The 144179-nt window shown below is 35.4% G+C and overlaps 9 protein-coding genes across 11 annotated transcripts in view; 6 read left to right on the top strand and 3 right to left on the bottom strand.

Moving 5' to 3' along the window:
- The first annotated feature begins 10858 nt into the window (after positions 1-10858).
- On the top strand, positions 10859-16217 carry LOC129790722 (protein giant). 2 transcript variants are annotated; one of them, XM_055828395.1, is made up of 3 exons: positions 10859-11367; positions 11674-11963; positions 14995-16217. In XM_055828395.1, the coding sequence occupies exons 1-3, from the start codon at positions 11331-11333 to the stop codon at positions 15712-15714; spliced, it is 1047 nt and encodes a 348-aa protein (XP_055684370.1). In that variant the 5' UTR covers positions 10859-11330; the 3' UTR covers positions 15715-16217. The 2 variants fall into 2 exon arrangements, with proteins under 2 accessions (XP_055684370.1, XP_055684369.1); XM_055828394.1 differs by having other exon boundaries at positions 10860-11367; positions 11671-11963.
- An 8813-nt stretch (positions 16218-25030) lies between these two features.
- LOC129790748 (cytidine deaminase-like) lies at positions 25031-25762 on the top strand. Its single transcript, XM_055828441.1, has 2 exons — positions 25031-25134; positions 25213-25762. Exons 1-2 carry the CDS (start codon positions 25089-25091, stop codon positions 25608-25610), a joined length of 444 nt encoding a protein of 147 aa, XP_055684416.1. The 5' UTR covers positions 25031-25088; the 3' UTR covers positions 25611-25762.
- A 1845-nt stretch (positions 25763-27607) lies between these two features.
- LOC129790641 (serine/threonine-protein kinase Tor) lies at positions 27608-46482 on the bottom strand. The gene is made up of 7 exons (XM_055828242.1): positions 46311-46482; positions 45323-46222; positions 44619-45242; positions 37639-41468; positions 33437-34366; positions 30837-31546; positions 27608-28313 (listed from the first exon to the last, which is right to left on the bottom strand). Exons 2-7 carry the CDS (start codon positions 46146-46148, stop codon positions 27821-27823), a joined length of 7413 nt encoding a protein of 2470 aa, XP_055684217.1. The 5' UTR covers positions 46149-46222; positions 46311-46482; the 3' UTR covers positions 27608-27820.
- Positions 46483-50803: 4321 nt separating this feature from the next.
- LOC129790742 (EF-hand domain-containing protein D2 homolog) lies at positions 50804-64779 on the top strand. The gene is made up of 4 exons (XM_055828434.1): positions 50804-51299; positions 63821-63985; positions 64080-64241; positions 64314-64779. The coding sequence occupies exons 1-4, from the start codon at positions 51124-51126 to the stop codon at positions 64402-64404; spliced, it is 594 nt and encodes a 197-aa protein (XP_055684409.1). The 5' UTR covers positions 50804-51123; the 3' UTR covers positions 64405-64779.
- Positions 64780-66838: 2059 nt separating this feature from the next.
- Positions 66839-89044, top strand: LOC129790665 (rho guanine nucleotide exchange factor 6). The gene is made up of 10 exons (XM_055828290.1): positions 66839-67026; positions 75297-75714; positions 75859-76059; positions 77774-77972; positions 78272-78493; positions 81789-82034; positions 82279-82886; positions 84805-86138; positions 86892-87144; positions 88868-89044. The coding sequence occupies exons 2-10, from the start codon at positions 75377-75379 to the stop codon at positions 88869-88871; spliced, it is 3405 nt and encodes a 1134-aa protein (XP_055684265.1). The 5' UTR covers positions 66839-67026; positions 75297-75376; the 3' UTR covers positions 88872-89044.
- Positions 89045-101440: 12396 nt separating this feature from the next.
- LOC129790695 (glucose-6-phosphate 1-dehydrogenase) lies at positions 101441-110035 on the bottom strand. 2 transcript variants are annotated; one of them, XM_055828360.1, is made up of 4 exons: positions 109658-110035; positions 105424-105778; positions 103305-104271; positions 101441-102050 (listed from the first exon to the last, which is right to left on the bottom strand). In XM_055828360.1, exons 1-4 carry the CDS (start codon positions 109674-109676, stop codon positions 101799-101801), a joined length of 1593 nt encoding a protein of 530 aa, XP_055684335.1. In that variant the 5' UTR covers positions 109677-110035; the 3' UTR covers positions 101441-101798. The 2 variants fall into 2 exon arrangements, with proteins under 2 accessions (XP_055684335.1, XP_055684337.1); XM_055828362.1 differs by lacking the exon at positions 109658-110035 and adding an exon at positions 105866-105994.
- Positions 110036-113838: 3803 nt separating this feature from the next.
- Positions 113839-118644, top strand: LOC129790733 (twist-related protein 1). Its single transcript, XM_055828411.1, has 4 exons — positions 113839-114183; positions 114243-114411; positions 114476-114687; positions 118480-118644. The coding sequence occupies exons 1-4, from the start codon at positions 113931-113933 to the stop codon at positions 118596-118598; spliced, it is 753 nt and encodes a 250-aa protein (XP_055684386.1). The 5' UTR covers positions 113839-113930; the 3' UTR covers positions 118599-118644.
- Positions 118645-118682: 38 nt separating this feature from the next.
- On the bottom strand, positions 118683-133405 carry LOC129790684 (ras-GEF domain-containing family member 1B-like). The gene is made up of 4 exons (XM_055828349.1): positions 132243-133405; positions 129195-130055; positions 123999-124345; positions 118683-119821 (listed from the first exon to the last, which is right to left on the bottom strand). Exons 1-4 carry the CDS (start codon positions 132900-132902, stop codon positions 119575-119577), a joined length of 2115 nt encoding a protein of 704 aa, XP_055684324.1. The 5' UTR covers positions 132903-133405; the 3' UTR covers positions 118683-119574.
- Positions 133406-139793: 6388 nt separating this feature from the next.
- The window catches only part of LOC129790715 (uncharacterized), a 31812-nt gene continuing 27426 nt past the window's right edge, over positions 139794-144179 (top strand). The window contains exon 1 of the mRNA XM_055828388.1: positions 139794-140116. Within this exon, the coding sequence (XP_055684363.1) occupies positions 140020-140116 (97 nt within the window). The 5' untranslated portion in view covers positions 139794-140019. The remainder of the gene's footprint in view (positions 140117-144179) is intronic.

Raw genomic sequence — 144179 nt, 5'->3', positions numbered from 1 at the left:
ACAATGCCCAAAACAACACAATTTTCATAACTAATAAGTAGTTTGAGAGTATACACTGAAGGGTAATTGCGATATATTGGGAATTTTTGCAATAATATCTTGAATATTGGAAATATATTTTTAAAAAGAATCTACATTACACCCTAATATAATTTTAGGTGATCAAAATTGAGAATTTTTCTTTGTTTTTTTAGTGGTCCCTATGTAGGACTTTTTAATGATTTTCTTTAGTCAACCAAGATATAGATTTCAACTTTGATTTCGATTTGTATAAGTCAGATTTGATTGAAATTCGTCAGACAAATAAATTAGACAAATAATTAACAAGAAAATTAAATAAATTATAGAAAAATTTGTTAATATAATAAACAAAAATTAAGGAAAATAAAAAACAGAAAGATGAAGAAAATACGACTTGTCCCAAAAGAAATTTAATTAATTCCTCAAAATGAAATTCTACAATAATCCAAGAAATATTGACGTACTTGGTAATCCCTTTGTAAACTTACTTCCTCTGATTTAGAATAAAGCTTTACTGGGATTGAGTTATGTTGTAACGGTTATAACATTGATTATGTATTTGGGGATTTTCCACGTTTTCATGCCCAAGATCGTGACTTTTTCATCAATAATTCTCTTGTTTCGCCTCAAGTCTATTTGAGGCATATACACAGTCGTTGCTCTTAGTACAAAATTATGTAAAAGGTATCAATATTCAAGTGTTGAAACGTTACGTCACTGATCCGTATTAATGTTTTAGCTGCTTTACCTGGAAAACCGCTTAAATATTTGACTACCAACATTACGATATTTTCGTGTCAGCTTTTAGTGGTTTCACCGAAAAGTAGTCAACAAACTTTTGGTTAAAAAAAAAACGTCAAGGATTAGAAAAGAAACGTAAAACATAAGAAAATTATCATCAATTGGGAAAGAAATAACAAATATTTAAAAATAAACAACAAGCGTGGGAAAATAAAGGACTAATTTCTAGTTTGAATGTAAAAGACGTTACGTTAAGAAACCTCAGTTTGCGGAATCTTTATAAATTTTGACTCCAAAATAGTTTTGTTTTAATTATTTTTCTGGTCCCACAAAGAAAAAAAGTAAATTTTCCCAAATAAGCTTCCTTGAATAGATATTTGACTACGTCTCTGATTTAAACGTGTCTGATTTTATTCTTCCTGGAGAACCTAAAACGAAATGAGCTTTTCTCTATGAAACTCTTTGTATAAATGGCTTAATAAGTAGGAAAAAAGTTCTTGGGGTGAAATTAGTCACGCAAGGGGTGTCGATAAGGCTCGTAAAGTTACTTTTTTCATTTAGTGAGGGCAAAGGGATCTCCGAGAAAGTTATAGGGCATCAGGAAGTTTCTCATAAAACTTTGTAATTTAGAATTTTTTCTCTTCTTAATATTTTCTTTAAAAACACTCACAAAATTTTTGAAAGATTTTGAAACTTCAATTTTATTTTTAGCAGGGCTCCGCAAAATCGAACTTTTCGAAGCTTTGAATTTTTGAGGAAAAATCGAAGCACTGCAAAAGAACTGCTTCGTTTTCAAAATGCTCCGATTATTCAAATAATCGAATAAAATTCGAACCTTCAAATAATTTTTAGATATTCGAAGCTTTTGGAAATATTCGAAGCTTCGAATCTTATTCGATTATTCGAATAATCGAAGCATTTTAAAAACAAAGCAGTTCTTTTGCAGTGCTTCGAACATGCTTCGATGTTTCGAAGCATCATGTGCATGTTCAGATCGAAAGTCCATGCCCTAATTTGTAGGGCTCTGCAAAACCTTTTAAAACCGTTTTTAGTTAAAAGTTTAGTTTAGCTTAACCGATTTTGGAGAAATTGACCTAAAATTAAGGATTTCATTAAATTTCTTAACATTACAAATGAAAATTTCTCTCAATGTGTTTTTATTTAAAAATATTTTATTGATTTTTTAAATACAAACTACATTCATATGTACATATATCCATCCGCCGAATCCTGACAGTAATGTTTAAAAGAGTTAACATTATAAATCACCCCAACCCCCACCCATTTAGCCCATGCAATTCCAATTCCAAACTGCTGCGCTTTTTCCCATTGCGTTTTGTGAGGTTTTGTGCTTTACAACATTGCCCCCCACCCCCCACTCCGCAACATATTGCATTTCGGTGTAACATGTGACGGTGCAGAATCTAATATTGCATCTTTGTGGCCTTCTATCTCTTTTGGCTTTTGGTGTCTTGAATGCAATTAAACATGGTACTATTGTTTGCATTACACTTGATATAGTTCCCTCCCCCTCTCATGTACCCCATGTGCCCAGTAAAATAATTCCCATCCAGCACTGTTATTGCGAATTTCTCTCGCTCTGGTGGAGCTGTGCAGTGACGGAACTGTGTCGCAATTTATGATGAATTTTTCAACCATAAAACATACCCATAAATCTCTGGAGTATGAAGCTCAATTCCATACGACGACGACGGTGGGAAACGATGGGATATAATCTCAAAATATGATTATTAACTTCCCGAACGCCCACGCAAAGGTTGATGCAGCATCCAAGAGGAAGATGGGTGAAAAAAAACAGTGAGAGAAAATATGGAGCATAAAAAAGGGATGAGTGGTGGTAATAAAAAGGATGGAGCGAAATAAAGGAAGAAGAAAAAAACGAACAGTGGGAGAAACCTCAAGCATTTGTCTCTATTTCTTGTGCCACATCCCCTGTATATGTGCCGAGCCATCAAGGAGAGGCTATTCTGGGGGTGAAATGTGTGGTGGCTTCTGTGACGATGTGGCACAAAAGGCCGAGGTACTCAGCATAAGTTATTTTTGGGCCTTGTGTGTGCCTATTTTCGCAACCCTTCCGGGATTTTTTCAATGATAATAATGTCATCTGCTACTTTTGAGTGCTTATGATTGGTCTGTGTGTTTGAGAGAAATTTTTTCCCTTCTTCACCTCCCCCCTTCCCTCCCTGATTCGCCTCCGGGACCACTAGTGGCATAATGCAAACCTTTACATATGCGGCAAAAGATCCCGCAATACATCATATGGCGCAGATTTCTGTGCAAAAATACCCAAAAATGCGAAAGGCATGAAGAAAGATGAATTTTCTCCACTCAGCCCGGCTATAAGAGCGCAGGTAGATGTGAGCAGAGAAACTCTTTCGTGGTCAAAATGTCCCACCTCCTGGGAATGGCAAAAACCTCATTGTTCCACAGAAAATATGAAATATTAGTTGGGCAATTGCGGAGAAAAGGTCTCTCTCATACCCCTTCGTCATCGTCTCTATTCCTCTTGCAATATTGAGACATTTTTCGGGCTCCGAAATTCTCATGCGGATGGTGCCTGTTTGATATGAATGGGCAATTTTTGTGCGGAATGAGGGGGTGGAAAAAGGATGTGAAAGAGGAATTAGAGCAAATAGAAGGGTTAAATTGGTCAAATGCTGAAATTCCCTTCTGCCTCATGTTCAGACTAAGGGAAATCCCCGCAGGGCCAAAGGTATACACATGGTGTGTGAGCCCAAAGGGCGGAAGTCACGCACCCAAAGCTTTTTATACTCTTAGATTTTCTTCTTCTTCACTGTTTTTTTCCTCCACGTAAAACGAAGATTACAAGCTTATTTGTATTTTGGATTAGACTTTAGCCTCAAACCAAGTGTAATGAGGAATTTTCACAGAATATTCTTATTTTGGGGAATCTTCTTAAGTTATTTTTAGGGCTTTTTTCGTTGTTTAGCTTTATTTTATATTCCTGAAATAGATATTTTATGAATCACCTTGAAGTATTCAAATAAAATTGAATCTAATTTCTTTTTCGAATCTTCGTAGAAGCCTCAATTATTCGAAGCTTTCAAAGCTTAATTTTTGCAGTCTTCCTTAAAAAATTAATTTAAAATTCAAGTTTTGAGTTACCTAACAAAAATTTTACAAAACTTTTATTAAAGAAATATGTATTCTGTAGGTATTTTCAAACTAAAGCAAGAACTTTTGATCTAACATCGACACTTTGAAGGTTAGAAAAGGCTTTAAGCTTAGAATCTTTGAAAATAATACGAAGCTTCTTCTGATTCGCATAATTGAAACAGTTTAAAGAAAAAAAAAACAAATCAATATTTTTTCGATGTTTCGATTATATCTCGACTATTTAAAGCTTCGAAAAGTGTTCGATTTTTTGAGCTTTTTTTTAGACCATATTTCTCCAAAAAAAAACCTTTTCTTTGGTCTTTTCTTCGTACAATTTAACGTATTTCCTATTTAGAAAAAAATTATTCAAATTCATTTAACCCTTTTGCGTCCATTGGGTTATACGGTGATCCGAACGTTAATCATTTTAATTTATTGAATTTAAATGAATTTAATTATTTTTTCTATTGTGAAGAATGTGAAGCAGTTTAACGACTATTATAAGTTTTCCAAGTTGGGAATACGTTAAGATTACGTAGAAATGACCTCTCTCTTTGGCCTAATAAGACGTTTGAACTCCAAAATGTCCTTTTTAAGCCCATAGATCGCAAGAAAATTTCATGAAATAAAATGTTTCAAGTTTGTTTCATCGTATAATCCAATGTACGCGAAAGGGTTAACTATTTTTTGCTAAATTTGAATTTTTTGATCGAAAATAGAGCTTTTAAACAGCAGAATTCTTATCTGCAAATATCCATCAAAAATACTAATATCATATTCTGAAACTTTTTTTTAACCCTTTCGCGTTTTTTGGATCATACGTAACCCCAAACGTGAAACATTTTTTTTCTATTTTTATGCACTTATTGTTTTTCCAAAATACAATATTGCATCTAATTCACTCAAAAACGGTCAAAAAAGACGTTCTGACTGAAAAAGTTCTTTGAAAGAATCTAAAGAATAAATCTTCTTTCTTAATATATAAAGCTGAAAAGTTTGTAAATTTGTTTGTTTGTTTGTGGCACATGAACACCTCCGAAACGGCTGAGCCGATCTTGATGAAATTTGGTATGGGGGTAGAGGAGGTCAATACGAGTTGCAAGCGCTATATGGGATTCCGCCCCAACCCCCCTTTATAGCGCCCCCACAGAAAAATTGATTTTTTCCCATTTTCTACCTGCTGAAGGGTCAGATAACGGGAATTTTTAATTAAAAAAATCTTTCGGGGTACCGTATTATTCATCCCCCTACTAATATACGCCCCCCTTTTACAGCTTAAAATTGAGTTTGCTCACACGTGATTGGGGGCTCGGGTTGACTAGTATTGTGATAAAAAGAGCGCATGTATCAATGTTTCACGTAGACGTGAAAGGGTTAACCTTTATTACACTTTTAATTACTTTTTTCTTTAAAAAAAAATCCTTTATGGAAATTTTTAAATACATTTCCTTAATTTCCTTTAAAATCCTTGGGTATTAAATTCTCAATTTAACAACAACAAAAATCATTGAGATGAAAAGCATTTTGTATATAGCATGTAACGGTGTCGCCGGGTAAACCCTTTTCAACCCGCATCTCTGGGGTGTGAACATGCACTAATATGTGGTGCTATATTGTTGTACTGTGGCCCCTCGTCCGTGAAGATAAATAAAAGAGAATGTATATAGGAAATCTGTTGGCATGAGTCGCTTGATACCCGGAAAACGAAACTGCTCAATCAATTATTTAGTTAGAGGGCAAGTCAGAGCTTTGCAGCATTCATCTTATATATGGAGGTCAAATAATACAACATTTCATGCCATTGGGATGTGCTATATTATGCTGTGTGTAGGTGTCCAAAAAGAGAGGGATAACACAGCATTGGCACCGCACACAATACAAGGAGCGGGAAAAGGGTTCTTTGCTGAACAATAATGTCAATCACAGGATTAGTTCCCAAATTCATCAGAAATGAATTCCCGCTCACCATTGAATGACAAAGACAAAATGACCACAGAGAGAAAGGAAGACTACAAGCAGAGGGAGCCCCTTTTCCTCCTTTCCATCCTTCTTGCTGTGATGCCACCAGAGACAAAATAATTTATTCCACCAATCACTTTCCCGACAATTTTCTCTTGTACAAGCCATCCGAGCCATCCTTTCGTGATATGTCTATACCCATATATAGCATATTAGGCTCAGCAGGACGATGATGCCAGGGGACAATAACTTAATGATGAGGAACGCAAGAGTTTCCCGGTTATAAAACAACACACACTCACACACACACACAAATTACACATTTTATAAAAGGCAAAAAGGGAAAATTGTACATCATTTTGTGAGGCAAAATGAAGAAAAACATTCAGAGACGTTCCATGATATTTACATAAAATTTATCTCATGCCACATACTTCTTCCCATGTGGAGATGGCGGCATAGCTCTATTTGTTCAGCTTATCCAAGGAATTTCCTTCTCTTAAATTAAATTAATAGTTTGGCACGAGTTTAACATTCCTTGTCTCTCAGGGAATTTGTAGGATTTCTTCCCTGGGAATGGATATACAAAACACATGTTCCTCCGGGGGAGGCACAAAAGGATGACGAGAAGATTTCCCTTAGATTTGCCTTTCATTGGTAAGAAATTGCGCTAAATTCAATTTTGTGCGTTCACATGGGAGATATCTCAACACACATACTTATGCTTTATGGAAAACCCCAAAGTAAGTCTCATCTCCATCACTATGTAGGCTCCCCGTAAAGCCTTTTTAGGGAGGAAATCAAGAGAAAATCCAACATATTTATCTGCGTATTGTGCAAATTCTATTACGTAAAACCACTCTCTCTCTCTCTCAAATCTCTTATCTGTCTGCCGGGAATTGATAAAGCCGTACTTGTGCCCCTATTTGATTAGCACACACAACGCTCACTCACAAATACTCCCCGATAACTTCCCATTTGATGCATTTTCGGGATATATGCAGCGAAAAGCCCAATCTAAAACATTTGTTATATAATTCCAAATAGAGGATGCATCCAAACACTCACAGACAAGAAGCTTAAATTGAAGCAGAATTGGCTACTAAAGTGCTTTATAAGTTTCGTATTAAGCTCCAGAAAGCAGAGAAAAAATGCACTCACAGCATAAAATATTCGGAGCTTTCACTCATTAAAGGGATGATGAGAAAGTTTAGGAACTTTTATTAATTTTTATGAAAATATTCCAGGATTCAGGGAGATTAAGGAAACTATTAGAAAATTCCTGAAAAGTTCATCAAATTGTTGAAAAAGTTTAAAAATTAAATGCTTAAAAACAAAACTTTGAATCGTGACCCTTCTAATACTTCGTATTTATGCTCTTAAAAAGTTTACATAATTTATAAGTAAAAAGCTTGATAAATTCATTATTTTTTTTTTACATTCGGCTTAAGGAAGTTTTTTAATTGTTACAAAAAATACGTTGAGAGATTTTAAAACTGCCTAGAAAAGTCTAGAAAATAGTGACGTCATTGTATGCGTTTTTAGCAAATCTTTGTGGTATTTTTTTTTGTTTTTAACACCTACCTATACTCTACAACAAAACGCATATCCCGATTAATCATTCGACGAATGGAGACTTTCCCTATATACATATGTGAATAAACTCCTTTCCCATGAACAATTGCTTCAAAAAAAAAAAAACAAGAAAAATTGCTCCATTATTTTCTTTCTTTTTAATCCAGTTTTCCTCATTTTCTTTGAGTTTTATCTGTTTTTTTCCTCGTTTATTTCTTTAAAGAATTAATTCTTTACTTCATTCTAATAGCCGTCTAAGAAGAATTTAAATTTTTCTTCTTCGTTGAGAAATTAAAGAAGTTCGAACAAGTTGCATAGTTTCACTATCATGCTCCCAATTGCCAATGGTCCGATAAATGATGACGTTTTACACTCTTAAACGCTTTTGCAAATTGTTTTCAAAAGTTCCCTGAACTTTTCCTATTAATGTCTGCTAACATATAAGGAAATACATAGAAAATCAAAAAAGGACTACATATATTGTTTGCTCTATAAGCTTCTTTCTCTTTCAATGAATTTTAAACATTGCTGACTATATCAAAATTGGTTGGAAATCAATTCTTTCTAATTTTTCTCTCTCTTAAAAATTTTTCCCAGAATGGAAATTTTATAGATTTGTTTTCTTCACATGAAATCAATGTCTTTTCAATAATTCTCTGAATTTCAAATACAAATCCTTGGAGTCTTTGACAGAAATGGGTTAGTTTGTAGAAAAGCTTCTTGAAATATTTAAGAGATCAATATGCAACGTTCACCACATAATTCTCTTTTTCTTTCCAATCGATCTTGATGAGCTTGTCCATCGTACATTGTTCTAATTTTTTTTTCACACGAGCTGTGTAAGTTTAATGAAAATTCCAGACTTTTTTTCAATGCATTTTAGTGCATACAGTAGTGGTGGGTTTTAAATCAATTTACCAAATGACCCAGAATGTGCTACCTCAGTTAATCCTTAATGACTTTTTAATTCGGCGATAATGCAAAATGAGAAATTTCCCACGAGAGCCTCCACTTTTGCCGCAAGGTAAAATGCAAATTTTCCACATTTTTCCCACCCCCCACACCCCCCTTAAGGGGAACATCGCGGCTGTATCACCGCTGCAGCTGTGGATGCAAAAGATATTGCAGCGGGAGGGATTTTCCTGTTACAAGACGCTAACCATGGGGCAACCCGCTCGCAAGGAGATTTCCTCATATATGTAGTAGAATGAATGGATCTTTAATGCGTTCAGCAATGTACTGTTATGTGAGCTTCGGTGCCAAAGTGCATCTGCAAACAGCACACACGGTCCCGGAGATATGGCATTTTGTATGTTTTTGGAGTGATGGTGAGAAGAATGTGAGCACCGTTTTTGCACCACCAGCTCGCTTTTCCTCCACAAAACGGTTGAGCTTAGTAGTTTAATCGTTTATGTGGAACTTTTTTTTTCAAATTTTGATTTTTACTTAAATTTAAGGATAGATTCTGTAAAAAAAAATTCTGTTCCTAAAGGTTAAAATCTTTCGAAAGATTTTGAAAGTTCGTTAACCTTTAAATCCATTTATTCGAGAAGTTTTAAAGGAGAAACAAAAGATTTATTGCCTCATAAATCTATTAGAAAGGTCCGTAATATTTCCTAGAAAAATGATTTCCTCTAAAATAACAACTAAAGAAGGAAAGAAACTGTGAGAAACTTTAGTAATATTTTTCATAGAATTCCAGAAATCTTTAAATAGCTAAATTGTAAGAAATAAATGGAAAAAAATGCTAGAATAGACCCCTTGATTTTGGAATTTGAGATTGATTCCTTTGATTTTTTTAGGCTAAAACTTAGCTACTCTCTACAGAATTTATACATTAATACAGAACTGATTTTTTTTCTAAAAAAAATAAGTATTTCTTAAGATTATAGGATCTAATTCCCACTAATATTCCTTTGTTTATCTCAAAATTTTTAATTCAAAAATCTCATTCAAAATGTTCAAAAGGAAAATGTTCAAAATCCTTAAAACTTTGCCCCAGAATACTGGCAAGTATTACAGTTTTCAGTATCAGTTTGAACAGCTTCAGTCACGTAACTTCATTCATTACCTTGTTCATTACTCTGTCTGTCGTTTTGGAAAATATACTGGAGTATTTTTCCTTAGATTTTTTGAATTCCGCAATCATTTAAAAACTGAACCTTACATTTCGGTTTTGTCAAAATAGTCTATTGAATTGGAATAGAATAATTGAATAAAAAGAATAGAATAAAACCAGAAAAGATCAAAGGAAAACAAAATATGATGAAATGGTATAGTAGAAAACAGAGTTGAATAAAATAAGGCTATAGCGGAATAGAACAAGACTAAATAATTAAGCAAAAGGGCTAGTCGATGAAATTCACTACTAAGTTTTGTTTAAGTTTCCTTAGTTAGGACAAAATTTCCTAAACGAATCTTTATAGTTTCTTTAATCAGACAGTAAATTTTTTAAAGCTAAACTAAAGTTTTTTAAGGCAAGGCTTAAGTGTTTTAGGCCAAACTTTAGTTTTTTACGTTACGTTACTTTAAATAGGCTTCGGAGATTTTCATCTCCTGGCTACTGAGGTACCTAAGGCTTCTAAGGTTAAATTAGGCTGTAAAAAATCTTTTCCTTAAAAACATAAGCCCAACTTAAACAACTAAAGTTTGGCTTAAAAAACTTTAAACCTGGCTTAAGAAAACGACTATGCTAGACTTATTTGTGAATCTCATCCACAGGATTATGATCCTTACGAGGTTATCCTAGAAAAGTTTAAAGTGCTTAAAACCTCCTAACCTCTTCGTAAGTACGAAAGAGACAACATGCTGTTTCAAATCATTTTTTCTTATGTGAAATCTTAAGCATACCGTATTTGTCTAAGTTGGTATAACTGGTAAAATCTTTTCGAGTTTGGGAAAAAAAATATTTATGGCGTATTCTTCCTAAAAAAAAACTGATCCATATTGCCTTAAAAAAATATATTTCAGGCAAGAAAACAAAATCATAAAATCAAATTATTTTCCATTTAATTTGAATTTCAAAATCTTGGAATGATTTAACCAGAATTTTTCATGGGGAATTCTCAAAATTTAAAATAATCTTTTATGATTGCACAATAATTATGCAAATTTAATGATTTTCATGCCGTAAAGACCTTTCCTCCTCAGGTAGGTTGAACGGGGTTTTCAGGTAGCTATTGCGGGCAGTAAATATTCTAATCTAAGCATGTGGCCAAGTTCACCAGACATCCCTTCCAAATCTTTTCGCATACAAGTGAAATGGGATAAAAGATTTCTCAAACATAAATGTCCAACCCTTTTTTTTTTCGGGGGTACTTTCTCCATCCTACTCCCACTCCCGTGCAATCTTAAAGGGGTTGCAGCGGTCAGGGAAATGTGTGTTCAAGCAGGCAGGCAGATTCATCAGCTCTTCACAGAGGCCCTTCATTGTCCATGGGCTTTTGCGAGTGAGTGAAGAGTTGCGAGCCATTGCGAAATGTGGTAACGAAGTTATTGAGTTTATCGTTTTTCAACCCAAAAACCCGAAAAAAGATTTTCTGCAATGTATTTATCTATAAATGCAACATTTCTGGTCATTCTGTGGTCAGTTGTGCACAAAGTGTTGTGAGAGACGCAAACCCCCGGTGGCAAGGCAGTTATGTTTGTGCTCTGTTGTGATTTCTTGTGTGGCAATTTTCTTTGATTTTGTGAACAATTCCCAAGCTCTATTCCCAACCCCCTCTCCCCCAAAAAACATCGTTATTTCCACCCCAAAAGCAAGGGGTGAGGAAAACTAAATTTTCCGGACAAGTGCCAAAGTGCGGTGGAGAGTATTTTGTACAAACGACGAACGGGGGGTGGTTTGATGTTGCATGAGGAGGTGACTTTTTGGAATCACAGCAAAATAGGGCAGCATGAGTCGTTCCAGGATGGAGGACAAGACTTCTCAAGGTATTATATTTTTCTTCTCACCCACAATAGTGTAAAGAAAAACCCTCTTCCCCTCCCACCTTAAAAGCGGAAGGTTTTTCTCAGTGTCGCAGTCACTTTTCCCACTCAATGATTGAAAATTGAAAATTGAGACATTCAATATTCTCAAGCATCCATCCCTGTGGGGATTTTCCTTGCCCGTCTCGAGTGCTATTTGTCTTCAACCCAGAGCTCTCCATCCTCAGCCCCCTCAGTTCCCGTTTTTCCCATTTTCTTTTCATGACGAAAAACCCCTTTTTGCTTTTCATGCACACCCCCCGTCAGCAGCTGAGAAGAATGTGTATGGATCATTTGAGAAGACGAGGGAAAGTTTAGATAGTTCTCCACAATCCGTTGTGTTGGATCTATCGTGTCGGCGGAATTCCGTGGAGACTGGGCAGCACACCCCATCGCCGCCCACAGAATCGATTATGTCGACAGAGGATGCCTCCCCGAGCCCCCATGGGCCACAAATGGTGCCGGATTGTCGACGGCAGATCATCGATGACTTCTTCATGGCGGTTAAACGAAAGCGGAGCCCCTCCATTGAGCACAATCAACTCTATCGTTCACCAAAGGTAATCAAAATATTCTCTTTCTATCTCTCTATACTTCCTCTTTTTTCCCTCTCTCTCCCCCTGTTCTCGTATTTTTATGTTTATGTTGTTTTTTTCTTATCTCTTTGATGAAAATAAAAAATAGTTAAGTGAGTCAGATTGAATTAAATAAAGTCTGTTGCGTATTAACTCTGAGAATTTTTTTAACACAGATTTTCTCATGAACTTTTTGAAATTTTCACAAAGTCTGACTTAGAAATGTGTCTAGAAAAGTTAATTCTTAACCAAAATTCTTGACATGTTACGTAAGAAGTACTTAAATTCTTAGAGATTTTGTGAAATTAATTTTTTTTTATCCATTTTTATCAATTTTAAAGTTAACAAAGAATGAAAAATTTTAGAAGAACTTTATTTCTTAAGCTCTTTATGAAACCTTCAGACCACTCTTTCCCCAGTCTCCCCTATTGTATGTATTATTTTTTTTTCAGCATAAAATAGACATTGGAAATTATGGGCATTTCCTTGGGATTTCCAAAATTTATTGCAAAATAAAAGTTTTACATGTTAATTTACTAAAGGGCGCAAAGACGAGTTTTAATTTCAAAAATTTGCAAAATTACATAAAATGCCCAAAATGCAGTGAATTTGATGCGAAAATCATGTTCACCACAACATTAGCCAATCGATGGATTATTTGCGAAAATTCTTATTTTATTTTTGATAATTTGTTTTAAGAAAATTCTAAGATCATAAAATACTAACAGTTCTAGAATTTAAAAAAAAAATAAAACAGTTTTTAATGGAAAAATTGCAGACGTAAGAATAATTATTTTTTCAGGTAAAGTATTGCAACCTAATTAGAGATTGCCTGGCGAGATTGCCTGAACCTGGATTTTGCAAGGAGTTTTTAAAAAGCTTAGACAAGCATATTAAATTCTACTAAATTATATAATGGATTCTGTAGAAAATTATTTTGCTAAATATTGGTCGAGCAGAATAATACAAAACTGATTAAAAAAATAGAAAATAAACAGAAATTTTTATATTTAATTTTGCTGCTTTTTGGATGTTTTGAGATTAAATTTTTATTGCTATTAACACTTAGAGGATTTATGTGGACATCGTGGCCATTTCGAGTTTGTAAATCATCATAGATTAAATGTATTAGACCTATCGTGATAAATATCACGTCTATGTGTAAAGAATTTTTAATTAGATGCTTTTAGTTAGACGAAAGAAAATCCGGAAAATATTTCTCTTTTTAAAAGATAATTAAGAAAATGGTCACCGTGTCCATTCAAATTCTCATACATTTTTGAGGTTATGTTTCTCCGTATTTTCCGAATCAGGATCACTTGTTAACTTTTCCACGATGAAAATCATTAGTGTGAACTCATTTTTATGCCGGAAGTGGTCAGATAGTTACTTAGAGAACTGAAGGAAGTGATTAATCAGGCTCAATAAGAAAATTGGCAAAATTGTAGGAAAAATGTTGATTTGAATTGGCAATTTTGCATTGATTCTCGCAACTTTTTTTCGCTATTAATTTTTTGATAAATTATTTAGAAATTGAGGAGCTTATTCTGACAAAAATATTTTCTTTTCTATCTATTTCGTCTTACAAGGGATTTTGTAAGATTTGGCATTCCCACAAAAATTTCTTTTTCATTCTTTTATAGTAACACATACACAAACCTCCGAAATTAGAACACGAAAACAGATGTCGCTGTTAAAATCGAGTTAAAATTTAAGTTTTATCAAACGAAGTGAAACCGAAGATAGACGAAGTGAAATAAGTTAATGTAAATAAAGAAAATGAGGTTAAAGTTAAGTGAATTTATCAACAAAACACAATGGATTATTCGATTTTTGGTAAAAATTTAACCCTTTTAAAGTATTTTTGCATATTCCATGCAAAAAATTTTCCATGAATTAAGAGTTTTTTCTTAATTTTTTTTATCTAGACTGTCATGGAAAAAAATTGAATCATCCGGAGCTTTTGAACATCTGTGGTATCCACGGATTCCGGGAAAGAATACCCGGACAACTCCCAGGCAGCATGTAATTTTTGTTTAGTAAGCAGGATCTTATGCGGAATGATGGAAGCATTTGTGGAAGAGTTGAAATTGGTGGGACCAGCTCTCCGGAATGGCATTAAGAGAAGAAGTCGCGAATCTACATAGAATGTTCCTTAATAAAATGTCTTCCCATACTCTAACTTTTGCCTTTTTTCTACACTACAGAAGTATCTTTTAATGCAGTGCCTGTGTGAATGCATAATTCTAATCATCTTCCTCAAGGCCAAGTCTCTGAAAATTATTGACATTCGTTGGCATAATTCACAAAAAATGGTCAGAGTTTTTCCACATATTTCACAATATTTTTTGTTAAAAAACAATTCCAAACACTCAGATTCATGTAAAATATCCGTCAAAGTAGTCAATTGTTGCCTATGATGATAAGGAATCATGCTTTGGTGGTCACAAAATTCACAAAAAGATTGAAAAAGCACCTCGGCAGGTCCTTATAAAACATATGATTTTGTAAGATTTTCTTACAAGTTATAAGAAAAAATTCGGCCGGAATACCAAAACCTTTTCTTTTATATTATAGCAAAAATGTTTCTCGCGACGTGTTCTAAAAGTTGAAGTGTGAAACTTTTTAGATCTTACAAATTTATAAGTTTTTTTTGTGAGAATGCCAAAAAACCTTATAACTCACGAATTGTAAGAAAAGAAAAGAAAATATTTTTGCCAGAATTAGCTCCTGAGTTCAAAAATACTTGAATTAGGTTAGGAATTAATTAAATTTTCGATCCTCATTCAATAAGCAGATCTACAATTAACAAAACATTTAATATTTGGCCTTCTTATAAAGTTGGACACGGTGACCATTTTGATCCTCCGTGGTCCTCCAGTGTTAAAAGAAATTTAAAAGCTCCACTCAAAGCTCTCAATAAAAAAGCTCAGGAAAAAATGGAAAAGAATTCCTCACAAAGCTTTCATAGAAAGAGTTTTCATTTCAATGCAATTTCTTCCTCTGCCTCCTCAAGGTGAGACTCTTCAACGATTCCATGGGCCATGATGATGAGGAAAGTTTTCACAGTAGCCAACCTTCGGACGTGATTGCCCAATGCGACCAACCGTCTCCAGGAGGTTACATCATCGCCAAATCAGCATTCCACAGTGGTGGCCCCAAGTCCCGCCACTCCAGCCCTGGATCCCCCTATGAGGCAGAGACGCTCAGCTTTCCCCCCTCACTGTGCCCCATGGATGCTGCGGCTGCTGTTACGCCGCGCGACAGGAAAGCCGTGCGCCCCTTTAAGGCCTACCCCCGTGATCCGCTCACGATTGCTTCGGCCGTGAGCACAACAGACGCCTACCTGGACACACAATCAACGGCAAAGTATGCGGAATTCCGGCAACGGATGCTGCAGCAAATGCACGAGGCGTACGGAGGTCAGAGGACACTGTCAAACCCAAAGATGCGACGATATAGTGTCAAGAAGAGCCCTGATGGTGGACTACGGAGCCCCGAGGCAATGGGCGGCGGTGGTGGGGTGAAGGATGAAGCCTACATGGAACGACGCATGAAGAATAATGCCGCAGCGAAGAAATCACGCGACCGACGGCGCATAAAGGAGGACGAAATCGCCATTCGAGCTGCCTTCCTGGAGCGCGAGAATATCGAATTGAAGTTCGAACTGGCGTCAACCCGGAAGCAACTGGCCATGTATGAGATGTCCCAAAATCCGTGTGAACTGCCACACTGAGATAACAACACCATCGACCGCTCCACACTCATGTGATACTCATCTTTATTGCTCAAAGTTACAGACCGAGGGGTTATGTGGAGAAGACCATTCGAGGCCTTTCCTCAAAGTACATAGCCTAGGCCAGGAGGAGGAGGAGGGGTACAAAGTGTGTGTTTGTGTGAGTTTTGGGAAAATTTCTGCAAGTTGCAAAAGTAATCAAAAAGAGAGAGAAAGATGTAATGTTTGGTGCAAAGTGTTCGTTAGACATGTAATAATAGAGCGATTTTACCTCAAAATCAAAAACTTTTCAAGTCAAAATTTTATGTATAGTTTCTATGTATATGGTAAGCATATAGTGAAAGTTTTTATGCGAAAGTTCGAAAGTAGAGTGTATTTAATTCTTTTCCAATTGCAACATATTTTTATAGTTTATATAAAGGAACTTGTGAATGAGTGAGTTTTGTAGCTTTTTTTTACCATTTCAGAGAGAGAATAAAACTGATTTTTTTATACAAGAAAAATGTATTTTTTTTTTGCAAAGAAGAATGAAAATTTTCCGGAAGAAATCGTCTTTATAATGCAACATGGAAAAAATGTTTCCTCAAAGCTTTTTCCTGGGTTTTCAAAATCACAAAATTGCAGGTAAAAATATTTTTAAAAAAATTGAGGGAGAACACGGCTAAATATAAAAATAAAAAAGATCTAGGGGAGAGCGGGGTTAAAAAAGTCACTAAAGGGTTTAGAAAAAGCTCAAAATATCATATTTCTCAAATAGATTTTTTTTTTTTTTTGTGACTCATTTATTCGGCAATCTATACACTAGTATAATAAGCTCTCTGTTGTATACAAGAAAAAACAGGCATAAGAGGCAAGCAGGACACTGTAAGATCACTCCTACATTCCAAGCGGCAAGGACGTGTCGACACACCTCCTGTCGCAGTCACTGCCATCACAACACTGACTGTCCCGACAAGGTTGGCGATCGATGTCCCGTTAATCCGCTCATGCCTTACTGTTCACCTTACATTCGGCCACTCCTGACTTCAGGAGCTGCCCTCAGCGACCTTGACGTCATTCGTCACGTTAGATTCTCCCTTCTACATTCGTTCTAATTGCCTCCCTGAACAATTTCTGACTCACTTTGATCTTTTCCTGCTCGTCTTATCTTCCTCTATTCTCATGAATTTTGTTCTTGTTCTAATCCTCTTGCCCTCTCCTGACTGCGCTCTAACTCTCATTCTTCGCCGTTAACCGGATTTTCTATTCCACCTGTCTTCTGAATAATTACTCCGTTTTATCTGATCGTCGTTGCTCCTGCATCATATAACTCGACCTACTCTCAGTACTCTAACCAATACTGACTACTTCTAATCCGTTCCGTTTATTGATACCTGTCTCAATGCCGTTTCTCAACCCCTCGGCCACTCCTGACATAAGATGCTATGTTGCTATGACGCTCATTCCTAGATTCTGCTTCAACTAACTCTCAATCTTCTCTTATTTCCCTCTTCATCGGCTTCGACTTACTCTGGACACGTCTTGAACTAAACCAAGGGTGTTCCAGAGTGGCGCTCATTCACATACTTTACTTCGACTAACTCTTAATCTTCCTTGTTCTCTCTTCATTGACTTCAACTTCTTCTGCACACGTCTTGAACTTAACCAAGGGTGTTTCAGATTGACGCTCATCAGGCTCTGCTTCAACCAACTCTCAATCTTCTCTCTTCATTGCCTTCTACTTTATCTGGACACGTCTTGAACTTAACCAAGGGTGTTTCATATTGACGCTCATCAGGCTCTGCTTCAACCAACTCTCAATCTTCTCTCTTCCTTGCCTCCTACTTCATCTGGACACGTCTTGAACTGAACCAAGGGTGTTCAAGCATGAAGCTTTCTCGCAATCTCTACTTCAACCAACTCTCATTTTCTTTTGCTTCTCTCTTCATTGCCTTCTACTTCGTCTGGACACGTCTTGAACTTAACCAAGGGTGTTCCAGCACGAAGCTTTCTCGCAATCTCTACTTCAACCAACTCTCATTTCTTTTGCTTCTCTCTTATTGACTTCGACTTCTTCTGGACACGTCTTGAAATTAACCAAGGTGTTCCAGCATGAAGCTTTCTCGCAATCTCTACTTTGCCTAACTCTAATTTTTTTCCTCGCTTGCATTTCTCTAGTGACTTCAACTTTCTGGACACGTCTCGGACTCAACCAAGGGTGTTTCAGCACGAAGTTCTCTATTCTTCCCTTCTTCATTCAACTCAATTTTTTTTTTATTACTTCCTTCTTCACTTGACTTAACATTCAACGTCCCTATGCAAACCCCCATTCTAAGACTTCCCTACAATTCTCAGATAAAAAAAAACTTACTTTTAAATTCTTTACAACAATCCTGCTTTGTCATTCACTTGTGTCAACATATCAGTTTTGTACTCACCCTATAGAACCTCTGATACACTCCCTTGTTATGTTCACCCATTTCCTGAGTTAAACACTAAATATTCCCTCTCACTTCCTGTAATAGAAAAAAAAATTGTTTTTCTCTCCACCAATCTATTTGCACGTTACTTAATTTATTTTTCTAACAATTCAAATTGTCTTCTCGTTTGCATTCTTCCGGACATCCTCTATCTGCAACGTTTTGCCTTGCCTGATGACTCGTATGTCTTCCTTTCCTAGAATATCAAGGCCGACGATCACTGGAATGTCTTGAGCTTCATCTGGAACGACATGGACGGTTGTTTGCCTTCGCACCTCGTCAATCGTAACCCATACTTCCGTTTGCCCCACGGTCTGGCATTGTCCTGCGAATCCTCTCAGCGTTGTCGTTCTCGATTTAATCTCCACCCCCAGAGCTTCTACATCAGATTTCCTCATTGTGGTGCAATCGCTCCCTTGATCAATGTAAGCCCAGAGCTTTTCTCGTTAATTTTCACCTCCTTGTAGTTCGGATTTTCCTTTTTCTCAACTTCAATTATTCTCATGTTACCCTTATGGATCATCTTTGAGTCTGTCTCATTTTTGCCACAGAATCTTGCTATGTGACCTTTCTCGTTGCATTTGAAGCACGTGATTTCTGCCTTCATGTCTCGTTGTTTGTTTTCTCTTTCATGGCATTCTCTGGCTGTCTGACCAACTTTCCCGCAATTGTAGCAAGATACTTTCTGCACCTGATTCCCATCCTGGCTCTCTTGTTCAGGCCGTGCATCGTTTTTTCCTCCCTTTTCTTTCCCCCCTGATTCGCCAATTGACACTCCATTTTCCTTTAATCTCTAATAAAATAACCCCGCTAAATTGCCGAGAAAAAAAAATCTCGTTTCTTTTTACCATTTCCCGTTTCCCGCTCCTTCTGCTTCCCGCTCTTTGCGCCATTTTATTCATTCCGCGCTTTTATCTTTATTCCATAATCGCCTACCTTTTCCTTTATGTCTGAATCATCTTTGAACTACTTCCACTTCCTTCTGTGGCAGAGCCGCATCCCACTTCTGAAATGTAAGATCACTCCTACATTCCAAGCGGCAAGGACGTGTCGACACACCTCCTGTCGCAGTCACTGCCATCACAACACTGACTGTCCCGACAAGGTTGGCGATCGATGTCCCGTTAATCCGCTCATGCCTTACTGTTCACCTTACAACACTTACCTTCAAAACAACTTTAAAACAAATTTAAATTTACTGACAATTAAACAAATCACATGGTCTGGCCTTTGAAAGGCGCCTAGAATCTCCAGTGTCTATGGCTAGCATTCCCGCTGAGTCATTGGGATGGGTGAGCAATCTATCCTTGTACTTCCTGCTAAGACGCAGGATCTCCTCGTAGACCATAGGGACCTCCAAATCGGAATGAAGAAGATAGTTTGGTACGAACCAGGGTGCACCTGTGATCCGCCTCAAGACACTATTCTGGAAACGTTGTATGATCTCAATGTTGCTTTTGGCGGCCACGCCCCAGAGTTGACATCCATATGCCCACACTGGCTTCAAGATGCTATTGTATATCAACAGTTTATTGTCCATCCGCAACTTGGATTTTTTGCCGACTAACCACTGCATGGTCCTCCACTTCAGACTTAGCTGTTTCCTTTTGTGCCAAATATGGGGTTTCCACGTTAACCTTTTATCAATATATAGACCAAGGTATTTTGCGACGTCAGACTGTGGGACAGGCTGCCCATTCAAAGTCACTGGTGGAGAGCTTCCCTTACGTAGAGAAAAAAGAACGTGCACTGATTTGTCCTCATTTGCCTTGATGCGCCATCTCTGGAGCCAAACCTCAATTTCTGTCAAAGCCCCCTGCAGTCGTGAAGTTGCAGCCTCGGGAGTGCTGTCAGAGGCCAAAATTGCTGTGTCATCGGCAAATGTTGCGGTGATGGTTTTGGGGGCTGTGGGCAAGTCAGATGTAAATAACAAGTACAATAGTGGGCCGAGGACACTCCCCTGCGGTACCCCCGCAGCTATTGGGCAGAGTTGAGTGTGTGCATCGCGTTGTTTGATATAAAAATGTCTGCCTGTCACAAAAGACCGCAGAATATTATAGTGTTCTCTTGGCAGCATTGAATTTAATTTGGTGAGGAGCCCTTCATGCCAGACGCGATCAAACGCTTGGCTGATATCAATAAAAACAGCCGAGCAATATTGTTTGTTCTCAAAAGCACGTTGGACGGTGTCAATCACTCGGTGAATTTGCTCAATAGTTCCGTGCTCCTGACGGAAGCCAAATTGGTGCTGCGGCAACAGTCCGAGTCCGGAGACCAACGGACGCAGACGTCTCATGTACAACTTCTCGAAAACCTTAGAGAGAGTCGGAAGAAGACTGATTGGACGGTAAGACTGAACCATATTTTGATCTTTCCCTGGCTTTGCTATCATAATGATTTGTGCCACCTTCCAACACTCCGGAAAGCATCCAAGGTCCAAGATGGCATTGAAAATTTTTTGTAGGAGCTTTAAGCATTTCCCTGACACTTCCGTTAGTACTTTGCCGGTAATAAGGTCATACCCCGGTGCCTTGCGTGGGTGCACCTCGTGCAGGACCACATGCAGGATTTCCCCTTGTCTAAAGTGTCTGATTAGAGCTCCTTCGCTGGCATTCCGTGACCCCTGCGCCATGCTGAAGCCCCCGTCACTCCCACCAGCCACTGGCCAAGGCTGGAAGACTTGTTGCAAGTGTTGGGCAAAAGCATTAGCCTTTTCGCCGTCACTCTTCGCCCACTCACCATCTCTACCCCTAATGGGAGGGTTTGATAATTGTGGGCGATTGCAGTTTTTCGTGGCCTTCCACAGGCTGTAGTCCGTAGCTGCCGTGGGCGAGAGGCCACTAAGATACTTATTTATGGATGTATCCCTCAAGTGCCTCAGTAATTCTGAGAGCTCCTTTGCTGCCTTATTGAATTTAGCTTTGTCAGACGGATGTCGGGTTTGCTTCCACCGTTTCCTCAAGGAGCGCTTTTCAAGTACTTTCTCTCTCACACTTGCCGGCACCTTATTGCAGACTGATCCTTTTTCCACAGCAGGTGTTGCCATCCACGCTGCAGTTTGAATTGCCTGAGTAGCCCTAGCTACCACGCCATCCAGATCCTCCTGCGAGGCAATTGAGTGAGGAACTGTGATCTCACTGTCCAGAACCTGGCGAAACACCTCCCAATCAGTACGAGCATTGTATAAAGCACAGCCTTTGCCAATCATCTCCACACGTGCGAGGAGATCAACCACAATCGGTGTATGGTCAGACGAGAGATCCAATGACGACGTCATCTTACACAAACTTGTGTCGACCCCATGGGCCACGCCGAAGTCAATGAGATCTGGCACCTTATTAGGATCAGATGGCCAGTACGTGGGCTCACCAGTTGACAAGTGGATGTAATTTTTCGATTGCATGACGTGGAATAGCTCTCGCCCCCTTGGGCTTGTCAATCTAGAGCCCCACTGCGGATGCTTAGCATTATAGTCGCCAATAGCGATAAATTTTGGCCCAAGAGTAGCAAAGAATGCCTCAAATTGCGCGCTCTTAATATTATGCCTTGGCGGGCAATATATTGATGCAAGTACCAGGGGAGCCCCCCAACACCACACCTCAACAGCCGTGGCCTGAATATGCTCGTGCCTATATCTGTCTCTAAAGACATGTTTTATGTTTCTCTTTATAATGACGGAGGTCCCTCCGTGGGCCTTATCACTGGGATGTCTTGTGTTATATATAATATAATTATGTATACGCAGAAAGCTTTTCATTGTAAAGTGGGTTTCAGAAACCAGCAGGATATCCACATCATTTTGAATTAGAAAATTTTTTAACTCTAGTGCATGGTTGCACAGACCGTTGGCGTTCCAAGCTACAATTCTCAATTGTTGAGTCATGGTCTCAAATAGATAAAGCAAAATGTATAGCTCATTTATTTAGGAAATTTACTGCCCTATAACTCTTTCTCAGATCATTTTGCTCTATCTAGCTAGGAAATATGATATTTTAGGCTTTTTTCAAACCCTTAAGTGACTTTATTAGCCCCGCCCTCCCCTATTCATTTTTTTTTGCTTGTAAAAATATGAAAAATTCAAATAAAATCAAACGTTTAAACTCGAAACTCATCGAAAAACATGCATTTCGGCCAATTCAATCTGACTTAAAAAATCTTAAGTTTCGCTTAAAAATATTCTTTAAAAACCTCAAGTATTTTGTTTTTATTTAAAAAAAAATCTTAAGAAAAATTAAGAAATCGTAAGACTATCTGATTAATGAATTTCACTCATTGTTGGAATTTAAATCCTTCCACCCTTAAAGTGAATAAACTTATAAATAACCGATTTTTTAAAAAAAACATGACAAGTATTTTTTTTAGATCGATTTAAGGGGGGTCTCTAGGGAAAACTGTTAGAATTTACACATTTTTAATGTTGTAATTTTTGGGGTTTTTCTTAAACATGGTTTTCCGATGTTGGTTACATTTGTAGCCTAATTATTGAAGTGTAAGAAAATCACTTTTCGCCATCTTAGGTGCGACGCCATCTTGTTATTTTCCGACTTTTTCTCAGAACTGCTTTAAAACATAAAGGTAGGTTTTTCTCAGGATCTACTGGATGGATTTTGATGGGGTAAAAAGCAAATAAAAGAGGACATACCCGTGCAGATTTTGATGTACCAGAATTTTGAATTTCCATTCTAGGGCTGAGAAAAGTGGAAAAACGTCAAAAATATCTGAAAAAAAAGTCACATTTTTCCACTTTTCTCAGTCCCAGAGTGGAAATTCAAAATTCTGCTACATCAAAATCTGCATTGGTGTTTCTTCTTTCATTTGCTTTTTACCCCATCAAAATCCATCCAGTAGATCCTGAGAATAACCTACCTTTGTATTTTGAGGGAAATCTCAAGATGGCGTCGCATCTAAGATGGCGGAAAGTGATTTTCTTACTCTTTAATGATAAGTCTTTAAATGTCACCAACACTTGAAAACTGAGTTTAAGAAAAATCCCAAGAAAAATAAAAATATTTAATTTCACCAGCTCTCTAAAGAGACCCCCTTTAAATTAAAGTTGATGTGGGTTACCTTTTGAATTATATCAGGAAAGAATTAGAATTGATTTTGGCAACTTCCTTCGCCCACTCAGAATCCCCAATAGATTACCTTGAACGATATTTCACAATAGATTAGAATAACTTTTGCCCAGAATCTCCTGCCCAAATGAGAAGCCACCAAGATACCTTCAAGAGAAGAACACAATTAATAAAACTCCAACCGGCGCGAAGGCCAGAAAATGTTGGGAAAAATTGCTGTTCTTCCTCCTTCAAATTTCCTTGGGTCTTCTCCAGATTTTCCACAGCTCACACACAATTGTCCACTCAATTAATAAAGAAATTTTCACTTTACTTAAAGGCTTTATTTTCCACAGAAGGTTTTTGAAGTTAAAATTAAAGAAAAATCCACACGACGTTGCTTCTACCAAATTTTATTCAAGAGTGACAAGAAATTTACAAAAGGCTCTTAATTATAACTGAGAATGTACAAAATTGTGAAGGAAAAGGAACTGTGAATTTGTGGGGTCATTGCCCCCAAAGAGAATAAGAGTTTAGAGGGAAATGGTTAGTACAGGAGGAAGAGAGATGGCTATTGATGCATTTTTGGAGAGAAATTTGGCGCCCTTTTTAATTTCGTCAATTGGCGGGAAATACTTTCGCCAGTGGCGTAAACAGTTGATATTAAGAAAAATGTAAATTGTGAAAATTTTATAAAAGAAAATGAGGAAAACAACGTGTCCAAAATCGAAAATATTAGCGATTCTTCTGATACTTGGTCAATCTGTTCTTGAGTTAATTTGGCTCGAGGGGGGAGGGTGTTTTAATCTCCAACCAACAACAATTTTTGTTTCCATTATCTCCTTCCCAGAGAAGGAGATCAGTTGGTCTTAGATGGTAAAAAAAAGAAGATTTTTAGTCAAAATTGCTCATACCAAATTTGAGCTTAAACTGATGTGGTTGGATTTTCCGACGATTACCCTCAAGGGGGGTTTATCTGGATAAAATTATTCGGATCTTCGGAAATATTCGAATTATTTACTAATATTCAGATGATTCGCCAATGAAATTCAAATATAAATCTAAGCCTAAATATGATAAATTTAAGCATAAAAATATTCAAAACAAACCGAAAAGTAGTAAATTCAAGCCAAAGAGTTCTAAATTCAAGCTAAACAGTAGTAAATTCAACAAAAAAAACTTAAATTCAAACAGAAAAATATTTAGTTTTCGGTCTTAAAGGTCTTAAAACAGCTTAAATTCAGAAACAAAAAATAAAGAAAAAAAAGATTAAATGAATTCTTAAAAAAAAAGAACTTAATTCAAACCGAAATGTAGTAAATTGAATCCAAAAAAAGACTAAATTCAAACCAAAAGTCCTAAATACGTTTTTGGGTTTTTTTTTCGGTTTTGAGTTCGGATTTTAGCAAAAAATGTTTATGTGAAATTAAATATTCAAATATTTGGAAATATTCGGTTGATTCGCTTAAAAAACCAAAATATTCTCCAGAAAAACACCCCTTGATTACACTACTTGATCTAAACCATCAAAGTAAAGCTCCAGCTAACAAAAATGAGGCGAGCTTTTCATTTCGAATGATTTTTGGCGCCAAAATAAAATGCTTTTCGCCCGTGGAAAGCTTTGTTTTAGAGTGTGATCTCTGCTAAATTTATCAAATGCAGCAATGAAGCAAGAAAATACGAAAGAACAACGAAGAATATCGCGAGGGGAACTTCGAGGACAGAGAAAGGTGCAAATGGGGGGCTAAAGTGTTAAAGTGAGATGGAGCATGAATGAAGACATCAGCTGCATTTGAACATTGAACTGAACCTTGTTTAGTCAATCACGAGAATCCGAGCGAGTAGTACGTACACACCCGACATGGCCCACACCGACAACATGACGACGGCCGAATTCAAGACTCTGGGTAAGGAGTTCTGTGTGAATTCTATTGCTCTTTTCCCCGTTGTTGCCTAACAGTGTCCTCCCTCCCTCTCTCTGGCAGACAAGGATGTGCAGGAATTGATTGAGGCTGCCATCGATGCGAGGACACGATCCTACTGCCCCTACAGCAATTTCCCCGTTGGTGCTGCCATCCGGACAACATGTGGGCGCATCTTCAAGGGATGCAACATCGAATCCTGCACCAAAACACCCACAATCTGTGCCGAAAGGACTGCTATTGCGAAGGCCGTGAGTGAGGGCTACAAGGAGTTTGCAGCTGTTGCCGTGATTGGGCAGCAGGAGAACGCCTTCACGACACCCTGTGGCGTGTGTCGTCAATTTTTATCGGAATTCGCCGATAAAGATATTCCCATCTACGTTGCAAAACCCGCAGCGATCACCGTGATGGTCACTTCGCTCTTCCAATTACTCCCATATCGCTTCACGTTGACGCCCTAGAGTTCATCTCTATGCAGACTTCCCCCTCCCTGCCCCAGAGAAGACACCAAAAACGTCCCAAAGAATTATTCCCATTGGCACGTGATTTTTTTTGTATAACTTTTATCACTCTGACGATGCAAATAAATGGTTGTTGTAAGTTGAAAAATAAATATTTTTATTTGAGAAGTTAAAAATGAAAATTAATCCGAGAATAAATAGTCAGTGTGTGAGGGTTTTATGTGTTTAAAGACTGATAAGAGCGCGAGATTTCCATGATTATGTTTCTATTGATAATTCTCTTATCAATTTATTCTTGAGAAAGTTGTCGAAGAAAACATTATCTTCGGTTCATTGTAGAACCGATAAACCTCATTAATTGATTCAATTGTACTTCAAGGGGGCAATTAATGACGTAATCTTATTATTATCGTATTATTTTTAAGGACGAGGTTTTAAACGATTAAGAAAAAAGTTAGTCTTAAATAAGATTAACCCATACCTGCCAGATTCTTTAGAAACTTTAAATAAATGAAAATATGAGTCAAGATCGCTTGGAAAATAAAAAAGATGGCGACAGTTTTTAAAACGTATTTAAAAAATTAGAACCTAGTTAGCAGTTTTTCCAATTAGGGTATGTCTAAATACGATAAATGTGGTTATATTCACTACCGAATCCGGTTTTAGTTTTCTTAAACCTAACTTTAAAAAAAATTAAAACATTAACAAAAGTTATTAAAGGATTTCTCAACAAATTTTAATCTGTCGAAAAACAACTGACTTTCAAAACCTAAACCTAGCTCACAATGCTTATACCCTTGATTATACCTGACTAAAAGCTAAAGCCTGATTAAAAAAATAGGCCCATCTTGAAAAAATTAAATTCTATCTAAAAAGAACTTCAAGTCTTTAAAAAATTCTCATTTCCGACTTAATAAAAAGATAGGTATTATAGGTAGATTATTTTATTTATTTATTTATTATTTTAATAAAGGGGTTGCCATCATAGCTGATGATTCCCCTGTATAGGTAGATTAGGTATTTGTAACAACTTAAGCCTAACTTTAGTAATGAATTTTCCCTCAAATGGAGGTAAGAAAAATTAAACCAGGAAGTTACCATTTAGATGATTCCGAAGAAAAATTTTAAAAAAAAGGTAAAAAAAATAAATAAAAAAAAACAAATAAAAGTTACCTACGAAAAACGACCACAAGAACGTACATAAGTTTTTCGTGTTAAATAATTTTTTTATTGCTTTCTGCTTTTATTACCGAGAATTTGATCTTCTTTTGTATTATTCTTTTTATTTTAGTTTGAAATAAAATTTTTTTTTTCAATATTTTATGGTTTTCTGATTTTTTTCTAAGTTTTAGGTTAGATTTATGTTAATTTTGCTCTATTCCTCATTTTTCTATGACTCATGATATTTTTTAACATTTCTTTGTATTTTGTTTCGTCGTATTTTTCCAATTCATCTCCTTTTTACATTTTTTTTTACGAATTTTGGTTAAATCTTTTATACTTTTTTTATGTTATCGATTATCGGTTTATGCCCAATTTCTATTTTTTTTTTAAAAAGTTTTGTAAACAATTCAATTTTGTTAGAGATCTTTTCTCTTTTTTTCAATTTTCAACTAGAAAGTTGTTTAAATATTTTGAGGAATCATATTTTTGAATTATTCTTTTTCCGTTGAGGAAAAATGAAAGTTTTAATTTTCCAAAAAATCATTTAGAAAGTTCCTAAACAAGATTTAGTGAAAATCTTTAAATATTTTTCACAGATAACCAGAAATGAAAAGAATTTGTACAGAATCTGTTGCAATGTTTAAAAAAAGAACATTAAAATAAAACATTTACTTACCTTTTAAAATTCTCAAAAATACATTAAAAAAAATAAACCAAATAAGAGAATTTCAAAGAAATTTCCCCAATAATCATAATTTATCCATCCTCAGTCATAAATCCAATTGAAAAAAAAATGCTGAATAAAAAAATATAAAAGAGATCAAACGCAACACTTCTACACTATGACCTTTTTATTTATGTTTATAAGACAAAAAAATTGGTATCCGACTCTCATTTTACATTCAAATCAGCAATTTTATAAGCAAGTTACATTTAAAATAAATTTTTAATTAAAAAAAGAAAAGAAGAAGTCCTGACGTTGGCTGCATTTGTGAAGCGTTGCGTTTCATGGGGAACAGAGAAAACTGTAAGAAAAAAAGGAAAACTCACCAAAAGGGGCACCATCCAATGTAGCACTGGCAGAGATTTTCATTATTTGTTGCCTGCTGAATGAGCAGATCCACCTGCTTTTGCACTGTAATCGCATCCTGATTGGGGAAATCATTCCCGGTGAGTTTCTGCTTCACACGATCAACAATCATGCGCGCCTTCTTGTTGGTGGCCTCCGTGGGAAGGGGTAGACAGGCCCCATTTGCCTCATTGCCCGCTGCAGAGTCCACTTGGGGGACTTTGGGCACTTTGGGGGCATTCTGCTGGCCAATACTCAGCAAATCAATGGCATCATCTGCACTCCCACCCAGGCTATCCATTGCCGCCCCACCTGCTGCCACATCAATGCCCGTCTTTGAGCGTCTACCTTTGTCAATCTTTGTATCCAAGAGACGCCAATTCAGCAGGGGATCGTACACAAAAGCCTCCAGAACGGCCATCAAGCTGTCCTTGTTCTTCCTCAGCACCGTCATCACACTCTCGCAAGTTCTGGAATTTTTTTTTGAATCTTTATTCTCTTCTTCCCTTTATTAAACAAAAAAGTTTGTGAGGGCAAGCTTGAAGGCAAATTAATTTAAATACGCGCAAAGTCGGAAAACGTAGAAAAGTCATCCCCCAAGAAATCTTTAAAACGCCATATCTCATGAACGGCTTCATAGATTTTCGATTATGAGCTATCGTTGGAAAGGTCTTAACCTCAACTATAACATGTTAAAATATGAAGTAAATCGATAATGGCATTTTCGAAATATTCGAGTTTGAAATTTTCGAAAATTTTGATTTTGACTTTAGCGCCTCTTGCGGTCATTCCATGAAATTGCAATGTCCTAGACATTTGTAGGGCATCACGAAACCTTTCATTTGCGCTTGATTTGATCAAAATCGGACTTGTAGAACCCGAGATATGACATGTCAAAGTTGGAACTCAATATTTTCAAAATGGCGACATAAAATTTTTTATTTTTTTTATAGTAAATAGATGTTACAGTAGGCTATAATATGTCAAAAAATGAAGGAAATCGATAATGGAATTTTCGAGATATTCATCGAAAACTCTTCGAAAATTTTTTGTTTTTGACTTTTAGCCCCCTAGTGGTCACTTTTGAAACTTCGGATGTTTTAGAAAGTTGTAGGGTTTGTTAAAAGCTTTCATTTGAGCCCGAGTTGATCAAAATCGGTTGAGCTGTTTTCGAGTTATGAACGATTTTGGATGAAAAATTGTGACGGCCATATTGACTAAACGGCTTGACCGATTTTCGAAAATAAGGTATCGTATGACATGTAAACTTTAAAAAGCGATACCTCCGGAACGGCTACATAGATTTTCATAATTTTTGGCATGATGAAAGATATTATAGTCAACTACAACATAACAAAATATGAAGCAAATCGATAATGGCGTTTTCGAGATATTCATCGAAAACTCATCGAAAATTTTGCATTTGGTTTTAGCACCTCTTGCGGACATTTTTGGAACTTGCAATGTTCTGAGCAGTTGTAGGGCTTCTTTAGATCTTTCATTTGAGCCCGAGTTGATCAAAATTGGTCAAGTTGTTTTCGAGTTATGGTCGATTTTCGATGAAAAATTGTGACGGCCATATTGACTAAACGGTTTGACCGATTTTCGAAAATGATATATCGTTGAAAAGCTCTTGATGGCCCCTACAACATATCAAAATTTCAGATTTTTAGCTATTACAGGGGCTGAGATATAGGCAAAACAAATTTTTTTGAGGTTATTAAAAGTGGTTTGAGCCCGATCTGACGACTTTCAATTTTGCTCGGTACACAAAACCTGCATGTCTGAAAGAAACACAGCTAAAAATGTACTGGTAAGCTGACCAAGCTTACGAGAGCTGTGTTTCTTTCAGTGTACCAATTTTGTGAGAGCAAACTAGAACGCAAATTCATAAATACGTGCAAAGTCGGGAAAAGTTGAAAAGTCATCCCGCAAGAAATCTTTAAAACGCCATATCTCGGGAACGGCTCCATAGATTTTCGAGTTTGAGCTATCGTTGGAAAGGTCTTAACCTCAACTATAATATATTAAAATATGAAGTCAATCGATAATAGCATTTTCGAAATATTCGAGTTCGAAATTTTCGAAAATTTTTTTTTGACTTTAGCGCCTCTCGCGGTCATTTCTCGAACTTGCAATGTTCTAGACATTTGTAGGGCTTCATGAAACCTTTCATTTGCACCTGAGTTGATCAAAATCGGACTTGTAGAACACGAGATATGACATGCCAACTTTGGAAGGCTATATCTCGAGAACGGCGACATAGATTTTCTTCATTTTTAGCATGGAGCTAGATAATATAGTCAGCTATAACATATCAAAAAATGAAGCAAATCGATAATGGCGTTTTCGAGATATTAATCGAAAACTCATCGAAAATTTTGTTTTTGATTTTTGGCCCCCTAGCGGTCACTTTTGAAACTTCGGATGTTCTGGAGAGTTGTAGGGTTTGTTGAGATCTTTCATTTGACCCCGGGTTGATCAAAATCGGTCAAGCCGTTTTCGAGTTATGGTCGATTTTCGATGAAAAATTGTGGCAGCCATATTGGCTAAACGGCTTGACCGATTTTCGAAAATGAGGTATCGTTGGAAAACTCTTGATGGCCTCTACAACATATCAAAATTTCAGATTTTTAGCTATTACAGGGGCTGAGATATAGCGAAAAAAAAATTTTGAGGTTATTCAAAATGGCGGACGGAGGGGTGGGGGGGTGGATTTGACCTCATAATCGGATGTCTTCCGGTCGATATTTAAACTTTGCCGTTGACCGCAAGTCTCTATCTATTACCGTTCTCTTGTAATTTAGCAAAAGGTTCCGGACGGACGGACGGCCGGCCGGAAAAAATTTTTTGGCGCATACGTTTTTTGGAATGTGGGGACCCTAATTCGTGCTCATCCCAAGTTTGAGCCCGATCTGACAACTTTCGATTTTGCTCAGTACACAAAACCTGCATGTCTGAAAGAAACACAGCTAAAAAAACTTCTTTCTTACCTTCGATAGGTTCCCTCAATCCCCGTAACTTCCATTGCATTAATAAGCATCCGTGTGAGGCGGAAGGGAATTTTCTCTGGGAATTTCTCCCGCGTCATTGCCACCTCGAAACAATCCCCAAAGTCAATGTGCAGTATCTTCCCGCTAAGTCGGTCAAGCATCAAATTAGACGGATGTCGATCTCCCAGGCCCAGGATGTAGCCCACCATGGACATAACGGCCAGGGAGCGCGTGTAGTTGGTACGTCGATCGAACCACACCTCCGACGAGGGGCTCTTCAGCCACAGCAACTTGGCCAAATCATCCCCATCGGAATTCTCGAGAGCATGCTCAAACACCTCAACTTTCTGCATTAGCATCAAATGATCGTAGTCCGGGGCCATTCGCAACATATTTCTATGCTCAATATTTAGCAGCTTCTTCTGTTTCTCCCTGTAGTCGCGTATGAGTGTGTGGAGGGTGTCACAGTGCGGCACCCACCCAATTAGCCCCGAATTCGTACTCAGCGGAATCACTGCGTACCGCTGAATCGTCAAGTTCCGCCTAAATGTGTCCGGATCATTCAGCAAAAGCGTATTTACAAGCCCAAAGAGCTGCATCACACGCTCATCCTGTCGCAAATCCTCATGCCCCTTCAGCAGGAACATGTAGTCTTTGCCATTGGAGCCACGAATACACAACTTCCGGGGACGTTGCTTTGATGTTATCACCTAAGAAAACAAGGCGATTTTTTCCCGTTCATTGCAAAAGGTCATTTGAGATTTAATTTAATTATATAAATTTCTTGGAACTTTGAATGAATATTAAAATAAATCTTCTTGTAGTGATAAAGCTTCACAAATTCCACAATATGTTTTTACTCTTAATAAGTTCTGAGAATTTAATAATCAATTCAACATAAAATTCAACCCAATTTGCAGAGAAAAATTCTTATCAACAACACAGAAAAGTAATAAAAAGGTGATTAATAAAAATTTCCTACTTATCAATGAATTTCTCTATCATTTTGATGATTTATTTTATTAAATTGGCGCCAAGTTTGTTTTTCTCTACCGTACTTCACAGAGATTTATCAAAAATCGATTGAATGATGATCATAAATTAAATATTTGACAATTGCGTAATAAGAAAAGGTGTTAAAGGTTGCCAAAAACACCCTAAAAGTTAAGAAGAAGTGTCAAGATTTTTTTACACTTATTTATTTTAGAGAAAAAAAAATTCAAATACAAAAAGAATTTTTTTAAAAAAAATCCTAATAGTTAGAAATTTCAAAAGTTAAAGAAGAAACGTCAAATGCTAGAAAAAAAATATGTCAAGCATTTAAATAACCGGCAAACATAAGAAAAGAAACGTCAATCGTTTACATTAAAGACAGTTAATAAATGTCAAATACAAGAAATATTGCGGTAGATTCAGATTTTTTTCTAACTATTTATTTTTTATACCTATTCATTTTATTATTTATTTTAAACGTGTTTTTTAAGAAAAATTTCTTTTCCAGATCTTTTTAAAGATATTTCTAATTATTTTCTGGAACAACAAATTCTTTGTTTTTCTTTTATAAAATGACAATAGAAAGATTTAAAAATATTAACTGTTAAAATCCTACAACAACTTTTAAGTTATTAACACTTGGAGGACTTTACTGGTAATCGCTGCCAATTTGACTTTTTTAAACGGCCATAGATTAATATCTATCCAACTTATCTTGATAAATTCTACATCTATGTCTAGGCGGATTCAAATACTAGAAGTTCCACAAAAGAAAATCTGTAAAAAGGTTTTCTTTTTAATAGAAAATTAGGCCCAAAGTTTGAGGATAGAATTCCGTGTTCTCTAAGTGTTAAAAAAAAAGAAGTGAATAGATTTTTATCAGAATTTTTTCGGCACTATTCAAAAACTAAAAAAAAATCGGTAATTGAAAATAGTCTCTGTAATTCAGGAATTTTTTTATTTATTTAGCTAAAGGAAAATCGTCTTAAGTCAGATCTCAGTTTGTCTAAACCAGAATAAACTTCTTTAAGCTCGACTACAGTTATCTTCAAACTAAGTTTAAATTTTTTAAAGTCAGTCGTAAGATTTTTAAGCAAGGCCTTTGTTGTAAACTAGAATGAAGTTGTTTTTAAGGTCAGGCAAGTTAGGCTTTTAAGGTTTCAAGGTTAGATCATAATGAACTGAACTAAGTCTGAATACGTCCTAATAGTCTGACCTAAAAGAACTAAGGTTTGGCTTAAGAAAAGAGGCTTGACCTAATAAACGGCTTAACTTTGTTTCTTAAGTCAGGCCTAAGTTCTTAAGTCAAACTTACATTTTTTGAGGTGTTTCACAATTTACTTAACAATTTTTTAAAAACGGATCATAAAATTCTTATAAATTTTTAATGTAAAAATAAAAACATAAATCAACCAATATTTGGCCTAATTCAGCGACCAAGAAACCCTTGAAATCTTTGAATTTTTTACTAAAATTCCAAGATTTCAAGCGAATTTCAAAGGTTTCTTTTGATCTAAATCTTCTTTTGACGCCTTTATGTTGCAGCACCAATAAATCAGACAAAGTAAAGAAATTAAATAAATAAATAAATAAAGTAGAGAACTAACCTGCAAATTTGTCTGGAACTGCGAAATTCGGATGAGCTCCTGCCCCGGTGTGTAGCTCCCGGGGACAGCAAGTTCGAGATCCTTGCAAGCCAACAACTTGGGGCTGACATATTGAAGCTCCAACGAGGTCAGCTGTGGCAACTGTCTGGAAATTCGCCTGAAGACATGATAGTAGAGATCCCACGCTTGATTCAAATCACGAATATTCCCAGACATCTTGTAATGCTGACACCATTCAAGAGCTTCCGTGAGATCACGTCCGTACGCCTGATTGAAGGATGTCTCCTTGAGCGTCTGCGGGCCACGTTCTAGCATCGCATGAAGCGGTTCGAGCGTATCAAACATCCCCTTTATATTCCTCTCCCCAAAGTACAATCTTGACGCCTCCTCCAGCCCTTCGTGCCACTGCTCATGCCACAGAATGGCAACACGAATCAACTCATCGCTGCACATCATTGCCTGCTCAACGAGCGTCAAGGAGTGCTCACAGAGCGACTGAAGGATCTTATGGGCGGCCTTTTTGCGTGCAACTGAGGCCGATTTGGAGGCAACGGTAAGTGGGTAGACAAGTGCCTGTGGATGGCTCTTGCCAATGTCAATCAGCAGCTGATGTATCAGCTGCCCAACGAGATTTCTATTTGTATCAATCCGTGCAATTAGCTGCGGGATCACCTGCAGCCACGTATTTATCTCAATAACACGCATCCCCTCAACTAGAGCCTCAAACACCTCCGCGTACTGCCCGTAGTCGAACCACAGAGTCAGCAGACGAAGGGTGTCCTGCAGGGAGTTCCCCTGAGACAAATTAATAGACTGGAAGAAACCCGTAACGGCTGGCACGGCGTATTGATCGATAATTTGTTTCTCCTTCTGCATACGCACCATATCGCTTGTTTGATTATCCATTTGGTGCTTTTGCGATTGAATTACCTATTTGGAATTGAAAAGATTCCTTCATTACTCTTGTTTTAGTTCTAACTCCGTCTGTTTTGCAATTCTAAATGAAATTAGTTAAGGAAAAAATGATTTCTATGTCGGATTTGAACCCAAGGTGTTACAGTTGATAGAGCCGAACGCTAATCACTGCGCTAAGTTCTTCTTTAGAAAACCGTTTAGGCAAATCGGATTTAATTTATCAAAATTCCCTAATGCTTTTAAGACTCTTTTTTTAGATTCTTCTTTTAATCTTTTCCATTTTTGTTTCTTTTAGTTTGACGTTTAAAGAAAATTCAAAACCAATGGAGGCAGTTGACAACCAAGGGGTGTTTACCTGAATGAAATTATTCAAAGAAATTAAAATATTCAACAGGCCAAAGGAGCGAAATTCAATTTAGTACTTTAAAGGATTAAATTTAGTACTTTTTCCGATTGTATTCAGTATACATTTTTGACGTCACGGATACATTTTTGACGTCACGGATACATTTTTGACGTCACGGATACATTTTTGGCGTCACGGATATATTTTTGCCGTCACGGATACATTTTCAGGCGTCACGGATACATTTTCAGGCGTCATGGATATATTATTGGCGTCACGGATACATTTTTGACGTCACGGATACATTTTCAGGCGTCATGGATATATTATTGGCGTCACGGATACATTTTTGACGTCACGGATACATTTTCAGGCGTCAGGGATATATTTTTGCCGTCACGGATACATTTTTGACGTCACGGATACATTTTCAGGCGTCACGGATACATTTTCAGGCGTCAGGGATATATTTTTGGCGTCACGGATACATTTTCAGGCGTCATGGATATATTATTGGCGTCACGGATACATTTTTGACGTCACGGATACATTTTCAGGCGTCAGGGATATATTTTTGCCGTCACGGATACATTTTTGACGTCACGGATACATTTTTGACGTCACGGATACATTTTTGACGTCACGGATACATTTTCAGGCGTCAGGGATATATTTTTGCCGTCACGGATACATTTTTGACGTCACGGATACATTTTTGACGTCACGGATACATTTTCAGGCGTAATGGATATATTATTGGCGTCACGGATACATTTTTGACGTCACGGATACATTTTCAGGCGTCAGGGATACATTTTTGACGTCACAGATACATTTTTGACGTCACGGATGCATTTTCAGGCGTAATGGATATATTATTGGCGTCACGGATACATTTTTGACGTCACGGATACATTTTCAGGCGTCAGGGATATATTTTTGCCGTCACGGATACATTTTTGACGTCACGGATACATTTTCAGGCGTCACGGATACATTTTCAGGCGTCAGGGATATATTTTTGGCGTCACGGATACATTTTTGACGTCACGGATACATTTTCAGGCGTCAGGGATACATTTTTGACGTCACAGATACATTTTTGACGTCACGGATGCATTTTCAGGCGTCACGGATACATTTTCAGGCGTCAGGGATATATTATTGGCGTCACGGATACATTTTTGCCGTCACGGATACATTTTTGGCGTCACGGATACATTTTTGACGTCACGGATACATTTTCAGGCGTCAGGGATATATTTTTGCCGTCACGGATACATTTTTGACGTCACGGATACTTTTTTGGCGTCACGGATACATTTTTGGTGTCACGGATACATTTTTGGCGTCACGGATACATTTTTGACGTCACGGAAACATTTTTGGTGTCACGGATACATTTTCAGGCGTCACGGATACATTTTCAGGCGTCAGGGATATATTTTTGCCGTCACGGATACATTTTTGGCGTCACGGATACATTTTCAGGCGTCACGGATACATTTTTGACGTCACGGATACATTTTCAGGCGTCACGGATACATTTTCAGGCGTCAGGGATATATTTTTGCCGTCACGGATACATTTTTGACGTCACGGATACATTTTTGGCGTCACGGAAACATGTCTTAAGAAGTGTCTTAAACCTCCTAAACTGTTTGGAGTAAATCCTATATGAAGTATCTCCTAAAAACACGCTCCGGTATAAGTTAGCTGTGTTTCTTTCAGACACAGCTTTTGTGTACCGAGCAAAATCGAAAGTCGTCAGATCGGGCTCAAACTTGGGATGAGCACGAATTAGGGTCCCCACATTCCAAAAAACGTATGCGCCAAAAATTTTTTTCCGGCCGGCCGTCCGGCCGTCTGGCCGTCCGGAGTATAACGCTAAATTGCAAGAGAACGGTAATAGATAGAGACTTGCGGTAAACGGCAAAGTTTAAAAGTCGACTGGAAGACGTCCGATTATGACGTCAAATTTTACCCCCCACCCCCGCGTCCGCCATTTTGAATAACCTCAAAATTTTGTTTTCACTATATCTCAGCCCCTGTAATAGCTAAAAATCTGAAATTTTGATATGTTGTACGGGCCATCAAGAGCTTTCCAACGATATCTCATTTTCGAAAATCGGTCAAGCCGTTTAGTCAATATGGCTGCCACAATTTTTCATCGAAAATCGACCATAACTCGAAAATGGCTTGACCGATTTTGATCAACCCGGGGTCAAATGAAAGATCTCAACAAACCCTACAACTCTCTAAAACATCCAAAGTTTCAAAAGTGACCGCTAGGGGGCCAAAAATCAAAAACAAAATTTTTGATGAGTTTTCGATGAATATCTCGAAAACGGCGACATAAATTTTTTTCATTTTTTGATATGTTGTAGCTGACTATATTATCTAGCTCCATGCCAAAAATGAAGAAAATCTATGGATCCGTTCTCGAGATATAGCCTTCCAAAGTTGGCATGTCATATCTCGGATTCTACATGTCCGATCTTGATCAACTCAAGCGCAAATGAAAGGTTTCGAGAAACCCTACAAATGTCTAGAACATTGCAACTTCGAGAAATGACCGCAAGAGGCGCTAAAGTCAAAAACAAAGTTTTCGAAAATTTCGAACTCGAATTTTTCGAAAATGGCGACATAAATTTTTTTCATTTTTCGATATGTTATAGCTGACTTCAAGACCTTTCAAACAAAAAAAAAATTTATGAAAATCTATGGATCCGTTCTCGAGATATGGCCTTCCAAACATTTCTTAGGGTATGACTTTTCAACTTTTCCCGACTTTGCGCGTATTTAAATTAATTCGCGTTCTAGTTTGCTCTCACAAAATTGGTACACTGAAAGAAACACAGCTCCCGTAAGCTTGGTCAGCTTACCAGTACATTTTTCCCTGAGTTTCACTGAGAAATAGTAATTCAACTGAAGTACTTACTTTGAAATTCATGTAGGCCCATGAATGCCAGGCTTTGTACCAGCTTGGATCGTGTTTTGTTGCCTGCTCGTATGACGACAGGATTCCCTTAACTGAGGCATCTGTAATCCCTTCTATATGATTCTGCCACAGCCCTAGACGCATGTAGCAACGTGCTAGGAGCCGTCTGTTATCCTCCGGAACCTCCTCTCCATTCGCACAGTTATTCTGTACACTGTACGTGTTAACGAACCACTTTAGCTGCTCATAAGCCTTCTCCTTCTTATGCACCGTCCACATGTGCTTGATGTAGGCAAAGGTGACTTGTGGCTGATTTATCGGGAGCGGTGCGTCGGGATTCTCAAGCGGATCTGTATGCAGGAGCATAATTAGAGTCTTCTCAGAGAGCTTCATTGAGCCACTCTTGCGACAGAGCGAAGCATACTTCAGCCACGTGTGTACATCCTCCTGTGGACTCACTACAAGTGAATGCACCTGAATGATTCTCTGCCAATCCTCAACGAGCCTCTGACCACCCTGAAGGCGTTTCCACCACATTTCCTTAATTGTCTGACGACGCTCTGGGACGAGTTTGTACTGAATGACTTCTTCGAGTTCTGCTAGCATCTGAACGCAAACCATCGCCCCGTAGGCTCGTTCGTATGACTCCCCAGCCATTGCCGTTAGCTCCGTATCGAGCAGATCGCGTGTTTGATCAATCAGACGCTGAGCATTCTCATAGTTTTCGTAGTGAACAGACAAGACAGCCCTGTAGAAGGCTCCATCTTGCGTATCTTCCGGGATACAGCTCACATACTCATGCATCCTTTCCCAATCTTGCAAACCCCACGTGGCTACAGCTGCCAAGCGTCCTGCATGACTCTGTCCCTCCTTACCGAGAGTCTGCCACTTGTCATTGACTACCTTCCCCAGCTCTTCCCAATCACCCATTGCCTCCAAGCAGCGCATCTCTCCGAGAATATCCTTCACACTATCAGGCGTAACAATGAGCTTCTTCCTGTACGTATCGAGCGCCTTGTCCCAGCTGTGAAGCTTCTCAAGCCACTTCACCTGTACCTTCGTACTTGCTTCCCCACTTGAATCGGTATTTGCCATAAAGTGCTCAAGTAGCCCCTGAGCTGCTTCCTTCTGTTGCAATTTATTATTAATGTGAATCAAGGAGTCATACACCTGTGTATCCCTCTTCATGTAGAACTCTCGCTCTTTATAGTGCAGAGCCTTGGCGTAGGCACGCGAATCCATTGCCCTTTGCCCAAGGAGGTAGGGATCAATGGGGAAATGTTCCTTGTCACAGTGCTCCATAAATTCGGCCAAATTGAGAATAGTCTGAGTAATTTCGGGCAAGTCCGGTACCATTAGGGCACGTTCTAAGCTATCAGCTAGGGCCTTCTTTTTGTCATCATTCAACTCCGTCCAGCACGAGACGAAGGCTGCATTGAAGAGATCCCGCAGGAGTTGATTGTAGTTGTGTGCAAGTGTCCGACAGGATCTCAATGCTGGACTCTGGGACTCCTTTAGGAGCCCTATACTCAGCTGACGCAGCCACTCGAGCCAATCATCCTTGGACACACGCCTGGCTGCCTGCCACGCTACCTCCAAGCCCGAAGCCTGAACATGGAGCTTCTTTATTGTATTCGTATCACTGCAGCTGAGTGTTACGTCGCGATTCTTGAAACGTGCCTGTCTCAGGCGGAATTCATCATCAAGGCAAACCGTTGTGTTGCTCTGGATCTTCGGGATCAACTTATCATACTCTGCACATTCAATTTGATGCTTTACAATCACCCGATGAACAAGTGGAACGAAAACTAAATACTTCTTCCCGAGTTGTATAACCAGAGCACACAGGGCTTGCATAGCCGGTTGTCGGAGTTCGGGACTTGAATCCAGCGTACGCACAAGAGCGTGAATAATGCGCGAAGAGAAGCCAGTAAAGTCCAATATGCCTGCTAAGTAGTTGATCGTTTCGAAGGCAACAACGCAAACACTATGTGGAGCATCTGCGGGATCAAAGAGCTTCACAATAGGCGGAATAATAAGATGAAGGTAGTCATCGAGGTTGTTTCCAAACTTCTGCAGTGCCTGCATGAGTTTAACCGTAACAATGCGCTCCTTGGACGTATCGTGCGAGAAGACACGAAGAATTTGCGGCATTAGCTGCGACAGGTAAACCTTAAATTCACATCCAAGTGCAATGGCAATCTTCTCAACAAGGTTAATCAGTGTAGCCTGCAACGGGGTGTTGATCGTCCAGAATTCCTTGATTAACTTAAAAATATCCTCCATGTAGCTTATTATGTGCTGCTTGACAATCTCAATGAGAATTGAGAGTTGCTGAAAGAGGAATTCCTTGAGATTCATATCAGCCGTACGGATATTCCCCAGAAGACTCGGCAGGACTTGCGACAGATACGGGACGCACTTGATACCCAAACTCTTAAAGGTGAACATAACAGCTTGTACAACGCTGGTGTGATGTTGCGCCAATGTTGGGTCACGCAGAATACGCATGAGTGTGGCAATGGCCACTGCTGGGTAGTACTCATCCAGCATTGTACCCATATTGACCAACATCTCCGCCGTGGAGAGATCAATGTGCTCATCAGACTTCAGGTCAGACACAGAAATCAAAATATTATCCTGTTGCCCATCAATAAGGCCCCGATTTATCTTATGCTTGTACGGATCAAGTGCCCCAAGTAGGCCCAACACCTTAATCGTCTCCCGTCGTATCGACGGCTGTTGCTCTGTCTTCAGGAAGTTAATGAGAATGTCAATGAGGAAGGGGTACTTGTAATAGGGTGTCACAACACGACCCGTTGCCCCCACAAGTTGCCCAAGTGTCCACAGGGCCACACCCCTCTTATCCGGCGAACCCGAATCACCCAGCAAATCCAGCAGAATTGTCAACAACTCATCTGCCCACTTCTCCATCTCCGAACTCCCTCCATTCACCTCAGCCAGATCCCCAATCGCCCGCAGGACGTTCAACACAACGCCCGGATTGGAGTCTGGCTCTTTGAGTTTTGGAATTAAAATCCCCAAAATGGGTCGCATGTACGCCGAAATGATCTTCGGGGTGTTCACAATGAGATGATCCAACATTCGAGCACTCTGCTCTTTGTTGCGACTCATCCCCGAGTGCTCAAGCTCCGTCAGCAATTGCACAAGAGTCTTCCGCAAGCTCGGCATCACATAGGCCGGATTCATAGCCGACAAACGACCAATCGTGATAATTGCCAACTCCCTTATCTCAAAGACCTCATCATTGAGTGTTATCAGCAGCGCACTCAGTGACTCCGGCAAGGCTAGTTGCGAATCAAACGTATCATCGAGACACCGAAGGACGCGTAAACGAACATTCGGATCTACATCCGTTATGCCCACAACGAGCAACTTGTCCAACACATTCGCCACCGTTTGCTTCAGCGTCTCACACACACTATTGCTATCGGTTGACTGAATGGCCACCTTCAGCAGCCGACTGCACGTCTGCACTGCCTCGAGGCGTATCTCCTGTTGGTCGTGACACAGAAAATGATCAGCGCATCGCTGTACAAACTCCAACAGGCGATGCTCCTCGAAATCAAACGTCCCCAGTGTCTTGAGGGCCAGCACGATTGTTGCTGCATCCGGCGCCGGGGCGTCCGGCGTTACGGTGAGTGAAGCGAATTGTGCCGCAATGTTGTGCTTCGGCGTACCCCAAGTTGCCGTCTGATGACTCTTCTTGTTCATCAACACCTGCGACAGCATCCGCAGGAGACCCTCTGTGATCTCCGGCTTCAGCTGTGGCACATCCTCAGCTAGTTCACGTAGACAAATTGTCAGGGCTGCAAGGGAAAATTTAATAAACGATTTTTTGTTCAAATCTTCAAGATTTGAAATTTAAAAATTCAAGGAGTGTTTATCTCGTAAAAAATATCCATAATTCCTTATCAAAACTTTGGGGGAAATTCTCTATTAATAAGTCTGACTTAGATTCCTTGAGGCAGGCTTAAGTTTTCCTAAAGCAGGACAATTTTGTTACTAAAAAAAAATCCTTTGTTTTCAATCTAGGCCTAAGTTCTAAAGCTAGGCTCTACTTTTTAAACCTAGACTTAAGTATTTTAATGATTGAATTTTTAATGTAGGCTCAATTTCCAAACAAGGCCTACAATTTTTTAAGTTAAGCCTAAAACTAGAGCAAAGTTTTTCAATTTACATCTTAGTTTTTAAATCTATACTTAAGTTTTTTAGTTAGACCTAATTTCTTATAATCTAGACTCAAATTTTGATCTAGAATCAATTTATAATCTAGGTCAAAATTATTGAGCTAGTTTTAAGTTTTTTTCTTCACGCTAGATCTAAGTTTCATAATATAGGCTAAAGTTTTCTTAATTTAGGTCTTAGCTTTTAAAAGCTCTTTAAAGAACGGCCTACAAAAATTAATGTAAACTACTCCCAACTTTTTTTTTTATCTATTCTTTAGTCTTTTAAGCTAGACCTAACATTTTTAAACAAGGTTTAAGATTTAAGGTTAGGCCTAAGTATGTTGAGCTAATTATAAGTTTTCTTAATCTAGAAATGTTTTTTTTTTAACTGGTCCTGTTTTTCTTTTAAGTTAGACTTGTCTTTTTATACTCCCTCTTGAATCCAGGATCGATTTTTAGGCTATAAGTTTGCCAATCAAGGCATAACTTTTTTAGGCTAGTAGAATTTATTTAGTCCCGATTCATTCTGCTCTAACCTTAAAACCTTGCAAGTCTAAACTTCAAAATCTTAAACATGACTTAGGAAATGTATTAAGCTAGTCTTGTTTTTACTAATAATTTCACCCATCAAATTTTTAGCAAAATCCTATTCAAAGTTTTATTATCGAAACATAAAAATTTATTTATTTATTTGTTTATTAATAATTAAAGCGGGTGCAATGATATCTGATGATTCCCCTATATATATAAAAGTTTTATCAAAACTTTATTAGAATTTTTATCGAAAAGTATCAGAGTTGCATTGAAATTTTTCAAGAATTTTTTCATTTAGGGTTTCATTACAATTTCAAAACTTAATCAAAGATTCACTAAAAATCATAAAATTTTCGTAAATCATTGAAACTTCATCAGAATCTTATTGAAATTTTATTGTATTAGAATCTAACTCAGAATTTTCATCGAAACTTTGTCAGAATTTTTGTCTTTGAAAGTTTCATTAAAAGTTGAAAACTTGATTACAGATTTACTAAAAAGCCATGAAATGTTCAAAAATCGTTGACACATTATCAAAATTTTTTAATTGAAAGTTTCATTACAAATTCTTTCATTAATTTTTCATAAATCTTTGAAGCTTTATCAGAATCCTGTTAAAATTTTATCTGAAATTCTATCTGAATCTTACTCATAATTTTAATCGAAATTTTGTTAAAATTTCATCGAAACTTTGTCAGAATTGTTGCACTGAAGGTTTAATTCAACTTTCAAAAAATAATTAAAGTTTCACGAAAATTCATGAAATTTTCATAAAACATTGCAACTTCATCAGAATCTAATTGAAATTTTATCAGAAATTCTATTAGAATATAACTCAGAATTTTCATCTATACTTTGTCAAAATTTCATTTATCAGAAATTTTTCATTGAAAGTTTCATTACAAATTCAAAATTTTATGAAATTTTCATAATTCATTGCAATTTCTTCAGAATCTTATTGAAATTTTATCAAAGATTCTATTAGAATTTTACTGAGAATTTTTATTAAAAGTTTCATTACAAATTCAAAATTACTCAAAATTTCTGAAACTTTATTTTTATCGGAATTTTGTTGAAATTTTATCAAAAATTCTAATAGAATCTTACTCAGAATTTTTATTTAAACTATCAGAATTTCAACGAAACTTAATCAGATTTTTTTATTAAAAGTTTCATTAAAAATTCAAAATTTCATGAAATTTTCATAATTCATTGCAACTTCAACAAAATTTTATTGAAATTCTATTAGAATCTTACTGAGAATTTTCAATGAAAGTTTATCAATTTTTTCATTGAAAGTTTCATTAAAAATTCAAAATTTCATGAAATTTTCATAAATAATTGAAACTTAATTAGAATCCTTCTGAGAATTTTCATTGAAAGTTTAATTCAAAATTCAAAATTTCATGAAATTTTCATAATTCATTGCAACTTCTTCAGAATCTTATTGAAATTCTATTAGAATCTTACTGAGAATTTTCATTAAAAGTTTATCAGAAATTTTTCATTGAAAGTTTCATTACAAATTCAAAATTTTATGAAATTTTCATAATTCATTGCAACTTCTTCAGAATCTAATTGAAATTTTATCAAAAATTCTATTAGAATATTACTGAGAATTTTTATTAAAAGTTTCATTACAAATTCAAAATTACTCAAAATTTCTGAAACTTTATTTTTATCGGAATTTTGTTGAAATTTTATCAAAAATTCTATTAGAATCTTCCTCAGAATTTTTATTTAAACTATCAGAATTTCAACGAAACTTAATCAGATTTTTTTTATTGAAAGTTTCATTACAAATTCAAAATTTCATGAAATTTTCATAATTCATTGCAACTTTATCAGAATCTTATTCAAATTTTATCAGAAATTCTACTAGAATCTCACTGAGAATTTTCATTGAAAGTTTATCAGAATTTTTTTATTAAAAGTTTCATTAAGAATTCAAAATTTCATGAAATTTTCTTAAATAATTGAAACTTAATTAGAATCCTTCTGAGAATTTTCATTGAAAGTTTATCAGAATTTTTTCATTGAAAGTTTAATTCAAAATTTCATGAAATTTTCATAATTCATTGCAACTAAATCAGAATGTTATTGAAATTTTATCAGAAATTCTACTAGAATCTCACTGAGAATTTTCATTGAAAGTTTCATTGAAATTTTAAAAACTAATCAAATTTTCAGAAAAAAAGCTCAAAACTCATCAAAATTTCGTGAAATTTTGATAAATAAATTATTTCGCGCACTCACCTGGGCTCAGACCCGTTGCAAACATGGAGTCCAGCATCTCTTTGACATCCTGAGCAATGGTCCCCTTGACTGCATGCCCCAGCATTGTGATGCAGACGAAAACGGACGAATCGAAGGTGATCTTCTTCTTGCTCGTCACCTCCTTGGCCGGCGGTAGGGCCACCTTGACGATCTTTATGATCCACGGCACGTACTTCTCGATGGCCTTGTCCACGGCCACGGCAATTGAGCCGAGCGTGGTGTAGGCAATACTTGCAGCCTTCTCCTTATTCCTGATGATGTTCAGGAGGTAGTTTACCGTGTCGTTGAGGTAGTCACGCACGAAGACGTCACGATTGAAGGCTGCAAGACGCGGCAGGATGGACAGGAGAGTCTGCTGAACATTGAAGGAGCGAGAGAGACGTTGCTCCATGACCTTCGAGCAGATCTCCTCGAAATTCTCCGAGACAAGTTGACGGCACGCCAGGGATTCCTGCACGGCCCCCATTGCCTTGGAATTGCAATCCAATTCGAATGAGTAGGAGTACCAGCTTGTCTGTGGCGATGAGTGCCACTTGTCAATGAAGGGGGCCTTGAAGCGGGGGAAGATGTACGAATAGTCCTCGGAGATGCTTCTCTTTCGCTCTGAAAATGAGAGAAAAATGTCATTAAAGGTTTGTTTTTGAGGTCAAGAGGAGGTCAAGAGGTCACGAGAAGCTACTTACCGGGTTGGAGGCATTTCAGTGAGTTGTATTGACGCTCCCATTGGGCATTGGAGCACCGCATGATCTCATTGAGGACAATTAGAGCTCCGTGCACGCGATCATCCTTCGTCACGCCCTTCTCCTTGAGCGGCACAACCTCCCCGAAGCAGATAAGGGCCTCATCGTAGCAGATTTTGTACCACTGCGGCTTATTGTTGAGATTCTCACGCTGCGACGTGACAATCAGCGTGGCCCTGAGAGCCTGCCCAGCGCCCTCGCGAATGATGGGCTTCGGGTCACGAATGGCGTTGAAGATGTGCTCAAAAAAGGGCCCAACCTGCTGGTAGAAGTACGTGGGCATGGCCACAGCCAGCTCCCGCAGAACAATCACCGCTGCGTGCCTCTTGCTCTCATTCCTATCCTCCGCCAACCACTCAAAGGCTCTCTTGATGTCAAACTCAAAGGATTCCGCTCCCTTTGAGCCCGGCAGCAGGGCCAACTTCACCAGCGTCTTCGCCGCAATCTCCATCACCGTGACATCACTCGAGGGCAGCAAGTAGCGCAAATTGTGGGCATACCGCGGAATTCTGCTTGTTGTATTCACCACATCCCCACTAATGAGGCACTTTATGGCCAAAACTCCCCCCTTTTTCTCATTCAAATCCGGACTGTGTACCATGTCGAAGATGTGATGGTTGAATTCGTCGAAGAACTGATTCGGCTCCTCCTGGGGCAACTCCCGGAGTTCCGTCTTGACGAATAACAGTAAATCCTGCGCAGCTTTGTTCTGTACATCGCGATTCCGGGACTTTAGCCCCGTGACAAAATGCTGCACTGAATGGGACATTTTTCTTAACCCTCTTATATTCCTTTCTCTCCCAATTGCCAGCCTTTTAGAACATTTCCCAGTGAGAAAATCCTCTTTTCCCCCAAAAAGGAAAACAGAATGAAAACCAAAAGTGAGGTTAGATTCCACCCATTGTGTCAATAAAATCCAAACAAAACTTACTTTTTTGCAAATTATTCCTTCAGCATGAAAGGTTGGGGGTGAAAATGCATTTTCACGGGAATTTTTGCAGGAAAATTGTGTAAATAAATTGATTTTTGTCGAAAATAAAACTCCAAAACAAAGATTTTTTGCGTCCTGCAAATCAGCTGCTGATGCAAACTGTTGATAAGCACCTCTAGCGGAAAAATTTTGCATACACACCATGATTGTTCGCGCCAAAAATTAAACGACCCAAAACGCTGTTTTCAAAAATGGCGGACAAAACTGTTGCAAATTCATACGAAATTACTTGAAATTAATGCAAAAATTGCGCAATGGAGACAATAAAAGATGTAGAGAGTTTACTCCTCAATGCGTCATTTTATTAGTAAGTCCAAATAACAAAGTTTCACTTGATGGGGATTTCTTTTCAGGGTTTTTTTTGCCAATTGAGTGGTTTGCCGATAAGGGGGGAATTAAGTACACACACTGCTCGTCTTATCGCGCGTTCTGCAAGGTATTTTATCCCATTAGACACGTAAGATTTTTGTACGGATGTTCGTCACCGTGCACACGTTTTCTTTACCACAATTCCTCCTCATCGCATGGTCCATCCCAACGAATCCTTAGTGAGCGTCCTTTGGCCATTTTGGCGGCACATTCAAATTCACACTTATTTGAGTATGTAACGTCGTCGGAGCCACAGACAGGCATGTAGATCCTTGGGCAGGGACATGTAGCTCTCTCTTGGGCCACAGTGGTGGTGCTGAAAGTGCAAATGAGTGCGAATGTTGCGACGAAAATCCACGCAATCTTCATGATTTCGTTTTGTAATTGATTTGTTGGGTTGTTTTCAGAAATGCAAAATTCACTTTCACGCGTATTTTTCTCGCTCCACAATAGCTCTCTTGGGCGGCTAAGCACTGCTATTCCCAAAGGGGGCGAATGTGTTGTGATTCCCAAGTCCCAACACGGGGTTTTATATACAAGAACCCACAACGGCTCAAGCTGTGCGGGAAGATAACGATTACACCAATGTACTTGATAATGGAAATCAATTCAAACACATATAAAATGAAGAAAGAAAAGAAGAAAAATATGGAAAAACGACGCACTCACATTGTTGACCCAAAGTATTTTTCCCACAAGTACAAGAAGGTGAATTCTTGACTGCGGTTCTCACCATCAAGCACTGAACTTTCGAAGGACTGCCCGCGAGGTTGCTCATCAATGGAAGCACAAATAGCATCTAACAACGTCTCGCGCGGAGATGCACTTCACAATGCAATTTTCATCTCTCACAACAACGGAGATTTTCACTCTCGCGCACACCAATTAACCCCCCACGCATCCACCTGCAACACCTTTTGGGGCCCTCAGAGAGTGAGATGAATTGTTTAACGTCTCACACCCATCAATCACCACGCAAGATGATCGCTCGCGCGCATTTTAATCATCCCGCAAATGTAGCCAAAACACCCACGTCAGGGGGTTTCCACGCCACACATCCCATTGATCAGAGCACACGACACCGTGCTGAAATCATTGATTATTTGGGAAATTAATCAGCGACGATTTAGCTGGGATTTACAACACTCTGATATGAGCTATCACAATAATATTTGATATAGAGACGATTTTTATTTGCAATAGAACTTCTTGTTGCTGGAAGGAAATTCTATAATCTCGTTGTGAAAACTACATGAATTGACCTCATATCAGAGATTATTTGATCGATGCAAACACTCACTGCACTCACCGAAAATTAAATAAACAGAAAGAAAATAAAATGATTCCCAAAGGGTTAACAAACCGATAAAATATTTGAGGAAGTTCTGAATGTGAAAGGCTGAAGCGGAAGTTCTTGAAAAATACCTTCAAACTTCAAATAAATTTAGATTCTTTAGAATTGTGATTCACGCAAAGTTTTTCTTGTTGGGCTTGTTGGGGGACATTTAACATCTTCTGCATAAAATTAAATAATTTTTGTTAACAAAAAAAGTCTTTTTTTAAAGAAAATCTTTGAATTATGAAATATGAAAAATGAAAAAATAAGAAGGAAATGAGAAAAAAAGTTCAAAAAGACGCAACAAAGATTTTTTTTTCTTTACCGGGATGAATAGGAATAGTTTCTGAGTCGAGTGTTTTTTTTTTAATTTTGAAATTTTATTTTTAATAGAAATAATATTCTTAACTTATTCCACATGGAGACAGAAAAGAGAAATCTGCCATAAATGTTTTATTTTAGCCAAAAGAAAAACTGAAAAAAAATGTTTTTAATACTTTAAGACTGCGGACAAATTAAAAATTATTTTTGACAATTTCGGTGAGCGACTTCATACATGTTTCAATGTCTTTATCTTCTTTGTACTGTTCTAATATCTTGTCAATTTCCCATTTCCCTTTGTCTTAATTTAAACGTTGTGTCGTTCGCGTCTTCTTTTGATATTTTAGTCAGTAAATATCGTAAATATAATGCTTGGATTTTTTTATGTTGCCTTGATCAGTTGTCCGTTCCATGCTTCCACTGCGTTGTTCGTCCTGTGGCGCTGTCCGTTTATGTTCCATATCTTCGTCGGCATTTTTGTATTCTTTTCTTGTTTTGGATGCTTTCGCAATTTAAATTTTTTTTCCTTTGAGGTTCAATATTTTTCAATAATTTATTTTTAATTCCGAAATCATAAAGCTTTACGTCAACATTTAAAATTTTTCTTTTGAGTAAGTATCAACGGAGGTTAGATGACATTTGTTTCTTTAATTCATGTTTGCATTGTGAATTGGATGGAGCGCTGCTGTCATGGGATTCCCGAGGTCGATTTGTTGTTTTCGATCTAAAAATTCTCCTCTTGTTCTTTGTTATTCTTTGCTTATTTTCTTTTGTTCTTGGAAAGTCCAGTTGATTGTGGCTGAAACAGCCAGTTTACACCGCGGACGCCGCTCGTGCATGCTGCAGATTTACCTGCAGCACTTTCCATTTAGTAGCATGATTCATAATGATCGGTTTGGGGGAGCTCTTCGGCGCTCCCTGCCTGTTCCAGCATTGCCGACGCTCCTGGAATGATGCTCCGTCCCGGAAGAGCTTGTTGGGGACAGATCAGTATCCTTGGAATCGCGGGCCGCCTCCAACCTGCCCGCAGATTTGATTTTATTAAACCTTCAAGGGCTGGCGATGAGTTCGCGCGCCCCGGTTTGTTGTTTGCCAATTTGTTCTGGCTGCCAGATGGGTTGTCCTGTCTGGCCGCCGATCTTGACGCGCGAGGTTCCGTAGGGGGAGGAGGATTTGCTGAAATATGTTTGCGTTCCTTAGTTTTTCAAGGGAGTTATGGTCAATTGTCAAGACAAAGAGGCGATTTCTCTGCTCGACATTGACCTTTAAAGCTTAACCATACTTCAGCGTCAAAAGACGCTGTTCGTTGTTTTTTCTCACTTGCTCCTTGTCAAATTGTATCGCGCTGTCACTGTCAAACAAGAAAGGCGGTTATAAAACATAGAAACCGCGTTTCTTGTTTGACAGTGACAGCGCAATACAATTTGACAAGGAGCAAGTGAGAAAAAACAACGAACAGCGTCTTTTGACGCTGTTGCTTGGTTAGGCCTTTATTATCCTCCACTCGTAGTTCTCCGGAAGCATATTTTGCAAATTCCCCTCTTGCTCCGTGTTTCTCTTTGCTCCTTTCATTCCTTCCTTCTTTGGTGGCTTATTGACAGCAGGTGTAAAAACTCTTTCACAAACTCTTTTAGACACCTTTTTCCCTGAAAGTCTCGCAAATTCTGACTTTAGGGCCGAAGCGAGAGAGAGAGCGAGCAGAAAGACATAAAATTTCCGAAGCTCCATCTAGTAGTCTTTATTTCAATTATAAATTTAAATTAAACAGTTTATTTAAACAGATTGAGAAAATTCGCAAACATCGGCATTGAAATGAAACTATAAACTTCAAATTAAAATGATTTTTTTGTTCCTCACAAATTGCTTGTTTAATCCAATTTTAATCCTTTCAGGGCAGATATGATAAAAGTTTTTTTTTGGTCTTTAGAGGTTACCTTTAAATGATTAAAGAGCTAATTTTATCCAATTTCGTATTGATTTACAATTAATTAGATATCATTGTAAAGCTTTCGAAGTTTTTCTCAATCTAACAATTCGTCAGAAGAAACTTTTGATTTATTTTTCAGAGCTATTAATAATTTTATTCACTTCAAAACTAATAATAAAAAAAAATCTTTAAAATTCCAGAAATCTCAGCAGTTGTGAAAAATTAATTTTTATTTATAGGAAATTCGAAAATAAAATTAAATATAAAAAGTTTTAAGTAAAGTATCCCTCTAGCTTTGTTGCATACCCCCTTCTGAGAGCTTTTTTCCCATCGATTTACTATCACACCAATATTGGCGCCTTATCAATGCACCTGAGAGAGCAAAAAAGCGGTTGGGTTTTGGTGAAAGCGAGTAAGCTATAGTCAGCGTTTAAGGGGAAATTGCTCAGAAGCCCCCACGCAGTGGCTTTTGGAGTGCCTTTTCCACAATATACTTTGTAAAATAAACCTCTGGCAGTCTCGTCGTTCCGACTCTTGCTTGCTCATTCCTCATCAGACTGTCTCCCAGACGGGGCAATGTGTGAGATTATCATTTAAGTTGTGCTGAAGCTCTAAAAATCCACATTTTGTGTTTGTTTTTGCTGGTAAAAACCACGCTCGTGACGATAGTTGAAGGAGAGGAAAAAAAAACGTGTTTTCGTGCTTTTTTGTGCTTATTCTCCACAAAAGTGTTCTTGTGCGGGAAATCCTCATTTGAAAAAAAAATTAATAAATAAAAGGAAAATCCTCTTTTGGCCAAGATGTCAGCTGATGCGGAATTAAGTTCAATCCTCAGCAGGAGGCAACAAATAAATGATGCCCTGGAAAATGGGGAAAATGTGGAAAATACCTTTAGGAGTGTTAAGAGGAATATTTATACGGAATTCCAGGAATTTTCACGGAAGGAAATTAAGGAGTACCAGGCAACGTTTAACAAGTAAGTCTTTTCTACGCAGCTACGTGTCCTTTTTCTTCTCTTGGGGGTTTTATATATATTGATGCGGGGGTGGATGCAGTGACCTCGCCAAGGGCAAAAATATTGGGATATCCACCCACTCTATATAGGCTGGAAATTCTATTGATTTTCAACTACGCCGCATGAGTGTTTTAAAGTCCATCCTATTTTGTGTTGTGTTTAGTTGCCATAGAATGGGGTCTACAATAAGGTCACTCATGCTTTATTGATTTCTTTCAATATATAATAAAAGTGGCCTGTGTGCTGAATTCAATTAACAACTCCGCGATAGCTTTTAATGCGAAATTAGAATTTCATGCGCGCTTTATGGAAATTCTTCATCAAATGAAAAAAAAATTGTTAAAATCGTTATGCAAGAATAGAGACAATACGAAATTATTGAAATGGCATAAAAAGAGCAATATATGTAGGGAAACATGGCTCAATTCCGACTTCCAAAGGTCCACGCAAAGTAAAAAAAAAACAATGGTATAAAACCTAAAGCAATATCCTTAAATTTGGTACCATTTTAAAGCTCATTTAATGCACTTTTAACTCCCATTGATTTCTACATTTAAAATTTTATTAGTTTCAAGTAATAGCAGATTAAAAAAGACCTCAAGAGGTTCGAATTGGGCCACGTTCCCCTACATATTACAGAACACCCGTAAAAGAGTTACTCAAGTTACTGCGAGAGAAGAAAAGCACGTGATTTAAATAAAGAGAGAAAAAAACATTCCCAACTGTGTACATAGACGTGAAAAAAAAACATGAGTTTCGTGATGGAATTTTCATCGCGAAAGAATTAATTTTAAAATAAAAATGTACTGGTAAGCTGACCAAGCTTACGGGAGCTGTGTTTCTTTCAGTGTACCAATTTTGTGAGAGCAAACTAGAACGCGAATTAATTTAAATGCGCGCAAAGTCGGGAAAAGTAGAAAAGTCATACCCTAAGAAATCTTTAGAAGGCCATATCTCGAGAACGGATCCACAGATTTTCATAAATTTTTTTTTGTTTGAAAGGTCTTGAAGTCAGCTATAACATATCGAAAAATGAAAAAAATTTATGTCGCCATTTTCGAAAAATTCGAGTTCGAAATTTTCGAAAACTTTGTTTACGATTTTAGCGCCTCTTGCGGTCATTTCTCGAAGTTGCAATGTTCTAGACATTTGTAGGGTTTCTAGAAACCTTTCATTTGCGCTTGAGTTGATCAAGATCGGACTTGTAGAAACCGAGATATGACATGTCAACTTTGGAAGGCTATATCTCGAGAACGGATCCATAGATTTTCTTCATTTTTGGAATGGAGCTAGATAATATGGTCAGCTATAAAATATCAAAAAATGAAAAAAATTTATGTCGTCGTTTTCGAGATATTCATCGAAAACTAATCGAAAATTTTGTTTTTGATTTTTGGCACCCTAGCGGTCATTTTTAAAACTTCGGATGTTCTAGGAAGTTGTAGGGTTTGTTGAGAGCTTTCATTTGAGCCCGGGTTGATCAAAATCGGTCAAGCCGTTTTCGAGTTATGGTCGATTTTAGATGAAAAATTGTGGCGGCCATATTGACTAAACGGCTTGACCGATTTTCGAAAATGAGGTATCATTGGAAAGCTCTAGATGGCCCCTACAACATATCAAAATTTCAACCCTCTAGCTATAATAGCGGCTGAGATATAGGCAAAACAAAATTTTGAGGTTATTCAAAATGGCGGACGCGGAGGTGGGGGGGTGGATTTGACCTCATAATCGGATGTCTTCCAGTCGATATTTAAACTTTGCCGTTTACCGCAAGTCTCTATCTATCACCGTTCTCTCGTAATTCAGCGTTATACTACGGACGGCCGGCCGGCCGGAAAAAAAATTTTTTTGCGCATACGTTTTTTGGAATGTGGGGACCCTAATTCGTGCTCATACCAAGTTTGAGCCCGATCTGACAACTTTCGATTTTGCTCGGTACACAAAAGCTGTGTCTGAAAGAAACACAGCTAATATAATTTGTAATTTCTTTGCTCCACATTGAGGCTCAACAACTACAATTTCCACTTTCATTGGAATTACTCCAACTCACAATGCCGATAAAGTTACCTCCCTCTGCAACATTGTTATAAGCATGGATTTTTTCTTTAAATGTAAATGTTGGCATGTTTTTGCTTCTCACGATGAAATTCGCGTGTATTTGGACGCAAAGAAGAACTCGTGCGCGCACTTTATGTATCGGGTTAGTAGGATAAAATTCTTCACTCTCACGAGCAAACACGCACCTGATACACAAATTTTTTCCTTTCCGTTTCAATGAGCAGCTAAATGATACAAATTTGTATTTTCATTTCATGCAATAACTCTATTTTACTTAATAGCTCCTTAAGTTTACTCTCTTTTGCTCTCTATTGGGTGCCTCTTATGTTGTTTGGCTTTGTGAATTGTGCGTTGTTTGCATTTGGATTTAAGTGGAATTTTTAGGGAATTTTCCCCAAAAGCTTTATCATTTCAAGATAATTTTCCCTGAATTTCTTAAGATAATCATCTTTATACGTGTTATCACACTGGAAGCTTTAAATGCTTGAAGCTTCCTTACCATTTTGTGAGTTAAAAAGAGACAACATGCTCTTTTCTCTCATTCTTTAGCATATTAAAATGTTCAGCATCTTTCTTAATGTTCTTAATCAATTTCCGACACTTTTTAGAATATTTAATAAACTTCATTAATAGATTTTCAGGTACTTGGCTCTATTCTACGTCCAAGAAAATCTTTAAATTATGACTTTGAAAAAAAATCAAGACAAACCAACATGTGGTATTCTGAGGTCTTGAAAATCTCGATTTTTCTTGTTTTTATTTTTTCAAAAACAAATTATATGCGAAATAAATACGGAAGTCTTTAAAAAATTAAAAAAAAAAAAAGATTTAAAAATAGAGAAATTTTAATTAAGTTAATTTAAAAAGATTCTGAAGAATTGAAATTGAATTTTGTGAAGAGATTTAAAAATCTTTGTCTTTTCTTTATCAAATTTAGAGAAAAATTTAAAAATCTTCGTCTTTTCTTTATCCAATTTAGAAAAAAAGAAATGAAATTCGATTAAAAAATTGAGGAGAGTAAAACTTAGTTTTCTTGAATCATTTTACTTTTCAAAGAAACCTTTCCTAAATCGTCTTTCATAGAAAAACCATTACAGACGATAAGAAATACCAATAATGTGTTTGAAAAGCTTCGAAAAAGCATTTCAATTCGCTATCAATCGCCTCTAATGCTCATGTTTATTGACCTATCTTATTGAGTCATTTATGGATGAAAAGTTAATTATTTCCCACAGTGTGACTTATTGGATTAGTAATGGATATTTGTCACTTTTCTCTGTATCTTTCATGGTTCATTTTGTACACAAATTAAACAACCACACGCTTGATCTTTTTTATCAGCAACGTTTGTTGCACGAAGGAAATTTTCACGATGTAATCAAAACGCATTATTCAACCGGCTCCGCAAGAAATTCAATGCAAGTCTCGCGATTCAGTGAAAGTTTACCAGCTCCACATAAATTTAAACTGACTGTGATGGAGCGAATATTGAAAATTTGTCACACATTTAAGCATAAGTTTTGCATAAATTTCGCACTAAAAATTAAAAAAAAAAAAAAGAATAAAAAACCTCGAACCTTATCAATCCAAGGCTTTCTTCCAACACTTGTGGAGCAAAGTTGGTTAGTAGAAGGTGCTTCAATGGCAGCAGAGGCATTTATTGTTTTAAGAAATTTTAATTAAAAAACATAGAGGAAATGTATTTTGATGGAATGCAGAGAGCAGAATTGAAGAGAAAGAAGGTGTTATAAAATGTTTATTTGTTTAAATTTGCACTTTTTCTCGTCACAATTTATACAGCAAAAATGTTTGTTTTATCTCACTTTTTTTTCAAATTCATTTTATTCAACAGATTTATAAATAAATACTTTCTGATGTGCTGCTTTTTCTATGAGTTGCAGTGTTACTGTAATGCTGTATAAATATTAAACAATGAAATATGCTCCAGACTTCCGTGGAAGTTTGTATTTGTTTCGCTTTTTTTTTTTTTAAACAAAATGTCCGCCAGAGGTCGGTGACTTTGTGCGGAATGGCCGAACGTAGGAGCGTCTTAACGGAAAATAAACGTTTTTCTTTTCTTAATTGGAAAAACGATGAAAGAAGTCAAATAAGGAGAGGTTTGAAAGCTAAAATGCACCTCCAGGAATTGCCACAAAAATCTATTTCTGAACCTCTTCATCTCACACTTTGTTCCAATTTCTAATTTAATAATCTCTCTTCCGTGGCATGTGGTCTACTCATTTTGTGGAGATTAGAAGGAAAAAGACACAGAGAGCGATTCACATCGAGTCCTATCAATTCGTGGAAGATATTTTTCCAATTAACTTCCATTTGGGGAAATTGATTTTTTATCATTTGCTCATTGTCAACATAAAATACCTCCGATATGCTCAGTCTCAAAATTAACGTAAAATACCTTTAAGAGGTAATTTAAATTAAGATTATTAAGTCAATCATAACGCGTCCAGTTATAAGAGTTGGTATACCACAACGCGGATGGGTCAGTCTATGCGTTGTAATTTAATTTTTAAGTAGTATTAGTAGGCAAAGGTGATTTTTTATATGAAATTCATCAATTCGAAAGACAAAAATGGTTATATCTCAAGTTCTATTGCACATACAGAAATTTCTTGACTAGTTTTGGAAAGGTATTCAAATAAGCTATAATCTGACATATATTTCAATACATTTCAAGGTCACCTCCAGAACACAAAATGGCGGTTTTTTGTTCTACCAAAACAGTTTTTGGCACTTTTTGTCCTCAAGGAATGGTTCTAAAGAGTTCTGATGTTCTAAAAAGTTATAGAGTTTTGCAAAACCTTTAATTTGATACCAAGTTGAGCAAAATCGGACAAGTCGTTCAAGAGATATGGCTCTTAGAACTTTTCAAATTCAAGAATTTTTCAAATGGCTATATCTTCTAAACGGCGAAATAGATTTTCTTCATTTTTGGACTGGTGCAAGATTATTAGTCTTGCTACAACATATCAAAATTTAAAAGATTTGCCTAATGGGGTTTCGGAGATATTGCCCCTTAAAGTTAGGCAATTTTTGTTTTTGATTTTAGCGCCTCTTGCGGCCATTTTTGGAACTTGGAATATTTTAGACAGTTGTAGGGCTTCTTGAAACCTTTCATTTGAGCCTAAGTTGGTCAAAATCGGTCAAGCCGTTCTCGAGTTATATCGAAAAAACACTTTTTGCTTAAGGCCGCCATATTTGCTAAACCGCTTGTCCGATTTTCAAGTATGAATTATCGATGAAAACGTCTCACTGAGCTCTACAACATACTAAATTTTCAGGTCTCTAGCTCTAAGGGAAGTGGTTGACAGGAGTTCAAAATGGCGGACGGCGGCCATCTTGAATTTTGAAAATGCAAAAAAATGAAATTTTACACCCACATTTCTATAGAAAACTTCAAACCCGAAGTCTCTATCATTTACCGTTTTCGAGCTATAAAGCAAAGTTTGGCGCACCGGCAGGCCGGCAGGCCGGCAGGACGGCAGGCCGGCCGGAACAAAAATTTTCCACCACTATTTTCGTAATGTGGTATGTCTAAAACGTGTTCATACCAAGTTTGAGCCTGATCTGAACTGGTCGGTTTTTCCGACGATTACAATACTTGGTATGCCACGATTGTGGTATACCAACTAATTTTTTAAATGAGTTTTCACTTTCATTGTGTTTGAGGAGTCCACTGACTGAGAGAAGATTGACCAAAGAAGCTTCAAATGAGTGCATTATGGGAATTTTTCTTGGGCACTATTTTACACATAATCTCTCCATAAACAATGGGGAATTGGAAATACATTTTTCATCTCAAATTGCTGGCTTTAACTATCGTTTTTCTGGTTCATTGACACCCCACATGGTCACAATGGCAGTGTTATGTACTCTTATTTAAAGTAGGGCGATCATTGGGCCCCCTCTCTGTATCACATTTTTTTTATTCATTATTAAACGTTACATTATAAATATTTGTGTTTATTCGAGAAAGCAAATAATGGCGTGCATTGACCCATTCCCAGTTCATTTAATATTTTCCGGGTAATTTGAGGCCCCTTTTTTTTCAGCTTGTCAAAAAGAAAACTTTAACGACAGAGTAGCATTCTACCCACGAGAAATTCAACCTCCCAAAATATAGTGCAATTATTTACCCAAAAAAAAATCTTTCACCTGCAGAAAGGAGAGCTTTCTCGCGTAGAAAGACATGCTGTCTCGAGGCGCTCACAACCTCTCCTCAACGAAATGAAATGAAATGAAAAAAAACCATCTCCCATTCACTTCTCAAGCGGGCAAAACACATAAATCTTACATTGAGAAATTCATCATAAAAATGCGGGAAATTCAGCGGAAGGCACTGTGCTGCAAGAGATAGACCAAACTGAACAACAATATGCCATTAACCCAAATAATTGCCATATCAATTGAAATGGGAGACTTTGAGCCGCACATTTTTCTTTCATATTCAATGAAATCGTGACAATATTCACCAGCAGCGTCAAATAGAGATTTTTCTTTCAATTTAGCATGTTTGCAATGCACGTTAAACACCCGTGAGGGGCACAATAATAAAGCAGGTGAATGAGTCACAGCTGTGACCACATCATTGATATAGCCCCAGTGTAGCCACCTTATGGCTCGTATTTTTTTAATTAATGTTGTTGTGGCTAAAGGGGAAATGAATATTATAGAGAGATTCCATTTCAGGGGAATTTGTATGAATCGTTTCATACATTTCAACGAAAGGAGTTTACATATTTGGAAATTGAATAGATTTGTGTGAGAAGCACTCAAGTAGTATCTTTATTGATTTCCAGATTATGGGAAAAGGAATTAAATTTTTCTTTGAGATTAGGCAGAGTTTTATCACGCGAGATTGTCGTTGAGAGCTTTCATTGCCTTTGCAAATTATTTTAGTAAAAAGAAGTGAATATTCTGGAATTTGTTACATCATACATACATTTTGTAGGTAATAATTACTCTTGCTGGAAAAACTTTAACCTGTGTTGGACTAAAGGAATAATTTTCTCGGAATATAATTGCTTGAAAGAAAATTATTATTAATTTTTAACAGAGGTATAATACTCTGAAATTAAATACACACTATGATAGAAAAGTTTTACCCGGCTGGTCTTTAAATAATTTTCCTTCAATTCTTTTTTAAGGTAATTTTGCTTAACACATGAACGGTAAAATAACACAAATTACTTTCTCTCGTGACGTATAAAAAGTTTACCCGGCTGGTCTGTAAGAATAATGTTTCTGCAATTACTTCTAAAAATTAGTTTATTGATGTAATAAATAATCGTCCAGCCGGGTAAACATCTACGACACAACTAACTGTTTGTTACACATGATGTCAAAAAATGATTTCCGAGTATTATACCGATAGTTAAGGTGTTTGACACAGTCTTAGCTTTCAATTGAAAAAAAAATTGTCTGTTTTTTACAGATTAAATAATAAATATTAATTTTTTGCGTTACACACGAGTGTACGAAAAAAAAATTAATTAAATTTTGATTGTTTATGAGTACCGACAAAAAAATAGTAAAAAAAAATGTTATATAGTAAAACTTTATCAATCCATGTCAGCTGGGTAAGTGTCAAATAATAGGTTTGCGCCATTTTTTTACGCGACGTAAGAAATATGGACGATCTTATATACTCAACGGGCTAAGATGTGTTAAAGCTTTTATAAAATTATTATTTTATATTTTAATTATGAACTTCTGAACTTTTCAAAATAACTCATTCAATTATTTTTAATCTAATTCTTAGCATTTTATTTTTCACTAAATGAATAAATTTTCATTTTCACTCACGCACGATACCTATCCTTTACTTTATGAGCTCACAATTAATTAATTTAACTGGAAAAGAAAAACAAAATTATATCATAAAATTATTGCAAAGTTTATTATTCAACTAAAGCTGAAATTTATGACTTTTGCGGGGTCTTTCTGCACAATTTTCTTATCATTTCCATCAGAAGTAATTTTGTGAAATAATATTTCTGAATTTCATCATGAACATGAAAAATAGTTAGATTTCACTTAATTCGTATAAAATGCTATAAAGCGGCTAAAAAGGTTTTTTTTTTCTTTGCAAAAACCCTTTTTGCACATTTGCATTGAACAATGGAGGGAAATGCATGTGTTATTTGAAACCCGCACTAGGGAGTCATTTGCACTCAATTTCCTCACGCAATATATGCAAAAGAAGTATGTTTTGTGGAAAAGCGCAGATGGATATCAAGCGTCGTTTCATCACAACATCAATGCATTCCCGCCACACCACACAAAATGCACTTCTTAGTGGTTTCAGTTTACTTCTGCCACAGGGTGAGGGAAAAACAAGCCCCACAGAAGATTAAATTGTCGCCATCATTTTGAGAACGAAGACTGTGTGTCTCTTGTTGATGGTGTTGCAGATAAAACTCACTCATATGATTCATAAATGAATTGTCGTGACAAATAGCGCTTTTAATATGCGTTTAAAGTCCATCGTTTGCCGTTTGAGGGAAGGAAGGCTTCCATAACAGTTGAAGGCATTGTTCGGCACTGAAATGCCTTTTTATCACGCTAAACAAATTTGATTTGATAGAGGAGACGAGGAAAAGTTTGAAAGCAAATGATTCAACTGACAATGTGAAAATATAATTTCCTCACTGGGAGGTCTCTTAATCTCTGCAATGAGGAATGTTTTTTTTCTTCTTCTTCATCATCTGAATAATCTCACCTATTTTTAGCGTATTTGATTCGCTTATTTATACGCACTGAGATTTTACAGATATTGACGAAAAATAATTCAGCAGGATTTTGGAGAAAATTTACATGAAAATTTCCGTTTAACGGTCGATTTTTAAATGATGAAGATTTCTGAAGATTCGAGTTTTTTGTATTTTTTTTTTATTTGGATTCCTTGAGTGAAGCAAACCGCTTAACCGATTTGATTAAAAATGCTTTTATCATAACAGCAGTGACGAAATGAGACAAAAGGTGAATAAAACATCAAAACTATCAAACAAAGAAATTAGGCCGGAATTGAATTAATTATTTTCGGTCAGTATCTGTGTGCAGACGTAACATGCGGATTTGTTTGAAATTCCCTCCCAGTGGTGTTCCTCTATATATGTGAGAAACTTCCACTTGCCATGGGGGCTCACAGAGCCACTGTGGTTCAAACAAAAGATGAATCTCCGCTTCAATATCAAAACAATAATAATTATGTGATTAACTGCAAACGAGCAGAATATTATGTTTTATTTGAAGAGTGAGAAAGTGAGTCACAACTTTCAGTTTTTTTTTTTCGAGCAATAAAATTTTACTCACAGACAGGAAGTTGAATTATGTATCAAAACAAAGGGGGGAAGTATGTTCCATTTTGCCGCAGATGCAATTGATGCGCTTACATGGAGGACCCATATTGCGAATCCTCCCCCTCTTTGCATGTCTTATTTAGCAATTTTCCCTGCGATTCAATTCATTTTGTAAATTGAAATTTATTATGTCCACTTGCAATCACAACCGTGTGATTCACATGGCACACAATTCCCTCACTGATTTGCCTTTCATCTCCATTAATTGCCGTCAATTTTGTTGGATATAATTTCATGAAATTTCCTCATGACGGAGGGAGATTTAAAAGGGGGAGAATTAAATTTTAGTGCTCCCAAAAAAGTATTAAAAATCCTCAACAAAGAGATTTAAAAAAAAATTGCAAAATAATTGTATGGAATTAAGTGAGGGGACATTCATTAGAAAAAAAATTGTAGGGTCTTCATGCTTATTTTGGTTTTTATTTCTTAATTTTTATTTGTTATATTTTCGCACGCAATGTGGATTAAGGAAAAGCTTTTAGTGGGGAAGATTACATGAAAATTTGAACTATAATTTTATTTTCAACTAAATGCAAAAGAAATGTTTGTTTTATTTTCATTTTTAAAGGCTTTAATAAAACTTTAAATCATTCGTTTTTGATAGATTTGTTGAACTACACTGTTTGGAACATATTTGAGAAAATATTAAGAATTTAAAACGTCCTGCATTTGGATTTATCGATAGATATTTTTTAAGCATTTTTAATTGAGATTTTTCTTGATTATTTTTTTACATTTAATTGAAATATCAAAAATGTTTTTTGGAGGAATTATTTCATAATGCATCAACGAAAAAAATATAGATGGTTGTGAAAGGGTTAAGATTTCTTCTTTTTTTATTAAATTCAAGAAATAAAATTTCTGAAGCTTTAAGTTCTTTAGAAATCAAAACCTATATCCAATGAATCGAATTAAGATTTTTTAATTAACAACGAATAAAATATTTAAAGTCATTTAATATTTGCTCCAAAATGCAAGTAGGGGAGGACGGGGTAATTTGGCCACTTTGGGGGTTTTTGGGATATATCAAGCAAGTGTGGTAGTACGAAGGAAAACAAATAGCCCTATTTTGTAGGAAATTTTCCGGCCTACAACTTTCCCATATAATACTTTTCTCTATCTCGATGAGAAATGGGTGAATTTTCCATTTTCATGGACCCTTAGCTTAGTGGCCAAATTACCCCGAGCACAGGTAATTTGGACACTTTGGCGCACAAATTGTTAAATATGAAAATTTTTGGACAACAACAAATTTTTATTTTTTCGATTATTTTATTGGTAGATAGGATATTTATCTAAGATTCATTTCCAGTAATTTGCCAGATAAAAATATTTAACAGAGCCTCAAACTTTAACATTTTCTGAACCATAAACAGGCAAAGTCTAAAAAAGGCCATTTTTCAAATTATCCTAAATTTCTTTTTTTAGCTAAAATTTTTTATCCCACTTTGCTTATAATCTTTAAGAAAACATTAAAAGGCACAACCACAATGAATATCTTGAACGTGCGCCGGAAAATAGTGCCGGAAAAACTCAAGTGGCCAAATTACCCCACTCCAATTTTCCGGATAAAACGATTTCCACAGGAAAATCTGTTTGTGATATCGGAAAATGGATGTCACTATCGTGTTTATGATGGATCAATGACCCTTAATGGCTTAAAAGTTAATTTTTAAGTGTTAAAAATTTTTCGAAAATGACGTATTTCCAAAATGCAAAAAGCACTTGAAAAAGTGAAAAAATGATTTTTCTTAAACAAAAGAAAATCCAATGATCGGATTTTCCTCAAACTTGGTACGATTGAATATTTCTATGGGGAGTATAAACTGTAGAGAAATGGATTTTCTAGCATTTACCATACTTGAGATATTGCCATAAATGACTTTGCCAAAGTGGCCAAATTACCCAGTCTTCCCCTAATGACGTCACTGTTGTGTATTTTAACCCTTTCAAATGCATCAGATCGTAATAGAAGGCTCTAAAACTGCGTTCATGTCGCAAAGACGAAAAAATCTCTATAAAATGAATCATAATGAGTTTGAAAATGAAGTTTGTTGAAGAAATTATGTCGTTTTATGTTGCGAACGAAAACTCGTGAGCAATGTAGCGGTTATTTGATGAAAGGAAAAAGAAATGTTATATATTTACTTTCATTTGCTCATCTTCGGGCATTACTAGTTGAATTAATCACACAGTGCCGGTGTACTTCCTGTCGCACACGGAAATGACTCTCTGGAGGTGTCTCATCAAAATCAACGTGATGTCTACAAGAGATGATCATAATTTTTTTTTTGGTCATAAATTCCAATACCGGCACGTTGCATGAATTTTGTCCATGAAAATGCTTTTGGTCTCACCACCTGTTTTCCATGTGAATTTAATTTTGAATAAAATTTATAAAAAAAAATCTGTGATTTATCATTCATTTCTCTTTATATGCCATTGAATAGTTTTTAATGTAATATTTTATTCATCTTCAACACGCGCTTTTGTTGTGTAATATGATATTGAGTAAACAATGCTGATTGTTTTAATTTTCTCTCTGTTAAAAGAAATGAGCAGAGAGTTTAGAAATTTTCTATAGAAAAAAATACTGAAGATGGAGAATGTTGGGGAAGAAGAGAAATTTGATAAGAATGAGGAAGTTCAGAGACGAGATAAAAAAAGAAAGATTTTTTGACTCGAATTTCTTTGAGGAGTTTTTAAGCTCTGTCGCCAAAATTGTTGTAAAACACGCCAGACAAGGTCATTACAGTAAATTTGGGCAAATAAGCACCGACCAAGAAGCAATTTGCCTCCAAGATGTTTGCAAATCTTCATTGTCTTTTAATTTTCTCCGTAAATCTTAAACACTAAAAGAGACCTCATACAAAGTGAGAGGCTCTCTTTTTGCCAAGGCGGCGATTATGTAGCTCACATGCTTATTTAATAATTTTTATGTTTTTCCTCTCTTTTGGGAATTTTTAATTTTATTAAATGCATCTCACATAACACGTGGAATTCTTTTAATTTTATTCCCTTTTTTTTGCTTTTTTTCTTCTTCAGGTACGATGTGGGCCATGATGGGTATTTGGATTTGGCTGAATTGAAGATTATGATGGAGAAATTGGGTGCACCGCAGACGCATCTGTCGCTGAAGAAGATGATCTCGGAGGTGGATGAGGACAATGATGGCAAAATCTCTTTTCGTGAATTCCTCCTCATTTACAGGTGAGTGCAAATTAGCAAAAATCTTCTTTCTTTGGGCAAGATCTTGAAAAAGTTTTTTTTATTAATTTTTCTTCTTATACCGGTATGCATGCAGAAAGGCCAAGGCCGGGGAGTTGGCATCAGAGTCTGGTTTGGAGCAATTGGCGCGCTTGACGGAGATCAATGTGGAGGAGGTGGGCGTCAATGGGGCGAAGAATTTCTTCGAAGCAAAAATTGAGGAGCAGCTAAAGACAAATAAGTTCCACGATGAAATAAGGTAGAAATCTCACTAATTTATCCTTCAGGATTTTTTTTTAATTTTCTTATTAACTCTTAAAAATCTCCACAGGCAAGAGCAAGAGGAGAAGAAGCGCTTGGAACAGGAGAAAATACTCAGACGAGCTCAATTTCAGCAAAAAGCAGCAATTTTCAATAATTAACCCCGTGTGTGTCTGTTTTACCATGAGAATTTCGATGCCATTGAATTTTAGGTAGATTATTTTTTTTTTCGTGAAAATTCTTCATCATCCAGAGACTTTAGAAGAGCTAAAGGGTTACCAAAAAAGCAACAAGAAAAACTCGGAAGTTTCGTCCACCAAATTGAACATATTTTAAATAATAAGAACCGACTGCAGAATATTTTTTCTTATTTTTCAAATCTCTCTGTTTTAGTAGATTTTAATTCTCAGTGTAAATTACATTAGAAGAAATGTGTGTAAATAGTTGATGCGTGTCAGCTTGCAGAATTTTAAATTTCAGTGTACAATTTTATGTGTAAATAAAAAAAGAAAAAACACAATATTTTTAAATATTAATTTTGCATTTTTTTTTTTACTTCAGCAGAGAATCTTTGATATTCTGAAAAAAAAATATTTTATAGGGGGATTCACTTGGCAATAGTAAAGTTTGTGTAAAATGTTTGAGTGAGATGAAGCTGTTTCTTCTCACTCTGTCTTTTCACTGATTGTTCGTTTTGTTCATTATAAGAATTACAGGTTTTATGATCTTTTCATCTTTTCTTTCTCTTAAATAATTTTATTCATTAATCGTTGTTAGTTCTCCGTTAACCCTTGGAGGATTTTGCTGGTCACAGTGACCAATTCGATTTTTTAAATCTTAAACAAATAAAATATTTTAATCTCGTAATAAATTATAAATTTCTAATTGCATAAAATGTTTAATTAATTCAAGTTCATTGAATAAAGAAAATATGGGAAATACTGGATAGAAGTATTGGATCCTCCAAGGGCTAACCCTTTAAGAACCATAACTTAATTAAAGACGAATTAAGTAAAAATATTTTCTTTTCCGAGTTACTTTAAGTATAAATTGTAGTACCGCTGGTACTAACTGTCATGGTATAGGACAGATTGGCTTATGTGTGTGGGGTTGGCGGGAGTCTTAAGGTGACTCTCTCCCCAACTATCCTAGTACGGTTGGCTCAGTTGCTCGTGGGCCATGGAGTCGTACGGACGGACTCACCCCCATAAGTCTGAATCGTAGTACCTGGCTATGACAATTGGTATCTCATTGTCAGGTATTTTACAAAATAGGTAACTTTTAACAGCTATTTTGTAATGTTGTCTTCAGAGTCCTTGAAGATATTTTTTTGAGGTTAATAACCCCAGGAAGGTCGAGGTTTCTAACCTCAAAACTTTGACCTTAATTTTCTTTCAAAAAGAAAATGTTTATCCTAGATTTCTTTCGACGATTTTGAAGTGATTGAACTTCCCTACTGATGACAAATTATCACGAAATATTAAATAGATTTTAGTTTTGTAACTATTGAAAAACAGTCGAATTGGCCACGGTGGTCAGCAAAATTCTCCAAGGGTTAAATGTCTAGGAACTATCGAAAGTACATTGATTGCAATTGAAACGCAAAAATGTTCATATTTGCTGTAACTTTGGTGAATTCATTCGAAAACAATTAACCCAAATTTTACGTCTTACGCAGTTTTACTTCTCAAAGTGAATGAGGTAAAAATTTTAATTTCAAGATCATGGCAAATTTATTAAAAGGGCAATGAAAATCTATCAGAGAGTGCGAAAAATAATAAAATACTTTAAGAACGGAGGCAGTCATTAGTGATAATGAGCTAAATCCCGTGCTGAGTCAAAGAACTCGCGCACATAAAAAGATTGTGACAATGTTTATTTTGATGATTCTTCGTGTTCGCACTTACCCACGTAATTAATGTTAAACACTCCTGAGATTTCTCAGAATTATTAATTTTCTTTCTTCTTCACGTCAAAATTTTTGTGGAGAAATTAATTGTTTTTCAAGCTCAGATTTCTTTGTGAGTTGAAAAACTGGCCGTTATAAATATTTGAATATTCCCTCGCGAGGTAACAAGCGCCATCTGTGTTAATAATTTGTCGTTGGAATTTCTTTTCTTATGTCGTGAAACAAAATTTAACCCTTTGCGACGCTGAATTAAACAATTTTTTTTCTGAATTTGTTTTATAAGGAAAGTACAAGCTTGAGGAACATTTTTCCATGTATTTTCACAAAAACACACAAAGAGTGGCAAAGGGTTAAGCTATACATTTTAAAGAACAATGAATTTCTCAGAATATTTTCTCTATTACATGATTACTGAGAAAATGATCTGGACAGTCTGGATATAGTCTGCAAGGTGAGATTTAATTATTTGAATGAGTTTTTTTTCATTTTGTCCATTTTTAGCTTAAATTGGAGTAATTGTGTTATTTTTATTCAAAAGACCAAAATAGTCATATCAGGGTTAACAAAGACACCTCATCGTGCAATCGTCATAAAAATCTCGCGATAAAATGAAGAATCCTCGTACGCGAAGGTGCTGGGAATTTCTATTGGGACGATGAAACATCCCCATATTCGTATATGAAAATAAGGTTGTGTACGTGTGCTGTGTGCAAGTGTGCGTGAAAATTCGTGGATAATTTTGACGAGAACGCTTTTCTCTCCGAGTTTTTCCCCAGAAAATTGTGTTAAAATGCATGGAAATGGTGAAATGTGTTTGCTGTGATGTGTACAAAAGGGTGCCGCAGTGTCCGGAAAAGTGAATCGTGCGAAAGGAGTAAGTTTTTCACAACTTTACGCAGAAATTTTATTTTCAGCATTTTATTCCTTCCACTTTTCACATTGAATATTTCGGCTGTGATGGTTTGTTTATTTTTATCAAAATTCTAATAATAATTAGCTGTGCTGTGTGCGAACGGACCACACGACACTTTATTGCATATTTTGAGGGGGGAAAGGAGCTCTGCGTGCGTGCAGGATTCCCATGCCGGGGAGCTCCTTGTCCGTCCATCAACTTCCATGACCCTTTGTGTCTTCCTTGTCTCCTTGTCTTCGTCTCCTTTATTCCCTTTTACAGGGAGAAAAGAAGACTAATTTGATATCTTTGTGCACACAGGATTATTCCCCTTTGGTCTCTTCACGCACAGTGAAAACGCCCTTACCGGAAATTCCCATGTTGGGGGCTAAAAATAGCCCAAAACTCCCTTCACTTAGCCGCTCTCCAGTAATAAGGGAAATACCTGGAAAACCCCCTTCTTGCTTTGAGAGATTCAAGAAAATCAAAGAAACGTCACACGAGGGATGAGAATTCTTCAGAACACCACACGAGACGTCTCTAAATTTAGCCAATTTGGTCCAGTCCGCTTCACGATGCTCTCTGTTGTAGCATAATGCCGCATACGAGTGGCAACATCAATTGTTAGACGACCCAGAGAACGTAACTCAATCCGGCATTCATCTCTTCCACTGAATGTTGGCGCAAATTGTTCCATTCTGCTCGGATATTTGCAAGAAATCCCCATCAGCACGACGTATCCTCATTCTAAGGCTTTGAAAATTTCATCAGAATCATGAAAAATGAAATTTTGGAAATTTTCATGAATATTTGATTTTTTGTTGAAATTTTGACGGATTTTGGAGTTAGAATTTTACGATAATTAGGTGAATATGATACTTTTTTTTTATTTAGCAATCTCAAGGTTTGTTTCCTGAATTAGACTTCTTTTAACATCGTAAGGACCGTAAAGAATCCAGTAGTGGATGGAATGACGCGAAAATAATTTTTAGGAGTTTTTTTGTTTAAGAACAAATTAGACAGTTTTGGCCAAAAATCCGATTTTTTAATTTTTGGTTTTACGTCTTTCCTAATCCTGAGAGTCCTTGGGAATGTCCTGGGGCCGTATTATGTAACTCTTCGAGGCTGGGTGGCCCATAAGAAATGTACAGCCACCCAGCACTAGGAGAGTTACATAATACGGGCCCTGCATTGGTTTTGACTCAAAAGTACAAATTAACTAGCTAAAATTCGGCAATTTCAAAAACAAACTATGGGTTGGCCGTTGGGAATTTAATAGATTTTAGTACTTCTTTAAGCCTATTTGTCTGATTTCGTATAATCGTTAGCCGGTATTCTGGAATTAAGATTAATTTCTTGATTGCATAAAGCTTAAAAAGTTGTAAGATTAAATAAAATAACTTGAATTGATTTTTTAAACCAATTTCTGACTTTTGTCGTTACGATACCTGGGAGATTTTTTTGGATTAGCTGCATAATTTCGTTTTTATTTCATTTAAAAAAAATTTATACTTAACATAAACCTTGATTTTGAGGATTTTGATAACAATTGGTTGAAATAATTCTTCAACAAAAAACAAAGAAAATTTAGGAAATTGTTTTGTTCGAGTCAGATTAATTTTTATGAGTGATTAAACAACATTTTTTTTAAGCTTTACGGCCCCAGCCTTTTCAAGCCATAACGCGGATTAGACAACCTTAAAGAGTCCTAACTTTGAAATAGTATTTAAGAAGTTACACGACCAAAAAATTCCTGATTGTTTTCCATATATTTCTTTTGCTAAGAACTAATATTCCTGAAGTTTTTGTTCTAAGCTTCTAGATATCGGCAAAAATTGGTTAAGCAAGAGTTTTTTCTGCGCTTTTTACCTGCTTTTTTTTTTAGCTAGACAATTTTTCTTTTGAGAGCTAGAAATTTTTAGAATTCATAAAGTTAAGTTTTCTGAAGTAGGTCTTTCAGTCATAATTTCTTTCTCCTGATTCTTTTCTGAATAGTTCAGTAGCTTCTGATTCAGGACATCGAGATCTTATCAATTTTCTTTTATCTCTTATATTTGTTTGATCTATTCAAATTTTTATATATAGAACGTCAATGTGCCATGGTTTTGAGGTTAAAAGTACTAATTTTTAGACCTCAATTCTTTTTTATTTATACTTTAAGAAAGAATAATAAGGCCAAAAATACTTCAATCTTGTAAATTGTATGAAAATATTTTTATAGAATCAACAACATTCTATACAAAATATTTGAATTTTAGTACACCTGTTCTAAAACATAAAAAAGTCTTTTATAGTAATTGAGTACTAAATTCTATTTTGGCTTCTAACCAACTTCTATTTGGGTCATACTATTCAAAAAATTCTTTCATTTATTCTTTTGATAAAAATGGTAAAAATGTATGGAAATTTTGAAAACTATTCAGACCCAGATAAGTCATTCTTTCAGTAATATTTCAGTGAAATTTTCCTTCCCAATCACCCCTGTTGATATTGCACCATAAACTGTGGGTGCTGAAAGATTGGCCAATAAAGTTGAATAGCCTCGAGTGAATTTGTAATTCGTTCTGTTTGCAATTTCACACTCAAATACTCATCTTTCCCAGCACGTGGGTGGCAAATTCAATTACACAAATAGAGCCAACACACAAATTTATTTTATTCTCACGCAAACACAAGTGGTGTTGTACCGCCAAAAAAGGCCCTTTTATTTAAGAATTCAAAAAGAGACTTTTTGCTGGAAAATTTAGAGAAAGTTTATGAGGTTCACCTTCTGCGTTAATCACGGGGGAAAGAATGGGAGTGAAAAGAGGGAAATTTTTGTATGTAATAAGTGGCTGTACGACACGAAAAATATGCCAAATTTATAATTGGAACCATGCCAAGGAAAGCACAGCTTAGATGAGAGAAGGAAGGTGTTGGATTGTGTTGTGATTTTTGCATTCTGTGCACATTGTAAGCACGACAAAACGATCTGATCAGAGGAAGATTATTATGTACAATAGTTTGTATATAATATGGCGGAAGTCTGGAGTTTTCTTCTTGTGTAAAATGGGAAACATCACATCCAGAATTTTCCCTTTCTGGGCGCAAGAAAATTGCAATAAATTGCTTACAAAACTGTTTTTGAACACAAAATGTTATGTTGTTTTAATATTTTGCCCCCACTCTCATGCTGTTGTGCATTTTAAATGAAAACCCACTCAATTATTCCAACACAAATTGCATTTTGAGGCGCAATTTTGGCAGCAAAAGGTACACATTATTGATTGTTTTAAATTGTATACTTTTGGGAGCAATGATGAGTATTCAAAAGATATATTTTTCAGCAACAATTATTGCTTGTAATTGTTTTTAATTATTTACGCGTGTGCCAAGGGGACAGAGTTTTGCGTCATTTTGTTCTTAATTAATTTTCCCACTAGATGGCTCTACTGTGAAGAGATTGGCCCTCTAGATTGGAATTTATTTATAATGGAAAATAGAATTTTTTACTTACTAAATTAATGAATCTTTATTCAGAACTTCATAAGACATTAAAATTTTATTTAATTTCCTCACTAAATGGCTAGAGGGCTGAAAAAATCGAATTTTCAACTCATTAAATGTTATTTAGTTTTGCTTCAAAATTTCATGAAAATTTGAAACTCTATTGTGAAAAGATTTACTCTCTGAAATGAATTTTTTAAAGATATCGAATTTTTAGCTTACTCAACGATTAGACTGAAATTTTGTTTGAAAACTTCGTGAAATTTTGTAGTCCTAATAAATTTAAATTTGGCCGTCCGTCTAGAAGGGAATTTATTTTTAACAGAAAACAGAATTTTTAGCTTTCCTTCAATACTTTATTAAACTATCTTTTTTGGATTTTCCTACTTGAAAGCGTTGCTGAAATATTTTCCTGCTAGAGGGAGTTCTTTTGAATTAAAGTAGAATTTACTAATTAATTAAAAACCAATAAGTTTTGTTTTCAGACTTCATAAAACTGATCCCTTAAGTTTAATTAATTTCGTGGCATTTTTTTCTCCACAAGATGGCACTGCTGTAACAGCTTGGCCCTCTGGAGGAAAATTTAACAAGAAATCAATGAAATTTTAAGTCTTCAAAGAGACATTAAACTTTTAATTAAAACTTCATGAAACTTTTGAATTTCAACGAGAAAATAACTTAAAGTTTAACTGCTTGTAACTTTGTTCTTTAACGTGTCATGCTATTACGTGCAAAACTCCTCTTAATGCTGCTGAAACTCTCAACGTGCCTCAGATACTGTGAAAGACACATTTCTCGCTATAATTAATCATTCTGGACATTTTTCAGCCGGTGTGTGAGTCTCTCTTGTCACGTCACAGACTTTAAAGTGATTCAGAACAAGAATCATTTTCAATCTGATACATTTTCCAGGCAAAAAAAAGCTTCAATGTGGAAACTTTCAACAAAAATGAATTGGTATCAATTTAGCAATAATGTAGCTGCATATTCGATTCAATTTACAAAATGAATTGAATGACAAAAGTTTTCACATTAAATTGGAAAAACTTTCCCAGAATGAAAGTAAAGAATTTTCACGCTTTATTGAAAATTCATTGGTTCAATGCGCTTGTCTCATTAAATTTTTATGCCTTATCCTTGCAAACGAGCTGAAAATTCCCTTCGATGGTGAATAAATTAAGATGAACTTCACCCTTTCATGCCAAGAATCTGTCTTGAGCCATTTCTCAGCCATTGTTGCAATTAAGGGATGGTCACGTTATTTTGGAAACTCTACAGGAACAAAATGGCCAAAATGTGAGAATTTCAAATAAATTTTTTGAGCACAAAAATTTATTTTCTAAATCAAAAATACTGAATTCTTATCAGTATTTGGCCATTTAACAAGAGTGCAAGCAGATTTCAAAATTTTGGTTTAAAAATTGGCTTGAAAATCGCTCTTAAAAGTCCCCGAGTTTCAAAAATAACGTGACCATCCCTTAATTACCTTCCCCTCCCCCCATACTTTGAAACTTTGTGGGCAATCCTCAACAGCTCGTTTGGCATGAGAATATTTGACGATTGAGCCGTTTAAAAAGCACTTCTGGGCGAAAATTGATGAAATCATCAATGGGTTTTTGGTTTGTACTCTATGTGTTTTATGCTCTCCTTTGCTGCTAAAGTGTATTGTCAATGGGAAAGTTATATTGTGCAACAGAGAGGGGGAATGTGGGTGAAATGTTCAACGAATTGGCATTGAAAGGTCGCTCATAAAATGCTCAATCATCCCACATGTCCAGTCTTACATAATACTTCATCCATCGATGACGCTTGAATGAGGTATTGCAAAATATTTCGTCTCGTACTTTGGTGTTTTTTTTTTGGTTGTAGTTGTTGTCCTACAGGGTGATCTGTAATAAAAATTCCTTTCTAATATTCCAACGATTTTTAAAATTTGAATTTAAACAGTTTTAACGAAAGAATTAGTTAAGTGCCAACGTATTGTTCAATTTTAAAAATGACGTTTGGGGGCAAAATGTATCTTCTTCAGGTCTATGACAGAAAACAGTAGTAGGAGTAATCAGAGAAAGTATTTATTTGTCTGAACACTCTAAAAGTCAAAATAAAATTATTTCTAAACTAAAAATTACGTCAAAATATCCTAAAAGCAGAGATTTTCTATTAAAAAGCGGCAAATATTCGAAATTAAGTGTCAAACGTTTGAACACACTAAAAATTTTCACCATAAAATTTTAGTTAAATGAATTTAAGAGAAGTCTACGAGAAAACCGAAATTTTTTAGTTTTTTTTAAACGAAATTTCAATTTTCTCAATGAGTTCACCGTAAATTTTTACTAAATGTTGGTTATTTTTAACGAAATTTCTTATTAAAATATCTGTTTAATTTTTACTTTTTATTGCAATAAATCAATTCTAATTTCATTTGAAGCTTATATTGGCTTCCATTTCATAATTGATTTTCATATTCATTGGTAATCAGCATAATTATGCTTTTCCCAAAAAAAAAAAAATACGCGAGAGCGAAAAACTCGAAAAACTTTACGTTTTCACTCAATTGCGGCTTAATTGCAAATGATAATACACAACTTAGAAGAATTGAAGCACTCTGCATAGAAAAAAAAAACTGGAGAAGTTTCGTACTTTTAAGGATGAAAATAAAATATTTTCTTCAGTTTACAGGAAATTTATGTTCAAAAAGACTAAAATTTTGTTAAATTTTACTAAATTTCTACGTAAGAGAGGGCGGGGCTAATAGAGTCACTTAAGGGTTTGGAAAAACCTAAAATATCATATTTCCTAGCTAGATAGAACAAAATGATCTGAGAAAGAGTTGTAGGGCAGTAAATTTCCTAAAGAAATGAGCTATACATGTAGAATAGTTTATTAAATGGGTAAAGAGGTTGATGGTACATGAGGTGATTTTTCTTTCGTCACAAATTTTCACGGCTTATCTTTGCACTTGTCGTCTAATCTCTCTCTGATGTTCTCACACACTCTACTCTGATTTTGATTTCAAATTCTAATATTCCCACATACATTTCACTTTATCTGTTTGGGAAATATGATATTTTGAGCTTTTTCTAAACCCTTAAGTGACTTTTTTAACCCCGGTCTCCCCTAATGATTAAAAAACTAAGAAAATAAGGTTTTTTTTTTTACTAAAAATAATTAAGTATAACAACTTCGTAAAAAAAAGATTATGAAAATTATTTAATTGAACTATATTCTTAGGAAATTTACTGGTTTGATGTTCAAAAATTTTTTTTTAAAAATATTAAATTATTAAATTTACGTTGAATTTACCAGCAAATTAACTAAAATTCTTTATAGTGGGAAGATAAACCTCAAATGTTAGAGAAAAATGACAAACTATGCAATCGCTGTTTTAGACAGGAAATATCGTATCAAAATAGGGAACTCTACAGCAGATTCGATAATTGCTATTACAAGTAGCGAAATATATAAAACGTTAATTTACTTTCGGACAGTTTTTTTTTCTTAAATCTGATTGTGATTAATCGGTGAAAGTTTATTCTAAAGAATTAAACTAATTTTATTCATTAAGTTTTTTGATTGATTTATTTATCCTATTTTTTCTGGAGCTATAATTTCTTTTAAAAGATGGATTTTAAATTAAAAATATTTATCCAAATCGGACAAGTTGTTTTTTTTGCAATTTATTTCTGAACTAAACCCCTGAAAGAACATGGTTTGAATATCAACTATAATATTAGTTCGAACTAGAACCGTTCAATTTTTATTCAAATAAGAAAAAAATCAAATTTTAAAATAGATTTTTAATAATTATTTTTTTCTTTAATTTTCTGATTAATAATTTTTTTCAAGAAATTCAAAAAAGAATCAAAAGATTTTTTTAGTGTGAAATTGAGTTAATTATCTATATAATAAAGAAAGGTCTGTTTGTTGGTAATCTTCGTGTCTGTACAGCTATACAAATCTACACCGTTTGACCGATCGCGATGAAATTTGGTACAGAGGCTCCTTATATCAGGCGCTTTCGAGTGGCCGTATTCATTTTCCCCCCAAAGCCCCCCTTCGGGTAGCCCCCATATAACTCTCATGCAGTTTTTGCGAATTTTTGAATTTGGCGCCGGAAATGTTGTATGAAAATGATTTCTTCTCTTTGCAAATTTTTTCTTTTGGGATCGATAAGTGGCCCAAATCTGCCTTTAAACCATCATAATTTATTTTCTCTCTGAAATTTGCGCGAAGCGCAACAAATCCCCGCGAAGCGGGGCGAGGTAAATTGGAGCGAAGCGACAATTTACCTCGTTTTTAAATAAAATTTTATTACATTTTCCGGGAAATTCTGATGCATCCTCTTTTATTATTAGTACATTATATGAAGCAAAAGTTCAATAACACATTTCACCACAATTTCGTGAAGAGACGAAGAGGAAGAGAGACAGAGTGAAGGTCTTTTTATCCGGCGGCAAATGCTTATATTGTATGGCATTGTGTGGAAAAATCAATGCCAGACTTTCCGATTAACCATCATCCTCTGCTATATATATTGAAGCTTCTGGTGCGATGCTTCTCTTTTCTTTTTTCTTTTTTTTTCGTAGTTTTCAGCTTTTTGTGGCTGAAGAAGCATAAATAAACATTTTCCCACCTATCTATCTAAATTCATCCAGAGTGGATTCCAGAAAGGAAAAAAAAATTGAAGAAATGAGTGCAGAAAGGTAAACATGAAGGTTTTATTATTTTTCAATTTCTCTCCTCTCCACCCCCGCCTTGGCCATCAGTCGTGTGGTGATCGTCCATCAGTGGAGAAGTGGCTGTGGTGGAGGTGTCTGTGACTGGAAGACACGTCTGGGAGACAAGGATGGAGACTCCGTACACGGTGCAAGCGGAGTACTCCTTCAAGGGGTCCAACAATGATGAATTGTGCTTCAAGAAGGGGGACATTATAACGGTGACTCAGCGCGAGGAGGGTGGCTGGTGGGAGGGTACCCTGGGCGACAAGACAGGGTGGTTTCCGAGCAATTACGTCAAGGAGTACAAGACCCCATTGCCCCCAGCTGAGACCATTAGACCACCGGAGGAGATTCAAGCGAGTCGTTCCCTCGTACTCAATGATCTGCTCGAGAGTGAAAGGGCTCACGTGGCGGAGATTCGGGGACTCCTTGAGAATTTCCTGGAGCCACTTAGTAACAGTCAAATGTGAGTTTGATGCCCTTTCCTCACCCCCCCCCCCTCTGCGTCCTCCTTGCCCATAAGAAGGGTGGATGGGGGGTGGATTTCGTGACTATGAGCAATTTTTCACATTCAATTTTCTTTCTGTTTGATTCTTTCTCCCTGTGGTAGATTATCATCCGACGAATACGCTCAACTTATGTGTAATTTTGTAGAAATTGTAGAAATTCACGAGGATCTTTTGTTAAACATTGAAGACTGCAACGATCGTGTTGGGAAATTATTTCTATCGAAGGCATCAGTGATTAAGAATAGCCATCAGGCCTATTGTGCGGCTCATCCACGTGCCATAGTTATTTTGGATAAATATAAGTGAGTATTATTCTTTTCAAGGGAAAAATTCGCAGAATGAAAAAAATAACGGAACTTTTTTCAAGAAACATGCGAAACCAAAAATTTCAAAATAGTTCCACAAAATGATTGGAACTTGAAAAGAAATATTTTGCTGAATGAAAATATTGACAAAAGACAAGAAACTAGCAAAAATGTTTCGTAGAATATGATGTTTCGTAAACAATCTTGCGAAACACAAGACACCGAGATAATTGAAGAACTATTAAAAAATATATATTTAGCTAAATGGAGAAATTCATAAATAAATAATAGAATTACGAGAAACTATTAAAAAATTCAAGGAATTAAAAAAAAATCCACTGAATGTCATAAATCGTAAAAAGTTCCTTGGAACATGAGAAACATGAAGAAAATTTTATTAAAACTTTGAAAATTTCTAAACTAATTTTAATTATAATCAAAATAAAATTCTAATTAGTTTAAATCAAGTTTCACGAACAACGAGAAACATGAAAAATATATCAAAGCGTGAAACATCCTAAACTTTAGTTTCGTCAAAGAAAAGGTTTAAAAAATCTCAACATAAAACATGCGAAATACAAAAAAAAAGATTCTTTAATAAATTCGAAACTGAAGTTCTGGAAAAAAATACATTACAAAAAAAATCTTAACTAGTTCCGCAAAGCACAAGATTTAAAGAAATTCGAAACATGAAACACGGAAAAGTATACATAATTTACAAAAAAAAAATCTTTTGTTCCGTAATCACAAGATTTCAAATGAAATTGATTTATTTAAGAGAATAAGTTCTGCGAAAAATTAATAAATTTCACATCATTAACCCTTTCGCGTTTTTTGGGTCATACGCTAACTCAAACGTGAAACATTTTATTTTCCCAGTTTTTTATTAACTCAATTGTTTTTCACAGTTAGAAATGTATGAATTTCACACAAAAAAGTCGAAGAAGACGTTGAGCCTGAAAAATGTCTTCTGAGATCATTCATAGAATAAATATCGTGATAAAATAACACATGTTTCACATTGGACGCGAAAGGGTTAACCAACGTTCAACGTGAAAAATAAAAACATTGAAACATGCGCTCTTTTATCACGTTATTTATTCTATGAATGCTCTCAGAGAATATTTTTCAGGAAAAATGTCTTCTTTAACTTCTTCTGCGTAGATTACGCACGTTAATTACTAACTAGGAAATTACAATTGAAATCATAAAATTTGGAAAAATAAAATGTTTCACGTTTGGGTCTACGTATGACCCAAAAAACACGAAAGGGTTAAACATGTGAAACAAGAAACAAAAATTCTCCAAAAACGTATAAAAAATCTGAATTTTGGACCTAATTCAGCGACCAAGAAACCCTTGAAATATTTGATTTTTTTTTACTGAAATTTCAAGATTTCAGGTGAATTTCAAGGGTTTCTTTGTCGCTGAATAAGGCACTTTATTCTGTAAAAATACAAAAACATAAAATATTGAAACAAAACACAAGAAACACTAATAAAAGTTTCACATAACGTAAAAAATTCTAAGATCTTTCTTAAAATATTAAGAACTCATAAATCTAATCAAAACACGAGAAACACGACAAAAAATGTTCCGTACAATGTAATAAATTCGCAAATGACGAAACATGCGAAACATTAAAAAGATTCCACAGGAAGCTTTTAAAAAAATCAGCCCCAAAGCTAATATTTTGCTTAATTTTTGCCAGAGATGATCTGGAGACTTTTATGGAGCGCCAGGGAGCTGCCTCCCCGGGGCTCTTGGTCCTAACGACGGGCCTTTCGAAACCCTTTCGTCGCCTAGAGAAGTATTCGGCAATGCTGCAGGAGTTGGAGCGGCACATGGAGAGTGGGCATCCCGATCGAGGGGATACTCAACGCAGTGTGGCCGTTTACAAAGATATTGCCGTGAGTTTTGAAATAGAGAGATTTTTCTTTTTTTTTGGGACCTGGGGCTGTATTCTCTAAGAGTGAAAAACTCTCGTGATAAACTCCCGAAGGCTTTTTGTGGGGAAAAAGTGAGGAAACCTTCACGTAAGCGTGATCTAATAAAAATAATGCATCTGTGATAAACTCCCGTAAGATTTTCCCGGTTTTCACATTTCTTCTAAAGCTCTTAAGCCTTCAGGAGTTTATCACGGGAGTTTTTCAATCATAGAGAATTCATGGCCTGATGAAGAAAGTTTTTTTTTTCTCTCCACGCGCAGTCTACTTGTGCTGCAACACGAAGGCAGAAGGAGTTGGAACTGCAAGTGCTGACTGGTCCAGTACGAGGGTGGCAGGGACAGGAATTGAGCACAATGGGGGATATAATTCACATGGGAAGTGTTGCTGTTGGGCCTGATCATCGTGATCGCTATTTTGTCCTCTTCCCACAGACGCTGCTCATTCTCAGTGTGAGCCAGAGGATGAGTGCATTTATTTACGAGGTAAGAGTCATTAAATTCCCTGACATTGTGTCCTTTTTGTTCCCCCTTTTCTCCCTGCTACGGCGGAACATCAAAATGTGAATGATGTTTACGCAGAACGCGGCAGTCTTGTGTGGAGTGAATCATGAATTATGACTCCCAGTGTTGATTAATGAGTACGCGAGACGAACACATCGCACCACGTTTTTTTATGGGCGCGAAGGAGCTTTTTTTCTCTTCTAACACGCCTCTTGTTTATTTCAATTGAATTTTCTTCTTTTTTTTCTATGGGAGTTTAGAAGAAAAAATAATCACATCTTGTGGAAGACTAAACAGTATTAAGAAAAAAATGTACTGGTAAGCTGACCAAGCTTACGGGAGCTGTGTTTCTTTCAGTGTACCAATTTTGTGAGAGCAAACTAGAACGCGAATTAATTTAAATACGCGCAAAGTCGGGAAAAGTTGAAAAGTCATACCCTAAGAAATGTTTGGAAGGCCATATCTCGAGAACGGATCCATAGATTTTCGTAAATTTTTCTTTGTTTGAAAGGTCTTGAAATCAGCTATAACATATCGAAAAATGAAAAAAAATTATGTCGCCATTTTCGAAAAATTCGAGTTCGAAATTTTCGAAAACTTTGTTTTTGACTTTAGCGCCTCTTGCGGTCATTTCTCGAAATTCCAATGTTCTAGACATTTGTAGGGTTTCTCGAAACCTTTCATTTGCGCTTGAGTTGATCAAGATCGGACTTGTAGAACCCGAGATATGACATGCCAACTTTGGAAGGCTATATCTCGAGAACGGATCCATAGATTTTCTTCATTTTTGGCATGAAGCTAGATAATATGGTCAGCTACAACATATCAAAAAATGAAAAAAAATTATGTCGTCGTTTTCGAGATATTCATCGAAAACTCATCGAAAATTTTGTTTTTGATTTTTGGCCCCCTAGCGGTCACTTTTGAAACTTCGGATGTTCTAGAGAGTTGTAGGGTTTGTTGAGATCTTTCATTTGAGCCCGGGTTGATCAAAATCGGTCAAGCCGTTTTCGAGTTATGGCCGATTTTTGATAAAAAATTGTTGTGGCCATATTGACTAAACGGCTTGACCGATTTTCGAAAATGAGGTATCGTTGGAAAGCTCTTGATGGCCCCTACAACATATCAAAATTTCAGCCCTCTAGCTATAATAGCGGCTGAGATATAGCGAAAACAAAATTTTGAGGTTATTCAAAATGGCGGACGGGGGGGTGGGGGGGTGGATTTGACCTCATAATCGGATTTCTTCAGGTCGATATTTAAACTTTTCCGTTTACCGCAAGTCTCTATCTATTACGGTTCTCTTGCAATTTAAGTTTATGATCCGGCCGGACGGACGGACGGACGGACGGCCGGCCGGAAAAATTTTTTTTTTGGCGCATACGTTTTTTGGAATGTGGGGACCCTAATTCGTGCTCATCCCAAGTTTGAGCCCGATCTGACGACTTTCGATTTTGCTCGGTACACAAAAGCTGTGTCTGAAAGAAACACAGCTAAAACATTTTCTTCCGTAGAAAAGTCAATTGGATTTACTCTCAATTAATTTGAACTTGATCTCAATGACTGCCAACCACAGAATTGTTTTAAAGTTTGAAATTCAATTAAGATTTGAAACAGAAGGAGAAATTTTCATAAAATTAATGAAATTTAATAAAAAGAATTTACACTGTTATGAAAAAGAGTTCCTTGGAAATAACAGTGTACAAAGGGGCGCAGAGGTTTCCCTAAAAAAATCCCTTCCTTTTGCACCCTCTTCTGTGCCTCTTGAACGAAGGAAGGAGAAGCAATCGAAGGGGAAAGTATTGGTGATGTGACGACGTGAACCAAATTCACAATGGGGTGTGATGTTTTAATGCTGATTGCCTTTAAACATGTTGACATACATTAACGCCATCAGCGACAAGTATATTCTTACTTATATAGGACAAGGTGGGGAATTTTTGGCTGAATATTGATTTTCTCAATGCTGAAGAAGTCTGAGAAAAATTTAAAATTACCTTTAGGGGTGGAATTGGTGTAAAAATCAGGAGTTATGTTATTTTTATGGCATTTTGGAGATAAAAAGCGATTGAGAATTCGCTATAAAATTGACAAGCAGCGCCCTCGGTTGATAGGAATGCCTGTAGTGGTAAATAACGAAAGATTAGAAGTTTATAGCTATTATAGCTTAGATATCTTATCCAAGACACATTTTGCTATAAAGAATGAAAGTTTTTGATAACCTAACAATATTTTTCTTAAAATTAAATTTGTTTTCAAATAATTCTAAATGTGTTGAATATAAGTTTAAATGGTCAATCATATAAGTAAACTTTTTTATATCTTGTCAGTGTTACAATGATAAAATATCAAAACTTTTTATAGCACAAGATAAAATGAAAGTTTTTATAGAACTGTGGTGATGTAATAATGACGTACAGCCCAAATAACTAGAAATAATAAGACAAAGAATAATTTTTTAGATTTATCAAAAGATAAAAAAAAAGTTGTAGACTTTTTAAAAATTATTAGCAAAGACACATTTCCTAAAAACATAATACAGGAGTTAAAAAAAATGTACAAAGTATTTATTTTTACTATAAATACTCACTGTGAATTCAAACGAAATTATATTCAAAATTGAAATAACTGGCCGTTTCTGTAATTATATATGACGTCGTAATACAAAATTTCAGTTTCTTTAGGTTTATATCTAGGATGCCATAATATTTTTTCTTAGGATCCAATATTTTACAAAAGGCTCTGAATAATTAGAAAAATGGTGAAAATTATTTCCAAAAAAAATTCGATAAATTCTTTTTGAAAAAAATGATTTGTCAAACTCTGCATTTATATTCATATACCTTATATTTTATCTAAAGATAATAAAAATAGGAAAAAGCTCTGCGTGTTAAAAAAAAAACAGGGTCAGAAAAGATAATGATTTTTTTTTATAAAGTTTTCATACAATTCGATTACAAAACATTATTTATTTCAAGATTAATTATTAATTTGTTTTTGGTTCATGTCCAGGGTGCCATAATTTTTTATCTAAAAATGAGAAAAATAAGTAAAAGGTGTGTGTGATAAAAACAGAGTCAGAAAAGACAATCATTTTTTTATAAAATTTTCGTACAATTCGATTACAAAAGATTATTTATTTCAAGATAAACTATAAATTTGTTCTAGGTTCATGTCCAGGGTGCCATAAATTTTCCTTCTTTAGATTTTTTTTATGAATTACTTTCAACAGAATCAAAGGAATAATTTTAAATTTTTTTAAAATAAAAAAAAACAGGGTAAATTGCCTCTGACGAATATCGTGGTGAAACGCCTCGAAGATTCGGGAACGATAAAGAATGCCTTTGAATTGAGTGCACCCCTAATTGAGCGAATTGTGGCTGTGTGTCAGGGGCCATCGGAGGCAAACAAATGGGTTGATCTTCTATCGCCATTCTCCAATTCCCTCCGGCGACCGGGTGTGGATCTCAAGAGAACAATTGGAAGCAATTCATCTGTAAATGCTCCTCATCCTCCGCCTCATGTAAGTTATTTTTTCTTTCTCTTATAAATCTTCTTTGAATATTTTATAAAAATAGTTTTATTGGATGAAATGTTGAGGAGACAAAAAAAAACGAATCCAAGAAAATTTATAAATGATGAGTTGAAGAAGTTTTGAAAAAAAAATCTGTGCGGGGGAGAAAATTGAGAAATTGATGGATGGTTGTGTGGTGCGCGAGAACTAATGGCCAATATCTAAAGTTCTAAATGTTACAATATGTATACAGAATGTCACACCACTCGACATACGTGGGTATTGCACAAGAAACTCGGTAATTTCTTACAATTTGGCACGTGTCGATTACCAACCAACATTCCCACCCAAATCCTATCCGCCAACAGCGCCCTATGCCCGTCTCAATGAGCACTTTGCGCAGCACGTGAAGAAGGGCAAATTGACGAGGTACCTCGTAAAAGCACTGCTCTATCCGGAATTTCGACGAGACTACGACACATCCACCATTGTCATGCGGAGGCGACACAGAACGACAATTAGGATGCTGCGAAAAAAGTCCACGGGGAGTAGTGAGGATAAGAATAATCTCTCACGTCAGGATGCCTTTGAGTGTCTCTCGTCGTCGAGTGAGAGCTGTAGTACTGGGTCAACGGCCAGTAATCCCTTTGGGCTCATTCGGTACTTTACGGGGAAACGTCTGACGGACACAAGTCGCGAAAGGACGCACTATGAGACGTTCATTGATCACGGCATTGAAGCGGATTGCACAAAAGACATCTTCGACGAAGTGGAGAAGCGACGTCGTCCCGAAGAAAGGAAGTGCAGTGTGGTGGAAATAAAGCGAAACATCGATGGAAATGTTCATAGTTGTTTGCTAAAGTGAGTGAACACAAAATGAAGGATAAATTTGGGATGATTGGGTGTTTAAGGAGAATTGCAAAGTGATTTTTTTATGGGAGAAACATCCCATAAAATAATTTAATTTTTAAGGCTTATTGAAGCTTGAAAATTTTCTTTTTGTTACGGTTCATTCAAGGGATGATTTTAAATTAATAAATCCTTAAAAATTCTTTCAAATTAATCCCTAAAAATCAGAGAAAGATTAACATGATTTTATGACCAATCACTCTGCGAAATAAGAAGTAAAGGCCTTATAAACTCGAAGAAATTACAGCTAAATGGAAAAAAATGATAAAGGGCCTAATTTACAGGATTTTCATAGGACAAAACTTCAAAAAAAAAACCTTCAACAGTTACATTTTAGGTTTTTGGTGTTCTACAATGAAAAATAATTTGAGATTTAATAGGCATATTTTTTTACCATAAAAATATTTTTGCTATAATCTGATATAATTTTTTTTTGCTATAAAACCTCTGATTAACCCCTCATCTTTGATTAAAACTTGGGGTGAATTTTAAAAGTTCTGTATTTTATAATTATTCGAGGCTGACCTTTATAGCCAACGCACATTTTGTGCTATAAAAGATACAAGTTTTTCCAATTCGATTATTGATTAATGAGAGAAATAAGACGTAAGTATTATAAATACCTTATAAATTCGAAGAAATTACAGCTAAAATGGAAAAAAAACGATGAAGGGCCTAATTTATAGAATTTTTATAGGACAATACTTTAAAAAAAAAAACTTCAACAGTTATAATTTAGATTTTTGGTGTTTTATAAAGAAATTATAATTTGAGATTTAATATGCCTATTTTTTACCATAAAAAATATTTTTGCTATAATTTGATATAATTTGTTTGCTATAAAACCTCTGATTAGCTCTTCGTCTTCGAAATAAAATTGTTAAGGTGAATTTTAAAAGCTCTGCAGTTGCGGCTATTTATGGTTACAGTCTGACCTTTATAGCCAAGACACATTTTGTGCTATAAAAGACCTAAGTTTTTCCAATTTGATTATTAATTAGTGAGATATAAGTGAATTTTAACAGAAACAAAACAATTATTTTGTTTCTCATGAAATTCTTGAACGATTCTGCTTATTTTTATTGCATTTCAACGTATCTAACGGGTGTATGCCATAATGTGTCTAGACTAAAATATTTGCCATTAAAAATTATTTTTCAATAATGCAAAATGTTTTTAATAATTTAAAAGAAATTAATAGAATTTCTTGCAGATTCTATCTAAAATTTGTTTTACACAAATAAAAATATATTTGAAATGTTTTAAAGAAATTTTATGGGAAGTTCAATGCAAAGGAATTTATGCGTTTCTGTATGAGAAAACACCCATATTCGAATAAATAATCGAGATATGCGTTTTCTTTTAGAACGTTCTTGAACGAATAAGAATTGTCTTAAGAGTTTCTCATTTTTTTTTTATAGAGATAACCTAGGAAGAGATGTCAAAAGAATTGATTAAAAATGTTAACAATGACGTCACAATTGTGATTTTTCTCTCTTCCTACTCTGTTTCTGCTTTTAAGTTACTTCTGTAGCATTAACAGGCATCGTTTGAGGTTCTTTTCATCATGGCTGTGTAATAATGACGAATTAAGAGAGGACATTGGATTTAAAGTGACAAAGAACACAATTGTGACGTCATTGTTTGCATTTTTAAGCAAATCTTTCCAAAATCACTCAAATAGTGATCTTTTTGCTTACATTTTTATATTAGATTACTTCTGAACACGATAAATTCTCGCGAGAATTCATAGAATTTTTGCAATTCACTCCTACACTCACCTCCCAAGTATCACCCTGCAAAGTGATGTTCACTTACTTTTTCAAAGTAAAAAAAGAAAATCAAAACTTTTTGGGGTTTTGCAATTTAGGCAATTTACGGAATTGGAAGCGATTGATATGGCACTGAGAGATTCATTGGTGGTGTGCTCAAAGCCACTGCGGATGGCACAGCAGCTATCATCGTCGGGGGAGAGTGTGGTGCATCTGTCGACGGCACGTCTCAATTTGGGGGCTATTAAGCAACAGTCGGAGGCATCGGAAGTCTCCAGTTTCGAGCACGCACTCCCGAATGGGCGGATGGCGTGTGAGAATTTGCTAAAATTGGACGATTCCATGCCGCTGTGTAGCAATCTCAAGCCCAGAAATCCCATTGAGGAGAGGCACAGTATGCCAACACTTTTTGTTGGCAATCGCTTCAATAACTCCTCCCCCACGGAAATCTACATACCCTCGTGGCGCGATCGCCAAACGGGTGGTGGGATGGAGGAGACGCGGATGAAGGCAAAACATTCCACGTCAATTGAATTACCACAAGTATCACTTGTGCAGCTGCCCGATCAAGTGGCAGCGGAGATTATGTATAATCTCCATGGTGATGGTGATAGTGGGGAGGTGATAGTTAAGCCACCAAGTATGTTTCGGGGTGGTTCGTGCGATGGGGCAGCAGTATTACTCAGTAGGGAGGTATCACCCTTCGCGAAGCACTCAATTAATTCGGATTTACGCATGAGCGTGAACAAGGAGCGTCGGGAGCGTCGTTCGGTGCGTCGGTGTGTGAGTTCGCATTTTGTGAGACTAACCAACAGTGATACCCCCGCAGTACACCCGCATGAGTGTGGATGCAAGAAAAATTCAACGCATAGCCCACGATCGAGTGATTCCGGCATGGCGGGTAGCTATACGATAGCACGATCGCCGGAGCCACCAAAAACCAAAGGATCGCACGATGTTTGCGATCGCCGGGAGTTGCGACATTCACGATCGAGTCACAATCTCGGGCGATATCCACACGTGAGTGTTGCTGCTTCGAAGGTGGAGGAGGATTTTACGGATAGCGGGCAGTATGGGGATAGTGGTTTACTCAAGGATGACGAAGTGATGAATTTTCTCGAACTATCAACAAGTCGGGAGACTTTTGAGACTCAACTACGACGATCACCAATTCAACGATCGCGATCGTATGACAATCTACCCGTTCCGTTGGAGTTTACCGATAGTACGAGTAGTGTTGTTGTTGTGCAAGTGCCAGAGGATGGGGAAGAGAAGAAAATCTTCCGGGCGGGCCTGTATGCGCATTGGTGGAAGAAGGAAAAATTACCGAGCAACGTTCTGCGTGGGATCGCGTGCGATCGTCCCAAAGAAACTCACGGTGATCATGGTGATCATGTTGGTTTTGGTGGTGGCTCACACGGAGGGGCTTCAGGCAAGAATTCGTGGTGTTTTCCTTTTTATTTTCTCTTTGCAATTTGTTGACTTTCTCTCTTTTTTTTAATTTCCTTTTCAATTTTTTTTAATTCATAAAAGATCGAGTGAAGATCACCACAATTTACACACAAGAGCGTCAATAACTGAATGGCTAAAATTTTTATTACATTTTCTCTGTTTTTTACTCAATTTCATAATTCATTTTAACTGTTTTTTTGTATTTTTTATTTATTTTTTCCTTTCACGATCTTGCTTGTAATTTTTCGCGATCCGGAACTTTTTTCTCGTAATGCTTTGCATTTTTTTCTTTTTGTGTAATAATTTCTCTCATCGTAATATGCCTGAGCCCCTCTTAAAGTCATGACATTTGTATAAAAAACAACCATGTTGATCAACATCTTCCTCTACTAATCCCACCATGATCATCAGAAGCCAGTCATTTCGACAAGAGATTACAAAAGATTAATCAAATAAGAAGAAAAAAAAATGTTGAATCTTTTGTAAGAAAAAAATCACAAACAGAGACACATCAGCATCACATTAAACATTTTTTTCTTGTGGTATGCTGACTAACTAAAAGGAGTTTTCTTGTTCTATTTCTCTCTTATTTTTTTCCTTGAGTTGTGTGTCGTCGCGTTGTGTTGTTTTAAGCTCTGAATTAACAAGAAGAAAATGAGCCACAAAAGCTCGTCAGGAAGGCCAAAAGGGCGCGCACAGACTGACGTCTTGTTTGTATTGTTTGGTCATTTAGATGTCTCCGCCGCCGTCTCTTGGAGGAAGTCATCAAAGTCGCGTCACAACGCCCATTCACATGTCTCAACACAAACGCAGTCACTCCTTCAATCATCATCTAACGTTCAATCAGCTGCAGAAGCAGCAACAGGCACAGCCGCAGCATCCACATCCAGCACCACCACTTCCGCCCAGTCATCATCCCATTCAGCCAAAGGACATCACCAATCAGTCACTGGTGGTGCAAAACGAAAAGAGCGTCAACCCAAAAGGTAAGAAAGAATGGAAGTTAATCTTAAGGGGTGTTTGTTAAGTCAATTTGTTGACTTTGAGGGAAATTATCATTTTCAGCAATTTGAATGGTTTAAATTCAGCAACTATTTAAACGATTCAGTTTGAATCAAATATTCAAAGTCAGAAAAAATAAATAAATTCAGCAACTGCATAATGAATTCAGCAACTGAATAATGAATTCAGCGCTTGAATAAAAAGATTCAGTTTGAATTAAATGTTCAGAATCAGAAAAATAAATAAATTCAGCAACTAAATAATGAATTCAGCGCTTGAACAAAAATAAATTCAGCGCCTGATTTAAAAATGTAGTAAAATAATTCAACAAATTACTGGAAAATTCACCATTTAAATTAAAAATTCAGAAGCTGAATAGAAAAACAAAACATCTGAATAATAAATGAAATGCTTGATTTAAAGATTCAGCAGCTGATTTAAAAAAAAAATAGGAAAATAATTCATTAATAAGCAATTCAGCAACAGAATAAACTTCAGTGGCTGAATAAAAATTTGGAGATTGAATAAAATATTCAGCAACTGTTTGAACAATTCAGCAGAAGAATAAACTATTCAGCAACTAAATCAATAACAATTGATTTTTAAATTCAGCGCTTGAATAAAAAAAAAATCACAAACTTATTTAAAAATTGAGTAAATAACAACTTAACGAAGAATTCAGCAAATTAATAGAAAATTCTATAACAGAATAAACTTTCAATTGAACTATTCAGCAAAGAAAATTTACAATTCAGCAATTCATAAATTCAGTGTTAGAATGAAAGAATCAGGAGCTTAGTTAAAGAATCCACAACTGATTAATAAGTAAGGCGTTTAAGATATTCAGCAATCGATTTAATTTAGTAAAATACTCAGAGCAACTGACTAAAAAGAAATTAACAAATAAATTAATTTCTTTGACAAATAGAGAAAAATTCTGCACAAAACAATACTTTAAAAAATTCATCAGATTAATTTAGATTCAGCAACTTTAGCAACTGAATATTCAGTAAAAATTTAAATCTGTATTTTCTAAATCAATTTAAAAGAAAAGTATAAAATTCTGAATAATTATCAGTCAACATTCAAAATCAGCAAATTTTTCAATATTCAGCGAATTCAGCTGATTGTTACTTTAACACCTGGTGGACAAAACAGGTACTCGCTGCCAAATTGATTTTTTTAAAGCATCACAGAATTTACAGATTGACAGATTCCTCAAAATAAAATTTGGAAAAACGTTTTCTTTTTGAGTGAAAATTAAGGTCAAACTTTGAGGTTAGGGTTTTAAGTCCTCCAAGTGTAAATCAGTTGCTGAATTGTTTATTGATTTGCTGAATTATAATAATTTTCGTATTTTTCTTTTAGTTCTTTTTCTTTTTATTTTTGTTAAGTTGCTGAATTTTTATTTAGTTGCCTAAAATTTCTATTTTTCTTTGCATTAAATTTAATTTTTTAATGACATTCTTAATGTAAAAATTTTATTTTTTTTTATTAATTAAAAGAAGTTTTTTTTTCGTAAAATTTAAAGAAAAAAATGTCCTTTGAAGCCATTCAATTTTTATCTATTTATTTGGAAAGCAAAGTTCAATTGGAAGAATAAATCAACAAACTCCCCCAAATTAACTTTTAATTAAATAGTAAAACGTCCCTTTCAATTAATCCTTGACGTTACAGCATTGATTTGCAATTTCCTCCCTTTTGCAGCTAATTGGAGCATTACAAATTTACGTCCAGCCCCTCCGTCGCGAATGTCAGTTCAGGGTGGAATTGTTGCCCCCCGGAAGGATCCACCGACGTACGAGGAGGACGCTCTCGTGCTTAGGGTGATTGAGAGCTACTGTGCCGCATATCAGAGCACCTCTCGCAACACAATGCATTCAGGTGAGTCCCAATTCAGAGTCTTTCAACCCCATTTGTTTTGTAATCAATTTGAACGCAGCTTTATTTGCTCCACCACCACCCCCTTTTTCACTTTATTTTGTTCATTTAATTTCTGATCAATGAAGAAGTGTTGATTTTTGTCATTTAATTTACATCTGAAAAGAGTTAAATTTGGAGACAGACACCACTGATTATTTATTTATTTTTTCATTTCCTCATAAGCCTCACTTTACTGACACAATTTAATGGAAAAGTTGGTTTATTTTTGCAATTTTAATTTATCCCTCAAAACTAATATTCCAAACACATTGACGCGAAGAAATTGAAGCAATTTTGCGTACATTCACCTTTTTTGGCGGCTTCTATTCACGTGACACATGGATTGCCGTTAATTTATGTTGATTAATTCCTGTTTAAGCTTTTATTTACATGTTTTATGTTTTATTTTTACTTTCTTTTTTTCTTTTTGGTTAATTAATCTTTACTCAACCCACTTGTTTTACTTCTAAGTTATTCTTCTTAGGAAAGAAAAATCATTTTGGTTTTAGTTTGTAAGTTTTATATATTTTTTTTATTATACTTAATATTACTTTGTAAGTTTTAACAAGAATGAAATGAAAAAAAAAAAGACAAATTGGTTATAACATTAATAAAAGAAAATTAAGAAATTGGTTATTAGGCACAATTTACAAAGAACTAAAAGGCAATGAATAAAAGAGAATAAACATGCTAACATATTCGCACAAAACATGCAATTAAAAATACTAAATTTAATAAATTTCTTTATTGGCATGTACATATACATAAAAAAATGAGATTGGGGGAAAATAAATAGATAAAAATTAAGGAAAAAAGGTTAAAGATATAAAGAAAAAAAAAGAAGAATGCAAAAAACCTAATATTTAGTCAAAACAAATTAAGTTAAAATAAGGAAATAGATTAGAATGTTATAATTTTGTAATTTTAGATATTCTTTGTACCACTATCTTGTTGATTTATGAACCTACATATAGTTTTTTGTCACAGCTTCTTATTTCTCTCCTCTTTTTTGGTTTTTAGTTATTATTTTGCACTTTTTTTTATAATTTTTCACACCACAAAATATGTTACAATGTGCTTGAACTCTATGTGAACTTAGAGATTTCATAGTTTTTACTACCTTAAAAGATGAGTGAGATATTTCGCAAAAATGTTTTAAAAAAATTAGGAAATGAGGCTTAATATTTACCGATATTCTATTGATAAACATTGCTTCACTTCATAGAAAACTCTCAAGAATTGCAAATTGGGATGTAGTGGATTACGTCCTTCTCGGACCATCCTAGGATGCGTTTGAACCAACCCATTGTCTCCTCAGCTAACGGTCCTGGAAGCACGTAGTCCTACACTTCTCTGTAGCCTCACTTGATTGATTTAAAAAGGAAATTGTTGACCAACTTATCCGAATAAATCTTGTATGACCATTTCTAAGTCTGTTAAGGATAATCTGTATCTTCCAGTCCATTGCTTTTGGATTTTTGCGAGTTAGATTTTACTTTGACTTAGTTGTCAATCCTTCCAATTCATTTTGCCGTTCATTTCTATTGGGAACATAGTTTTCGGAAAATTCAATTATGTTTATATCAGAATATACTACTTAGAAGTCTTTTTCTTCTTACTACCGTTGAAAAAAGATAGTCATGACCATTCAGACTTCAGACAACTATCGGTCAAGATATTGCTACCTGGTATTGTATAGATGTTTCATCAACAATTAGGGCATGGTAGACGTAACCCTAATTGATTTATTCATTGATTCTGCTTTACTAAACTAAACTTTTTACCTTGAAATGCATTGTTTGAACGTTTTCATTCTATACCGTTTGATCATCTGACTAAGAATATAGTTTAAGAAAAATTGAAAAAGAATCTTCATTACGAGACAACGCCTTCCCTTGAGTTTTATTATAAAACCAGAAAATATTTCCTTTTCACATTTTTGGATTTTTGTCTTTGTAAGAGTATTTTTAACTCCTGCCTATATGTTGTAGTACATTTTGACAGAAGATTACTATTCTTTTGGTCTCATCTGGCTTCTTTTTCTTAAATTTTCTCAATTATACAAATTTCAATTCAGCTGGATTGTTCTGGTCGCAAAAAATTATATCTTCAAGGATCTGTTTCTGAAATTCTTGCGGAAAGCTAACTTTTCAATTGATTTACCACTGATTCCGACTATGACGGAGTAATCAAGACCTAATCTGCTTCGCTATAACTTAGGGTGTTTTATTGCTTTGAATATTGAACTTTAGGCTTGTCCTATTTCCAGTTTCTCTCAATTCTTTAAATAAATTCATGTCTTGAAAACAGCATATTTTGACAGTAATCTAAGTTTATTTTGATTGGTTTTTTGGACGTCCAACATAGAATAACAAATCAACAATTGTCTATTCTTTGATATTTTCTCATCCATGTCTTGTAGGACTGGTTCACTTTATTTTGCAGCGTCTTTAGTGAAATCTCACTAAAACGCTGCAATAAAAAGTGAACCAGTTTTTAAGGATAATCCTTTTTCTTCAGCAGTGTCACTTTGTATATTGTAGTCGTACATGACCTTCTTTAGGAATTTTGTAAAGAGCATTCTGTATTCCGTAAGGGTGTTTGGTATCTTATGCTGTTTCTACCACATACAAGGCATTCCGAATATTTCTGTCTAAATTACCTGATGGTAGATACTCAATTAGTCAAGGTCGTAGGTAATCTTTACGGGTCCTCCCAGCCCCCATCCGGATCGTAGGATCCAAAATAAAACGTGGTCACTGTTAACTCAGCAAAACGCGGAATGCGCGAAATATACGGGGTATATAGCAACGAGAACTCGTACACGACTTAAGAAAAAACACGGTGAGATATCCCGCAACAACGTTTTATTTGAGCAATAATTATATAATTTTTGTTTTAAGAAAAGAAACTTGCGAGACGTTCACCTCAAGCATCAAAACGGAAGTGTCAAAAGATGGCCGCTCTTTGACAGGGGAATTTTTTTGTTTCTCATTTTTCCGGGGGATGGCGTCCTCGTCGGTTTGTTGGCGCATTTATGCGTCAACAATTTTCTTACCTATTTTTGATGTACTTTGTGTTTAATTTTGTGGTACTTACCGTTTTCTTGTATTTCTTCGCTTGGTAATTCCTCTTGGTGTATCTCCTCTACTTCCTCAGTATCTCCCATCACGTCTGTACTCTCCTGCGTCCGCACTACGACAAACTCCGACAACCTTCTCTCTCCTCCACTAAGCCTCTACTCCGCCGTCCTCTCTTCACTCTCACTACCACAAATTTTATCAATGAAATCGTTTTATCACAAAACAAGAAAAACTTTTCGAATGTTCCTCTGACAGTTTTCCTTCTTCTACTTCTTCTTTCTATTGTATTCAAATTTCTCAGCGTCGGACTGCAAAAAAAATTAGTTTATAGCTCACCTCTCAAACTTCCTATAAAAAATAGAAAATTTGATCTATGCTATAAAACAATTTGAATTTTTCAATTCATAACCGATAAGGGAAGAATTTTTGTGAGTTCAAGCACTTGACATAGATTTCTTTCTTTTTATTTTGCGTTGCATCAAAATAAACAAGACAATAAACTAGATAAAAATGTCAACGACGCCATATGGGCAAATAGGCAGAGAAAAAGACAAAACGAGAGAGAAAACAAAAAAAAAGTGTGTGTGATAAGTTTGCTGCTTAATATGACAAATATTCTTTCTTTCCCTTCCTTTCTTTTCTTTTGCGTGCATTCACACCAACAAAATGTTCAGCACTTCAACCATGGACACCGTGTCTTCCAATCCGTGGTGGAAAGTTGAAATCATCGAAACATTTCTCCACGTCAAACCCACAGCTACCCTTCATTTGTGGCTCCCCATCGAATATGATGAATAATACAAATTCAACAAATAGCTTGAATTCATCGTACATTTGGCGCGAGGCGAGCCCCAATAATTTTAACATGTACTCCACATCGGTGTCGTCGCTCAATTCATCATATCGCTACTCCTTGGGCACTGCAGCGGCTGCCACGACTACGGCACCGAGCGGTATGCCGGGGGTGACGTATGAATGGCGATCGGTGTCGGAGGATAAGTCACCGAGGCACAAAACACCACCGATCAAGTACAAAACAGCATCAAATTATGACAATTTGGCAAATACGCCGCTCCTAAGTCGAAAGGTCTGCCCGCTGCCGCGTCAGCCGTCATTTAAAGGTGGCAGCGGCAGCCCGAGGAGTACGCCGCCGCAGCAGCAAGCCTATAGGGAGCATCAGTTGCTGTACGATCGACGAATTAATCGATCCTTCGATGCCCCGGGGCAGGATTCGATGAAATTGCCAAAGGGTCACCCACTGAGGCGTTCAACGCCCCATCTATCGGGACTTGAGGGTGATCCGGCACTACCGGGTAGCAATAGGGACTCCATGAATGCCACCTGGTGCTGTGGGAGTTTTGTGCTGAAACAATGGCGAAAGTATCATCAATATGACTGAAAGTAGTGGCATGGAAGTTCCATGGATTCCATTTTATTGAAACTTCCATAAAAAAACATTTTATTTTCACAAAATTTTATTTTCTTCATTTCTCATTATTTTGACAAAGAAAATTAAGAAGAAGAAAATGTATTTTTCCCTCCAGCGATCACATAATGATCGCAATGGACGAAATGGAGATCGTGTGCATTTCACAACAGGGTTCTACCGAAATTGGTGGCAAAAAAAAAATGCAAGAATTTACTGCGAATGAAAAAAATGGGTCTAAAAATAAAAGAAAAAAAAAGTTTTATTCGTATAAAATAAACCATTCAATGGATCAAATGTTGACAATATTTCACTTTATATTGAATGTGCTGCAACTTTTAAATGAAAAAAATGTGTTGCAAAAACGTAAAAATGGGTTTTGTTGACAAAATCGAAAGGGTTTCTTTCTTTGGTGAATTAAAAAAAAAAAGATTAAAGGTGTTGTGTAGAATTTTTCATCTATTTACTCATCAATTTATTATTCTATATATTATATGTATATGATGAAAAAAAGTATTTAGAGGGTATTTGAATGAGCACAATTGAGTTGGGAAGAAAAGTAAGAAACACTTTCGTGCCAATTTTGTGGGGAAAACGGAGGGGAGAATAATTGAGAAGTAATTTTATGTAAATCAAAGTCTTACGTAGCGTTAAGTGATGTGCAGATGTGGGCAAAAAATGGAAAACGGCGTCCTTTTGGGTGATTTTGAGGTTAAATTCAGGCTTTGTGGCGAATTGCGGCGAAAAGCCGAAAAGGTACGAAGTAAAAACGAAGCATGGTTTGACCGGAAAAAGATCGTTAATTGAAAATCGTTACTTTGAATACGACGCTTAATTCTGTTAATTTCTTAATTGTATTTTCTAAACAGTTTTATTAGTTTTATTTCAGCTTCAAAAATTTGTTTATTTTAGTAAAAATAAATCCTTTTGCATCGTAAAATTGAAAGGAATTTAAAAAATTTTAATTTTTAGAATTATTTCTGTTCAAAATATATTTTCTCGTCAAAGTTTCCTAGGAAAACTACTTATTTTATGGTAATTATGGTACAATCTTTAGTCAAGACACACACACAAAACTGACGTTTATCACACTGAACGTTAGGAAATAGATAGATTAAGAAACACGTCTATAAAACCACAAAAAGTTATAAAAAAAAGTTTTACCTTTTTATAGTAAAAAAATAATAAAACAGTAATTTAACTTTTTTTCACAAGACTCAAAAAATGTGTCTAAGCTAAGTCGTCTAACGCTCATTTTTAGACCAGTTTATTGAGTCTTTTCTTTAAGATTTTGTTTTATTACAAAACAAATTAAAAAAACATAGAAAACTCAAATTCTAAGAAAAACTATAAAGAAAAGGATCTAGGAAAATAATTCCTGAATAATTGACCCCTAATTCTAATAAAGGAGACAAAGTTACCCTTGGTCGAGATTACAATTTTGTCCCGAATTATGTTGTAAAGAAAATTGTTTGGAATTCGGTCAGCGGGGGATGATTAAAAATGCAATTGTTTGCATTCAGCGACGTTTCGGAAATGTTTATTTCCTTCTTCAGGCTTCTACAGTTATCACATTTTTCGTCAAAAAGGGAGGGGAAAGTCTCCATAACAATCTACACATCATTAAAATTAAATAAATTAATTTTAAACTACACAACAACATAATTCTTGGAACAGAAAATTCACAAGAGCTCAAAAACACTTAATCGCCGAAAACGTCCAATATCCAAACAATTGCATTTTTAATCATCCCCCGCTGACCGAATTCCGAACAATTTTCTTACAATTTGCACGGTCGTAAATCTTGTCTATATGTTGTAAAGAAATAAAAAAAAAGATAAGAAATTGCCAAAGAAAAAATATCTCAAAACATTCGCGTTTTTGTTTCATCGATGAATCTGTCGGTATGAAACTTTAACGAGAATAGTTTGAAACATTTTTTCTCTGGCGATTTCTTATCCATTTTTAATTCTCTGCAAGGTAATAGAGGGTTGTAGTTGTTTTTTTCGTCTATTTTTAACATATATTTTTTTTAAATAATAAAATTAACTTTGCTGTAAATTTTTTTTGCCTACATCTGTAAATATTGTCATTTTAACTTATTCGTTTAGTGTGATGAGGAGGAGATGGTAATTTGGGAGAGGTGACATCACCTGTAGGTCCTCACTATGAAAAAAAAAACTAATCTAGTCCGTTACAATGTTGAGATTTATACCATATATATTATTATATACACCATTTGTCCTATTTATTACTTATTGTATAAATATATTAAAATAAAAAAAATTAAGTTAAGAAAACGATCGTGACCGTATAAAAGTAAAATCTTATATATTAACTATTATATAGAAAGAAAACTTACAATTGGAATTTTTTTTTTAAATCTAATGTGGAGAATTTGATTCTGACAACCAAATTTCTTTTATATTTAAATTCCCTGAAAAAGTAAAGAGAAAATCCCATGGCACTAAAACGATTGATGATAGAGACGTAAATTTTTACTACAATGTCGATGTAATGGTATGCAATTTAATGATGAAGACACGGCTTTCCATCCATTTCTTTCTTCAATAGAAAATTAATAAAAAAAAACAAATTCAATAAAATGCACAAAAAACTCTTCAAATCATCCTCGCAGAAAAACCCCGCGCAGAAACTTTTTTGCAAATTAAAAGACATCGTAAACAAACCAATTTAGGATTAATATGAAACAAGTTCAATTAATCAAAAGAAAAAGAAAACCACGAATGCAATCAACTTTTTCATGGATGATGGTGTAAGAAAACAAAACAAAGAGAAAACAGAAGAAATCAGAAAATTGTCTACCTTACGGTGCTAAGAAAATTTTGTTGTAAACAAGAGGTAAAATGAAAAGGAAGTAAAGATAAAAAAACACCTGTGTATATTTTGTCTAATACATGTTTCATACTCGAAATTTAATATTATTAATGATGAAATTGTGTCTGCAATGTAATTTAATTCCCTTCTTGCGGAGAGCTGTGTGAGCGTAAAAAAAACCCCAAGAAAACCTCAATGCGGGAGGTTTTTTTCTTCTTGTTCTCGATGGCGTATTTTCTCATAAAATCTTTGTGACTTGTTCGTCGATCAGAAATTGTGAATAAGTAATTTTCCATAACGGGTGGAAATGTAGTGATGATGAAGAAGAATTTAAAAGAAAAAGTGAGAAATAGCTAATGAATTATCCACAAATTAGTTTGTATCCCTTTTGCAGGCATTGAGAAGGAGGATAGGACGCCAACATTGAGACAAATATGGGGCACAGTGCGTCAAATGCAGCTAGATCTAAAGCAGATTAAGGAGCAGATAAGTGAAGAGAGGGCACTCAGGAGTCACCTACAGCAGTTGCTAATGGGGCATCTTGAGGCACTTGGCGGGCAGAGGGATGTCTGCTGAATCCTCTGTCCAATACAAAAAGAAAACAACAAAAAAAAACCTATAAATAATTACCTATAGGAAGTCCCTTAAAAAAAAAATAAGGTGTTCACTGTGACTTTAAGATTTTTTAAAAAGCTTAAAAAAGTTTTGCAAGAACGTTCAAGAAGGTCCAAGCCTCGGTAGAGGCTGAAATGCCTCCCTTCGGGGGCATTTCAGCTCCTACCAAAGATTCGTCCAACAATAACATCAAGAACTTGTCTTAAATCTTAATTTAACATGTTTAGAGGTGATTCCATTTTGGAATTTTTTGACCAAAAAAAAATTTTGGGGTGCCTCCACTTGATGCCATGTAGCTTCACGTTTACTTTTACGTAGTTTTTTTTAAGAATTTCAACTTCCCTTTTTTCTCATTTTTTTCTGCTTTCTTCACTTTTTTTTATTAAAAAAAATTACAAAATTCACTTTTTTCTTAACAAAACGCTACATGCAACACGCTGCGCAGAAGAATTTGGTATGACAAACATTCTTTCATTTTGACAAGTTTGTCGTCTTCAAGTTTGAAACTTAATTGAATCATGTTTCAATTTTTTTTCAAAGAATTCAAAAATAACCTGGAATGAACCGATAATGATCAACTTGAATGAATTTATTTTTCTTCCATCGAATCCTGTTCTTTTCGGCACCACTACAATTGGGCTTGCCCAATCTAAATGATACGTCAAAAGTTCCACAAACTTTCTCCATACCTTTAATTATTTATCTTCTCTCCATTTTAATTTATATGACGATTCGGTTTATCTCCTTCCTCAGGTATGAAGTTTTCCCTAAAAATTTAACACCTGAGGAAGGAGATAAATATTTCCGAATATTCTTTAAATTAAAATGGAGAGAAGATAATTAAAGTCGCGTTCTGAATTTTATTTCCAAAAAAATTTAATCTGCTATTTACAATCTACCAATATTATAAAAGGTTTATTTTCGTTGCTAAATCCATTGTGTCTTTAATTTCCGAAGAAGACGAAGCACCAGAAAATATGTATGCAGCAAAATCTTTCCGACAGCATTAACGGATTGCATGTCCTTCGTGTCAACAGGGACCTAATCAGATTTGAAATTTTATCTATTTTCTCCGGCTAGATAACCACGATTGTGAGATTTGTGTAGGTATTGTACCTTCTTCGTCAGGTTTAAAGCAAAAACTTTCTTCTGAAATCTTCAGCAGTATTTGCTATTTTTTTTATAAGTAGATCTCTATGTGATCTTGATTTAGGATCTCCACCTTACGTTCTATTCATACCTTTTGTTCTCTTCTGAGTTTTTTTCTCGTCGCCACTGTTATGGACTTATTTAATGCACGGCTATTTCTGCTTGCAATACAGGTGCAAATGCATTTAACATGAGTTTCTTTGCTGGTATTAAGGAGATCTTTTATAGGAATTTTCTGCTCCTTTTGAGCTGCGTCAAGGTTTGGGAAAGCTACACTCACCTTAACGCAGTAAGGAGTAGAAAATTCCTAGAAAAGATCTCCACTTTTTACCAGATTGTTGTCCTTCAATTTGAATGTTTTTCATAATACACTTCTTCTTCTTCGTATTTCCGTCTTATAACTGACACTGGAAATAAAAACAATCCCGTATTGCAAGATGATGATAACAAAAGTAGACAACACGTAACTTTGGAAAGACTCTACTCCATAGTGAGCCTCCCGGCTCGAAGGAATTTTTGGATTATTTGTGTGTCACTTATTACATTGACTTTATTTCTTTGTTTTGTCTGACATTCTACTCAACTCATTTCACTTCATAACCCTTCAACCATTTATCTTTCCTTCCGCGGATTTCTCTTCGGAATTCCCTTCTTTACACAAAACTTTACGCTAATACCTGAATAATTATAATTTTCATTAATAGAAATAAAGAAAAGTCACAGTGAACACCTAACCTATATATTTTTACACATCCTAACTTTACAAGAGTATTAGAGAACAAAACAATAAGAAGCAAAGTTGTCATTATATAATGAAAACCTGCTTCGTATATCATTTTATATGAAAAGATTTCTTGCAATAATAGCCTTTTAATTATATACATACATAAATAAATAAGATTGTAATTGTCCATAAGACATTTGAAGTAGCAATTAAATCTGAATGAAGTGGAGAAGTACTTTTGGTGTGAAAAATGTTCTAAAGTACTTCTCTTGTGAACAATTTGCAACGACAAATAAGGAATGAGATTAAACTTTGCGACAAAAAAGAAATTAGGTTAAGCAATAAAAATAAAATATTATCAAGTATTATGCAATGGAGAATGAACTTTCTAAGAGCCGGTGCTTTCATTTCCACATCTGCGAGAGAAATATTCTGAGAATTAGCAATGTGTTGGAGTTTTAGAAATACTTTGGGGAATGCTAAATGGAGGAAATGCTAAGAAAAGCAAGCAGACAAATACGGTACACAAATATCTCACATCAAAGTGCTAATAACCTATTGAGAATCTCGTTTTGGTGGCGCGCAGAAAAAGGCAACAACACACTGAACTGTTAAAGCTTGGCCATGTTTTGATTTTTTTTTCAAACAGCAAAAAATCGCGAGAATTATGCAAACGACCTTTCATTGCAATAAAACACGCGACCGATGACAGAGAACCAGACGCGAAAACCGATTTTGCTACAAGGCATGATTGATAGTTTCCATTCAAACTCTCTATGAGATAAGGAGTATGAGATAGAGATTGTACTATCACGTTACGTTGCATATTATCATTTGTTTTTTTTATGCTGCGTGCGCAGTTTCTCACTCAAGGGGCAATGCATTGGGGAAGTCGATTTTTTGTTTGTTTGTTGATTTAGTGATTAGGTCGTTTCGGATTATTAAATTTCGAAGCGTTTTTAGGAATCCCTTCTTTAAAGATTTCTTCTTGGGCTTTGCTGCTAAGTTTTTGTTTTTATAAAATTATTAAGTTCATCATTCGCAGTGAAATTAAAGGATTAAATTTACTTTGTTAAGTGAAAAATACTTTGCAAATTACAGGAAAATCTAGCGAAAAAGTAAAACATTGAGTTTAAGTACATTAGGCAAAAGTCTCGTCTTTTTTTGCGTCTCAATAAGACAATTGAGTCTCAATTAGATATTACTTGAGTCCCAATTAGACAGAACTAATTTTTATTAGTTGAGATTCAAAAATAAAATTAAACTTTATTTTGCAATTAAAAAAATCTTTTATTGCTAATTAAATTTAAAAATAAAGAAGGTTTTTAGACTTTAAAACCTAATTATTTTTGAATTAACACTTAAACAGACCTTCAAAAGGATCACAGCTAAAAGCTAAATTATTTTTTTTTAATGAAGAATTTAGTACGGAAAGCAATTTTTAGATTATTTATTTTCTAATTGCGTTTCAAAGTTCTAAAATATTTTTTTCATAGTTTTTCAGTACCTACCTAATTACTTCTCATAAAAAAATTTCCTTTAATCGTTCTTTTGTTCTTTTCCCTAAATATTGTTCGTACAGACATTTAAATTAAACTTAAACTGAACTTAATCTTATGAAAAGAATAATCTTTGGTATTTTCTCTGATGTTGGCAAAGCTTAATTAATTTTCCTTTCATTTTCATATTTTAGCTTCAAAATAAACACTTCGATTTTGTAAAGAATATTCTCTGTTACAGCTTTTTTGTGTTTTATATGATGAAATGGAGTCGATTCTGTAAAAAAAATCTTTCTGTCTTTACAGAATGCCAAAAGATATTTAAACCACAAATTGTTTGAAATGAAAAGAAAATATTTTTGAGAAAATTGATTAATTCTGTTCAAAATCTTTTCTTTCACAATTCGCGAGTTCCAAGATTTTTGATATTCTTCTACAAAATTTGTAGGAGTTTTACAAAATGTATTTTTCTCATAAATAGCTCTAAAAAGAAGAAAAAAAAATTCTTGAAATAAATATTTAAAGAATTTTATGATAAAGAAAATCTCTTGTTTTACTTTTATTTTACAACAATAGAACGATCTTTCAGGCATCCAAATGTTGAAATCTTGTAGAAACTATCAAATTCTAAAGAAAAAGAAAATATTTTTGATAGAATTGGCCTCAATGTTAAAGTTTTTCTTTTATAGTACAAAGTGTCTCAGATAAATGGTCTAAAAGATCTTTTTTAGATCATTTTTTTACCAGCTTATTCTTACAAATCTTTTATGCCAGAATACCAAAAATCTATGTAAATCACGAATTTTAAAAATTCTAAAGAAAAGATTTTTGACTGAATCAACCTAAAAATTTCAAAATATAAAAAAATATCAAATACTTACCTTTTTTTCTCCATAATAACAGCCCCCTCGTAGTGATCACATTACAATTCAACCGCAGAAGCTGCCTTATTTTTATTTATTTTTCCTCCCAACACAGTTCAGATATTCAGCAATGAATAAAGACAAAAAAAAACGATAAGAGTCGAGGGAATGATCTTTATTGCTTGTCATTAATATCAGTTTTTGTTCTTTATCTCACTTCAACAAATTTGTTACACACAACACACAATAAATAAGGTGGTTGTAAGAAAATTCTTCCACAAAACGGAATGTAAAAAAGGGATCTTTTCTTTTCATTAATAATTTTCATATAAAAAACATAATATTTTGTAGAAAAAAATGTAGAAATTCTTAATATCTCTGTAAAGTATTTCCTGACACCACGAAAAATTCGTCTTTTGCTTATTTGTTTCGTATAAATGTAGATAAATTATATAGCCCCACCAATAGCCCAGATTTCTTTTTTGTTGTATCTGTGAAAATGGTTAAATGCGTGGGATTTAGAGTTTGTGCCACTTGTAGGAGCCGTAGTACTTAAAGTTACTCTCTTTGCACTTCAGATCTGCCTCCTTGGGTCCACGTGAGCCGTAAACGTATGGGATTGGATCGCATTTATTGGCCTCAATTTCATGTAGGAGCGGTGTGAAGATGCGCCAGGCTTCGCGGAGTTCATCAGAACGGACAAAATGCATCTGAGAGCCACAGAAGACGTCCAAGATGAGACGTTCGTACGCGTCTGGCAGCGTCACCTCCTGCAAAGGTAAGTTTTTAACGAAATTAGCTGTGTTTCTTTCAGACTCAGCTTTTGTGTACCGAGCAAAATCGAAAGTTGTCAGATAGGACTCAAACCATTTTGAATAACCCCCGAATTTTGTTTTGCCTATATCACAGCCCCTGTAATAGCTAGAAATCTGAAATTTTGATACGTTGTAGGGGCCATCAATACCTTTCCAACGATAGCTCATTTTCGAAAATCGGTCAAGCCGTTTAGTCAATATGGCCGCCACAATTTTTTATCAAAAATCGATCATAACTCGAAAATGGCTTAACCGATTTTGATCAACCTAGTGTCAAATCAAAGCTCTCAACGAACCCTACAACTTTCTAGAACATCCGAAGTTTCAAAAGTGACCGCTAGGGGGCAAAAATCAAAAACAAAATTTCCGATGAGTTTTCGAAGAATATCTCGAAAACAACACTATCGATTTGCTTTATTTTTTTGATATATTATAGCCTACTATAACATCTATTTATAAAAAAATTTAAAAATTTATGTCGCCATTTTGAAAATATTGACTTCCAACTTTGACATGTCATATCTCGGATTCTACAAGTCCGATTTTGATCAACTCAAGCGCAAATGAAAGGTTTCGTGAAACCCTACAAATGTCTAAAACATTGCAACTTCGAGAAATAACCACGAGAGGCGCTAAAGTCAAAATCAAAATTTTCGAAAATTTCGAACTCGAATATTTCGAAAATGCCATTATCGATTTACTTCACATTTTAATATGTTATAGTTAAGGTTAAGACCTTTCCAACGATAGCCTAAAATAGAAAATCTATGGAGCCATTCCCGAGATATGGCGTTTTAAAGATTTCTTGGGGGATGACTTTTCAACTTTTACCGATTTTGCGCGTATTTAAATTTATTTACAGCTCTCGTAAGCTTAGTTAGCTTACCAGTACATTTTTATTATTTTTCTTGAATCTTCTTTTAAAGAGATGTGCCTTAAGTGGGAAATGATTAGCCCCTTTGTGAATTTTAGATTGCCTTGCCTTTTTTTCTGTCGTTCAAAGCTATTTTAGGAATCTTATAGTGAGATAAAAAATTAATGCTTCTGCTCTTCCTGCTTGATATAAATTATTTGTTTTCTTAAAAGCAATCTTTTGGGCAAATTTTTGCTGATCTCTCTATTTGTGGGAATTTGATCTTTGTGGGTTTTTTTGTGGAGTTAACGGTCATGGGGAAATATAGGTCGCAAAATGTAGGTTTGCTGTCTTACCTTGTAGCGATGTGTGTAGGTGAGGTCTAGTTCAGTTTCTTCGAGATCAAATGTAATTCCCGGAGATTTAGTCATCATTTTCACGTAGAGAGCCTCACCGGGTTGCACACGAATGACCAATTCATTGCGCTTTGGCTTCCCCTCGAAAATATCTCCCGGAACGTCGTGATACTGAATCCGTACTTCGGCTTTGCGCTCATTGAGGGCTTTCCCACAGCGTAGGATGAAGGGAACTCCATCCCATCGTTCGTTGTTAATTCGTAGCACCGCCAGGGCGTACGTGGGTGTCTTGGAACCCGGTGGGACTGTTGGATCATCGAGGTACCCTTTGGTGGCTTCATCTCCCGCCGGGGCATCGGGATTCCCAACATACTGCCCCAAAACAACGTCATCCACACTCAATGCAGGGATGGCTTTGAGAACTTTCACCTTCTCATCGCGAATGTCATCCGGATGGCATGATACGGGCTTCTCCATGGCCACAAGGGAGAGAATCTGCACCAGGTGATTCTGCATGACATCCCTTATTATGCCGAATTCATCGAAATACCCCCCACGACCCTCAGTCCCGAAGGGTTCTTTGAATGTTATGAGAACCGATGCAACATTGCTGTTGTTCCATGTTGGGCTGAAAATGCGATTCCCAAAGCGAATTGTCATGAGATTCTGCACCATCTCCTTGCCGAGGTAGTGATCAATGCGGTAGATTTGATCTTCGCGGAATAGCTGGGCCAGGTGATTGCTTAGCTCCTCCGATGTGGCTGCATCGCGCCCGAAAGGCTTCTCAATGATGACACGATCCCACCCATCGCCGTGACGATCGAAGCAGGTTTCCTTCACGTGTACTGTGACGGGGTTGAAGACAGTGGGTGGTAGGGCGAGATAGTACAGGCGATTGGAGGATTTTCCATCCTCAACTTTTGCCATGGCAGCATTGAGTCGACGGAAGTCATCGACATTATCGTACCTGCGGGAGGAAAATTAATATCTCGTAAAGAATAGTCAAAAGGGGTTGAAATTATTTTATATTCCGTTGAAATTAACGGTACAATTGCATTTGAATCCTTTCAAACTTATCAAAGATTCAAACTATTTTAAGCGAAGACTTTTCTTTGCTATAAAACGTAGGTCTCTAAATATTTTATGTTGCTCAAATAAAATTCTGCATTTTCCTGGAATCTATTATTTGCCATAAAATTTATGGTTTGTGTCTAGGGTGTCTAAATGGAAAATATTAAAATAAGCTTTATAAACTTGCAATACTAAAAAACATTTTTTTTTCACAAAATCTAATTTAAAATTAAGCATCCAATAGTTAAAAAAAATTCTGAGCTTCTGGAATTCACCACCATTTTTGACTACAGAAGATTGAAACACTTCTTGACAATTTTATAGCAAATAGACCTACAATTGCAAGAGAGATCAATCTTCAATAGATATAATAAAATGCTGAACTTCTGTAATTCACCACTAAATTCGTTTACAAATGATGAGAGTGCTGCTGGTCAATTTTATAGCAAATAGACCTACAATTGCTATAGATATCAATCCTCAATAGATTTTATAAAATGCTGAAGTTCTGTAAAAGTAAAAGGGTGGGATTTTATAGGGCTTTTTATTCAATATCGCTCGCAGTTTTTGTGTAGAGTGAAGTTCTGTAATTCACCACAAAATTCGTTTAGAAATGATGAGAGTGCTGCTTGTCTATTTTATAGCAATTAGTAGATCTCCACATTTGCTATAAAATTTAAAAATTGTGCTTTCATCTTCTGAGAACGCATTCAGTGATGAATATCAATAGTTTAGCATTTTTTTACACCTGTAATAGGCCGTGTTGTAATGCAATTAATAGACTAATAAAAATGTTTATCGGTCATTACGATAAGATGATTTATGTCTCGGGTGCTATAAATTTTTTTTCTGAAATGGAAATTCGTACAAAACTCTACTCTATATTATTTGTACGTTTAAGCCTTGATTCTCTCTTCGATTTTTAAGAATAATTCATCAATTATTAAGAATATTAATCAAAGAATCCGAATATTCCTTCCCAAATTCAACATTATTGCCCTTTAAAAAAAATAAATTAAGAACAAACAAGTTTGAAAAAAAATCTTACCCTCCTGCAACGTATTCATTGAGACGCCAAAAATCCTCAAGGAGCTGCTCCTCATCTGGCCGGCACTTCATGTACGGGGCACATTTGACTTTGAGCTCAGCCACAGTCAACTTACTCCTGGCATAGCCAAAGAAATGCGTTCGTTCCGGCAGGAGGCCATCGCGGTACAGCCACCACAGTGTGGGGTAGATTTTCTTCTTTGCCAAATCCCCCGAACTCCCAAAGACGACAAAAATATGCCTGCGTCCACCGTCAAACAGGGTACCTTCGCTATGCTCCATCCGATTAGTCTTGAGGGATTGTCGTATGATGGCCAGAGCTTTCTCTTCACCTTCACTACGACGTCTTGTTTCACCTATTTGTGTGTAAAGTACACAGAAAAAAAATCACCTTTTAACTCAACCAAACACACACACACAGACACCCCAAACACCGGAAGTACTTTGTGGAAGATGATCAAACGGTGCGCGTCCTCTGGAATTTTTCCAAGCAATTTTTACCCCAACAGATCCCAAGTCAATTGACGCAAATTAAACGCGCGACCCGACCCGTTCGGTTGTGGCAGAAAAATAGAATTGCAAAACTCATCGTCAAGTACTTGACTTTCCACCGTGACCGCGGGCACCACCCCACCCCAACCCCGCGAAACCCATCAAGCCCACTCCGCGATCATTGGCTTCGGCTCCCGGCCGGCCATTCTCGTCCCATCTCATTCCCACTCGCATTGTATTACCTGAGGGGGATTATCAATTCGACACCGCGCAAAAATTATCGCGTTCTTGATCTTGTGACTCACGCGGTCGTACTTCGGCTTGCAAATCCGCTGCCCCTTCTGGGCGAATCCCCACCACGCACAAGCGAAGCTGCACCCGAAGTTGGCACGAAGAAAATTGCGATCGGAAGAGACGCGCAAGATATCAAGAGAGCGGTGCGTTCCCAGACGGAGGGCAACGAGGAATTCTCTTGTGAGATCGAAAGTGGGATGCAGGCAGAGACGAACTTGGGCATTAAGATTGTTAAAAATAATTTTCTGGACGATCTTGAAAGTTTTATGGATTTCTTTAGAATAAAGTACTGAGAAAATTCTAAAGGAGATCTTTAAAAGAATTTCATTGAATGATAATTACTTATGAATCAATGCGAAGAATTTTTGAAGAATAAAAGGGGTCTATTCACTTTTGATCATATAAAGTGCGTCCTGACTAGAAAAATAGACACCAGAGAAACCAAATTATTTTTAAGAATTGGAAAAACAATTTAAAAAATTGTAGAAAGAGTTTAATTTTCAAAAATTTGGGTATATCCTTGACAGATTTATTTCCAGTTGATTTTAATATAAAATCGATTGTTTTTTAACCTTTTAAAGTTTTTAGAGCAGGTTCCAATAAAATGATATTCCGTGAAGTTTTAAAAAATTTCTTTTAAAAGAATTAAAACTTTTGAAGAATACATTTTAAGATTAGAATTACGAGGGCTACATTGTAAAAAAACGGTTAAGTCGGCTAACTTTGTATAGGCTCCGAACCGACTTAGTCGTTTTTACAATGTAGCTCTCAATATTATCTTTATTTGTTCAATAAAGTAAGTCCAGCTTAAGTTGAAACTTAAGCCAGGCCTTCAAGCAGCATTTTAATCTTTTTTTAGGCAAAGCTTAACCCCTTAAAACCGATAGGACGTTTTCAGAATTAATGCAGGAGTATGTTTTTATGGTTCTTCTTCTTTTTCTCCATTTAAAGTTTTTACGGCTGTTGGATTCTTTCCTCTTTTATGGATACTAAACTAAACATCTTTAAAATATTCATAATGACTCAGAGGAACAGAAAATACGAAAACCCGAATATTTCAAAGTTAAGATTTTGGTTAAAAATATTTTTATTTGAACTCCTAGAAACCCCCAAAAATTATTTTCACGTAATTTCACCTGCTAGATTCTTTACGGTCCCTAAGGGGTTAAGTTTTTTAAGGTGAGGCCTTTAAGGTTTTAAGGTTAGATAATGCTAAAACGGAACTGAATGCATTTATGGATGATTTTTACTAAATTGGGTACCCGAAGACGATCAAAATATACATGTAACTAGCCTGATTATCTAATCTAATTAGCATCTAATTAGCCTGACCTAATCTTAAAACCTTAAAAAATTAGGCCTTGCGTAATAAAAAAAATTGCCTAAAAAACTTAAGTCTGGTTTAATATAATTAAGTTGGACGTAAAGTGAATAAATTCCTTTTATGCGATATTGGTAATAATCTATTTTCAGAAAAGTTCTTTTAGTCTAATTTTGTATCATCTGTGATTCATCTTATTATTTTTCGCTAAAGAAATATGACGCAGATGATTAATATATTTAAAGATAAATAAACTCAAAAAATACAAAATCATCAGAGAAAATTCTAATAAGAACCTAAGTCATTCACAATTCTTTTATTACTAAAATTCCCTCTTACAACACACTTAAATAAATAAAAATAACGATAAAAAAAACTATTATAAAATAAAAATTAAATTGCAAAGCACGTTCTTCATGAGAGCTAATCGTTTTAATTGATTTACAAAGTGTTGAGATCAAATTGATTGATAAATGTGTGGCATTTATTCAATGAAACCCCATTGATTTTGCACTATTCGCCCGATTAGATGCTTTACGCAGTGATTAGCAGTCGCCTTTCCTTTCTCCATTGTATTCATTTTTGAGCTAAAATTCTGCTGCGGTCGCTCGTAAATCGATTAGCTGCGGACTTTCAATTACTCAGCATTTAGTGATCAGTTGGGCGACCTTAAAATTATGCAAATTCAGCTGAATCCAATCGTGCGCCGTTGATTTACTCATTTTCTTTTCAAGCATTTTGAGGGAAATTTTTGTGAGAAATTTTGGTGAATTAATTTCATTTTTTTGTGTGTGTGGATTTCTTATGTAAAGAGGAAACTCTTCCATGATAGCACGTGCCTCCCATGGGGACCATGCTGCAGTACCACCCACTCTCAGCTTGGAAAGTGTATCAAGTGTCAGGGAGCTGTGATTGCGCGCTTTTATCGCGTCAATGACGATTGAAAGTCGCACGTTAATGATGTATCGTAGCGTAGTCATAGAGATCACAAATTGGAGGAAGTTTTATGATTTTACCGATTTTACTAAATTTTATTATTAAAAATATTTCATAATTTTTTTTAAAAAAATATTTTTTAATTGATTTTTAAATGATAGAAAAATGCTTAACCCTTTAACGTTTTTTGGGTCATACGCTGTCCCAAACGTGAAACATTTTATTTTTTCAATTATATATGAATGTAATTGTTTTTCCATGTTAGAAATGCATAAAATTCACGCATAAGGGGCCAAAGAAGACGTTCTGACTGAGAAAAGTCCTCAAAAAAAAATTCATAGAATAAAAATCGCGATAAAAGAGCGCATGTTTCAATGTTTTTATGTTTCACGTTGGACGTGAAAGGGTTAATTTCATTGTCTTACATTAGACAGAAGATAATTTCTTTGCCTTTATCTGATTTAAAAAAAACTCAACGATGTGGTTGATTCTGAAAAAAATCTTTAATTTTCTTATTTAACAATTCTTCAGTTATAAGATTTTTGGTATTCTGGGAATAATCTTAAAAGATTTTGACATTTTATTTGTTTCTTCAATTCGGTTTTGAAGGAAAATTCTTTTCCAGGGGTCTTTTAAGTTTTTTTCTGACTGTTTTCTGAAACAACAACTTTGGTATTCTTTAATAGAAACGAAAATATAATAACTTAAAACGTCAACTATCAAAATCTTACAGCTTTTAAGTTGTTAGAAAAGAAAAGAAAAGAAATGATTTTTATAACAATTGACCCCGATATCTCCAAAACAGTTCAAGATACAAAGCGAGGGCTGCATTGTGAAAACGGCTAAGTCGGTTCGGAGCCCATACCAAAATAGTCGGTTTTACAATGTAACCCTCGAAAGTCAGAATTCTTGAATAAAGATTTCAAAATTTAATTTTTTCTGTTTACATTCATTCATACGAAGTTTCAAAATCAAAACTTTCAAGATTAATCTTCAAATTAATAAAAACAAGAGCAGTTTTTCATTAAAAAAAATATTTCTTCACATAAACCGCATAAATTAGAGAAATAATGACTTTCCCTCTCCAAGAAGAAACCTCCATGATTCCGACTATATATCTCACAGCCCAAAGAACTCCGCATGAGAGGGAATGAAAAAGGTAGTGTGTAAGTGTAAACAAGAGGTGTCTTACCTACAAACTTCGAGGCCATCTCGTTCAATGTTAAATTGCAATTAATGTCCAACACGTCCAAGCCGTCTCTTTGGGGCAGTAGCGAATACACAGAGCAGAAAAAAAACCCAACTCTGGTTTTTTTTTCTTTAAATGCAAAATTACGCTATGATTTCACACAACAACAAGAGGACTTGCCATGCAACAATTACCCGCAATTATATTATTTTTTTCGAGCAACACTATTAAGAAGAAAACGCACCATGCAACGCGCAAGGAGGGTCGACGCGAACTAGCCCGAAATAAAAATTCCAATACTCTGGGGAATTTTTTATTTCGTGAATTTTCCATATGACAGGCAATGGCGCGATTTGTGTGTTTGAGAGTGGCATTAGAAGTGGGGATGGCATAGGAATCAGCTGAGAGTGTAGCTTTTGGGTGTAGAAGCTCAGATCTGGGAGGGGAGGGACTTTTTTTTGGGAACTTCCCGTAGTCGATAAAAGCGCACAGCACAGAGCTTTTTAAGTGGCGCACTTTTTGATTTATTGTGAACATCTTTTAACTAAATTTAATTAAATATGTAATGTAGTAATAGGGAAACGAATAGAGTCAAGAAAAAGAAAAAAAAATTATTTGAGGATTTGAATTCCTTTATTACAGTGGAACCCCAGTACAACGACGGCTTGGTTGAACTACTCTCGCGCATTGAAAATAATGAGTGTGAAGAGTACATCCGTGTGGTCGTTGTACTGGGGTCCCACTGTATTTACAGATTCCTTAATTATTTGTAACAGAATTTCATCCCTTATTTTAAATATAAAAATTTTCATTAAATTCCTAACCCACAAACGTTTAACAATTTTAATGATATTTTCTCAAAATTTGGCCTCAAAATTATCTAAAAGTCAATTCCTAACAAATATTCTTAAAAAAGACTTTATTTGTTTCTGTATGTGAGAGCTCCATAATTAGGGAAGGAATCAGAATAATATAATTTTGAAAGAGAATCAGAAATGAAAGAGAAATGCCCCAAAAAGATTTTTAATTTTAAACTGAAGAATTTTCCAATAAGAATTTGCCCCAAAATACGTACAATGACGTCACTATTGTGTTTTTTGTCTCTTTTAAATTAAGAAGCCATGGAGAGTTTAATCATAAGTTAAATTTTATTTGGAATGCACAAATTATGAGATTTTGTGGTAATATTACTTAAAAGAAATGATAGATTTAATAGATCTAAGGGTATAGATTCTGATAAAAATCTTTTATTTTCTTTCCCTACAATTCGTCAGTTATAAGATTTTTAGTATTCTGGGAAAAATCATATAAGATTTTGACATTTTATTTCTTTCTTTAATCGGGTTACTGAAGGAAAATTACTTATCCAAGGTTCTTTAAAGTTCTTTCTGATTGTTTTCTGGAACAATAAATTCTTTGTTTTTCTGTATAGAATGACAATAGAATGATTTAAAAACTCCCTGTCAAAATCTTACATCTTTTCTTTAAAGTTGTTAAAAAAGAAAAGAAAAGATTTTTATCAGAATCTACACCCTAGTCTATTTAAAAGACTTAAAAGAAGCTATAAGATACATTTCGTACAATAAAGAAGGTAATGGCTTGAATTTTTAGTTTAAATAATGTTACAATCTGTGGAAAATCTTTAAAGTTTTCTTAAGAATTATTATGAGGTATTTATTTAAGAGCTTTATGCGCTGACTATTAGATCATATAGACAGTCGCTAAACAAAGTCACAATTTTATTCCTAAGACTTTGGAATCTTATATGAAGTTTTTACTACAAAATCCATTTGATCAATGAAATAGACGTTTGACAATAAAATTATATAATTTTCCCTCTAATTCCTTAAATGAATCCAATCCATTTTCCCATAGGATTTGTTAAAATAACAAAACAACAATGTTTTTATTGAGTTTTGATAACTTTTTAAACACCCTCCTTTAGAAGCAATTGCATGTGAATTGAATTTATATTCCCAACAAAACCTCTTCCTTCCTACAAGAGGAAATTGCCCTCTAATTCGCTTCGGGGTGTGCTTGGAAAATTGCTAGATCGTAAATCTCAGCCTGTTGCAAGGCCCACGTCCTTGTAGCCCTGTCATCACAGCACCCTAAAATAAGTCCTTAGGACCCGCCAGAAGGGGTAGGATGTGCTTTGAAGACGCGCGCACGTGAGTTGCAAACGATGAATTTTGATGGGATTGGCGGTCTTGTACAGCACAAATCCACCTCCTCCTTTGTCCATACAGCTCGTGACACGAGGCCCTTGGCACGTGACCGAAAACATCTGCTTTCGGGTGTGCTTCACACGCCACAAAATTTGCGGCAAGGAATGAGAAGAGCCCATTGATTACGGCTTGATTAATTGGCCGTGTAAATAAATTAATTTCAAGTGTTGCCTCATGCGGTCTCGCGTAAAGGATGGTGCACCCGCCAAAGGACAATTGATGTGCACGCGACGGGCCAAGCGCAAAAACTATTATCGCCCCATCTTATGGCTGAAGTGTATCAGGCTCAACCCTCTGGATAAATATTTATTATTATGCCGCATTTAGTGTGTCAATCACATTTCCGAGCGTCTCGTTTGTGAGTTTTGCAGAAATTCATCCCAATTGAGACACCTGCATGCCACCCGCTGATTCTTATTCCAGAATGCATAAACTCCTTTTATTTTTCCTTGATGGGTGATTGTCCCGCAGGAAATATATTTGTACGAAATATGCCACCAGCAGATCCCTTTTTGGGGGAAATTCGCGCATAGTGGGAGGATTCAGTGAGTAAGGGTGGAAAATGTATATGTTCGTCTGTTGGTAATTGTTTGGCCATCAAATGCAGACACACTCTACATCCTCGAATTTTCCACACCACCGAAATTTTCTCCATGACTGAATACACACTCCCCAAAATTTCCATTTAAATTCGACAATTAAGTTTAACTTTAGATTTTTGTTATTTCTTTTTTCTTGATTGATTTATTTTTACGTTTAAGCCAGATTCATGGTAAATTTTAAGGGAAAAATGGGGAAAGCTAAGTAACTTAATCTTAATATATAAAGCTGAAATGTTTGTCTGTCTGTGGCACATGAACTCCTCCGAAACGGCTGGGCCGATCTTGATGAAATTTGGTATGGGGGTAGAGGGGGTCAATACGAGTTGCAAGCGCTATACGAGATTCCGCCCCCTACCCTCTTTATAGCGCCCCCACAGAAAAATTGATTTTTTCCCATTTTCTACCTGCTGAAGGGTCAGATAACGGGATTTTTTTATTTTAAAATTTTTTCTGGTACCTACCGTATTATTCATCCCCCCTACTAATATACGCCCCCCTATTATAGTTTAAAATGGAGTTTGCTCACACGTGATTGGGGGCTCGGGTTGACTAGTTTGATATATTTTCTTAACTAAAAATTTTCCTAAAACACTGTTAAAACTTTTGTAATTTATAAAGAATACAATCCTTTAGCAAATTGTCCACACTACAACTTTCTCTCCAAGCAGTTTTTGTTATTCCAATGGAAAATCAGTTTTTCAGACCATTTTCCCATCCTTAAACTTTAGCTTTTTATGCTAACCCTGTGTATGAGATAGAATTCAACATGAATCATCTTTTTTAAGAAAATTTCTGCTCAATTTTCCTTTAATATTTAATTTATTTATTTAGAAATTAAATTATGAAGTAAAAATTTTCTGTGATTTTGAGTTCAATTTTCAGTAAAAAAATCCCTGAAGAGTGTTGGTTATAAATGACGACGAAAAATAGTTTTAATGTTAAAAGTTATATTATGTGGTTCTTTTATTTTTCATAAATTATTAAAGAAGAATCACAAATTAAAAAAAAAACTAGAATAAATAAACGGAAATCATCTTCTTTAAACGAATTTGAATTTAAATAAATAAGAATATACTGCTCAAAATTTCCAAAAACAAACTTTAAGAATTTGTAAGAAAAATAATTTTCTGTAAAAATTTTAATGATTTTCTCATCCCAAACATTGTTCCAAACACAATTTCCCAGCATTGTTAGCAAAGAAAAGGGCGTGGTTTGGTATCCTTCCATGTCGAGGGAGCCAATAAAATTCGGTGGGTGTGCGCATTATCCTTTCCGCAGCATCCGTTTCCAAGGGTGCCATATAAAATGGTTGGACCTTCAGCATCCTTGTCAGTTGAATTTTCTCTCCAATTTTGTGAAGAAGTGATTTCCTCTGTGGCTGAAAAATTGTGCAGAATTTTGTGAAAATTTTTGTGAAAAAAAAAGAATTTTCTGTGAGTGTGAAAAATGGATAAACTTGTGAGGAATCAAATACCAGATTCATCTTCATCGCCCCCATTGAGTTGCTCCCTGAATTTTCACACCTTTGAGGATGATCTCATGTCGGACCTTCCATCGTGTGTCTTTGGCGGGGGTACAGCTCAAACTTCTGGCATTTCAAGCAGCCTAAGACTAGGAGGCACCAACTCAGGCGGGGGCCTCAAACATCCTGGGAATGTGCATCATGCGACGCAATTTGCAGCAGGACCTCATCATCCAGGTGAGAAGACAACGGTCGAAGAAGAGCGAAGGATTTCAAGCTTTTCTTTCTTTTAGTAGATTGTCAGCTTGTTGAGCCATCAACATCCACAAGCCATGGAGATCTCCAAGGGGTTGGGAACAATATTCAAGGATCTTGTTCACCGTATGGAACACCTCCGTTTAAAATTCAACGCCAACAGACAAATATTCGTGAGAGAAAGAGAATGCTTCGTTCAGCACCAAATGGGTAACATTTATTTTTCTTTTGATTTAATTTTCATTCCTTGAAGGAAGTTCTTTGTCCTCTGCAGAAGCATAAATAGCGCATTCGATGAGCTGAGAGTCCACGTACCGACCTTTCCCTATGAAAAGCGTCTCAGTAAAATTGATACCCTGAGGCTAGCTATTGCCTACATAGCTCTACTCAGGGAAGTTCTGGAGGCAGATTATGATCCTCTGACTTATGTGGAAAAGTGTCTCAGGGGTGAGATAAAGGCAGACAGGGCTCATTGGAATACAAGTGGTGAGTTAAATTGCATATTTTTGACTAAAAGTTTAATTGATTTTAAAATTTATTCATTAAATTTAATTTTGAGAAGTTAAAATTAAATAAAAAAAAACTTTAATTCTTTAAATGAAAAATTATATATTTGACGAGCAGAAAATAGATATTAAAAGTTAAATAGAAGTTATTAGTTTTACAAAAGAAATTCTAAATTTTCGTGAAAAAATTGCTTTTTAAAGAAAAAATTATTTTCCGTAAAAAAGAATTAACTAGTTTTAGTTTCTTTCTTTGTTCATTTTTTTATCAGAAAATTCGTTTAATATTCTAAATAAATCCGCGAATTAGTTCATTTTATATTATTTCATAAATAAATCAATTTCGTAAAGGACGTTATGTACAAAATATGGAGAAGAGATAAACAATTGAACAATTTTTAAATTTATTTTTTAAGTATTAATTAAGGAATCAAAAACATTTTATAACGAAGGAAAGATAATTAATAGGGGAAATATTAGTAGAGGAACATAGCCCGATTCCGACCTCCAAGGGTCCACGCAGAATGAGAAAAAATGGTATAAAATAAATAACAATGTTCTTAAAGTTGGTTCCATTTTAAAGCCCATTTAATGCTCTTCTTACTCCCATAACTTTCTACATTTACAGTTTTATCGGTTTTAAGTTATATTTAAAAAAAGGTTAAAGGAGGTCAGAATTGGGCCACATCCCCCACATGTGACTGAAAATCACATAGAAGGTCATAATTGGACAAAGTGGCCACGAAAATACAAACCATGACGTTATTATCGCTTTTTTTTGCCACTGTTAAAGAATGATGAATTATTGCTAATGCTTGATCGAATTAAACAAGATATTTCTATGATTCTCCGCATTATTACGTCACTGTTTGCATTTTTATAGGTAAAACACATAGGTTTCTTTCATAAGGAAAACCTTTTTAAAGATTTTCATTCGACGAGATTGAAGTCTTTGAAGTCGCCTACACATCAATGTAGAATTTATTACAAGTTAGTTTGTTTTTATTCTGATCAAATTTATCATTTTTATCAAATTGGCAGCAAGTACCAGTTTTGTCCTCCAAGTGTTAAGATCCAGCCTTTTATAAGCTGTGTGAAAGATAGAAAATACGCGTATTTCGATTATTTTCTTGATGAGTTTTTTCATACAAGATGAATAAACTCCTTTGGAATCACATACTCTTAATTGTAGCTGATTGGAAAACCTTATTCGTGTAATTTACATAACGTCCTTTTCAAATATTTCTCACAATTTCGTATTCTTTCGAATTAGTTGGTATACCACAATCGTGGCATTGTAATCATCGGAAAAACCGACCACCTCAGATCAGGCTCAAACTTGGCATGAGCACGTTTTAGACATCCCACCTTACGAAAATGGTGGTGGAAAATTTTTGATCCGGCCGGCCTGCCGGCCTGCCGCTCGCCCAAACTTTGCCTTATAGCTCGAAAACGGTAAAAGATAGAGACTTCCGGTTTGAAGTTTTCTATAGAAATGTGGGTGTAAAATTTCATTTTTTCGCATTTTCAAAATCCAAGATGGCCGCCGTCCGCCATTTTGAAATACCTTAAACCATTTCCCTTACAGCTAGAGATCTGAAATTTTAGTATGTTGTAGAGCTCAGTGAGATGTTTTCATAAACAATTCATACTTGAAAATCGGTCAAGCGGTTTAGCAAATATGGCGGCCTAAAGCAAAAAGTGTTTTTTCGATATAACTCGAGAACGGCTTGACCGATTTTGATCATCTTGGTATCAAATGAAAGGTTTCAAGAAGCCCTACAACTGTTTAGAACATTTCAAGTTTTAAAAGCATCCGCAAGAGGCGCTAAAAACAAAAACAAAAATTGCCTAACTTTAAGGAGCTATATCTGCGAATCCCCATCATAGATTTCCTTGAATTTTTGATATGTTGTAGCCTGACTCAATATCTATCACCAGTCCGAAAATGAAGAAATTCCATGTCGCCGTTTAGAAGATATGGCCATTTGAAAAATTCTTAAATTTGAAAAGTTCTAAGAGCCATATCTCTTGAACCGCTTGTCCGATTTTGCTCAATTTGGTATCAAATTAAAGGTTATGCAAAACTCTACAACTTTCTAGAACATCAAAAACCTCTAGGACCATTCCTTCAGAACGAAAAGTGAAAAAAACTGTTTTTGTTGAACAAAAATCCGCCATTTTGTGTTCTGGAGGTGACCTTGAAAATTATTGAAATATATGTCAGATTATAGCTTATTTCAATACCTTTCCAGAACTAGTCTCGAAATTTTTGTAGGTCTTGTGGAACTTGAGATATAACCATTTTTGTCTTTCGAATTGATGAATTTCATAAAAAAATCAACTTTGCCTACTAATCCTACTTACAAATTAAATTACAACGCATAGACTGACCCATCCGCGTTGTGGTATACCAACTCTAATAACTGGACGCGTTATGATTGACTTTACACTGAAATTATCAAAAATTAATGACAATTTATGAACTTTTCTGTCGTAAAATCAATTTCTCGCGCCTAATTTCGTCATTATTAATTAATTTGGAGAAGAATAATCATAAAGAGGGTTAGTCATTCTAGTATGAATCAGTCCCCAAGGAGGTAACCAAATTTTGTTTTTAAATTATCGTAGGGCATTACTAAAGACTCAAGAAAATCGTGGCAATTTCCCGGAAAAGCGCTGGGAAATATACGAATTTTCACATTTTATGTCAAAACGGGTGCAAACTTCTTTGATTTTTTTCTTAATTCCTAGTTATTCTAGAAAATTCTTTTCTGTGCCATATGAAAGCTATTTAAAGGTCTAACAATATATATTTAATCCATTTTCCTACGGTGGAAAACTCGTGAGATTTTCCGGCATTGAACTATTCTTTCGCTTCCCATTTCTCCAATATTGAACGTGACCAATTTTAAAATATCTCATTTTGTAGCATTTTTAATTATCTTTCATTTGGTATAGCACTTGCAGGGAAAATCCGCTGGGAAAACTCGCTACAGAATGATTTTCCAAAGTTAAGCACGTTTTCGCGTTGGAGAAAAAGAGATGGACAATTTTTTTCTAGGGGAATTCTTAGAACATTCTGGAAACATCAAAGAGAAAAAATTGTCCATCTCTTTTTGTCCAATGCGAAAACGTGCTTAACTTTGGAAAATCATTCTGTAGCGAGTTTTCCCAGCGGATTTTCCCTGCAAGTGCTATACCAAATGAAAGATAATTAAAAATGCTACAAAATGAGATATTTTAAAATTGGTCACGTTCAATATTGGAGAAATGGGAAGCGAAAGAATAGTTCAATGCCGGAAAATCTCACGAGTTTTCCACCGTAGGAAAATGGTTTAAATATATATTGTTAGGCCTTTAAATAGCTTTCATATGGCACAGAAAAGAATTTTCTAGAATAACTAGAAATTAAGAAAAAAATCAAAGAAGTTTGCACCCGTTTTGACATAAAATGTGAAAATTCGTATATTTCCCAGCGCTTTTCCGGGAAATTGCCACGATTTTCTTGAGTCTTTAGTAATGCCCTACGATAATTTAAAAACAAAATTTGGTTACCTCCTTGGGGACTGATTCATACTAGAATGACTAACCCTCTTTAGACTTACCGTTGCCACATTTAGTAGCCGATGAGAAGCTCAATAAACCGCTGAAGCTTTTAAAAATCTCACAAAAAAGCCATAAAACTCCCTCAATTGACCAATAAAGTTTCAGATAAATTTGCATTTTGTGTATATTATTTGATTTTTATTCTCTCCATAAATTTTTCTTGTAGATCTCACGGCACGTCTTTCATGGATAAATTGGGAGAATTTGGGTGTCTACCCTGGCCGACGGACTCTACTTACATCCTTAGCATTGGGAGCTGATTCCAGCAATTGCGGTGGAGCGTGAGACGCATCCTTTTCGTCCTGAGCTGCAATTTTGTTGTGATTTTAGTAAGAAAATTAAAATTAATTAAAATAAAAGGAAAGTTGCTTCATTTAAATGCTTTATTTCCATCTTTTCTCACCTTCTTATACCTTTGCGTCCTACCAAATAATTACATCCCATAAGTGCTACAATATCTCTCTTTGCTATCATCTACAAATTTAAGCCAGCTTTTATCTATAAATCATACAATATTACCTCCCACCTCGTCTAATACTGCTTTTTTACTTCTTTTTTTTTATTTATTTATTCTTGTTTTTTTGTATCAATATTTCGAGACAGATTTCACTTTGCTATGTTTTTCATTAGGCGAATTCTTCATTAAAAAATATCCTTTTTAAGTGAAGAAAAGTTTTTTTTCTTGCGGAATGATGAGAAAATACAATGATATGTATCCTATTTATATTTATCTACTTTAGTGCCATTTAAAAGGGAAAAATAAAAGATTCTTTAAGTTTTTTTTTAACGTTCCTTGCCTTCTTTTCCTCTCGCCACTCTCTCTATGAATAATTGTTTTTTTTTTTTAATAAAAAGCGAGAAAAATTGAGATTTCTTGTACAATATTTTGAAAAATTATTTTGTAGTAATTCTTAAAAAAAAAAACGGTGCGCCATTACGTCACAGACATACTTTGTACAAATTCTTATATAAGATTTTTCCTTAAAATTTAAAAAATTTAAATATATTAAATTGTTTTGTTTCTTCTTATAAAAAATTACATTGTATTATGTAGAAAATATAGTGATACTGTAAGTATCGAGTTGTGTAGTGCTTGCAATGCATACATAAATGAACTCAAACATTCATTCCTCTCGTCTGAATTTTTTCATTTTCATCTTTTGCCTTAAAAAAGTTTTTTTTTTCGTTCTTAAAAGAAAAGAAAGTATAAAGGAAAATTCCTCCATTGGAGGTCATCATAAGTTTCAATTTTCTTTCCTTTTTAGTGGTTGTTGTGTTCACTTTTGAGTGTTTTATATCGCTCTTTATCGTGATTATTTTCGGGCTGTTCCAATTCAAAGGAAACCATTGAGAGAGTATTTTCCGTGAGAATTGGACTCATCTGGAGGAATTTTATGATATTTGCATGCCTCTCAAATGGACACCGGACCTGCTTCCACGAAACAAACTCCGTCACTTGCTTTGCCAGCTGCCAGAATTTCTCAAAGTTGATCTGACCATTCGGGAGGCTGTAAAGATTATCAGAAAGAAAATTATTAAAAGAAATGTTTAAAAAAATTAAGTTTTCCTTAGAAAATATTTAAAATTGAGAGAGACCGAAAATTGACTTCAAAATTGCCTAAAAAAGACAATTCTTAACCAAAATTCTTGAAATTTCTTTAAAAAAAGAGAAAAGGTTCCGGAAAATGCAGAAAATAATAAAATAGTTCCGCAAAACATGCGAAACAAGAGAAGGTTCTGCAGGACATGAGAAACCAAAGATAGTTCTGCAACGAACCTTTAAATTACTTTTGAAGAAACAAAATAAGAGAAAAAAGTTCCTCAAAATACGAAATAGGTTTAAAGTATTCTTGAAAAAGTTCATTTGAACATAAGAAACCAGAGAAGGTTCCGCAGGACATGAGAAACCAGAGATAGTTCTGCAAAACATACGAATTTCTAAATTACTTTTGTAGATTCGTATAAGAGAAAAAAGTTTCTCAGAATACGAAAAAAGGTTTCATAAAATATTGAAAAAAAAAAAACGTTTCGTAAAACTTGAAACAAAAAAAAAACAAGAGAAGATTCCGCAGAACACGAGAAACCCGGGAAGGTTTCACAGAACATACGAAATTCCAAATCAAATTAGTTCTGTAAAATTCAGAATTAAAAAAAATCGGAAAACATCAAAATAGATTCTCCGAAACATGAGAAACCAGAAACATGAACAATTCGAATTTATTTTCACAGAACCTTTAAACATTTTATCAAGACAACCAACATAAAAGTTTCGTAACTGGACGTTTCGTTTTACGTAAGTTTTGAAGAATTATTTTAGTTTTGTTTTATCCTTGTTCTTCTCAATGTAGGTTTTTTTAGGTTCTGCAAAATTTGTATAATTAGCTGTGTTTCTTTCAGACACAGCTTTTGTGTACCGAGCAAAATCGAAAGTCGTCAGATCGGGCTCAAACTTGGTATGAGCACGAATTAGGGTCCCCACATTCCAAAAAACGTATGCGCCAAAAAAATTTTTTTCCGGCCGGCCGGCCGTCCGTCCGTCCGTCCGGAGTTCAGAGCTAATTTGCAAGAGAACGGTGATAGATAGAGACTTGCGGTAAACGGCAAAGTTTAAATATCGACCTGAAGAAATCCGATTATGAGGTCAAATCCACCCCCCACCCCCGCGTCCGCCATTTTGAATAACCTTAAAACTTTGTTTTCGCTATATCTCAGCCCCTGTAACAGCTAAAAATCTGAAATTTTGATATGTTGTAGGGGCCATCAAGACCTTTCCAACGATACCTCATTTTCGAAAATCGGTCGAGCGGTTTAGTCAATATGGCCGCCACAATTTTTCATCGAAAATCGACCATAACTCGAAAACGGCTTGACCGATTTTGATCAACCCGGGCTCAAATGAAAGCTCTCAACAAACCCTACAACTCTCTAGAACATCAAAAGTTTCAAAAGTGACCGCTAGGGGGCTAAAAATCAAAAACAACATTTTCGATGAGTTCTCGATGAATATCTCGAAAACGGCGACATAATTTTTTTTTTCATTTTTTGATATGTTATAGCTGACCATATTATCTAGCTCCATGCCAAAAATGAAGAAAATCTATGGATCCGTTCTCGAGATATAGCCTTCCAAAGTTGGCATGTCATATCTCGGGTTCTACAAGTCCGATCTTGATCAACTCAAGCGCAAATGAAAGGTTTCGTGAAACCCTACAAATGTCTAGAACATTGCAACTTCAAAAAATGTCCGCAAGAGGCGCTAAAATCGAAAACAAAGTTTTCGAAAATTTCGAACTCAAATTTTTCGAAAATGGCGTCATAAATTTTTCTAATTTTTCGATATTTTATAGCTGACTTTATGACCTTTCAAACAAAAAAAAATTTATGAAAATCTATGGATCCGTTCTCGAGATATAGCCTTCTAAAGATTTATTAGCGTATGACTTTTCTACTTTTTCTGACTTTGCGCGTTTTTAAACTAATTCGCGTTCTAGTTTGCTTTCACAAAATTGGTACACTGAAAGAAACACAGCTCTCTTAAGCTTGGTCAGCTTACCAGTACATTTTTTTTTAATAATCTATCATTTGTTCTGGTTTATTATGATTTGTGTGGAACTTATCTTGGATTAATTGTAGAGTTTCATTCTAGTTTCTCATGTTCTGCTGAATTTCTTTCCGGTTTCGCTTATCCCGCAAAGTCAGTTTGAAATTTTTAGATTAGGCAAAATTAGACAGATTAATACCCACTACTTTTTGAGATATTAATTTTAATTTTCTTCCGATTCACCATTTTACCCCAGTTACCCCTATTTGCTGACAACTGAATTGTCAAAGATGCCCCGAAGGGATGAATTTAATGATAGTTACACTGTTGGAGGACACCGCGATTTGCGCTACAGACTGAGAAGACGCAATTCTCTAGTACGCAATATGCCGAGAAGGCGGGAGAGCGTACATCACGTATCACCGGCACGATCACCGATATCCGATCACCGGCACGGACGCCATAGGCCGGGATGGCGGGAGAACGTACGTGATCGTTCCGAACGCCACAGAACGGGAGGACGCGATGTGCGTCGCCGCACGCCTGAGCGACCAATTATTCGTCGCGATCAATTAAGCGTTCCAGAACGGCGCAATTTCGAAGAACGCCGTCGACCGATGCAACGAAACATGCGCCGTACACAGGAACCTCGCACAACAACACATCGCCCTTCTAACCGCTACCATTCAAGAGGACGCAATCGAATTGGGCACGTCCAATATTCATTTGAAATTCTTAATATTAATATTAATATTGAATTACCTTAAATTTAAGTACAGCATTGTTCTTGCTTCGGCAGAACATATACTAAGTAGTTCTTTGCTCTCTCTTTTTTGAATTCTTAAAAAAACACAATTTAGTTGTGTTTTGCCTTTTTTTTTAAAATTTTTACTCACCTTACATTTTTATTTAATTTTTACCTCACTACAGAAGACAAGAAAGTAAAAAAATCCAAAATAAAAGGCCTAATTCAGCGACCAAGAAACCCTTGAAATCTTTGAATTTTGTACTAAAATTTCAAGATTTCAAGAAAATTTCAAGGTTTTCTTGGTCGCTGAATAAGGCCTTTTATCTTGGATTTTTTTACTTTCTTGTCTTCTGTAGAATTCTAGCTTTATGCTATTCTCAAGCTTTGCTTTATTCGTATTTTTTAACTTCTGCAGAAATCTGATTTTCCATATTCTACAGAATTCTCTTTCTGTTTCTTATGTTCCGTTACAATTAGTTCTGTTTAATTCGATTTATTTTTAAAATCTTCCAATTTATTCTAAACTGAAACAGCTTTAAATAAAGGAAATAGCTTTAATATAATGAATTTCTCGTAAATTAAGAAAATTTATTCCAACGACACTTCAATCATCCATTCCTGTGCTATCTTCCAAAAATCATTTTCATCTTGTAGTTGAGATTTTATGAGAATTTCCTACAAAGTAATAAAAGTAAAGTAATCCGTCTTTTGATACAGAAATCTCTCATGTTGAGAACATTGTGATTTACAAATCCCCACCCACGCAAAATTAAGTGCTGACAAGCATTATTTTTTCATCCCCAAATGAGGAAATGTCTATCATTCATTTTGGCAATTTGATTAGCCACTTGAGCTTTGACAAAATAAAAACTCTTTCAATGTGATTTGGTTGACAAAACACTCCCAAATTTGTCTCTTAAACGAAGCATAAAAAATTCCCGAGAGCACCAGGAGATAAATCTTGAGACATAAATTTAATTGTGCCAGAAAATTGGTAAACAATCCATCAAAATGCCCCAGTGAACCCCAAATTGAACAAGAGTGCGAGATATGTGCGTTCTGCTCTGGCAATTTTTACTTTTTTACTCTGTTCTCTTCTTCTTCTTTTTTTAACACATCTCCCAAGCAAAGAGACGCGAAGATACCGATCGTTGGGGCATTTCTTGCCGCCTTCGTATATTTTTTTTGTCTCACAAGAATAAGAGAGAAATTCTCAAGCAAAAATCGCAAGCATACGCAGATAAATAATCTCGCGTGGGGAAGTTGAGAAGAGTGGTGTGTAATGTGAAACCTTGGGGCGCAAATAAATTCGCAGTTATATGGCGCAGAGGAAGAAGCATAAAATGCGATAAAATTCAATTGACGAAGAGAAAAGGGGGCTCAGGGGCACACTTACCGATTTGAGCATCCTTGATTGAGGAAGTACAGATCTTTGACTAGTAAACTGAAGAAGGGAATTACAATACGCTGCCTCTCATCCGTGGCGCCCGATGATCGCCACACAGCCGCCTTGAGCGTCGATCGGTAGCTACTAAAATTGCTACTCGGATCCATTTGATGCTCCAAAATGGAGAATTTGGCCGATTGAACCTTGGCCCATGTTTTCTTCAGTCTTGCAATCGGTGACATATTTAGGCCCGCCACAATTGCCATTAAACTGTTAAAGTTGCCAATGTTGAAGCATTCGCGTGCCGCCTCAATCCAGTATTCCATCAACCGGACGCGCTGTTTCTTCTTACCATGCTGCAAAATATGAAGAAATGAGATAATAAAAATAGGAAACAAATTACTTTACATATTATGCAAATTAATATTCTTCTCAAAAGGGGTGGATAAGTGTTATCATTGGAAGGGAAGGGAAGACTGGATCTGACTTTTCTTTAATTTTTTTTTTTCAATATTTCGGAGTAATTAAGACCGCAAGATTAGAAAAATTAGAAAGAATTCTATTGTAGACTGCACGATAAATCGAATTTTTTGGGATGATTGGAATCTTTAGTCATTTTTATTTTATAGCACGAAATGTGTCTTGGGTTAAAGTACTAATTTTATTTTTAGATATCTGAAATTTAATAATTTCTTCTCACAGAGCAACAAAAAAAACATTTAAAAAAATATCTTAAAATTCTTAAATAAAAGAAAATATTCTTGATAGAATCAAACGAATTAACTTTTTCATATTTTTATACTAAAATGGAAACGCCGAGTTAAACTAGAAGTTATGCCAGGAAATTAGGGCAAGATTTTAACCGCGAATAACTTTTGATTGGATTGAGATACATGAAAACTTCTGCCACTAAAAGATGCATAAACTCCAAAAGTTTTATTTGTTTTTAATTTCAAGTCGATATCTTAAAAATTCTAGCCGCTAGAGCAAAAATTGTAAAAGTTCCCTTTTGTATGGAAAACGATGAACTATACTGGATTTCATGTCTATTGATTTTCTCAAAACCCATTAAAGTGATATAAAAATCGTCAAAGAATTGAATATTTGACTAAATTTGAATTAAAAATGACTTTCCCGACTTTATGCGACTAAATATTCAAGCATTCTATGAATATTTCTAAGTAAAATCAGATATTGCCATCATGGGCAATTCAGCGTTAATTTGACATGAAAAGCAGTATATTTGTCTTGGAGAAAACGCTTTTTTTACGATTTTTTCACGTCAGATTTTATGCCAGAGTAGAGGCTCTAGTTTTTTTTTCTTAATTTTTTATTTAATTTTGATTTAAAAGTGAATGAAAGATTAAAACCAAGGATCTCCATTTCAATTTTCTTTCTTTTCTGATCATTTAGAACGTAGAGGCGCCGAGTAGAAGGAAAGTCTTTATCAATTCAAAAAAAAATTTTTTTTTGATTTAAGATAATTCTTAATCATAAAGGAGCAGCTAGGCATGTCCATGAGTTAGGTATTCTACTTTAAACTTTTGGCTATAATTTTGAGTTTAAAATTTCTAACAATGTTTTTTTTTTCAAATGAATCTTTTTTGAGACTTTGATCTCTTCTAATTAGATTTACATTTATATTTAAATCAAAGTAGAGCTTTCCAAACTAACTACGTGCCTCCATCTCATTTTTTTGATCATTTGAAGCAGAAAAGATGTGTCAGATTTATTAAAATTTTCAGCTAATTCTGAATTAAAATGAAGACCGTTAAAATAACTAGGCGCCTCCATTCAAATTTTATGATAATTTTGAATGAAAATGAATATATCAGGTAAAACTAGGCGTCTCCATCTCTCCCCTATACTGATAATTTGTAACTAAAGTTGACGTCATGAACTCTACAGATCTAATTAAATCTTTTAGCTGAATTTGATTCCCCATAGAAGTCTTGAAAATTACCAGGTGCCTCCATTTTAAGTTTCTGATTAATCAGAATCAAAATGAAGGAGCTTAAGAATTTTCTTAATCTAATCTACTTAAGTATGATCTTTAACTAATTTTACTCAGAATGAAGGCATAAAAATTTAACCAAGCGCCTCCATTTAAAAATTCTGATCATTCAGAATACTTATGGAGGTATGAGGTGAATCTTAGAATTAATCTTTTAATTTTAAGTTAATTCTAAGACAAAAAAGATGCTCCAGGTTGAACTAGGCGCCTAATCTGAAGTTTTTGCAAATTTTCAGGCGCCTCCATTTAACTATTCTAAAAAATTTTAGCTAAAGTATTTAGAACAATTAAGGCAGAACTATTCGTTTTCATATTAATTTTCTTTTGAAGATTGGAATAAAAGCCAGGCGCCTCCACATCGTTTGCCAAAAACGAAACGTTCTCAAGCTTTTTCGGCTAAGAGAAGCTTTAATTGATTTTCTAATAAATAAAATTCTCCTCTAAATTTTATCGATCTTAGCGCGAGATCGCAAAAAAAACTGCACAGAAATTGCCGTAGTTGTTTGCCCCTTAATTTTTATTCAATGCAAAAGATCCGAAATCTTTCATTTAGATAAATTCTCATTACAATATTTTGCATTTCCCTACCAAAAGGGCCTCGAAAAGTTTGTAGATAGTGAGAAACTACACACACCACGCCGACATATTTGCAATTCTTACTCATTTTTTTTTGTGTGTGATGTGAAAAGAAACATCTCTATAATTATGATGGACTTTAATAAAAAAAATTGCATAATAGTAAATTTTTCAAGAACATCTACTCGATACTTGCAATTGTTTGCTGCTGATGGATCCCCAACTATCAAAGAGAAGGAGGTAAATGATCACTTTAGCAATTACCGCACTGCACCTTCTCGCCCCCCTGTCTCTCTCTCATATCTATTACACAGATTTACTCGCTTGTTCTCTCTTTTGCCACCATCTCCCCGTGGTAAGTAGCAAAACATTGAATTAATTGATATTTTGCAACATGAATAAAAAAAAAGGTTTTTTTTCTTTAAATAAAAAAAAAATCTCCACTCAAGCAGAGGGAATTACATTGCAGAAAAATTAATGATCGTTAAATTGATACACATATCTTATTGCAACTGGTCGCACGAAACCTCATGTATGCTCGAGGAGATACAAGAATAGATTAGATGGACGATTTAATCGACAATTTGTCGGTTTCAGAACATAAAATTTTATACTTGGAATTATAGTGATTTCCACCCAATCTCCAAGCGAGGGCTTTTCCTCTCTCTCTATACTTTGAAAAACATAATTTATTTTTGCATAAAATCTCTGTGCGCGAGATGATTGTGCGCACAGAGATTTTTTGTGATAAAAAGAAGCTAATAAACAGTGTGTATGATTTGTTAAGATTGTATCACAAATGAAGGGAAGGCAATATAAATCATCTTGATGCATTATTATTGTGAGTTATGTGAATATTTTATTAAGCATAGAGAGCATATATAAATGGAAAATGTGGAGATTTGGAGAGGTTTTCTTTTTAAATTTATCATTTTATTCAAAAGAAAGGAAAATCCAATGAGATACAATTAAAAGAAAGAAAATATCTTAAATAATATAATTTAAGCTGACTGATTTTGTTAAATTTTACTTTAATAAAAAGACAAAAAAATCTTTTTTTCTTTTAAGGTTTCTTTTAATTTCTCAAGAAGTTTTGTGACAAAACTAAATATTTCAGCTTCTTTTATGAAATTTTAACCGATTTTGATAAATCTAAAATAGACAATTCAACTTCAAATTTTGTTCAGAATAAGAAAAAAATTGAACTTTATTTTGAACTGAAAGTAACTTCATGTAAAATTTATTTAAATCGGATTTATTCACAATTTTATTTGTTAAAAAAAAGACTAGTGAACCGATTTTGATAAGTTTGTTGAAATTGTTTTCATTTAATAAACTTCAAATTTTGTTCAGAATAAGAAAAAAATTGAACTTGATTTTGAACTGAAAATAACTTCATGTAAAATTTATTTAAATCGGATTTATTCACAATTTTATTTATTTAAAAAAAAACTACTGAACCGATTTTGATAAGTGTTTGTTAATATTGTTTTTATTACACAAAGAAAAATTAATAATTGACTGTGTTTAAATTAGTAAATTTTCATTGAGCTAAGAAAAAAATAACCTTAGTATAATTATCTCGGAAATTTACATAACCTAAAAGTTTCTGATTAACCCTTTCGCGACCATTTTGTCTTGCGCTCACCCAAACGTTGAAACATTTTATTTTCTCTGTTTTAAATAATTTAATTATTTTCCCAAGTTGGAAATACGTTAAGTTGACGTAAAAGAGGTTAAGGAAGACGTATAAAAAGGGGTTAAGAGTACTATTTCATATACCCAAAGAGCTGATAAAAATGCATTTAAAGGGAAAGATAAAGATTTCATTAAAAAATAAAAAGTTTCTGATAAAAGTTCAATGTTTAAGACAAAGAAGAGAGAAAAAAAAGAAAAAAAAAGTTTTACCCAGATCAGATTCGAACCTGCTACACTCAATATATTCATTAAATCGGAGATTTAACTGACTGACCCAATAGATTCTTTCTTTGCATTGAAAGAGGATTTAAGAATTAATGAAATAGAACCATTTTTATTATAATTTTAGAACTTAAACCAAGTCTTTTGGACGTAGAATTTGACTTATTTTGTTCGTAAATCATCTCTTATTTATTTTTATTTAGTCAAAAATTAATTTATTAAGAAACTTCTATTTTCTAATAGTACATAAACCAATAACTCATTTGTTGGTTCAAAATTGAGTGAATGATCAACCTCTTGGGAGTAAAATTTTGCCCTAAGCAAGTGGCAGCAAGAAACAATCCCGGTATTTTGCTGAATTTCATTTTTGACCCAAATATTGTGAAACACTCGAGCGATATTTTCTGATGAATGGCAAAATAAACACACAAAGACCCTACGCTAAACACTGTGCAATGTATAAAGAGAACAAGACAAAAAAAAGGCGATATTTGAAGATGGAGTTGGGAGCTTTGGTTGTGAGCTTATCGATTTTCCCATAAATTCTGTTCTAACCATTAATTTGTTGTACTTTGCGGGGAGGAGATCGTGGTTTGGGTTGGGGGAGGAGGCAAACTGTGGGAATGCGCGCGGGAAATGTTAGCCTGGAGGATGGTGTGTGCGTGACAATTTGCAAAAGAATTTTGTTTACTCACTCTGACAATGGATGTTGCCACCATGTAGCTTAGCCTGTTGAACCACTGTACGTAGGATTCAAGATTGCGCGTCTTCTTGACATCCCCAGCACCACTTCCGCTTGGCATGTGGGCCGAATGGTGCGATGTGCCCGAACCATCGGATCCCATGAGATTCGGTGGGTTCTCCTTGCTGAATGCCTGAACGAATTCCTCGGGCCCAATGTAGGATAGCCGTTCGAGTTCGATGTGGGTGAGTTGGTAGGCTAGAATTGTTGGATTTGGGCAAATGTCCGTGACATCCTGCACCAATTGGCACATTTCGCTGGGTGTTGTACTGTGTTGCTGTAGATCGGTGGTCTGACTCAATTCCTGCTGCCCCAGGCGCTCGAGGAATTCCTCATAGCGCTCCAACTTTGTGAGGCGCCCCACGAGGGTTTGCAGCAAATTCGCCACATCCCGCCGTAGTCGTGGATCGCATGCGATACACTTCTGCGTAACTTGCTTCATCATCATCATCATTTGCTCATCCCGGAAATCGTACGGGAACGTTTCCACCCACTCCGCGATGAGTTGCACAAAATTCCGCACAACACATGTCAACTTCCCATCATCCCTGGCCCGTCCCTCCAGCTGAAGCTTCTTCTGCTCCAAATCACCCAAATGGCACACTTTTGCCAGCAAATCAACTGGCTTGAGAAATAGACGACCGCTCAAGAGGAAGGCAAAGAGGAACTTCTGCTCCGGGTAGTAATCCGACGTGGGTACCATGTGCTGAATGAGTGCCTCCAATGGGGCCGCCACGAGTATCCCATCCCGATAGACGAGAACACTATTTGGCGCCAAATCTTCCTGATTGTCCTGATGTTGGTCCACTGATACCTAAAAAAAAAGATTTTCTTTATAAAAACTCCTCAAGACTTTCCAGTTCACTTCTTTCACGAGCGCTCAGTGAGAGAGAATCTTTTTTTCCCCGTAATGTATTCATAATGAAATTTGTAGGTATAAATAAATATTAACAAAAACTTCATAATTTCTTCTTTAAATAATAAAAAAAACTCACAACACGCAACAAAGCAGAAAATCACGAGGGGTTTTTTGAGGAGATGATGAATTTATGAAGAAGATCGAGTAAAAAGTATAGAGTTATATGATAACGTACAAAAACAATCTTTGCAAAAATTACGATATGTAATAAAAACCGACTGAGAAGATTAAGGAAGAGTTGGAGATAATTAAAAAACAGCAAAAAAAAATGGCGCCAAGTTTTTCTCCGCTAGGGGAGCTGAATGTCCCGTAGCGACACCTTGCGTTAAATTTGATAAGCGATTAAACGAAAAGTCTATTCAATCCTCTATCATTAGGTAAATTATTTGTTTAAAATATTAGCAATGAGCAAATAATTCATTGAATGTTTATTTAAAAAAAGAAGTTTTCCAACATCTTGAAAACTGCATTCCAATGAGGGTGTGTTTTCCACAATTTCAAAAATAGCGTCGCCGCAGTACAATTCATACTTTTGAAATCTTCTGTAAACACTTAAATGAACATAATTGCACCACAAACTCTCTAAGAGAACTTGAGTTGATAAACAAATATAAATTGTGCAAATATTTGGCAATTAGGGGAAGCATATTGCGACAGAAGGTTACATATCGGATTAAATACTGATGTGCGAGATTTATTGTGGGAAAACTTTTGGATTATCCTTTCTTATTATTCTGTTAAAAAGATTCTTATTTGATGGATAATATTCTTCAAATAAAATATTTTAAATTTTAATATTCTGCACGATTTTTGATTGAATAATTTTTATAATTTTAATACATTTCTCAAAATAATAATATACTCCAAAACACGAAGAGCTAAACACGAAAGTTATCATTGTTGTGTTGAATAAGACCTTATGCAATGCCATCAACTTTATTTTCGTGAAAAAAAATCGATAGAAAATAAGGCAAAGGTCATTAACATTTTTATGTAATTTTAGTCGAATCGATCTGGTGCAAACTGACGTAATTTAGAATTAAATTCTTTCAATAAAAATGAGGAAAATTAACGCAGCAAAAACTTGCAAAATATTACATGCTAAATCCTGATTCAAATGGACATTAATCATTCCAAACCTTCTTAATTTTCCCTCAAATAAAATTCTTAAGAAAAGTACTGCAAATGGAAAACTTCTCTCATAAGAATCATCGGAATTATTAAAATCTTTTAGCAACGTGTGTCTCAAACCCCAAAAAGTTAATTGCCCTTGCTGTTTAATCAATATCAATTGACATTTTATCGTCTCCAATCCACTTGACTATACTCTTCACAATTCGATGCCATCGACAGGAATTAACCGAATTAGCATTTTCTTACTCACAGAGGTATACCGTCTTACATTGACCTCAATGTTTCCCAAAAGCTTCTAATTACAGAACTTTTTTTTTGAGGAAGTTTATGGGGGAATTTGCAAACTGACCCCCTAACGCACACTAATTGCTACGCAGTTTAGTGGGTCACCCTTGGGGTTAACGCAAGTCTGGAGCGGAACATTGTTTCGCAAGGCATGTCAGCAACTTCTCGTTCCGGAATGATTTGCGAAAAATTCCTGACTGGATTCTTACAATTACGGTCTTACAATTAAATTCTTACAACAAGATGTAGATGTTGATGATATAGTTGGGGATGTCATTCTGTTGAGTTCATGAAGCAATTTTCTTTTATCTGGTTTCGTGAATTATCTGTGAGATCTTATTAATCCTTATTAAATCCTTTTTGTTTAGAATCACAGAGATTTCCTCTGCTTACGGAAAAGAGAGTGCCCTTCCTGAAACTAAGTCATTCAAATGGCCATACCCGTCTTAACCGAAAGTTTTGAGGATAATACTCCGTTTTCCTTCACCAGGATTCACAATTCCTCTCTTACAATTATCTTCTTATAACTAAATTCTTATAACTAAGTACTTACAACTAATTTCTTACAACTAAGGTCTTATATCTAATTTCTTATAACTAAGTTCTTACAACTAAATTCTTAAAGCTAAATTCTTACAACTAAAGAAAAAAAATATGTCCAACCTGAGGTGGTGCTTTGATGAAATTCGGAGTCTCTTCGGTGGCTGAGGAGAAGTCATCGTAGCAGGAGGATGAAGGAGTCCTTATTGTTGTCCTTGAGGTATTCCCATGATGTCCAGAATCGGAGTTGCTAATAGTCCCGGCCGAAGTGGTGCTCCGTCCATCTGCAGTGAGTTTACACGATGATGCGGGTGGGATGCTGCATCCACTACTTGAAGGTGTATCACCGAGTTTCTGTGTCACCTTCGCCGGTTGTCTGCGTGACCCAACGGGTTCCCAGATCTCCGTACACGAACTAGTGTAGCAGTTATTCTCCTTCTTTTCCCGCACCCTCTCATCCAGGATACGTCCATCACGCGCCACGCTGACCTCCTCCGTATGAACAATTGAAGACTTGATACTCAGGGATGTTTCCAACCGTACTGGCTGCCGTAAGATACCTGCCTGGTAGAGAATTTGATTGAGCAGCTCACACGGTGGAACTTGTCCCGAACTCAAAGCAGTCTTTATGGCATCCTGCTCATTTCCATCCAATCGCACTGGTACCCCATTGATGGTCAACACTTCCTCCTCACGCACTGTGGATGTTGTTTCGCAGTCAACAATCACGCAATTCTTGCCGAGGACGGATTCGACCGTCTTAAGAAGGTCCTGCTCGTCCATTTCTTCCCTATCTTCACTTGACGCGCACCGTTGCAAGTGGGACGCCGTGAGTCATCGCGTTGCAGCTTCCCGAGGCCACCCACTCCCCGAATCTCCCGTGAGATGCGCAGAAGGCACGCACTTGAGTGACCTCGGATTTGCTAAGAAATTGTGTCAATAGCTCGCTGCTTCCGTCCCGCCGCGCTTTTCTCTCGGTCTCACAATCACTTTTTAAGAAAAACCAGAAAAGACCAACACTAATCGCACACGACGAGAAGAGAAAACGCACAGAAGCTCCCAAAAGTGGTCACAAATTCTTTCAAATCACAAAATTAGGTGCTTGCACGGGTGGGGCGCTCTTTTGCACAATGCTCACATGCACAAGGATGTTGGACAACACGGGGGCACATCATGATTCACGAAGAACTCGAAAAAAAGGGGGCGAAACGGGGCGCGCTTTATCAGCAAAAACACTTCTCGCTCCAAACAACACTGTCACACTAAAAAACTCGTCGACTACCTTCAGCTATATCCCTAAATTCCCACTGTAGTTGCATGATTGGATAATGTAGTTGACCATAGAACTGATTTTTTAAACTTTTTGCTAATTTTGCTGAATTTAATCCTTATTGCTCTAATTCAGCTTGAAAATATGCTTCCTATGCTTAATTTCTAAACTTTTTTATTATTATTCAATTATTTGTTTCATTGTTTTTAATTCTTGAACATGTTTACGTGACGCTAGCTCGTTTATTCAACTACGCCGGAAAATTTTAGCATCTCGTCGTTATACAACGAATAACTGATGAAAATTTATTCGAATAGCGGAAATTCGTTGGATCGCATTTTGCTTGCATTTAGGCAAAATCTTTTAACCCTTCGCGGACTAAATAAAAACCCATAAACCTAAAATTTTTCTTTTGATCCGATTTTGGGAATAAATCTGTACTAAATCAAGCTTATGTTTCTTAAACCAAGCCTAAATTTTTATAAGCTAGACTTCAATTTGTTTTTAAAACATCTAGGTTTATGATTTAGGCCTTAGTTTTTTCACGAGATTAATTTTTAGTCAGTCTGAATCGAGGCTTAATGCATTTTTGGACGATTTTAATACTCAAAGACGGACAGACATAAAAATGCGTAGGAGTATCGAATTTGGTTAAAATCATTCAAAAATGTATTCAGTTTTGGTTCAGTCTGACCTAACATTAATATATCTTAAAAACCAGAGCGTGAAAAACTTAAGTCGGGTTTTAAGGGTTTAAATAAGTTAAAATCTAACTGAGAAGCATTAAGCCTTACTTCAAAAATTAGGTCTGCTTTAAAACATTTCGACCTAACCTAATAAACTAATGTCTGGTTTAAGAAAACTTAAATCTAACTTTAGTAACTTTAAATCATAATATCGAAGTGAATTATTAAAATTTATTCAATTTATTCAAATTAAGTTAATTTTTGTAGATTTTTTTCAAATTCTATTTTAAAAAAATTAGCTGAAGTAAACTTAAATTAAAGCCAAATAAGAAAAATATAAAAAAAAGCTCAAAAATCGATCGCAATTTTCCATTTTTTTTGTAAGAAAAATGATAAAAAATCATATTGTTAGAATAGATTAGATTAGAACGATTAGAATAATTTTTTTAATGTTCTTGCCCCGAATTTCAATACACAAAAATTCATTTATCTAATTTCCATAAAAGGTTAAAATTCCTCTCTTTTACATTCATCTGGAATTTTTTATTTAAGTGTTTCCACTATTTTATGCCAGACGAAAACTATATAGAAAAATTAATTATGCATGTATGTATCTCACGAATGAAAATTGACAAAAACTATAATATAAAAAAATATATATTCTTTATTATCTTTTGACTTGAATGATTGATTTGGAATATTTATGATGCATTACATATTACTGCGGTTATAAAATTTTAAAATCAAGTTTTATTAGAAGATAAAATCATAAGAAAAATTAAAAGTGAAGTGAACTCTCAATGCAACCGGTCATTGCAATCGATAAAAATTAAAATGTTGTTGAACTCTCAAAGCTAAATTCCCATATGTATGGTACGCTATGTACATATGTATGCATTGAGAGAATATTTAGGTGTTGGGTAGTACTACGTACCATTTGTTGGGGTCTCCGTCGCTCCACAAGATGCTTATCCTGGATGATGCGGCAGTGCTGTTTGACCTCCTCAGACAGCTGGTGGATTAGACGATGCTGCTGCATGTGGAGGTGCCCTGAGGGTGCGCCGGGTGTCGCCTGCCCGGCATTCTGGGGCTTCCTCGAGGATGACTGTGTGGCCACATCGGCACCACTTCCATCCTGACCCGATGCCTGGGTGAGCCTCCGTGCGGCTGGAGGTGGTGGAATATTGGTTGGTTTTGCCGGAATGGGGGGTCGTCTCTTGTCGCTCGGCTGTATCATTCTTCACCCGCGCATTTCACTTCCAAAAAACACCCCGAAAACTACCCACAAACCACCCAGCACAAACTACACAGATGAATTTCGAGAGGTTGATTTTATTTTCCTGGGAAATCCCAGATATTTTTATTTTGCGTCGGGGATTAATTTCCTGGTTCGCAAACACTTGAGAACGACGTCGCCACCCTTCTTTGTTGTGATTTGAGGACGCCTGCGCGACGCAGGGAGAGCAACAAAAATCACCCCCTTTTCGCCCAGGTTCGACGCATTTTTCCAACCCTCGCGCCTTTCTCCGTGTAAACCCCTCGGTGAAAGCAACATTTAAAATTGCAAGTGCCGTTGGGCATCGTGTGACAAACCAGACTCGTGTGAGGTGCTCGCTTTTCTCATTTAAAATGCAAATCCGAAAAAAATCAATTAATAAAGCCACAAGATGAAGAATTGACCGTTCCTGAGTGACTATCACAGTTCTGAATCAATATGATTTGCATAAAAATTCATTGATAGTAAAATAAAATGAATTAAAAGTCGCAAAGGGGTTTATCAAATGAGAAAAGTGTGGGTTTCTGTGCAAGAACAGAAACAAGAAGGTTTCTGATTTTTATGCGGAACAGTATTTTAGTTTCTTGAGTTTTACCAAACATTTTCTTAATATTGAGCCATCCTTGGAGCCCTGTTTTATTTCATTGTCTTTAACATAGTTTTCCTGAAGATTATTGAACTATTCATATTTTCCAAATCAACTATAGGTACTGTTTCGCATGTTCTACAGAAAGTTTTTTTTATTTCTCTACGAAACTTAAGAAAATTTGCGAGTTATGTAAGAACGTGTAGAATAGTTTTCAATTTTTCAGTGAATCATTTCCAGATTTTTTTTCCAATGCTTTAAAACGATTTTCACGTTTCATGAGTTCCGCGAGGCTATTTGTCTTTTTTTCATGGGCCTTGGAACATTTTTTCAAGTTTCTGCAAACAATTTTTAATTTTCCTGAGTTTTGTAGAATGATTTTTTTTATTTCTAATGGTTTTTTGAGAAATTACTTTTAGTAGATATTGTTCTAGAACAGTTTTCAAGTTTTATGAGTTTCTGTAAGGTTTTTCGTAGAATTAAGAATACATACATATGTAGGTCAGGTTTCTGCGGTTCCTGAACGTATTTCATTTTCATGATTTCTTTAGAAGAATTGTCGAGTTTTTCATGATCTTTGAAATATTTTTAAAATTCCTCGTATCTTCTGGAAGTTTTCAAGATTCTTCCAACGTTTGGAGCAATTTTCATGTTTCTGATGTTTCGTTAAATTATTTCTGAGTTTCTTATTCATTTTAACATAAGTTTACCCCCTGAATAATGTATTAACCTACAAAAACGCATGTAGTAAACTTTCACTAACTATGTACTTCCTCTACGCATTTTAAAAGCAAAATTAAGCCAGTAAAGCTCTCTTGTGGGAATTTCGCTCAAAAATTGCATGTTTAGCAAAAATTTATATTTTGCAAAATAGTTTAAGACACGAAATAACAATATTGTCGCTATCGCAGTGAGAAGAATATATAATTTCAGAAAAATCTTCTATTTCAATCGACTAAATATGGAGCAGAAGACTGCGCGTGTGTTTCAAAGAATTATCTACATTATGATTTATGATTTAATTAATTTTTCTTTTCTTCATTCCATTCGATATTTTCTAACCTATATGTGCATTTTTATCATCAAATTGCTCTCAAGGTCATGTACACAATTTCTTTCTCTTTTTCTTCTAAAAATTATTAATTTATTACATTTTTTTACGATAGCATTAACGTTTGTATAATTATTTTCTCGTTGAAAATTACTTGTCTTATATTTCCCCTGGAGTCTTTAATAAAAACTATATGTGAATGAAGTGTTGTAAAAAGACAATGGAGTCATAAATTAAAGCAGTTAAATTTATTCATTTGATTTTCTCTGAGGCATTGTAAATTTAAATTGATGAACCTCCCTCATTTAAAGTTCTACGTGGGGTCCTACAAAAGTTTAGGAATCAAATTGAGCCCCCTTCTTAGCACACCGTAGGGCGTCCTATTAAATTTTCGCACATTTTACTGCGAATCTTTGGAATTATGAGCATTATGTGGTTTATTGAAGCATAACATGCGGAACCTTCTGAAGAAGAGACACCATCACAAATCTCATAAAAGAGAAATGAAAATTTTTAGCAAACGGTATTACAAATTCCCTCCTTTTAATGCTAATGACACGCTCATAAACATGCTCATATGTGAATCTCAATATTGGGAGTGATAGGTTCATTTTTCTTCACATTGGGGAGAATGTCTTGTTATTCTTTCTCTTTCTTTTTTTTTATTCCTTCCATCATAGTCCCAGACAAACATCATGTGAGAAGAATTAAAGAAAATGAAAAAAAAACACTCACACACGAGGTGGAAACCACCGTTTAGTTTGAAATGTGCTGAGAAAAATGTGCGCAAAGAAATTTATACAAGAGATGTGCCGTAGCATTGGCAATGTCATCACGAATTCCCTTAAATCAACATTTCGTGTTTGGTGTTTGATTATGCGGAACTTGTGCAAAGCTGTGAGGGAAAATTTTCATTGCACGGTTAAAAGTAAAAATTAACTGAACGTTTCATGTTGAAGGAAAAATTGAATAAAACAGCGTCTTGGGAGAAAAAAAAACAAACGGAAAATGCGTGAGATATTTAATGTAATAAAATGTACAAAATTTACTGCTAAAGGCATTTTAATTTTTTTTTATTATTAGGGGGATCACTATATTGTTAAAAGGGATCCTTTGTAGTTTCTTTAAAGGATTTTTCTTTGTTAATTGTTTAGTTTAGAAAAAGCTCAAAATATCATATTTTTCAATGAAACAGTACAAAGTGGTCAAAGGAGTTATAGAGTGGAAAATTTTAGGAATTTTTAAGACAGAAATATGAAATTTTGAGCTTTTCCTGACTTCTTTTTACCCTGCTCTTCTCCAAAGTTTTAAAAATAATTGCTGGGAAGAAAACCCCATCAAAAACATTTATTATTCTTGAACTATTATAATTGAAAATAAAGGAGCCTATTCATTTTTATTAATGTCATCATGTCAAAATTAAATACATTTTTGAAGAGAATAAAATGACGTTTAATAAGCTAAACAAATTTTACATTATTTACAGTAAGGGGCTAAAAAAACTTTAAACACAGATTTGCCTTTAAATTAACAAACCACGCCCCCATTGTAACTTACTTAACTTCTACGTTAAAAGCAATAAGGCAATATCGTCCATTGAAGCATGAGTGTAAATATTTTATGAATTTTATGCTAAAGAAAACAGAAAAAAAACACTTGAATTGAAAGAGAAAAAAATAAAAATGAAACAAAATGGGATTGGAGTTCCTCTTACAATTTCAGGCACATTTCCTTGCTGATCTTAATAAAAAAAGGAAAATTATTTTTAACTTGGCTTTTTTTTGGTGGGAGCTGAGGTGCTCTCTCCGGGGGCGTCAAGGGTCCGTGTCAATCCGAGAGAAACACAATTTTTACCAGAGCTTTCGGCGAATCACCTCGCCTTCTTCTGTGGTCAATTTTTGTCTATTTTTGGATTCCGTCAATTTCTTTTTCTCTTTCAGGCAGTATAATGACCTGGTCTTGGGGACAAAGATTGCGTTAATATATAAGAATTAATCCTAAGCTATAAGGTTTTTAATCACAAATTACCGGATGGGGATATTTTTTAACTTGTTTTTCAATGTTTTTTTGTCTTTTCTTAATCGATGTCAAATGTCTCGAAATGAGTTTCAAAGTTTTTTTTTTTACTCACAAAGTGAATAAACTCCTTCATTTTTAGACGTTTGTATAATTTTGGATAATACAGAAAAAACAACATTCTGAGAGAAAAAAATTACTAAAATAGGTCGCTTGAAAATTCAATAATAGGCGAAATAAGCAAATATACAGTTGACCTCTTAAAGAAGAATGCCCAAGATCAAGGTCAGAGAAGTCATTAGATTTTATTTAGGCCACACACAGCTGCGTGTTTGAAAGATAAATAGGCAATTAATAGATTCTTTTGGCACAATGACTCTTCTCACGCGTCATCACCAATTGATTTCCACATAGCAATCCGTATGGGAATTTGCAAAAGAGGGACCTCAAATATGCTTATGCGTACCCCTTTAAATCCTTCGTGACGATATCAGTTATGGGCCCTTTCAATAATAAACTACAATTTACGCTGTCTCATCATAGATGAACAATAGCCCAGCATTATGTTGGAAGGCTCTCTTTCGCTGAACTGAGTTTTCCTCGGCAATTTTACTTTCCTGCGACGTATAGCAATTGAGGTGTTGCGCACTGAAATTGGCCCCGAAGGAGGTGGGGATCCAATATTCGCACACATTGCAATTATTTTCTCGCTCCACATGATGTGCTCTTGTTCAATGGCAAAAACACTCTCTTCATGGCGCTTCATGGCAATAGCGTCTTCCATCGCACAGTCTCAGTGCAAAACCCCCCAAAGAAAGCCACCGCGAGACCACGTCGTCGAGACTGCGAGGAGTTCATCACTCACGTTGGCTTTTAGTCTGGTGAAGACAGTCTCACGAGCAAGTTGTCTTTTGGCGCGAAACTCCTCAAGATATTCTTCAATCATTTCGTAAAGGTTTCCGCGTTTTTTTTTTACACACAATAGAGATAATAGTGAAGTGCGTGAGTGGTGAAGATGGTGAAGAAGCTCTTTAGTTCCGGTATAGTCCTCCTAATCGGAGGACTTTTTTCACTGATGGATACAGTCGGTGGTGTCCCAAATCATTTTTACGGTAATTACCAGCATTTTGTAATATTTGCCATTCCTAATTTGATGACAGAGTGGATGTAAAGAATGAGCAAAAAAGGGAATATTTAAATGAGTTCTGGGTTGAAGAATACAAACGCCGAGACAAATTTCGTCTGATGAGGTTCCATGGAAGTCAAAGAGTGGAGGGAAAAATCGGTTTGCCTTAAAGGGTGGATTTTCTAATGAAAGAATATTTGAAATTAAAAGACGGAATTAAAAAAGTTAATTTTTAATAAATCTAAGATTTTTTTATGAAATTGAGAAATTGAATTAAAAACTAGTTTCATGTGTAGCACTGTAGATTTTAGAAGGTGTCTAAAGGAATGTTCTTTAATTAACATAGCCATAGGTATCGAAGAAAATTAAATATTGAAAAACATTTAAATTCTACAAATTGTGACTAAATTTTTAGTTAAAAAAATATAGGAACCTGAAATAAGAACAGTCAGTGGTCGAGAAAATAAACAATCTTGATTTTCAAATTTTTTTATTGAAAAATTTGCCTAAAACAATTAAATTACGTTCAAGATTATTAATCCAGAGGAGAAAATGATTTTTTCTGAATTCTTTAAAGATTGTGGAAAAAAAACTTTTTAAGAACCGTAGCTTACTATAAGTGAGACAAATTAGAAGGTCTTTCCTCATCATCCCCTATATAACAAATATGAAAAATCTTGGTGGGATTCCTGAGGGGGCACCTGCATTTCAATTTCTCCAGAATTCCTGATGATTCTTCTTTGCTAATGCAACGAAATTCTCTAGGAAACTACATCATCCTTTCTTCCTTCTTTGAAATATTCTTCAGCAATGGAACATCGATCGAGATTCTAAAGTCCCTCCGAATCACTTTTGCTCCCTTTGAGATGTTTCATAGTATGGTTGGCTCCTCAAGAATCAACAAAGAATCCTCCAAGATGTCTGTGTTGTTGTTGTCTTTGCACTTCTTCACTCTCTTTCACCTCTTTTGCTTCTCACGCACTTCCGGAAAAACCACATCATTCTCCCCGGGTGGAGGAACAACCCCAACAGTATGAGCTTCTATTACCTCCATATCATGCAATGTTCCGGGTTTTCCATTGAGAAATGGCATTGAATTCCGTGAGGGCTTAGAGATCTTCCCATTTTCAGATAGAGTTTGTGGTTCTTGAGTGATCACAGAATCCTCCGGTTGGATAATGTAAAATACCTCCTGTGCCGGGTACAGGAATACCTCGGAGATTGCCAGGATGATTTCGTGGGAGGGCAGACGGAAGAGGTTAATTATGTGATTCTGCGGATACACAATTATTGTGCAACAAAGTCCCTTGACACAAATACAGGCTTTTTGTCGATGATAATTTGAAGAATTCCACCAATCTTCTAAACAAAAATTTGGTATACAAAGAAAGAAAGAAAAGATGATGATGAAGAAAAAAAAATCACGGAAAAAAGAAAAGGGAAAAAATATGATTTTTTTGGTGTACAAAATCGCGTTTCTTTCGTCGTTTTTCACAGATATGAAAAGGTTCAAGAACTCGAATAAGAAAAAAAACAAACAGAAAATTGAGTGCTCTTAACTTCTCAACCTGTAATAGTTGATAGAGGAAAATAGGATTTTTTCCGACAATTAAATAACCTATCTCGAGAACAACTAGCTAAAAATTTTCTTTTTTAACTTTTGATGTATTTAAATGATTTAAATGATTAAAATGAACCTTGTTAAACCTTTTTGCAAAGTCGTCAGATCGGGCTCAAACTTTTTACTTGAATTTCACAGTTTTTTTGCACTGATTTTACGACTTTTTAAGTACTTTTTCTATTGATAAAATTAAGTTTGTTTTACTAAAATTCTACAAATAAATCTAATTTCTTAAACAATTTAAAATTTTAATTGAAAATTTTAGAATTATCACCTAAAAGATTCCAATAAGCAATTTTCATCGCTTTATCCTTAAAATAATTACATTACATTCAATGGGGATGAATGAGACAGAAAATCGAAATTGTGCTGAATTTATGTGAAATATCTTAGGTTAGATATCCGTATAAATATTGGACAACTCAATAGTTTAAATTTATTTTATTATAATTCAATCCTTAAGAATTCAATGAAGAAAATCCAAATAAAAGCAAAACCCTCTCCATTGTAAAAAACGTCCATGCTCCATAAATGCGGGAAATGGGATTTAGCTGTGAAATAAAGTAGAAGAAAAAACCCTTCCTTGGCGCATTTATGCTTTGAACTGGGCACATAATATCCCGCTCTCTATTTTCACTTCATCTTTTCGGAACATCACTAATTGAATTGTTATAATGGACGAAAAGAGAATGGGCAATGCCGGGGATTCATGTCTTCATCGGAAGAATGGGTCGTAAAACATCCACTACTGCGCGAGTAAATATGGAAAGTGGGTAGCAATAGGAATGAAGATAATTGCAAATGGGCAGGTACAATGTGGCAATTTTATCGCGCGCATTGAGGTGGATTTCTCATGAAGTACCCCCCAAACCTGTCGCAGAGGGATCATCTCTGATATGTCCGATGGTGCTTCATTTATTCAAGAATTTATTGGCTTCGTGTGGCAACATTGTATGCCGCGTCTTGGTGATCTAATTTAAATTGGAGACGGTGTAAATATTGAGATAAATGTGTGCGGATGAACTGGTCAAATGACTTTGAGTGGCGTCCGTTAGAGTTTCCCCCCAGAAAGATGCAAAGTTGGACCTGAGGCTTGGGAGTTGTCTCAAGAACTCCAAGCACAAAAAAACTATAAACTTCTGTCTTCCCTTTTGCAAAGTAGATACCCACCAGGTTGACCATCGTATGCGTCCATTAAATTGCTTATTTTCCATTCCAACTTCTTTGGCCATTAACTCTTTTTATTGACCTGCTTAGGTAGGCAATATACGCAAATGCGACATGCAAATAAACCGGCAAATTTACACACATTCCCACCTGATGGATAGTCTCCTCAAGGTATAAGCCTTCTTTTTGTCCATCTTATCGAATCCTCTCGCAGAGCAGCCAATAATGCGATGCTCCTAAAGTAAATAATCTTTATTCGCTTGCACTCAGATTAAACTAACATCACTCCATTTTCACCCTGTACTCAGAGCATTTATATAGCAAAATTTCTAATTTCACGGTTCTATTCCGGCAGACAAAATATCTTCCATTAATCTTTTATGCAGCATGACTGTGGGCATTTGAAATGCCATTATAAAAATTCTTCACATGTGCCCAGATTACTCTTGAATTAGTTGAGACTTTGGTCGTGTATGTACTTCCAACTACAGTGAGATTTATAAGACGTTGGAGGCACTGTGCGTGAAATATGGGTAAAATTCTTATACACCTTGTACACAGAGTGACACAGTTAATTTCTCATGAACAACATGCAGTTTAGCGAGAAAAAAAATCAGTTTAAAACATGTAATTTCGGTGATTTATGTTGCAAAACTTTAGCTGTTTTCTTTTATATATTTAGCTTACTCTTTACTGACCATTCTCAACTTGAACTTCACAGCAAGGTTGCAGTGTTGTTATGCAAAACACCTCTTATGCAAATATTTAGGGGTTACCGGGAAGAAAGACTTGGAGTTTTGTATTAAATGGAATTTGACACTAGATGGCGGTCAATGCATTTTCAGTCATCTATTGGGAAAATATGCGAAAAATAGAAATTTAACGATTTTTAAAATAATTAAGGTGATTAAAATGAATTTCTCCTCAATAAGATTTAATTATTCGTTGCGGAAGGTATTTTTAGATAAACAAATTATTTACGGAATGTTTAATCGTTTTAATATATTTTTTAAATGCTATTAATTGCTGATAATTAATTTTGAGAGATTGATTTTTGAATTTCTTTTTTAGAAAATCATCATGCTGCTTACATTTCTGATGTTGGAAATCAAGAATACAAAATATCTTTCGCATTTCTAGAATTTCTAAGAAATAGAGTTTTTACAAAAAATAAAGGAGGTTATTCAGAATTTTTAAACAAATTTTGAAATCAAACTTCGCGAAAATTAAATAATTAATGTAGAACAATGCTAGGTGCCCC

This window comes from Lutzomyia longipalpis, chromosome 2 (genome assembly GCF_024334085.1).
Source record: "Lutzomyia longipalpis isolate SR_M1_2022 chromosome 2, ASM2433408v1".
In the NCBI taxonomy this organism is placed as follows: Eukaryota; Metazoa; Arthropoda; class Insecta; order Diptera; family Psychodidae; genus Lutzomyia; species Lutzomyia longipalpis.
Note: the sequence above shows the minus strand (reverse complement) of the source record. Positions and strands in the feature narration are given on the sequence as shown.

Excerpts from the sequence above, each read along its gene's own strand:
- LOC129790722 (XM_055828394.1), top strand. The coding sequence starts at position 11,331 with ATGAGTCGTTCCAGGATGGAGGACAAGACTTCTCAAG. Across the intron at positions 11,368-11,670 it reads GGAGGACAAGACTTCTCAAG|CAGCTGAGAAGAATGTGTAT; the intron begins GTATTATATTTT and ends ACCCCCCGTCAG. Across the intron at positions 11,964-14,994 it reads AACTCTATCGTTCACCAAAG|GTGAGACTCTTCAACGATTC; the intron begins GTAATCAAAATA and ends TGCCTCCTCAAG.
- LOC129790695 (XM_055828360.1), bottom strand. Across the intron at positions 104,272-105,423 it reads AATGAATACGTTGCAGGAGG|GTACGATAATGTCGATGACT; the intron begins GTAAGATTTTTT and ends TTCCTCCCGCAG. Across the intron at positions 102,051-103,304 it reads CCTACACACATCGCTACAAG|GAGGTGACGCTGCCAGACGC; the intron begins GTAAGACAGCAA and ends TTACCTTTGCAG.
- LOC129790684 (XM_055828349.1), bottom strand. The coding sequence starts at position 132,902 with ATGGACGAGCAGGACCTTCTTAAGACGGTCGAATCCGTCCTCGGCAAG. Across the intron at positions 130,056-132,242 it reads TCATCAAAGCACCACCTCAG|GTATCAGTGGACCAACATCA; the intron begins GTTGGACATATT and ends CTTTTTTTTTAG. Across the intron at positions 124,346-129,194 it reads TGGCAACATCCATTGTCAGA|CATGGTAAGAAGAAACAGCG; the intron begins GTGAGTAAACAA and ends CATATTTTGCAG.
- LOC129790641 (XM_055828242.1), bottom strand. The coding sequence starts at position 46,148 with ATGTCCCATTCAGTGCAGCATTTTGTCACGGGGCTAAAGTCCCGGAAT. Across the intron at positions 41,469-44,618 it reads TGCAACGGGTCTGAGCCCAG|CCCTGACAATTTGTCTACGT; the intron begins GTGAGTGCGCGA and ends TTTCCCTTGCAG. Across the intron at positions 28,314-30,836 it reads ATTGAGGGAACCTATCGAAG|AACTTGCGAGAGTGTGATGA; the intron begins GTAAGAAAGAAG and ends AAAAAATTCCAG.
- LOC129790748 (XM_055828441.1), top strand. The coding sequence starts at position 25,089 with ATGGCCCACACCGACAACATGACGACGGCCGAATTCAAGACTCTGG. Across the intron at positions 25,135-25,212 it reads GGCCGAATTCAAGACTCTGG|ACAAGGATGTGCAGGAATTG; the intron begins GTAAGGAGTTCT and ends TCTCTCTGGCAG.
- LOC129790733 (XM_055828411.1), top strand. The coding sequence starts at position 113,931 with ATGGATAAACTTGTGAGGAATCAAATACCAGATTCATCTTCATCGCCC. Across the intron at positions 114,184-114,242 it reads AGCAGGACCTCATCATCCAG|ATTGTCAGCTTGTTGAGCCA; the intron begins GTGAGAAGACAA and ends TTCTTTTAGTAG. Across the intron at positions 114,688-118,479 it reads GGCTCATTGGAATACAAGTG|ATCTCACGGCACGTCTTTCA; the intron begins GTGAGTTAAATT and ends TTTTTCTTGTAG.
- LOC129790742 (XM_055828434.1), top strand. The coding sequence starts at position 51,124 with ATGTCAGCTGATGCGGAATTAAGTTCAATCCTCAGCAGGAGGCAACAA. Across the intron at positions 51,300-63,820 it reads TACCAGGCAACGTTTAACAA|GTACGATGTGGGCCATGATG; the intron begins GTAAGTCTTTTC and ends TTTCTTCTTCAG. Across the intron at positions 64,242-64,313 it reads AAGTTCCACGATGAAATAAG|GCAAGAGCAAGAGGAGAAGA; the intron begins GTAGAAATCTCA and ends AAATCTCCACAG.
- LOC129790665 (XM_055828290.1), top strand. The coding sequence starts at position 75,377 with ATGGAGACTCCGTACACGGTGCAAGCGGAGTACTCCTTCAAGGGGTCC. Across the intron at positions 77,973-78,271 it reads CCGTTTACAAAGATATTGCC|TCTACTTGTGCTGCAACACG; the intron begins GTGAGTTTTGAA and ends CTCCACGCGCAG. Across the intron at positions 86,139-86,891 it reads CTCACACGGAGGGGCTTCAG|ATGTCTCCGCCGCCGTCTCT; the intron begins GCAAGAATTCGT and ends TTGGTCATTTAG.